The sequence below is a fragment of the Vipera ursinii genome, assembly GCF_947247035.1.
Source record: "Vipera ursinii genome assembly, chromosome: 6".
Taxonomy (NCBI): Eukaryota; Metazoa; Chordata; class Lepidosauria; order Squamata; family Viperidae; genus Vipera; species Vipera ursinii.
This window is the reverse complement of record NC_139515.1, coordinates 59,236,338-59,380,516: the sequence shown is the minus strand read 5'-3', so window position 1 is coordinate 59,380,516 and position 144,179 is coordinate 59,236,338. Positions and strand designations below refer to the sequence as shown.

Genomic DNA, 144,179 nt, shown 5'->3' with positions numbered 1-144,179 from the left:
AGGAGAAGTCAGGAGGAGGGGACAAGGGGATAGCGAAAGGGCAGCAGGGCTGCTCATGACCAAGTGCTAAGGCAGGACTTCCCTCAGACCCTTCCTCCTTCTCATTATAATCTACCTTCCTTCCTTCCCTTCCTCCCACCCTCCATTGCTCCATTCCTTCCTCCCTCCCTCCCTCCATTTCTTCCCTTGCCTTCTCATCTCTATCCTTCCCCTGCACTCAGGAAGGGATGATGGGAGGGGGAGAGATTGCCGCTGGCCATTGCTATACCATGTGGGCAGGTGGGGGTGGTCCCTGTCAACACCGTCCATGATGAAATAACCAGGAAGGAAGCGTGGTACGGTCGACAACGAGGGTTCCTTTAATCTTGAAACTCCAAGTATGAGCAAAGTCAGCGTTGGGAACTATCCACCTAATGCTCTCCTTATCTAGCAATGCTTTCAGCCCTGCCCTTCCCCAGGCAAGCCAACATCCGGCCAGCCCCTAGTAAATCCCGCCCTCTTCCCATCTCCTAATGCAAACCGACACCCGTGCTCCCCAGCATCCTCTTCCCCATGCAGCCGGTAAGTATCTTCCCCCAACCCTCTCATCGTGCTACCCATCACCACCCGGCATATGACTGTTTCTCGATACCCCACTAGGACCAAGTCAGTCCTACGTGTCCCGATAGTTCCCTCCCACAAGCCCCACCATGGTCTACTGTCCAGTTCCGGCCTCAGCCCCTCCAGCGTCTCCAATGTTAACCATTGGGCACAGGTATCCGCAGAGACGGCCATGTCCCCCCAAGGCCACCTCTGGCTTGTCCTGTTCATGCCTCTAGCAGCTGAAATCGACACCAACCAGTGTGGATTCTCCGGGCTGTCTGTCTGGCTGCCTGCGGGGTCCTTCACCGGCCCCTCAAACGCAGGCGCACCGGAGTGCCGCAGATCAGCTGTTTGTCGGAGTACCTGGGAGCGGAAAACAACCAGCGCTGGTGGAGGCTGCTGCGCTGGCAGCCTGCGCTTTGCTGGCCGTTGGAACCGCTGCTCTCGAGTCAAAGGACTGTGTGGGCTCTGTTTTTGCTCTGTGGCTCCAAAGCTTTGCATGTACAACTTCCTGCAAATTCCAAGGGAGAGAGAACCAAGCCCCCTCAGGTGATTTGCAATTCATATGCCCTGACTGAGGAAGTAGCAGGAAAGAGATCTCCAAACCTAAGCCCTGAATATCTTGCACTGGTGGACTCAGACTGGGAGTCCTAGGGCTCACAATGTGCAATTTAAGAAAATTTAATAGCCTGGCTTGCATACTGGCTAATCTAAGTTGGACATTACAAACCTGGATGCACTGAACTAAGAGATAAGGCAGGAAATAACCCTTGAAAATTTGCAGCCAATGGTTATGTACTGAGACAAACCATGGCTGTGAAGAATATTGGGAGGAATGTGCAAACCTGACTGGAAGCTCAAAGTGGCATCCAAATTTTGAAAATGATTGGCACAGAATATTGGAAACTATAAATTTCTTTTCCACCTAACAAAATTTTTGCCCTGACTTTTAGAACTTTATGGGTTGGAAGCTCCCCTTTTGGGAGCCACTGCAGGGATCTTTTTCTGCTGCCTCCATTAGTGTCTTTCCCCCTTTTTTGGCTTAACAGTTTAAAGCTTGTTTACCAAGTCTCCCTGATCAGACCAATTTCAATCTTGTGCCAGTAAAAGTGTGTCATCCACACTATTATGGCATAAAGGGGGGATTGTGGGAAGTCAGCCCCCCAGAGAAGGAAATATTAAAAGGGCAGAAAAATATATTTCCTCAAAGGATCTTAAAGAGGCAGAAAAGCATGCCCAGTTTTTCTTAATAGCCCCGCATTTCCCTCTCCCAAGCAGAAACCAGCTCTATAGAAATGCAGATGTAAACCATTCAGGAAAGTTGAAGCTAGAAGATTAAGAAGACAAAGACACCTAAAATCTACATACCCCACCCAAAGTCTAAGACAGGACATAACAGAATTAACTCACAGATGCCAAAAGGACACAGGTCAAAATACATGACACAGGAAATACAAATCCTCAAAACAGGAACAGGAAACAACTCCAAACAAAAAACCTACTCCCTACATGTGCTCACTCTCTTTCTTCCAGAGCCATCTTTCTGCTTGGCTCTCCTCTTCAATAAACTGCAACCTTCTTTCTAAAGCAGTCGCCATGTTGTTTATCCCCAGCTTGGACTGAACCATGATGAAGACTTTTCCTTCAACAGAATTACATCGTCTTTGCAAGTTCCATCAACCTCACCATTTCTCCATTATGGATAGTGTTGAATCTTTCCAACAGTTGTCATATATAAAAACAAAGTGCCATTACTTTTTCTAATTGCCTGTCCATTAGTCCCAAAAGAAAATTAGATTCAATTGTATTTGAAAATCTTCTGGATTAAATTAACTACTGTTATTTTTAAACACATTTATTATGGCTTTGTGTGAAACCAACTTAATTATGTTTTTTTCCCCAAGAAATCATGCAAACAATGGCTTAGCACAATGGGTAAACCTAGCCTATGTTTCTGAATGCAAGTTGCTGGGGTTCAACAAAAGAGAACATTTTTGCTTTTCTGCCTTACTTATCCCATAGCCATGGTTACTCTCTGTAGGAAATAAAGTGCTGGATTAGACTGAAGTTTGGCCTGATCCAGAAAAGCTCTTCTTGTAGCAATCAGCTATTCTGTTATTCCCAACAAACAGTTGTGACTCAGTAGCTGAAAACTGCATAGTTCTGTTACATAAACCCTAATTTGGTATCTTCTGGATGTGTTAAAGAACACCTTCCATTATTTCCTGCTAGCATAAGAACTATAGCCAGAGAACAACAATTTGGGAAAAGCAGGCATGCACCATTGTTGATAGCGTCAAACCAAGAAGGGACTCACAAGGTGATTTAAACACCTTGCTTTACAATCCCCAATCCTTTCATGGGATCCTCAATCAGCCTTATCATCTTGGTGTCCTCCACTTGTGCTTCAATAAGAAAGACTGCCAAGATTAAAAACCATTCAACTATTTAACCAAATTACTTTGCATTTCACAAAAAAAAACTATTTGCAGATCTTTTTCCATAGCTAAACAGCAAGTTGAGGGTTATTCAGGGGCATTTTTGAATTATTCTGAATAATGAATGAATCTGAAAATGTGACAAAGTCCATAAAGATCATATTCCCCAAGAGAGAACAATGTCAGGGAGATATCTCTCTTTCTGTTTCTCTCTTCTTGCATATTTATCCTTTTGAATGTTTATGAAATAGTGTCAAGCTCATGACTGATTTTTTTTTTGCAGAAATAAAAAAAATGTTCTTAACATTGGCTTGTTTTTTCCCCTACTGTCTTACAAAAAGAATGGGGGATAGTAAACTGCTTGAAGCTATCCATTAATAAATCCAGGGGAAGCTATAGAATCAATTGTAATCTTATAGTGGCCTATAAGATTAATATAAAATATAATATATTATTTTAATACACTTAATATAATATATACTTAATATGCTGTAAATATATTTTTGCATCTGTCAGAAAGATGTGAATTGGCAGGAAAAAACCCTGTCCTGTACTTACTGGCCTTGTCTTTAATCTCAGTTGCTTGGGAAATGCTATACATTAACAAAAACATCTGCTATTCTCATAATGTCAGATAAAAGAACAAAATACACTAATATTAGTATATTTATATTTGTGACCCATTTTTAAATTTAAGATATGAGCCAGTCTGGTGTAGCAATTAAGGCATCAGGCTAGATTCTGGTGGATGGTATTCTAATTTTGCCTACAAAGCTAGTTGTGTGATCTTGGGCCAGCTACTTTCTCTCAGGAAGAAGGCAATGGCAAACTGTTTTTTTAAAAAAAAACTTGCCAAGAAACTTGCAGGAACTTATCCAGGAAGTTCCCAGGAGTCAACACTTCTTGATACATGTACACACATACTAATTATTAGGAAAAAAATTGTATCCTGCTTCACTATCTTGAACCCACTTCTGCCTCTAATATCAAACTGATTTATGAATATGCTTATTTACAAACGGTAGGCAAACAGTATTCTTTGTGTACCAATAATATACCTTATCAGTGCACAAGGGGAAAACTAATATGAGTTAGTTACGTTTGTTATAAGATTTCTACACCTTGGAAGGACGTCCCTATCTAACTACTAGTTATGTTGTTCCTGCTTCAAGCTGAAATTTAACATGTAAATTCTAAAAGAACAAACATTTGGAATTGGCTGTCATCCTCTACCACATTCCACACAAAGAACATTGCCAGCATCAAGGTTTATCTCCCCTCTTCAAAACACAGCATGGACATTAACTAATTAACCTTCCCTGTGTTCTTGAAAAGGCAGTTACTAACTACTCTGCATTGTTATGTTGAGCAGCATAAAAATCAAAATAATTAAGTCACAGGATGAGAAAAGACACTTCTGGCAGAGTAGCCAATGAATGTTTCTTATGCACAATTGCCTCTGACTAATGGGCAATATTATTCAGTACATGTTATTCTCTAAAACTGCATGTCAAATGTTTAACGGATTTAGTAATACAATTTCTACCTGTTCTCCTAAAATAATCTTTCGTAGCCAGCTTTATATCTGTGTGGGGAAAATGCCATCTGCTGTTATGCTTCATGTTGGTTATTAGTCTTCTATAATCAAGTGCACAGAGTTTCTTAACCAAACCACATAGAGAATACCATTGGGGCCCCCAAACTACTTTGCTTTGAAAAGTAGCCAAAGAAAGAGCAGTTGTATAGCCCACCTGTGGGGATATTCCATTCGCGGATCCGGCCCGCGAAGTGGTTTCATGTGGCCCCTGAAGCCATCCTGGAAACAGTGAGGGAACAGCCCCCACTGCCTTGGCCCTGGCCCAGAGACCCTCCTTCTGCCAGAGACCCCCAGATCTGTCCCACTCCTGCCCAGGCCCCCATAGGCACCCTTGATGCCAATGATGTAGAGCTGGCCATGCCCACCCAGTAGGCCATACGCACTCCAGCCACGCCCACCCAGTAGGCCACGCCCACCCTGGCCATACTCACCCGGCCCCCGAGGGCAACCACAATGCTAATGTGGCCCTCAATGAAATTGAGTTTGACACCACTGCATTAGTGAATGAATCTGATTGTGAGTAAATTCAGTTCACTGTTATAGCTTCTTGTTATTATCACATGGATAAAACTATTATCTTCTGAGCATTTGAACAGATTTTGCATAAATACAAGTAAGAACCCAAACTAGTGATATGACAGCTGATAAATCTTAACTATCATAGCTTTATTCTTTCAGGGTAGATAGGACAGTAAAACAAAGAAAAAGTTACAACTTTGAAGAAGTTATTTTTAGACAAATGGTACAGATACTCTATTAAGCTATTAATATATTTTATAATATAATTCTTTAAAGAATTGACATTCTTACTGCTGGATTAGACACCCAACTCATGCAATGGTATTACTGTAGCATGTATATAAGAAGTAGCCTGAAATCTTTAAATTTAATTACATGCATTTAATAGGTCTTCTATCGCCATCCTGAGGTTATAGTAAAAATTACAATTTGTACTTTTGTTTTTGTGTATAACGGTATGTGCGTGCGTGCATGCTTGAGGGAGGGAGGGAGGGAGAGCGAGTGAGCAATCTGCATTAATTTTTTTAAATTATTACTTTCTATATTTATTCTGGGAGTTCAAAACCGGATGTCCTCATTACCATGCTCACCAAAATATATCAATAAAGTTGAACCTGGATCGTCTTCTTAGCCTAATACAATATATGGAGCCTGGGCTATCATGGTGCCTGTGGGCATCTTCTGGGCTTCCAGACCCCCATACCAATTTAGGGAATAAAACAAAAATCCTCATTACAGTTATAGACCAGAATAGGCCTGAGGAAGGAATACAGTCAATAAAAGAAGACATAGGAGTGTAAAACATATTAAAAGGCACAGGAAGGCATAGGGAGGCATAAAAAGTTACATAAAAGTTACAAAATATAGTGTTGACTGGAAATAGGATAACCTAAAGAGACTGCACTATCTGTTAGATTGTACAACTTTCTGTGGTAGCAGATTACAGGCATGTACATCTAGATGAGGCTAAGAAGTCATTATCCAACAGATTTTGTGTACTGTTGTGTACTGACAACACTGTATGTTGTGGCACAGTTGTTGCCCGAGACTAGCAGAGAAATGTAAAAATGTACCCTGGATTCTTGTTGAGGATGAAGTTGATGTATCTCTTTAACGTGAGCACGGGAGGACAACATGCTACAGTGTTCCTCTATGCCCAGAATTGCAAGGGCATTACCCTTCTGAGAATAGTGTTTCTGCATTGTGCCTCATGCCTGGTTGAGGGAGAACAATGACATCGTGAAATGACATCATGAAAAAATGAAGGCCCTTTGGTTTGCCATGGGGGAGGGAATACCTGAGATCTTCACTGATGAAGTTAGACTGGCACTGTTATCCACTGTTTAATGATAATTTTGGCCTGCTCATAACCCATATTAAGGACGATAGACACAAATAGGCCATAGAGTGGGATTTAGTCATACTTATTTCTTTCCAGTTGGATTGGAAATCCTCACTCATCATTGGGGATGGAAAGATCAGGGGGAAGAAGGTTAATCTAAGGTGACAGCTAAGTATGGCCAGCCACAATTTAGCCTCCACTTTCATGAGATTCTTCTCCAATTGCAAGGTAGCAACAGACACATTTAGAAAAAAAAAATAACTTGTAGAGATAAGAAAGCTTTGAAGAATTGTTATTGTGAAAGCTCTAGAGGGGCAAAGTTGTAAAAAGGGCCTAGCTCCATGGTGGCAAAACTATGGCTCACGTGCCACAGGCAGCACACAGAGCCCTCTCTGTGGGCATGTGCGCCATCACCCCAGTCCTAGGCCTTCAGTCCTGTCCATGAGCAACCTGCATCAAAATCTCCCCAGGCAAGCAGCTTTTTAAGCTGGGATTTATAAAACCTTTTCGCTTTAGGCCTCTGCTGCCGTGTGCAAAAAAAAAAAGTTCAATCAATCAATCAATCAATTTCAACTTCTCGTGGGGGAAAAAAAGATCTTGCAAAGTTGGAATTGATTGATTGATTGAACTTTATTTTTAGTCCCACACAACAGTGGAGGAAGTGACCCATCGGAGCTGGAAAGAAGGTGCTGCGTGGGGGTGGGGGGGAGTGGTGGTAGCAGGGCGTTCCGTGCGAGGGGTGGGGCGGTGGCTGTGTGTGGGGTGGAGAAACAACACAGCAGTGCTAGCATGGTGGTAGACCAGTTGCTTCCCTCCCCCTGTCAGACACCTGCCGAAGCCATGCAGGGTAAGGTTGCTGTGCCTGCCCCTGCCCAGATGCCCTCGCCTCCCCCAAGTGTTTTTTTACTTATCTGCCTTTCAGCTGCATTCCATTTCTCTATTCACTTCTCAGCCTTCGCCGCATGTTTGTGGGACTATCGGTAAAAAAAAAAAAGTTTCATCAGACTTTCTAACTTCTCACAAGATCTCAAGAAGTTAGAAAGCCTGATGAAACATTTTTTTTTACCAATAGCCCCACAAACACGCGGCGAAGGCTGAGAAGTAAGCACTACAATGTTATACAGTGTTAATCTGAAAGATGAAGAGTAGAACATTGCTGCATAAACAAACATCTCGACATTATTTGCTCCTTCCAAACCCATTTCTGTGAAACTAATGAAATACTGAATTCAAAGTGTCAACAGTATATTAAATCTCCCTATAATTAGCTCTCATATGGTTAGCTACAAATGGATGAGAGAAGAAGAAGAATGAAATCATTCAGAGTAACCAGAATCAATATTGACTACAGGTAGTCCTTGACTTACAACAGTTCGTTTAGTGACCATTCAAAGTTACAATGGCACTGAAAAAATGACTTATGACCATTTTTCACACTTATGATCATAGCAGCATCCCCATGGTCACGTGATCAAAATTCAGATGGTTGGTAACTAGCGCATAGTTACGACAGTTGCCATGTCCTGGAATCATGTGATCAACTTTTGCAAACTTCTGATGAGCCAAGTCAATGGGGAAGCCAGATTCACTTAACAACTGTGCTACTAACTCAACAACTGCAATGATTCACTTAACAACTGTGACAAGTAAAATCATAAAATGGGACAAAACTCACTTAATAATAATAAGATAATCGCCCGGCCGCCCTGTTTAGGGTGACTCGCTCCCTCCTTAATCAGGAGGTGAGGGAGGATCCCTTGCAGGGTCGTGCCGAGGAGTTTGGTCAACATCTGTCGGATAAAATCGCTCGGATTCGGACCGGTTTGGACTCCAGCTGGGCAGAGTCTGACGATCAGGACACGGGCGGTCTTGTCAATGTTATCTGGGAGGAGTTTGATTCTGTGACCCCTGATGAAGTGGACAGGATTATGGGGAGGTTGAGCTCCACCACATGTTTATTGGACCCGTGACCTTCTTGGCTGGTTTATGCAGCTAGGGAGAGGACACGAGGCTGGTTCCAGGCAGTTATATCTGCTTCTTTGAGTGAGGGTAATTTCCCTGCCATCTTGAAGGAGGCGGTGGTGAGACCTCTCCTCAAGAAGCCTGCCTTGGACCCAGCTGTGTTGAACAACTATCGTCCAGTCTCCAACCTTCGCTTTCTTGCGAAGGTTGTTGAGAGTGTGGTGGCGCATCAGCTCCCTCTGGTCCTGGATGAAGCGGATTATTTGGACCCGTACCAATTGGGTTTCAGGCCCGGGTACAGCACGGAGACGGCATTGGTCGCTCTGGTGAATGATCTCTGGAGGGCCCGGGATAGGGGATATTCCTCTGTCCTAGTCCTATTAGACCTCTCGGCGGCTTTCGATACCATCGACCATGGTATCCTGCTGCGGCGTCTCAGGGGATTGGGAGTGGGAGGCACGGTTCTTCGGTGGTTCTCCTCCTATCTCCTGGGACGTTCGCAGTCGGTGTTGGCAGGGGGGCAGAGGTCGACCCCTAGGTCTCTCGTTTGTGGAGTTCCTCAGGGGTCGGTCCTCTCGCCTCTCCTGTTCAACATCTACATGAAACCGCTGGGTGAGATCATTCGTGGTTTTGGAGTTGGGTATCATCAATACGCCGATGATACCCAACTTTTCATTTCGACCCCAAACCACCCCAGTGATGCCCTCGCTGTGATGTCCCGTTGCCTGGAGGCGGTTCGGGTCTGGATGGGGAGGAACAGACCTCAGCTCAACCCTGACAAGACTGAGTGGCTGTACATTCCGGCATCCCGGGACATTCAAAATGTTCCATTGCTTTCTATGGGGGGTGAGTTTTTACCCCCCGTAGATAGGGCCCGCAACTTGGGAGTCCTCCTAGATTCACGGCTTACCTTAGAAGACCATATAGTAGCCGTGACTAGGGGGGCTTTCGCTCAGGTTCGCCTGGTGCGTCAGTTGCGGCCCTATCTGGACCGGGATGCCCTGTGTACGGTCACTCATGCGCTTGTGACCTCTCGTCTTGACTATTGCAATGCTCTCTACATGGGGCTTCCCTTGAAGACCACTCGGAGGCTCCAACTGGTGCAGAATGCGGCCGCGAGAGTTGTCTTGGGAGTTTCCCGGTACTCCCATGTTACACCTTTGCTCCGCGAGCTGCATTGGTTACCAGTTGTCTTCCGGGTGAGGTTCAAGGTCTTGGTGATGGTTTTTAAGTCCCTACATGGCATGGGTCCGGAATACCTCGGGGACCACCTGCTGCCGGCATCGACTCCCCTCCGCCCTGTGCGTTCCCACATAGAGGGCCTCCTCAGGGTGCCTCCGGTCAGAGAATGCCGGCTGGTGGCCCCCAGGGGGAGGGCCTTCTCTGTGGGCGCCCTGGCTTTGTGGAATCAACTGCCGGTTGAGCTCCGGATGGCACCAGATCTTCGCTCCTTCCGGCGCGGGTTAAAGACCCATTTATTCGAACAAGCTGGCCTGGCCTGATGGGGAGTTAGGGTTTTAATGTTTGTATATTTTGACTGTTTTAACTTGGGCAATAATTTAATCCTTTTTTAACTTTTGTACTTTTGTATTTTTATTCAAATGCCCTGTTCACCGCCCTGAGTCCTTCGGGAGAAGGGCGGTATAAAAATTCAATAAACTTAAACTTAAACTTAACAATTGTCTCACATAGCAACATAAATTTTGGGCTCAGTTGTGGTCGTACGTTGAGGACTACTTGTATTTGGCTACATTCTGTTTCTACTTAAGACTGTAGCTGTATAATTGCTCATTGAGTACCACTACCTTGTCCAAAGAAACCTTGTGGAAGAAACCAAATGAATAACAGAGAAGGAGGTGAATTTCTTCTGCCAAAGTTATTGCAGTCCAATAATTTTTGAATATGTGCTTTGGCATGTACACATTCAAGTATAGAGGAAAACAAGTTCATGCTAAATAGGCATGAACTAGTACAATGAGTACAGCAAGCCAATCAAATCTTTCTGGATTAGTGGGCAGTTTTGAAAGTATGTTATGAATCCACTTTAGCTTTGATCTTTATCTACGTCTGTGTCAAATTCCATGTGGAGCTAGTGAGGATCGTCCCTATGTCTAAAAAGGTAGAAATGTCAACACTGAAAATTACAGACTATCAGGCAGCTCAACACAACAAGCTCAACATAAGACACCTAGCATGGAAATTCCAGGATTGGCTGGAGCAGGTAAATTACCTGCAGATGAGCAGGCTAATTCCAGGGAAGGCTAGTCATGACCTATTAGTGCATAATATTCTAGCAATTTACTGAAAAAAATCCTCTCACAAGGTGGCATCTTCCTATGCTGCCTGTTGTGATTCCATGCCAGCCTGTGATCCCGGCAGCTGAGTCCGGGGAATATGAGAAGGAAGGGCCTGGGGAGCCATCGGAGTTGGAGGAAGGCTTTGATGAGCTCCAAGACTTACATTCCACTGAGGAGCCTGGCCCTTCAACTCATGCTCAGGATGAGATGCAGCTGTGTGGGGAGGCTGGGTCGGACTTGGAGGACGCACAGCTGGAGGATATGAGAGACGCCCGCAAACAAAGACAGGCCAGGAGAGTAGGCCAGAGGGAGGCATTGGGGCGACTCCGGGGGAGGGGGAGAAGGCATTGAGAAGCCACATGTTGAGGACTGAGTTACAAAAAGGGAATGTGTGGGCAGTGCTGGTTACTGAAGGCAACCATTGCAAAGTACTTCATGGGATCATGTTCTGTTGGTATTGCCAGTGAATAATTCTGTTTTGCATTGTGTTTTGTGTGGACAATTTTCTCCGTTTGGATTGTTTTGTTGCCTTTGTGTTTGGAGCATTTGGCAGGTTTGTTACCAATATTAAAAGGGGTTTTGTTTTCTTCTGAGTCTCCAGCCTACTTGACAAAAGGAGTTGTGTCCTTGTGCATTTAACAAGGATGTACATAGGCTGGGACAGAACAGTTTGCCTTCAGCCTAACCCCCTACTATTATGGAGCAGGTACATGCGGAGAATGCCCAGCTCTCCCAGCAGCTGGCTTTGTTATCAGCTCAAGTGGTTCAGCTGCAACCACATGTCCCTGCTGCTCCACCACCCAGGAGAAAATGCCAAGTTGTGATACTGGACAAATTTGATGGCAATCCAGATGTTTCCTGCTTTTCTGGGATGCCAGCTATTTATCAGCCTGAATGCGGCTGATTTCCCCACTGACCGGGATAAAGTGGGGTTTATGATAAGCCTTCTCACTGGTGCTGTAGCTCTTTGGGACACACACCCTGCTAGCCGAACCTAGTCCATTGTTGGACAACTTTGTGGGGTTTTGTGATTACGTGTCTGATGTACAGGACCCCATTAAGACGCAGACTGCTACCCAACGCCTGAAAGCTCTGAGGCAGGGCCGATGCTCCCTACAGGGCTATATCAGCAATTTTTGGCTGCTTAGCAGGATTCAGCCTGGAATGAACCGTTATGTATGGTCATCAGTTCACATGTGGAGGCCATCCAATTCTATACCACCTCAGACCTCCATTTCCCCGTGGTCTTTGGACTGGTGTGGCTCCGGACGCATGACCCAGATTTATTGGTCACAGAACTTGGTCTCCTTCCCAAGCTTACAGTGCATGGACCACACCCAACAAATCTGTGCTGGCAAGGTGGAGGGTCCCCCAGGGGTCTCCTTGCCCTCCGAACTGGCAAATTACGCTGATGTGTTCAACAAGACTGAGGCGGATCAATTTCCCCCGCACAGGCCCTATGACTACCCCATCGATTTAGTCCCTGACGCACCTCTCCATATTGGACCCCGAGTTGGCCACGTTGTGGGACTTTCTGGACAAGAATTTAGCTCAGGGTTTCATTAGGCCCTCGTCCTTGCCAGTGTCTGGACCCATACTTTTTTGTCAAAAAGAAGTCTGGCGAATTGAGGCTGTGCTGTGATTACAGGAAATTAAATGCCATCACGTGTACAGTCAATACCCACTGCCCCTCATCCCTGAACTCCTGGGACTGGCTCCAGGAGGCAAAGATCTTTACGAAGTTAGACTTGATAGGACCCTACAACCTCATCAGGGTGCAGTTGGGTGATGAGTAGAAGATGGCATTTGGTACTTGGTACAGGCACTTCAAGTACACAGTGATGCCGTTTGGCCTGACCCACACCACCACAGTGTTTCAGCATTTTATGAATGGTTTAGGGTTTAGGGGTGGGTTGAGGATGGGATAATATTGTAACTTTTATAAAACTTTTCAATAAACAAAAAATAGGGACCACTACAGTGGGAAGGTAACAGCGTTCCGTGCGCCTTTGGCGTCTAGTCATGCCAGACACATGACCACAGAGACGTCCTCGGACAAGCGCTGGCTCTTCGGCTTTGAAACGGAGATGAGCACCGGCCCCTAGAGTCGGAAACGACTAGCACGCATGTGCGGGGGAATCTTTACCTTTTTATACATTCGCCAGCTGTTCTATAACTGAGAACTAGGCTTTGAGAAGAAGGTATCACAATTCCTGACAAGTCCACGTTAATTTGGCTCCTTTAAGACTATTTTACCAGCTCCTATCCCATATGAAAAAATAGTAGGTAAGATTTATTTCTGACAGAATGATGCTTAGATTCAGTTCACTCAGAAATCAGATAGTAAAACTGGAAAATACAATAATGTTTTATGTCAAATAACTCGAGTCCTCAATGGAGCATTTCATTAAAGAACTGAAAGAAAGGGAAGACATCCCTGATACATGACCAGCACATATTTGTAACATCCGGAGAAGTCTCTGAGCTGTGACAGTTCTGACTTTTTCACACTGAAAAGAGGAAAACAAAACATGAAACAACCTTTTAAAAATGTATATAAAATTGTTACTTAATACAAAGACAAGGGGAACAATCAAATATATCCTTGTTCTGCAAAAATGCGTAAATCCAAAAGGCCACTTGTACTTAATTACTGTACCCAGTTTCATCTGCCGGATAAAGGGTACTGCCAGTTATGATCAATTGCTGCCAGGTAGTTCTCAATTTACAATCACTTGTTTAGCATCTGTTTCAAGTTGCTAAGTTTCCAGATAACTGCAAAGAAACACCGTCTTCCATTCCTGCCCCATCATCCTGTCAGAGCCTGTCCTTCCATCTCTCCTCCACCCTCACAACAGATGTAGCTTCTTGGATGAGAAACGAAACATCTTCTTTCTCAAAGAAAAAACAGTCCAGTTGCCTTTGAAAAAGCACCTCTGAGACAACTACGAATGGGATGACTGAGAATCTCCATAGACACAGCACTGAAAAAGGTTATTTATGACTGGTCCTCACATCTATGACTCCCATCGTCCCATGATCAAAATTTGAAACTATGTCAACTTCTCCAAGGAACCCTTTGGGCAAGGTAGAAAAAACTAAATGATTAGCATGCAGCTTCTCATAGATTGACAATGGGGAAAAAACATGAAATAACTTTGCTCTACTTTTGCCAGGTTGTTAAATGAACATTGAGAAGGCTAACAGAGACAGTGATCCAATAACTGGAAACAGAAACAAGAAGGATGTTTGCCAAGGGAAGATATAGTTGATTATTTAAAAACTGGCATATATTGGTACTAGACTGCAAAATGAATTTGTTACCTAAACAATACAACTATATATAATTTTTAAAAACAAGAGGTCTTACTTCAAGCTCACAGAACAAGACAGGGCTACAGTAGCGATCTGCTAGCTTCCAGATGGCATCCATATCCACACTTATTTTACTCATTCTACCTACTATTTTTTAAAAAAGACAAGAAAAGAAGATATTTTCAGTCTTATTTTTTTCCAGGTATGATATTATTTTCTTTTATTTAATAGCATCAATAATAAATTATTGCTAAAAACAGTAAGCATTTACATTTCAGGCCTGAATAAAAATCCTGGTATAACAAATTGCTAAATGGTCGTGGATTATTAAGTAAAAATATACAAGTATGCAAGATGAAGCACTAGTTAGCGAGCTGCCAGAATTTAAATAGCAACCTGCTACATTTGAGGTAAAGGTTGTCAATAGAATAGACTGCCTGCCAAGTAGAGTTAGATTTGATGGATTGTTTTAAGCAGCAAATGTATCTCATACATACCACCAGTAACTAGAAAGCACACTTTTCCAAGGAAAAAGTTTGCATCTACATGTATAAGGGAAGCTTCTATATCTTCAAAACTGGCAAAAAAGCAAATAAAAGGAAACAAAATGCAGGGTTACTTTTTTTACAAATGCAAAAAAACATATCCCTTGCTAAATTCATGATCTAGTGATAACAGCTTTTAATAAATCATAAGAAAAAGAAAGAGGTCCCATTAGTGAACAGATGCTTATGTTTCAAAGGATTTTTTATTTACATTTCAATTAGAAAATCATTGTTCTTTTAGTTTCTGCATAACCTCTTTTATGTTACTGAATTCCAGAAGGAGCAAATTTCTCTAGATAATATTCAAATTTAGAATAAAAACTATTATTTAAATATTAGCAATTACATGGGATTTCATTCTAACTTATTAGATTTTTATCCCTATTTTGTTTTATAAATAGCTCAAGCCAGAGAACATACTTAATGTACCTAATTTTACATACTTTAGAATGATATTTAAAAATGAGTTTATAGCTTTCAAATCTATTCAATGCAAATAAGTAAACGTATGTTCCATTGAGTTTATTACACTTTTCAATTAAATTAGCAATTAAACAAATCCCTTTTCCCTTTCTGTCAAATATGTTATTTCTGTTCATACCTGTATTTGCTTTGAATGTTAATCATAAAGACAATCAAATCAATCCTTGGTCGAACGTGGTTTCTCTCCACAGGTAAAGGAAGAGAGGCTGTCAAATGTCTAAAAAAAACCAAAAAACCTTGCACTTTCAGTCAACAGTCCCAAACCAAGACGTTTCTTCTAAAGAAGCTTTATGGGAAAAGAGAATATTAACACTGAAGTATTAAACTAAACTACAGCACTTCAGAAAGAAAAAAATAGTGGCAAATGTGACATAGTATGGTTATACTCAAGCACTAGCTTTAAATGATTTTATCTGAAGATTAGCTTTTTCTGCTAGCTGCCAGGCTGCCATGTCCTTGGCTGCGCTGTTTTGCGTGGGCCGCACCCAGGGGCAAGTGTCCTCTGGGGGGCTGCTGGGGGCGGGGGCCGTGGGGGGAGGCGGGGCTGGGGCAACAGTAAATGTGCCCACAGAAGACTCTGAGTGTCCCCTCTGACACCTATGCCATAGGTTCGCCACCACTGATATATAGCATTTCTTCATGGTACTTTACCATAGAGCACAATAGTCATCATTTTAGATTACAAATGTTCCACAGAATTCCACAAAATGCCGGTGAGAACAAAAGTTCTGGCAATATTTTTTTTAACTGGAGTTTTTTTCCCACCACTTACATATTTATTTTGAAATCTTGTTTTTCCTTAAGAAGAGTTTCTGCTAGTTGCTGCTGGAAAACATCATTTGTTCCCACCAACTATTAATGAGAGAAAAAAAGTTGAAACAGCTGCAAGAAAAATAGTGATCAGTTCTAATCTGCTATACTTTTGGTGTCCTCATTCTATTATCAAATTCAATTTGTTGAATTTTATCAGACTCAATAGAAAAAGTAGCCATTAACTTGGAGGAATTGACTAGTCTTTATTTTCAGTATAACAGGTCACACAATGCGCCATTGTCAATACTTCCTTTAGTTTATTTGGCAGCATTAAGGAAACGATTTGCTTCCGGTATGCCTTTTCAACTGCCCAATCTAGCCTATACATCTGGAAACTCTAGATGCCGTCTTACCAAAGCCAAAGCCAAGCTTCGGGAGCTCTTCTTTCTTGAGAAAGTTTAAGGAGCTGCCGTCAACTGCTGGGACCTGGGATACTTAATAAATACAGAGGCTCATGCTCGCAAAGACGTTCATCTGCTTTGCAGATTTCCCCTTCGGATCGAGAGGTATGACTACTTTGAACGGTCACTAAATAAACCGTTGTAAGTCGAGGGCTAACTCTTTCAGGGACTGTTATAATCTTTTAAATTGTTTTTAATTTTTGTATTTCTTGTTTTAATTCCCTGTAAACCGCCCTGAGTCCTTCGGGAAAGGGCGGTATACAAATCCAATTAAATAAAATCATTCCGTAGTTTCAGCCATACTCCTGTGTCAAGCTGAAATCACCCATATCACTGGTCAGTGGGCTAAAAAGAGACAAACCTCGCAACCACTGGCCGAATGACGGATTCGCTTTTTTTACCCGTTTTCAGCTCAAGACTTCAGGACCGATAACTGGAGGAAGGACGGCAGCGCAGACGTTATCCGCGTGAACTATTGTTTTATAGATGCCATGATACGTACCAAAATGGTCGCAGAATTAAGTGTTGGGAGTTTGCCAAAAGCACTCAACGTCGACATTATCACAAGTAAGAAAAGCGCATTCTCCTTTTCAAACTGCCGCCAAGTAGCGTCACCCTGACGCCTTTAATCGTCGCCTGCGGGCGGTCAGAAGACGAGGCTGGAAGACAGATTTCGGAACTAGAACGCCTTTTTTTTTTCACTGCGCATGTCGCGCGAAGTACGACGTAACATGCGCGTGCGCATTGCTTCAGAAGCGCTGCTTTTGTCGCTGTTATGTTCCGCAGAATCTGATCCGAGTCCAGCGTTTTGGAGCATGCGTGCGTTAGTGCCGCTGTTTTCTCTCGGGGCAGTATGGGGTAATTACCGGGAATGCTGCGCTTCCTGTAGGACAGGGGTCTTCAAACTTAGCCCTTTTACGACTTGTGGACTTCAAGTCCCAGAATTCCTCAGCCAGCATGTCTGAGGACTTCTGCTGTAGGATCTCTTGAATGTAACAGCAAGTGAAACTCCAAGCACGCACTTTGTACAAAAGAGGAAATTTTGTCACAGGTTTAATATCTGGTTTTTCCCCTGCCTGAACAGTGGGTTGGACTAGATGACCTCCAAGATCCCTTCCAACTTTACTATTATGATTATGATTAAATTACCAAGTCAGCCTGGATAATTGATCCCCCAAAGGTTGCATGCAGTGCTTTTGTTTTTATTGGGTAAAGGTAAAGGTTTCCCCGCATATGCATGCTAGTCGTTTCCAACTCTAGGGGCCGGTGCTTATCTCCGTTTCAAAGCTGAAGAGGCAGCGTTTGTCCGAGGACGTCTCCGTGGTCATGTGGCAAGCATGACTAGATGCCAGAGGCGCATGGAACACTGTTACCTTCCCACCATAGTGGTCCCTATTTTTCTACTTGCGTTTTTACGTGCTTTCAAACTGCTAGGTTGGCAGAAGCTGGGACGAGTAACGCGCTCACTCTGTTACACAGCACTCGGGATTCGACCCGCCAAACTGCCGACGACAAGCTCAGCGTCCTAACCCACTGAGCCACGGATGGCTTGGAAAGCCGCATGAATGATAACTACATCATCTCTCCCCGTGCAAGCATATTTCTTTAAAAAAGGAAAGAGCGAAATATCGGTATCATATTAACAGACACCCCTCCATGTGCAACTATAATAGCTCTTGGTTACTAAAGGGTGCCTAGCGCTGGTCTAGACAGTTTAGTGGCTCAGCAGCGCCACCTAGTTTTCGCTCAGTTATTATCAGGGCTGCTCCTGAAACCCTGGTGCCAAAGAACATAATGCTGCTGCTGGTTTCATGACCTATTTAATTTTTATTTGGTATCTCAAGGAGAAAATTCAGAACGTGCTCATGTGCCTTTCCTTATTCAGAAGCTTGTAAAATTCCTCTGCTCTTATCTGTCCCCAGTGTTGCACTTTGAGAAATATCCCTTGTTTGAAATTCCAAGCTCAATTCTTGGTAAGAATCTTTTGAACACTGAATGGGCTAAGAGGCAATTGAAAGAATAATGGGAAAAAAGTGATTATAATTCTCATACTGAGGTTTCTCTTATATTTTTCTCTAAGGGAGTAGAGTTAGCCTAAAATACTGTTTATGTAGCAGTAAGGCGTGTTTTACTGTAAATTGCTTCAAGTTTTGTTAATGGATCCAAATACACAAATATTTTAATAAAATGTTATTGTATTTTTTACAAAAATTATTTTGTATATTAATTTGTAACAGTAAATGTAAATATTTATTGATTTTAAAGTAATTTTTATTTTAAAACAATGACCGTTACGTCCTGATTATTTATAACATTTATATACCTCTTTCTAAACTTATGGTGATTTACAGAAATACTATATTTAATCACTTTAAGCCAATTGTTAAAACACAATATTCAAAATAGAAGTATAAAGTAACAACTCTGTACACATAATAGTGTCCTACTCCAAAAAATTGTTGGAAAAGCCACACCTTTACTCAATTCTAGAAGGTCATCTGTGATTTCCATGGAGACTTTTTTGGGTTATATCCTTTAAATCAGACATGTCAAACTCATGACGTCACGGGACGCCACGCGACATATCGGAGCTTTTGCTCCACTGCCAGCAATAGGGTGGGCACGGTCTCCTGGTGATGCTTCCGGCCCATGGGCCGGCAGTTTGACACCCCTGCTTTCGCGGCCTTAAAACATTTCTTTTCCATCAGGCTGACCTGGACTGACAATAGGGATTTTTAAAAATGTTTTTAATATTTTATCATTGGGGCTTTAATTTAATTTTTTTTAACATTTGTATGATTGTCTTTTATTGTTGTTAGCCACCCGGAGTCCTTCGGGAGATAGGGTGGCATATAAGTCCCATAAATAAATAAATAAATAAATAAATAAATAAATAAATAAATAAATAAATAAATAAATAAATAAATAATGCTTGTTAGTGTTTGGAACGTGGCTCAAGATCCAAAACAAAGAAACTCACTTGGAATTCCAGCAACAACGTTTTTATTTCAAAAGAAGCATTTGCAAAGGCTTGGTGGACTGAAACACACACAGGAGTTCAGCCACACCTTACAGAGCTGTTTAACACATTTTTATATCCTATCCCTGACGCAGATTCCCACTCCCCTATCGCACTCAACGCCCCTTCCCTAATCATCCGATAACCTTTCCAGACCGCCTAAAACCACTGTCCTTCCCATGTTCCAGGAAGCCCCTTTGTCCATATCCTATCTTTCACCATCTAATTTTCTGTTACCACAGTCCGTCTCCTATAGTTGTTTCAATATTTCCTTTTACAATTTGTAACTTCTGATTTTCACATTTGTACTTGTCAATACTTAGATAAAATATTTTCTGATCTTCAGTTGGCTTCTGCTTCAACCTTTAGACTCATTAGAAATTTCTGAATAATACTTTTATTCCTTTCATTAGTATAGTTTTATATAGCAGCAATTTGACTTTTGAGTATATAGCACAATAGATTTGAAATCATAGAAGGAAGCTCAAAACCCAGAGGCTTAGGGGCCTTCATGTCTACCCTAGCCTTTGGAAGAACATCAAAAGAGAAAGGAAACTGCATTGACCTCTCAAATGGCTTTTTTGTACTGAAAAACAACTTAATTTTCCTATTATACCTTTTTACAAAAATAGTTTATGATCAAAGACTAAATTTTAAAAATGTTGACAAAGCAAAAAATCAAAAGCATGAAATCAAATCAGGTATGTAAATGCATAAATCCAAATTAATAAATAGTGATGCACAATAAGGCAATTACATATCGGAAAACTAAGTTTTTATGTACTTAATGACAGCCAGCCAATGTAAGTTTGGGTGAATTTCAGGCTTTTCACTTGATGGCAATTGCAATGAACCATAACATAGCATCTTAGAAGTTTCTACAGAAATATCTGCTAGTAAGAACAGTAAAATTATGGATTTGGTAAGGGCTTGAAGACAGCATTTGGTATCATCCTGTGAGAAAAGTTACGAAGGAAACAAGCTGCAACCTTGACTGGTTTCCACTTCCTCCAATTATCATACTTTGCAGCCCTGGATTTTCTGATTACTGATTTTCCCCCCAAGAATATAATATACTTATCTGTTCTCCCAAGTTTAGTAAGTTCTTAAAAACAATTCTGTGTTTGTCTGTGAAAGTTCATTATAATCAAAACCATCAGTTCAATCCAGAAATAAACTTCTTTGCAATCACTGTACAAAGTTAAAATGGTATTCCAAATGTACAATTAAAGGCAATAAGAATGTGTCACTGTTTTTTTAAAAAAATAGGGATGAAATTGAAAAGGATGAACTTAAGCAGATCAATATCTGGAGTCAAGCTTATACATGTTCCCTCAATTAGGCGTTTGAGATTTACAAGTGCTATGCTGGATGTTGTTGATAGTTGCAAAGTCATGTCCGACCCTTTGCAACTCCATGGACAACATTCCTCCAGGCCTTCCTGTCCTCTACCGTCTTCTGGAGTCCATTTAAGCTCACCCCTACTGCTTCAGTGACTCCATCCAGCCACCTCATTCTCTGTCGTCCCTTTCTTCTCTTGCCCTCAATCTTTCCCAGCATTAGGCTCTTCTCCAGTGAGTCCTTCCTTCTCATTAGGTGGCCAAAGTATTTGATCTGGCCTTCTAAAGAGCAGCCAGGGTTGATCTCCTCTAGGATTGACCGGTTTGATCGCCTTGCATTCCAAAGGATTCACAGGATTCACAGGATTCTTCTCCAGCACCATAGTTCAAAGGCCTCAATTCTTTGGCGCTCGGCTTTTCTTATGGTCCAACTTTCACATCCATACATAGCAACTGGGAAGACCATAGCCTTGACTATATGCACTTTTGTTGACAGGGTGATGTCTCTGCTTTTTAGTGTGCTGTCTAGATTTGCCATGGCTTTCCTCCCCAGGAGCAAGCATCTTTTAATTTCTTGGCTGCAATCCCCATCTGCAGTGATCTTGGAGCCCAGGAAAATAAAATCTGTCACTACCTCTATTTGTTCCCCATCTATTTGCCAGGAATTGAGAGGGCCGGATGCCATGATATTGGTTTTCTTAATATTAAGTTTCAACCCAACTTTTGCACTCTCCTTCTTCACCCACAACAAGAGGCTCTTTAGTTCCACTTCACTTTCTGCCATTAGAGTGGTATCATCTGCATATCTTAGGTTGTTGATATTTCTTCCGGCAATCTTAATTCCAACTTTTGATTCATCTAGCCCTGCCTTTCTCGTGATGTGCTCTGCATATAAGTTAAATAGGCAGGGCGACAGTTTACAGCCTTGTCGGACTCCTTTCCCAATTTTGAACCAATCAGTGGTTTTGTGTCCAGTTCTCACTGTTGCTTCTTGACCCATATATAAGTTTCTCAAGAGACAAATAAGATGGTCTGGTACTCCTATCTCTTTAAGAACTTGCCCGTTTGTTGTGATCCACACAATCAAATGCTTTAGCATAGTCAATGAAACAAAAGTAGATGTTTTTCTGGAACTCCCTACCTTTCTCCATGATCCAGCGTATGTTAGCAATTTGATCTCTAGTTCCTCTGCCTCTTCAAAATCCAGCCTGTACTTGTGGTAGTTTTCGATTCACATACTGCTGGAGTCTAGCTTGTAGGATTTTAAGCATAAATTTACTAGCATGTGAAATAAGTGCAATTGGTGCAATAGTTGAAGCATTCTTTGACACTGCCTTTCTTTGGAATTGGAATGTAAACTGATCTTTTCCAATCCTGTGGCCACTGTTGAGTTTTCCAAATTTGCTGGCAAATTGAGTGTAGCACTTTTACTGTATTGTCTTTTAAGATTTTGAATAGCTCAGCTGGAATACTGTCACCTCCACTAGCTTTGTTGTTGCTCAATTTTCCTAAGGCCCACTTCACATTCTAGGATGTCTGGCTCGAGGTTGGTGACCATCTCATCGTGGTTATCAAGGACGTTAAGCTCGTTCTTGTATAGTTCTGTGTAATTTTGCCACCTCTTCTTAATCTTTTCTGCCTCTGTTAGGTCCCTGCCATTTTGGTCCTTTATCATGCCCATTTTTGCATGAAACGTTCCCTTCATTTCTCCAATTTTCTTGAAAAGATCTCTGGTCTTCCCTATTCTATTGTTTTCTTCTATTTCTTTGCACTGTTCATTTAAGAAGGCATTCTTATCTCTTCTAGCTATTCTCTGGAATTCTGCATTCAATTGGGTGTATCTTTCTTTTTCTCCCTTGCCTTTCGCTTCCCTCCTTTCCTCAGCTATTTGCAAAGCTTCCTCAGACAGCCATTTTGCTTTCTTGCATTTCTTTTTCTTTGGGATGGTTTTGGTTGCTACCTGTTGTACAATGTCGCGAACCTCTGTCCATAGTTCTTCAGGCACTCTGTCTATCAGATCTAATTCCTTAAATCTATTTGTCACCTCTACTGTATATTCAACAGGGATATGATTTAATTCATACCTGAGTGGCCTAGTGCTTTTCCCTACTTTCTTTAGTTTAAGCCTAAACTTTGCAAGGAGAAGCTCATGGTCTGAGCCACAGTCAGCTCCTGGTCTTGTTTTTACTGACTGTATAGAGCATCTCCATCTTTGGCTGCAGAGCACATAGTTAATCTGATTTCTGTGTTGACCGTCTGGTGATGTCCATGTGTAGAGCCATCTCTTGGGTTGTTGGAAAAGAGTGTTTGCTATGACCATCGTATTCTCTTGACAAAATTCTATCAGCCTGTGCCCTGCTTCATTTTGTACTCCAAGGCCAAACTTGCCTGTTATTCTGGTTATCTTTTGGCTTCCTATTTTAGCATTCCAATCCCCCATGATGATAAGGACATCATTTTTTTGGTGTTAGTTCTATAAGGTGCTGTAGGGCTTCATAGAACCGGTCAATTTCATCCTCTTCAGCACTGGTGGTTGGGGCATAGACTTGGACTACTGTGATATTGAATGGTTTGCCTTGGATTCGAACTGAGATCATTCTGTCATTTTGGGGATTGTATTCCAGTATTGCTTTTCCTACTCTTTTATGAAGGCTACTCCATTTCTTCTGAGGGATTCTTGCCTGCAGTAATACACCTGATGGTCATCTGAATTAAATTCGCCCATTCCTGTGCATTTTAGTTCACTGATTCCTAAGATGTCGATGTTCAGTCTTGTCATCTCTTGTTTGACCACGTCCAGCTTGCCTTGATTCATGGATCTTACATTCCAGGTTCCTATGGAGAAAAAATCTTTTCAGCATCAGAGTTTCCTTTCACCACCAGATACATCCACAGCTGAGCGTCCTTTTGGCTTTGGCCCAGTCGCTTCATTCTTTCTGGCACTACTAGTAGTAGCCCTCTGTTCTTCCCCAGTAGCATATTGGACGCCTTCCGACCTGAGGGGCTCATCTTCCAGCGTCATATCTTTTTGCCTTTTGGTACTGTCCATAGGGTTTTCATGGCAAAGATACTGGAGTGGGTTGCCATTTCCTTCTCCAGTGGATCACGTTTTGTCAGAACGCTCTGCTATGGCCTGTCTGTCTTGGGTGGCCCTGCAGGGCATAGCTCATAGCTTCATTGAGTTACGCAAGCCCCTTTGCCACGACAAGGCAGTAATCCATGAAGGGTGCTATGCTGGATATGGAGCAGCAATTTTGGTCCCAAACCCAGAATTCTCTTCTGGATAACAGACACCAGAAAGGCCGATGTATTTCTTTGAGAAGTTGTTCAAAATGCAGGAACAACCTCCTCCTCTTTGCTACTGTTTTTTGGCTAGCCCCTAGAAATATTCATGCTAAAGCTGCTCCGCTCCGCTTGGAAGCCTGAGGAGGGATGGAGAGCACCAGAGAAGGATATAAAGATGAGTATGACTGGTTTTCTTTTCCCCCTTTTCCCTTAAGGTTTTTGGGTTAGCAATCATCTGTTCCACTGGGACTCTGTGTCTGTGATCAAAAAGATGTAATATGCTATCACAAGGATTGAATGGATTGAGTATTTGAATGAAAGCAGAAAATAGTGGATAGGAAGAAGAGCAGGAGGACTGGGAGTAAGTCAAAGCTTTCCTCAGCTTTCCCTTCTATCTTCCTAGACTTGGTTTCCCATTAAAAATAGTAAATTTGTTCCAGTGCATTAGTATAGCTACTACCGTAGCAGCAATGGCCAGTCAGATTGGGAAGACTGCAAGCAAGACCAAGGGACAAGAGTGTTTATGAGGGGTTCTTGGTGCTCTCAGAGCTTGGTTGTTTTCTTGCAGACATTACCCAAACTAGGTAACATCATCAGTGATGTTGCAAGGAAACCACCACTCAGAGAGCACCAAGGACCCCTCATTTCAACTCTGAGCTACAAATATTCTCTTTCGATACAAGTGTTTCTTTAAGGTTTATCTATGGATGCTGAGTTCAGGGATGCGGTGGCTCAGTGGGTTAGGACGCTGAGCTTGTCAATCAGATGGTCGGCAGTTTGGTGGGTCGAATCTCAAGTGCCGCATAACAGAGTGAGCACCTGTTACTCATCCCAGCTTCTGCCAACATAGCAGTTCGAAAGCACATAAAAAAGCAAGTAAAAAAATAGGGACCACTACGGTGGGGAGGTAACAGCGTTCCGTGCGCCTTTGGCATCTAGTCATGCCAGCTACATGACCATGGAGACGTCCTCGGTCAAGCGCTGGCTCCTCGGCTTTGAAACGGAGATAAGCACCGGCCCCTAGAGTTGGAAACGACTAGCACGCATGTGCGGGGGAAACTTTACCTTTACCTTTATGGATGCTGATGACAAAGTCATTTGACTTAATTCCGTTTAGTTTGTATTATAGACACACTCAGTATCTAGTTCTCTTCCATCTCCTTTTAAAATATATAACAGCATATAATGAGCTTCCTGAGCAAGAACAACCATCCTACAAATTATCTGTTCTACGTTGTTTGGAGATGTTGGAAGAAGCTGCTAGTGATGCATTGAGTTAGGGAAGAAACACTTTTGTGTGTCTCTGTCTGTTTCCTTTGACCCACCTGGTAGTCTTAAAAATTTGGTATACTTTAGAGTACTAAAAGTATAATCATAATTCTTTGACAGATATAAGATGGGGGATTCAAGACTTGGAAGTCCTAGATTGGAGAAGGGCTTAAGTGTGGTCACTGATAGTAATCTGAATAAGAGTGAGAAGTTTGGACCAGCTCATATAAGAACTCATATAGGGTTGGGTGCGTTAGCAGTTTGCATTTGTGTGACTGCACCTGGCTTACTGTGTTCAGTTCTGTGCATCACATTTCCAGAAGGATATTGAGAGAACAGGTTGAATGGAAGATGTAATATGCTAGGGACTTGAAGATATACCTTATGAGGACAGGTTGAAGGACCCTGGGAAGTTCAATCAGAGAAAAGAAGACAGCGGGAAGAAATAATAGTGCTGTTTGTTTGCTATTGAGTAAGTTTATATAGCAGCCTATTTCACATTGGGATTCTTCAGGTACATGAAAAAGGTACCAAAGGGAAGATGATCATGAAATATTTTCCATTTGCACAGAAACTAGGACCAGAAATGATGGATATAAGTTGCAGCTATCTGGATTTCATTTGTAATAAAAACAAACTGCAAGACAGTAAGATCTATACAACCATGGAACAGTTTACCTGTGGATTTTCTATCGGTGGAAGTTTTAAGAAGTCTGGAGAGCCATCGCTTGAGATGATTTAATTGATTTCTCTGAACATTGTGGATTACATGATCCTTGTGGTCCCTTCCAACTCCACAGTTCTTTTATTTATATAAATTTGAATAAATAATTCTTTAATTATTACAATTCTTAGGGTATAGTAATATGCATTCATTGGTTATTTATCAATTATACAATAAAAGCATCAAATTCTAATCAATAGGCAGAATTCAGATTATAAGGGTTTAAAAATGGTCATTAACAATAGTTTTAAAAGATGCCATTAAAATCAGGGGAAGTTAGATTTACAAACTGAGGAAGATGCTTACTTTGCTGAGATGCTTCACAGGCAAAAGCTGTCAAACACTAGACGATCACTGTCATCTGAATTTTCAATAAAAATTCAGTCTTAAGGTGATCTGACCAGTGTGCTTTCATTTGAAAACTTTATATTTCCTTCATTCTATTATCAGCAGAATGAAAGGAGTTGCCCAATAACTATAAAGATTTCATGCCTGAAGGTAACTGTCAACTAGGCCAGGGCTTTTCAACCAGCGGTATGGGTACCACCTGTGGTACATTGGCACCTGGAAGGTGGTACGTGACCATGCTAGAAAAGTAGCGGGGGAGGGGAATGAGTTGAACTGGTGGTAGCACCGCACAAGCCTGAGCAAGAGATGGCTGGAGCTGCAGGGCTGTCAGGGCTCAGCAAAAGCGCCAGGATCAGCGCCAGGCTCCAGCTGGAGGTTGGTGCTGATCCTGGTGCTTATGAGCCCAGAAGAAGCGCCAATCAGCTGGAATGTTGCAACATCCCCAGGTCTTGTGATTTACATTCAGATGCTTGGCAACTGATTCATATTTATGACAGTCACAGTATCCCAGAGTCATGTGAAGTGACCAAAACCTTCTGCAACCACCCAGCAGAGGGGGTGGAATAAAAACCAAACACCCCCCGCCCCACCCCCACTGCCAATCCTCAACTGAAATGCTCACAATTAAAACCTCAGACAGGAGGAAGAGCACCGCCAGGCGGGCAGGCAGGTGTCTTGCTCGGTTGTGGCTTGGGGGACAGTTTTTTCACTACCGTTGTAACTTCGAACAGTCACTAAGTGAACTGTTGTAAGTCAAGGACTACCTGTAGTTCATCACTTTTTTCCTTTTTTTGTCATCAAGTTTTTGACAACTTGCTAGGCGACTGGTGGTTGCCATATCCTAAAAGTGGTACAATGGGTAAAAAAGTTGAAAAGCCCTGCACTAGGCATTTAGCCTTGAAGATTATTCCAATCTTTTTGCCATTTTGGGAACATGATTCAAAATATTAAGACTTTTTCCCCCCTTCAGTTCAATTGTATCCAATTCTCAGACTGGTACCTGCATTTTTATTGGCAAGTGGCTTGCCATTGCCTCTCTATGGTTAACAGAAAGTTACAGACCCAAGGTCACTCACTGGCTTCATGCCAAGGTGGGGCTAGAATTCAGTCTCCTATTTCTAGCCTGATGCCTCAACCACTACACCATACTGACTCTCAAGACCTATTTTAAGCAAAGATAAATCTCAAATATACTTTTGTAATATTTCTGTTTCAATATTATTAAGTTGCTTTTTATTGTATACTGTGGAAGTTTTGGGGCCAACCAATGGGATATGAAGAAGACAGATTTTAGCTCCTCTAAAAAACTACTCCCAAAGGAGCAACAATGAATCCATAATTGCAAAGTACCACCATTCCACAATTTGAAGCTGTGAAGCCGATCACTGTGATGCTGAATCTTACAAACCATTGTAATTAGCGCACTTGCCTTTAAAAACAAGCAAAAGTGCAGTACATGGCAGTCACTCCAGAAAATTAATGAGAGTTCAGGAGGATACAAGCAATATTTTAAAATGTTTAACTGATTCTGGAACAAACTTTTACAATTCACATGGAACAGTTTCTAGTTATATAGTCCATATACTCAAAAACATTTGGAAAAATTAACAAAATTAAAATTCATGTTGGCAATATTAGTATTGCTGCAAGGTTATTTTTCACTGTATGACAATGTATGTTTAGGAGGTCTGTGTAGGGCAGAGGTCCCCAACCTTTTGGACACCAGGGGCCAGTTCTGTGGAGAAAGGTTTTTCCATGGACCAGAGGGTGTGTGGTTTTGTGTGCTGCCTGCATTCCATGGATGGAGCTTTGCTTGTTTGTGAGGACCGGTTGCTGGCATGCTGTGGATCGATACCGGTCCACGGACCAGGGGTTGGGAACCCCTGGTGTAGGGTGTTAAAGTCAATCTCCAAAAAGTATTTTCAAGGGTGGATATAATCACCCCCTGAAATACTTTAAGTAGTCACATCTACAGTATTCCTTGCTTTAAAAAACTGCCTTTCAAAGCTGCAATGCCATTGCAGCTAAGGACATGGTTAGAATAGAATAGAATAGAATAGAATAGAATAGAATAGAATAGAATAGAATAGAATAGAATAGAATAGAATAGAATAGAATAGAATAGAATAGAATAGAATAGAATAGAATAGAATAGCTTTATTGTCATTGTGTAACTCAATGAAATTAAGTGCTGTCCACAGTGCACACTACTTACAAGTAAAAACCACAAATAAGAACGTACCTTATATACACACATCCTTCACATTCTATTCATCATTGTGCTGCCCCTATTATTGCACTTCAATGTTGCTCTATACAGTAGTATTTAATATGGTTATAGCTATGAGATAAAAACTGTCAGAATCCATTTATATCATATTCATAAATGGAATGTTTCAAACATATCCCATGGATTCTGCCATCTCCCAAAAACTATATTTCAGCCTGTCTTTGTTTTTATTATCCTGTACTGTCTGCCATATGGTAATAGTTCAAAAAAAGAATGTACAGGATGAGATGAGTCTTTAAGAATATTTTGAGCTTTTCTAAAACAGCGGAAACTGTACAGTTCATCCAGGGGAGGGAGGAGAGGGCAGCCAATAATCCTCTGGGTGATGGTAATGACCCTCTGGAGTACTTGCCTATCTGCTACTGTGCAGTTGGCAAACCACACACAAATGCAATAGATTAGAATGCACTCTATGGAGCAAGGGTAGAAGGTCACCAGCAGTTTTTCATTCAGTTGTTGTTTCCTGAGAAGTCTCAAGAAATATAATCTCCGCTGGGCCTCAGGTCCTCCTTTATGGTAACACCCAGAAACCTAAAGCAGGCCACCCACTCCACATAGTCTCCACTGATGATCGGGCTGAATGTCTGATTTATTCTTCCTATAATCTACTATAAGCTCCTTGGTCTTAGCAGTGTTAAGAACCAAATTATTGTCTCTGCACCACAAGAGCAACTGTTCCATCTCATCCCAGTAGGCAGACTCATCCTCCCTGGAGATAAGCTCCACCACTGTTGTATCATCTGCAAATTTAACAATAATATTGCTGGGATGAGTGGGGGGTGCAGTCATAAGTGTAGAGGGTGTAAAGTAGGGGGCTCAACACACAGCCCTGTGGGGAGCTAGTATTAAGAATAAGGGCTGAAGAAATACAGTTGCCTAATCTAAGCCTCTGAGAGCAGCCAGACAGGAAGTTCAAAACCCAAAGGCAGATTGAATGTGAAAGACCGGGGTTGACAAGTTTAGACACCAATGTGTATGGAAGAACTGTGTTAAATACAGAACTAAAATCCACAAAGAGCATCCTTACATAGGTCCCCTGTTGCTCCAGATGAGTCAGAGCAGTATGGAGAGTAATGGATATGGCATCCTCCATGGATCTTTGTTGCTTAAGGGATTGCACTCAGAGACTATGTTTATAGTGCCAAGTGCTTCAAAGTGGGAGATTGAATGTAAGAGTCTGAGCCACCTTAATATTTAGATACTCAGTGTGATGTTTGCTTTGAATCCCCTTTCTGTGGTCCTGAGTTTGAGCTTACCCTACCAATACGTTCTAACGTGCATGTGAAAGGCTATTATTGCTCTGGTGGGAAAGCCTTGGCTATTGCCTGAATGTGGTCCTTGAGGTGGGAGTCAGTGGGAAGTGTCATGTTTGAGCAATGCTCAGGGCTTTTTTTCTCATAGAACGCTCAGAACTGAGTTCCGGCACCTTTTTTGGATGGAACCTTGTAGGGTAGGCAAGGCGGGTTGTATGACATGTGTGAGTTCTGGTACCTTTTTCTTTTACAAAAAAAACACTGGCAATGCTGCTCCATTGAAAATTGTCTTCCAAACCTTAGAGCATCTCTCAACCTCTTTTCCCCCCTTATCCTTTGTATCACATGTAGAGGCGAGCTCTCTGGGCTTGTTGCTATGACAACAGTTGGTAGTCCTCATTTGCTTCAGCATTTTGATTGGTTGGGGACAATGTTGCCTCTTTTGTGAGGTTGAAAGGGAGGAGGCCCACTCGAAAGAGAGCAGAATGGAAAGATGTCAAAATGGTCCAGAGTGTAATGTACATCTATTGGGGCGGGGTGGGGGGGAATGGGGGAGTGTCCTTTGGCAACAGCAGATGATCAGGCAGTGAGCTTGAGTGTTTGATTCACGACTGCATGCACCAGCATGCTGCATGCAGAGCAAGTGCAGCTTCATCTGTCTTCAATCTGGACCAATCTGCTCTGGCACTTTGAGGATTCTGGCTGCCTTGGGTGAAGAAAGAAACTCTTTGCCTTGTCATCTGACTGCACAGCGGAGAGCGACTGGCCTTCAAAAGCTGCATGGTACCAGAATAGCTTGCTTAGCAGCTGTGAACTCCTAAAGTAAGCATGAATTGAGGTAGGTGATGCATCTTTTGTGGTATTTCTGTGGAGATATGTGAACATGGGGTTTATTTGGCAGCCCTTAACAAATCTTTGGTCGTGTTTAAAAAAAATTGTGAGTTCTGTGCTGTGCTAATTTTGAATCTACTTCTGAATGCATAAATATGACATAATTCATAAAATGAAATATCCCGTAATTTTGTGGTACACACGACTTCAAGTGTTTTAGAACTTCCTTTGAGCTTGAACTCTGCAGATGTGACATTCTTTAGATACACCATTAGTTTGAGACATCAAAAATGAACGTAGACCCAGTTATTCATAGTAGAGTAGGGATTAGAATGATTTTATGATTTTATCCAATGTATTATTTTGTATCCATATGTCTGTGGAGCACAAATATACAGGTGAGGTCTCATTTTAGATCCATAAGAGCCATTTAAACATCACCAGCCATTTCATAAACCAGCACACAAAAAAATATCACAGTATAGATATATTGAAATCCAGACCTCATTTTGGGGGAGGGATAGAAATGAGGTTATGCAAGAGGCTGAAGAGTAATTACTGTAAATTGCTAAATGAATTGGTCTCTTTCTTTATTTTGTTTTCTTCTATAGATAGCGTGTGTTGAAGAAAACCTCTGTTTCCAAGTAAGTGTGTATAGAACTGAGGTCTTAATAACTTAGTTGCAATCTAACCACATATTTTAGGGAATTAATATTGTTTACTCAATAATATTTATGTATACTGTATAGAGTTGGCATGATAATATTAAGTTAGAAGTGGATATGATTTTTGTATTGCAAAATGTAGGTCTTTAAGATCATTAGACACAATGGAAAATACAATATTCTGTTTTGGTCTCAGATACTATTGCAACCAGCTTCCTGCTATTGCTTTGATTATTTCCATTCCAAGAATGATTATAAAATATTTAGAGTCAAATGTGCTTGTTATGTGGAGGACTTTTTGCTATGAGGTTATCTGAGCCTTAGCTTTCTAGTGTTACCAGATGTATTCAAGAACATGATTTGAACTTTAGATCACCTCCTTTAGGATCCATTCACTGAACGATCTTCTAATTATAATCTATTACTGAATGATAACCTATTGTCATGCATGCAACAATCTCATTCAATGTAATGTTTTAGTGACATACTGTACATAAAGCACATGGAATTAAAGTATTCAAATTATTTCTTAGGAGAATACTAAAATTAAACTAAATTGTAATTAATGTACCTGGGGAAAAACAGTAATTCAGATCAAAATACAAAACAAACTGAAATGCAAAGTCAAAAATAAAAAAAGAGCAAAAGGGTATATAATTCAAGGACATAGGCATGAAAATTTGAAGACATCTTCCCTGAAAGAAAAGGATCTTTTTTTTATAAAGGACCCACACGATTGGTGTAGAGAAGGTAATCTGGATCTAGACCACAAAGTAATTTTTAAAAAGGATCAGAATGAGCTACCACAGCACTGAAAAGCTCTGGAATTTGGTTCCTTTTTCTGGTATTTCTTTACATTATTTTTTCAATTGTAGCCCTTTAAAAATTCCCCATATTTCTGTCCTATTGGGTTATACAAGAAAGTCTTTTGGTATAGGATTTGATTCTGTTGAGGAAAACAGGAAAATTGCTTTCTAATTTATCTACATTATGTCTCTGGCACAACCAAGGGTTTCATAAAACCAGCAGTTTGTAGGGATACAGCTTCCCTATTTTATTTCCCTGAAATCACTGCAAGGGGAACACAGATTTCTATGAATGGGGCAAGGGAGGAATAAATGATGAAACTTGCATCACCACAAGGCACAGACTACATGATTTGCAGCCATTGCCATGATACAAATATTTGCATCCAATGCCACAATACAATACAAAAGGCCAGAGTTTGCACTGTAATATCACAGTAAATCAGGGGTGTCAAACTCAACTTCATTGAGGGCCGCATCAGCATTGCGGTTGCCCTCAGGGGGCCGGGTGGGTATGGCCAGGGTGGGTGTGGCCTACTGGGTGGGCGTGGCTAGAGTGCTTATGGCTTACTGGGTGGGCATGGCCAACTCTACATCGTTCGCATCCAGGGTGCCTATGGGTGCCTGGGCAGGAGTGGGACAGATCTGAAGGTCTCTGGCAGAAGGAGGGTCTCTGGGCCAGGGCCAAGGCAGTGGGAGCCGTTCCCTCACTGTTTCCAGGATGGCTTCACGGGCCACATGAAACCACTTTGTGGGCCGGATTCGGCCCCCAGGCCTTGTGTTTGACATGTCTGCAGTAAATACTTTGTCATTGTCACATCATCGTGGTTTGTATTTGTTATTTCTGGAAGGGAAACAGAACAGAACTTTGGGGTTCTGGGGTGGCTAAAAGTATGGATTGTCCCAGAATAGTTGTGTACTTGACCATAACTGGACCATTAGGTTGAAAAACTATCTTTGACTGGATTTAGCACATGAAAAAAATCATCAAATGGGTATCTCTGAAAATATTTTTAATATAGCAAGACATTTAATAGTATACAGAGATTTAAATGAGGTCCAAGTTCATTTTTTTCTTGTTCAAACTGGACATTTCTACATTTCTTTAAAACAGAATTAAGATGGCAAGTCTCTTTACACAAAACACAGCTCTTGATTGCTAGGAATTTACAAATTTGTAGGCTTGTGGATAATATTCCTCTATTATCAAACTTACATATTTTATTGTATTTTTAGCCCAAGATTCAAACTATTATTTTTCTCCCCAAGCCACTTACATTGATTAAAATATTGGTTTAACCATAGCATGAGTCTTGTGCCTAATTCTGGGCACTAAAAAAAATTCAGACAAATTGGAACAGGTTCAAAAAAAGAGTGCTCGGAGGCCTAGAAATTGTGAAGAGAAATTAAGTGAACTGGAAACATTCAGCCTTGAGATAAAGCAAACTTGAAGAGATGCTACACAGGAAATCTGTTCTCATTCCAGAATACAGAATACACAGTAAAAGATTTAAGAAAGGCAGAGTCCAGCTGAACATGAAAAACATAAATAACAAAAACTCTTCCTAATGGTACAAGCAGTTTAACAGCAAAAATTACTCTGAAGTTTTATTTTTCTGTTCATTGAATGTGCTTGGCCAGAGGTTAAATATCTGTTGGATATGCTTTAATTTAGATCGCTACACTGAGAGCTTTGGATCCAATGGCTTTGAGGATCCCTACCAGTTCTTTATTTCTATGATTCTAAAAAAATATATGCATAGATCCTGCCCTTAGGTTTACAAATTAAAAAAAAAACAATGCATAAAGTGGATGGAGAGCTTCAATCAACAAAGTATTAGGGTTTACGTATTGTCTAGGACTGAGAGGCCAAGGTCCAAGTAACCTTTAATAAGGAAAAATTATTAGCTGATTTGGGACCGGTAGTACTTAGTCCAGCCTTTCTCTCAAGTTTATTGTGGTGGGGAAAGCTGGTGGAAGAAGTATCACATTTCTGAAATAAAGTGGCACATAAGTAAAATGAATCATCATCCAGTGTCTGTAATTATTAGAGCATTAAGAGCTATAACAATGAAATTGTCAAAATAGCTGACAAAATTAGAATTATTTTATTTCAAAACGTTTAGTTAAAAAAAAGTAAGCACAGTAAAAAAGTCATATAATATATAAATTAGCCAAAAGTCACAGTTGTAATCTAATACGAAATAAATTAGGAATAAAATTCAGTTCCAGAAGGTGTGCAATCACTCTAAAAGGTTTCTCCAGTAAAATATGGTTTTCATTATCTTCCAGGAGCAGCCAGCTTTGCTTTAAGCTAATTTATATGACTGAAAAGCAGCACCTTCTGCCTTCAGCTTCCTCACCTCATGGAATTGGGGGCTCACAAGCAGTTGCTCCAGAGATGATTTCATCAAAAGGGTTAACACTTATTAGAAAGGGGTCCTGAGGTGCCAAGCCATACTGGGTTTTGTAAATCAAAATGTTCATATTCTGAGGCGAAATGACAGAAAATCTCAGTTGGACTAGGACAGGGGTCAGCAACCTGAAACAGCGAAAGAGCCACTCGGAACCGGTTCCCTCACAAAAGGAAAAACTGGGAGCCGCAAAAAATGTGTGCACATGCGCGTACATGCGCGTACATACGCACATGCGCAGAACAGGATTTGACTGAAGAGTGGAGCCAAGGCGAGATATGCACCTACCCTGCATATTTGAATTGATTGGTTGAACTTTTTTAGTCCCACTTTTTTTTGGACTGCACATGGCAGAGGACTGGGAGTCACAGGATGCGGCTCCGGAGCCGCGGGTTGCAGACCTGTGGACTAGGAAGTGATTTTTGGCCAAGACGGTGAGTTAGAAGTAACCCCCTCCCTATTCAGATCATCACGCAACTGCTCCAAGTTCAACAAAACATCTCATGTATGACTACCCGCAGGGGTTGGGGCCAAAGGTTGCTTGGGACAAATTTGTTGTCAGAATGTAGGCCTTGAAATTCATGGCCTTGCCAACCCCAGGTAGGAAGCACTGAGACTGAAATCACCTAACACTCAACACCAAAATACATGGAGATTCCAATATTAAACCAGATCAAGGAAGAGAACAAGTTGTAGTTCCATATACTGGTGGCAGCAGGCTATGGAACAATGCTATTATGGCTGCATTTTTATTCTGGATATTGTAACAAGATTGAAAGGAGGAATTAAAAATGCTTTAAATAATCAGTAAATCTAGTTTGAAATATAGAAAAATTGTAAGGGAGAAATATACATATTTGTATAATTTATTCTATTATTTTTCTTCTTAGAAATAGAAAAAATTCTAAAATAAGTCACCTTAGAGGGGGAAAAAAGACCAGCTTTTCAAGGTAAGTTATTGCTTGGGTTTAATGGAGAAAAGATGATGTTATGCCAAATTTAATTTCACTGCATGACAGAAGACAACAAAAAAATTGTACCCTTTCCTGGACCAAGAAGCCTTGTCACAGTCACTCATGCCTTGGTCACCTCCCGTCTACATAGGGCTGCCTTTGAAGACACACAGAAACTAGTCCAGAATGTGATGGTGCATATAGTAATGGGGGCCACTAGGTTTGCCTATGTATCACTCTATTGTGCAAGCTGAATTAGCTTCCAGTTTCTTTCCAGCTGCAATTCAAGGTCATCATTTTTAAAGCCCTGTGTGCATGCTATCTGTGGGATGGCTTTTCCCTAAGGATATCTACTCTTCCTATCAGATCAGATAAGGTGGCTACTCTCCTTGCTTCTTCCCCCAAATATTGTCATCTAATGGGAGCTACTGGTAGGAAGTGTACCTTTTCCATTATAGCCCATGCCCTGTGAAACATTTTGTCCCCTGAAGTTCATCAGGCCTGGCTTTCCCCCCAAACATTGGGAGAAGATTGGATGAAGGCACATTAGCTTGGATTGGTGCAGGTTTTCGTTTTTTATAATATTCTGTGTTTTAACTGGATGCATTTTATAGTTTTTAAAATGATTTAATATGTCTTTTAAGTTTTGATTGGGAGTTGCCCAGAGTTGGCTGAAAGGTAGGTAATCATATTAACATTTTAGATTTATTTATTTAGCATATGGCAATGTTTTAAGTAAATAAGATTGTATTTTTTCTATTCATCAAACAACACTTTACTTTCTTTTTGTCTAGTGGTTATGCCTCATTTCTTGGATTGGTTTGTGCCAATGTATTTGATGATCTCAATTCTCATATTGGTGGGCTTTGGAGCTTGTATATACTATTTTGAGCCAGGACTTCAGGAAGCACACAAGTGGAGAACACAAAGACCAATCATGGAACGAGACCTCCGGAAAACATTGATGATACGAGACAATCTAGCATTTGGAGTGCCTGAAGTTTAGTATTCTGCTCCCCAAGACATATGAAAATTTGTCTTGTTCAGGACAATTCATTATGTGGCCGTTCATAACTTCATTCTTTGCGATGTGGATCTCTTTTAATGGTGCATTCTTTGCTAATCTCTCTAAAACACACCTTTCAAATAATGTCACCTTGGAGCTTCTGTTTTTAACTTTTAATAATTAAGCTCTGTGCATTATACCATCATTTGAAATAAGTTAATCTGCTGGAAATTGTTACACTTAAAGAGGAACGATGCTTATGCTTTACTCCAAGGGAAACGTATAGATTCTGGATGCTCCTGAAAACACTTCTGACATTATGCCATTTTTTAATCACTTGGGTACCGTAAAAAACAAGAAACATCCTGATTGATTATATTTATTTATTTATTTATTTATTATGGGACTTATATGCCGCCCTATCTCCCGAAGGACTCAGGGCGGCTAACAACAATAAAATACAGAATACAAATATTTTTTTAAAAATTAAACTATCACAAAGCCCCACTAAAACCAATAAAAACATTAAAAACATAATTAAAAACCCTTATCATCAGTCCAGGTCGGCCTGTTGGAAAAGGTATGTCTTGAGGTCACGAAGAAAGGACTGGAGATCTGGGGCCATCCAGAGGTCCCGGGGGAGCAGGTGCCCCCACAGAGAAGGCCCTCCCCCTGGGGGTCGCCAGCCGACATTGTCTGGCGGACGGCACCCTGAGGAGGCCCTCTCTGTGTGAGCGCACAGGGCGATGGGAAGTCGTTCCTGGCAGCAGACGGTCCTGCAAGTAACCCGGGCCTAAGCCATGTACAGCTTTATAGGTAAGAACCAGCACCTTGAATCTCACTCGGAGGGCAACCGGTAACCAATGCAGCTCATGTAGGAGGGGTGTAATATGGGAGTATCGGGATACTCCCATCACAACCCACACTGCCGCATTCTGCACCAGCTGAAGCCTCCGAGTGGTCTTCAAGGGCAGCCCCATGTAGAGAGCATTGCAGTAATCTACGCGGGAGATAACGAGTGCATGAGTGACCGTACGTAAAGCATCTCGGTCCAGATAGGCGCGCAACTGGCGCACCAGGCGAACCTGGGCAAATGCCCCCCTGGCCACGACTCCTATATACTTTTTCACTTCCAGCACTGAGCTCAGATATGCTGAAAGACAAATTCTGTTCAGGTAAAGGATGGAGAAAAAAATAACCTATGTTCATTATTTAGAATGGGATCTTCAACATTTCCTTATAGTTATTAAATCTAGAATTAAAAATGCTTCACTTTTCCAGTTCTCTGCTGCTGGGTCTGTTGAAGGAGACAAGACTTTTAAAACTCAAATGTCCCATCTAGCACTATTCTTTCTATATGGACAATTGATCTTAAAACTATAAAATATAGAAGTACACAGTCACCTATGTACATCTAATGTAAGAGCTACTGGACTACAGACCATGATTGCATAATTCCAATGCAGTTTTCTAGAGCTACACTGTATAGTTAGTATCCATGTAAAATGTTTGCACATTGTCCACATTTTCTTTAAAGCTGGTATATAATTAAATTACTGCATGTAAACATAGCTATATGCACAAAAAGATTATTAATAATCTGTTTCTATGAAAATTATATAGTAACAACCTCTAGAGCCCTATGTCATTATAAATATCTTGTTTTTGCTGAATTCCCTTAGGGCAGGGGTATCAAACTGCTGGCCCATGGGCTGGATGCATCATGCCAAACCCGCCCCATCCCAGCTTTGGCAATGGAGAAAAAGTCGCAATACATTGCGACACGTCATTTGATGTGGCAAGTTTGACACCCCTGCCTTAGGACATCACTGATTGCAGTTTTATTCACTTGATGACATAATATCTCAAGCTGTACTAACTTAATACACTGGTTCCATTTATTATATCTTAAGGGCAGGAATGGGATATTATGCTGTAATTACCAGCTCTTCTTGTACACATTCCATACTAGCAACACGTGCCTTTCTTTCTTTAATGTGCTCGCAGGTACACATTCCAAGTTAAGAATTTGCAAACATTGTTACCATAGTATCTGTGGTATCTTGGTACTCAATGCTTTGAAACTCACCAAATTTGGTACTCAATGCATTTTGATGTGAAAATTTTGTCCTGGTACTCATCATTTGTTTGGTACTCAACACACAAGCTAGAATTTGTCAGTGTCAGCTGCCTTGTGACTCAGTACATTATTCCTTGTGGGGGGGAAATGTTTTGTATTCATCATTTTTGGTATTCATTGCACCCCCGAACAATTAAGAATGAGTACCACTGTGCTCAACTTCATAATTCGTTAAATATTGGACATCTTTCTATACATTACATGCTTCATTGGAATTTATAGTGTAGCATATAGATCTTTTTCTACATCTGTAATTTCCTCTCACATCTACCTCACCTACACTTCATTACATTTGACAGCTTCCTTTGTCTAATGCAGTGCCATAGTTCCTGACAACAACATAACACCGAAGGGCTTTGTTCAATTTCTTCTCTTGTTCTTTTGACCAGTTCACCATGAGTTGTCATGCATACATAGCCAGTCATTGCTATCACTTGAAAACAGTTGACCAATTTTTCAGCAGTGACTGAATTTAAGTGTAGTACATTGCAGTTTGTTTTATTATATGTGAGTTATGGTAGGTGTCTGAGGATACTATCAATATTATTAAAGAGCAGTGTTGTTTTTGTATAAAAGAGAACTTGTCTCAAAGCCCTTTTGCTGTGTCAGTGTGAATATCATTCCAGGCATCATTCCTGAAAGTAACATTTGCATGGGACTTCTTTAGTTTCAAATATACACAACAGGTAAGAAAACTTCCACTTGTAAAAATAGCTAACACAGCTATTGTGTTAGCTGGCTTGGAATCATGTGCTGTGTGTCATCTTAAGTATTTGAAGGGTCTGATAAATTTTCCAAAATGTTATGTCGTCCCAGTTCAGAGATTCTTCCACATGCAATGGAAGGGCCAAATGTTATGTTACAATTGCAACTTTTTGATGATATCAAAGGGTGGCATTATTTTTACAATAGGGTGGGGAAGGGGCAAGACCAGTAAGTGCAGCATCCTTTGTCTGAGCCAGAAACGGTATAAGTAAACAAGCTTGCTTCTGCATTTATATCACCTTTGTTATATTGGGATACTGATCTATTTTTATAAGGACACAATGAAACAACAACACCATATAGTTCCTAAAATAATGTCCACCTCTTCCCATCCTGTATATAGCCATTCTTTTCTGTCTGTGACTTATCCATTAGCACTGATGCTAGCTACAGCCATAGTCTCTGAGTAATACTTAGAGACCTCTTTTATGAGCCTTGATTCTCTTTTGTGGCAACTAGACTACCAATGCAAATGAAAAAAACCCAGGCAGAGCAATGGGGTAGCAATAAGTCTTTTATTAACAAATGTAAGACTTTGAAACAACTAGCAGTATTCCTTCATAGCTAATGTACAGTTGCAATATATGGGCATATAGGGGCATTATGGCACTAATTTGCACTAAACCTTTCTCCTGTTCCAGATTTTTTCCTCAGGACTGTATCACTTGTTATAAAAAATAGGATGCATTTGTAGCATGTCCAATATCCACCCTGAGTCAATGTTGTGAGCATGCTTTCACATTGCATTTGAGTGTAACATTACCCAGAGGGTCAAAACAACCATTATGGAGTGATTAAGCAATTATGTCTGCTTACTGTAGGTGCTTTGATTTCAATCCAAATAATTAGTATGGATATGTGCTGTGAGTAAGTTATACTATTTATCCTACTTTTCAACTAAAATGGGGATGAACCCAGACATTCAGATTAGTATGTCTAGTAATCTTAATTTTGACCCTGACAGCTATAGAGGTTCATCAATTCTCTTGTAAATTTCCACCCCTTAATGGCCCTTTATTATCCAATAATGAATGAGAGATTTGTTAACACCTGAGAGCTCGCTGTTCTGTTTCTATACTTTCTATGGTAAGAGGAAAACTCCATTTTCAAAGAGGCAATGTATGAAATCCACAATATGTTTTAAATTTCTCTTCTTTAGCAGAAAAGAAATAGACAAAAATCCAATGTAACTAAGCTATATCTTATAATGGAATTTTTAAACTGCCTATAAAGAAGAACTCATTAATCCTGTTTTTCAAGGTTACTGAGAATTATTGCAGAAGAAGGAGATTAGAACATAGCTGGCCTTTCACATACTACTGAATTCTCACAACACCTGCTCATACCCATTTGACTGGGCCTAATGGACATTCAATTCCAACAACACCTTGAAGGCAGTGGCTGCACTGTCTCAATCTTGGCTGCTTCAACTGTCTTGTGCACCAATTCTTAACTGTTTAATTGTTGCCAAGTTTTATATTGTCTATAAGTGCCAGCTTCCTTGTGAACATTTTATGTGTACATATGAAATACTCCTATCTTACATGATACCTTTATCTGTAAATATAACACAAGTGTTAGCTCTGATTAGCTCATATTGTAGCACATATAAATGGACAGCCATATGGTGCAGTTTTTGTGAGAAAAAACATTTTATGATTAAAGTAATACTTAGGTGGATCTTTGGATCTGACTGATTTTTTAAAAATGTCATACTTAAAACATTCATTAGTAAAAAAAAATATTGCTATTTCAGATTAAAAAGTGCATTTAACTAGGAATCAAACTGAATAAGCATTAATTCTGAATAAGCATTAAATCTGAAAAAATAGGAACAGGAATACAAGTATCATTGTACAAAATTAGGTCAATTTGACATATGTGGTGTTTATGTTTGGATGCTGGATCTGTTCTGCTTCTATCTATTTTAAGTTGATTAATACTGAACAATGCTGATTTACTGTTGGGAGTGTGGAATTGGAGGGATCCTGGATAGAATCCAGCTTTCTTAACTTCTCAGAATTGTAACAAAGGTTTTCCATCTCTGGACTGGATAATTTATTTGTGAACTGCATTGTGGTGATGATTCTCTGCCTTAGAGTTGTTAAAATTATGTTCATGTTGTAAAAGACTGATGTTAAATGAATACATCCAGAGAAATTTCTACAGCTGTGCTTAGCATGTGATGTTCACAGAATGGTTGGAGTTTTTCATTAAGTAAGCCTTGTACAGTGTAAACTTGTACAGGAGTCCAGAAGAGAAAAGCATAAGATGAGTGCACATGATGCTCTCAGTCATCATTATTTGCCTATTTGGAAGAGTACAGATAAATAGAAAGTGCAGAGAGCTATAGATTGTGGTGGTGAAAATGGGGCTGCCTATAGAACTGTTGGCCTTAGAATTTTGTCTGTATGTCTGTCTGTTCATCAAATTTCTAATCCACCACAATCATACAAAATGGTCAGTGATGCTAACTCCTAACACTGTCAGACTATTAAACTATTAAAATAGTGGTCCAGATATAGAAACAGTATAGGTAGCTATCAAGTTTCAAACTTTGATCCAGTTTTTCCCCATATCCTTGTCACTCTAATAATAGATAAATATTACCAGATGTATGAAATGTTCTTACAGAATATCATATAGTAAGGGAACTCTGAAACTTAACAATTAAGAGATTGTTAGATTGAATGACGCTTTTGAGAATATTTTCTGGGGAGACAGATAAACAGAAAGACTAATAAACTGAGACTGTGACTTCTACCATGGTAGTCTGTGTACCATTTTATCCTTCTGTCCGGTGATCTAGTACAGAACTGTGAATTTAACTCATTTGCTTCAGAAATTGAAATAAAATCTAAAATAACACTTTCTACGTGGTATTTTGCAAAGTAAATAATCAGTTTGACTTGTTTGCTAGTATAAACTGTTCTGATGAAATGTATTGCAATGTTAAAGGTTGTGCTTTATAATGGTAATGCTTATTTTGAATAGAATTCTAATAAACAAGTCAGAGCCAATCAAATACAGTATCTTAGTATTTTGTTCCTTTCACAATATACAGGTTTACTTAAGAATAATATAGCCTACTGTTCTGTTTGGAACAAAGAATTTCCTCTTTTTATGCTTATTTATTTATTTATTTATTTATTTATTTATTTATGGGACTTATATGCCGCCCTATCTCCCGAAGGACTCAGGGTGGCTCACAACAATAAAACAGCTATAAAAAACAGTAATACAAATATTAAAAAAGAATTAAATTACAAAGCCCCATAATTAATTACTAAAACCAATACAATTAAAACAATATTAAAAACCCCCATCCTCAGTCCAGGTCGGCCACTTGGAAAAGATACGTCTTTAGGTCACGATGAAAGGACCAGCGATCTGGGGACATCCGAAGTTCTCGGGGGAGCTGATTCCAAAGGGCAGGTGCCCCAACAGAGAAGGCCCTCCCCCTGGGGGTCACCAGCCGACACTGTCTAGCCGACGGCACCCTGAGGAGACCCTCTCTGTGTGAGTGCACAGGGCGGAGGGAAGTCGTTCCCGGCAGCAGACGGTCCTGTAAGTATCCCAGACCTAAGCCATGTAGGGCTTTATAGGTAAGAACCAGCACCTTGAACCTCACCCGGAGGACAACCGGCAACCAATGCAGCTCACGCAGGAGGGGTGTAATATGGGAGTATTGGGATGCTCCCATCACAACCCGAGCGGCCGCATTCTGCACCAGCTGAAGCCTCCTGGTGGTCTTCAAGGGCAGCCCCATGTAGAGAGCGTTACAGTAATCTATACGGGAGGTAATGAGTGCATGAGTGACTGTACGTAAGGCATCTCGGTCCAGATAGGGGCGCAACTGGAGCACCAGGCGAACCTGGGCAAATGCCCCCCTGGCCACGGCTCCTATATGATGATCTAAGTCAAGTCGTGCATCCAGGAGGACGCCTAAGTTGCGCGCCCTATCAACGGGAGGCAACCCCTCTCCCCCCATAACCAAAGATGGTAAATCTTGGACAACACGAGATGCCGACACGTAGAGCCAGTCGGTCTTGGCCGGCTTGAGCTGGAGTCTGTTCTTCCCCATCCAGATTCGTACCGCTTCCAGGCAATGGGACATCACGTCGAGGGCATCACTGGGTTGGTTCGGAGTGGAGATGAAAAGCTGGGTATGAACAGTTATATGAATTGCAGGGCCCAAATATCCTTTAAACACAAGAGGCACGGTGCCTTGGGCCCATGATGATGATAATGATGATGATGATGATGATGATGATGATGATGATGATGATGATAATGTTGGAAGGGACTTTGGAGGTCATCTAGTCCAACCCCCTGCTCAGGCAGGAAACCCTATACCATAGTTGACTCAGGAATTCTGGGTGTTGAATTCCATGAGTCATAAAAGAGCTGAGGTTGCCTACCCCTGCCCTATACCATTTCAGACAAATCTATATCATTTCAGACAAAATGTGTTAATTTCTTTTTAAATTAGAAAGAATAAAAATGAATGGGTTATTTAATTTCATGCCTTGCTTTTGGGTTCTGAAAATATATACCATAAGTACAGTAAAATTCTAATATAAAAGACAAAATATGCATTCAATTAAAATTAAAATCTCAATCAGATATTAAATGATACCAAAATAATTTGATAATCCCCACAGGAACTTGTTATATTAAATTATAAGAACTTTGAAAATTAAATATTACATCCAGACAGCAACATTTCCATGTATGTGTGCAAATTTATTATCTACATTTTAATTTTACATCATTATTTGCAAATTCTTGGATTATTTGATCAATGGGTATTTCTTTTAATAACTTACTTTCAACAAAGAATAGAAGTAGGTGAATTAATTCTGTTTATGACATCATGGAATATAGGTACGGTAAATAAATAAATTCTGATATAATTTAATTGGGAAAATGACTGTTCCTTTTCTATAGTAGTACCAAAAATTGTAAGTAAATCTAAATGCAATATTCAATATGGGAAACTTGTGACTAGATTTAGTTAATTACATAAACTTTATTCTCAGGTAGAGAATAAACTGATGAAATTATTTGTGATACATAACTTTTTAAAGAAACTTTTTAAAGAAAACTGATATTATGTACTATTATTTACTAAAAGTGATCAGGTATGTGCATAAAAATATCAAATAATCAGAGGTGTGCAGCAGTGTGGCTAAAAAAGACTCAGCCACAGAGTCCAAATACATAAATTAAGGTGAACAGGAGATCAAATCACATATATAGTACTTTTTAGGGATAAAAGCAACCTTATTCTGGAAGCTTTTTGTTATTATACTGGTGCAGCCTTTAACCTGGATCAGAAACACATAAAAAAACAAGATATCTGCCTGTTTTTTCTTCTATTTAAATTGTATGATTGAAATATGTATAGTTTGGCCCTATGTATTTTTATAAATACAGCGAGCATTTGCATGAATTCATAGCCATCTTCTGGAAAATCTTAACATCCAAATTCACAAATACCTGCAGGAGAATATACATAGCTCAGAATGTATCTGACTTACTTCAGTCAAGGTTGGTAGGACAAACCAGGAGGGACTACAGTTCATGATCTCCTGGTTCTTAACGATGTCTTAACTACTACATCAAACTTTCTCTCTTTTAGGTGAGAGAATCATGCACTATTTGTTTATCTTTTTTATGCCACATATAAACAACCAGCAAACTTCATTCTCCCTCCACTGATGATGTTACATGGCCTGATGATGAAATGTCTGCAAGAAGAAAAGCAACACCCTAACATCACAAATATCTTAATAAACTGAAATACTAGCAATCAATAATCAATCATGTATTCTAAGATCCCATGCAAATTACACAGACCTAACATGAATACACATATGGGAAAACTCTAATATTACTGAAAGAAATTGAAATGTCCACCATCTTGTCTTATTTTTCAAATGGGGAACTTATTGCCTCTTTTTAAAAATGGATTTATAACTTCCATTGTTAAATAAAAGAGAAAATACAAGATACAGAACAAAATCTTTGCCTCCACCTTACTATCAGTTGAGAGTAAAGTTATATTAAATGATGCTATGGATATAAACTAGAACTAGCCAACATGGGTACCAAAACATGAACATAATTATATGGTAACAAAAAACAAAATCTTTTTTTTTTGTATCTTTCTGCCATCATCCAGTATCATCCAGATTTTGCATCTGAGATGTGGTATGGTATGCCTAATAAACACATTCCAGTGTTACCATTTAAATACATTTATATTTTGGCATTAATATTATAAATGTTGCCCAGATAAACATGATAAACAAACATAGCATCATTCTCTCACCTAAAAGTGAGCCGGTTTGGTGTAGTAGTTAAGACAACAAACTAGGAACCAGGAGACTATGAGTTCTAGTCCCTCCCTGGACACAAAGCCAGATGGGTGACCTTGGGCCAATCACTCCCTCTCAGCCCTAGGAATCAGGCAATGGCAAACCACTTCTGAAAAAATCTTACCAAGTAAACTGCAGGGACACGTCTAGGCAGACTCCGAGAATTAGATACAATTGAATGGGGGGGAAAATCACCTAAAACTAAGGAAACCATCCTCATTGGCTTATGTAATTATTTAGACTTTTCCAGGGATTGAAGAGTTAGGTTAGCAAGAGTGTGGGAGATTCAAAGCCTGGAATGGAAATAATGCTTGGATTCTAGGCCCTTCAAAAGTCACACAAAAAGCATATTGTTCCACTCGTTCCTGTTGTTGTCGCCTGTAAATAAATGCTTTATACATTATTTCCATATGAAATTGGAGAGGGCTACTATGAAAGTCAAAGGGTCTTGGCACTTTCCCCTAAAATTTCTGCCCGGGTACTTTGCATTTCAGTTCTCATAACCCTTAGCCAGCTTATATGATATAGATAAATCAGCACACTCAAATAAGGCCTTAACATTAAACCTAAAACTGGAAGAAGCCAGAGTCTGAGTCAAATATGTGAAGCCATTTGGTACTGAACTAAAGACAGTTTTAATAGCATTGTATGCACTTACTAACCCTTTTCAAGTGCAACTTAAAAACTCCACATATGTTACTTCTCTTTTTTGTCCACTTGGGCTAGGAATAACTGACCAGAAAAGCATTTACTGAACATTTACAGATGTTTTCTTTAAAACATGCTAATATACTTCTAAAATCTAAAAGGCTGCTTTTGATGTGAAGACACCAGTTCCTGTCAGGCCTCTGCTGGAAAATCAGGGGTGTTATAAAAAATGTTAGAGCTATGATACTGCATCTAAACGTGTTTTCTAAGTTGTAGAGAAATATGCGTATTTTCCAAATTCCATCAGTTTCAACTCTTCTTTATATGTACATGTTACCCTTATATAGAGATTACATTATGTCCATTATCAAATGGTAACCTGCACACAAGTATGATAGTAAGTTGCATTATGAAAGCTCCATCCATTTACTTAAATTGTCCAACTTATATCTGCTCTGCTGCATGGGAATTGATAATCACTGAGATTATTATTCCTTCATGCTTCAGCCAATATCCCCTTGTTGCATGAGCAACCAGTATACATGAGTTTAGCACTCTTCTAGAAGACAACTAGATGCAAGCTAAACAGGTCCAGCACCTTTTCAGAAGAGCAGTAGATATGTGTTCATAAACAGACCAACTTAACAGGTTAGTAGCATGGCTTACTTCTTTGTTAGCTATGTAACATTCAGGTAACCTGAAACAAAGCTCCATTCCAGGCATCTGCTTACAACTGCTCAAATCTGGCCTTCCATGTTAAGGGCAGCAATTGCTGGTTGATTTTCCTACCTGTCATGTAACAATGATTAGAGAGGAAATGCAGTCAGAGGACTTCAGCAATTGCTGTCTTTTAAAGTTTAAAGTGTCTCATATTGAAATGATAAGGACAGCAACCGTCACCAGCATTGTCACTGAAGCTACTGGTGCACACTATTTAGCTGGCAGACTTCCCCCCCAACTTGGTGACTTGAAGAATGCTTGTTAATGCAGCAATGGGAAAATTTACTATAATACAGTGCCTTTTCCTATATTTATTGTCTGTACAGTGCTTCAGAGGAATAATTTATATGCTGCTCCTAGATGTTTACATGCGCCAAGATCTTCAGAATGCACTTCTTTCCTTTTTACAATTTCCAATTCAAAGCTGTTTATGAGTGCTCTAATTCAAAGGCTGTGCCCACTCCTTGCCTCTGCATCCAACAAATTGCTGTTCCAAGCATCCCAGATGCTCTTTCTCCCACTTCAAGAGAACGAGAAAACACTCCACAGCTAAAAGAGAATACAGTAGGCAGAGAAAGAGAAAAGCAAAACATTTGAAAGAGGGACAAATATATTCTTCATGGCATCCTGAAGGTTGGGGTGCCTTAGGGTTGATATGCCTTGTTAAAGCTCATGTAAACATTTTATGGGATCCTTTGCAATCTATGAAAGACTATTTTGGGATGTTCCTGATGACCATTCAGCTGCTTCCTGCCTTTACATTACCAGGTAAGCACTTGTCATTCTGTTTCAGTATAAGAATCCTTAGAAAAAATAAGAAATGTTTGGTCAGAATAGCCAAGCTATATCTTACACCCAATAGTTTTTAAGAAGACTTAGAAATTATCTCTTTCAATGGCTTACAGCAGCCATTCCCAACCAGATGTTCTTCAAAATTAACAGAATTTTGGAAGACATGGTAAAACGTCTTCACACTGCACCACTAATCAAATAAAAGTTATGAAAAGCCTATCAAAAGATCACTAAGCCTGTTGATCAGCAATACAATTAGGATGAGTGACAACCAGGAATTGTATTTCTTGTTTTCTTAAATAGTAATTTTATTAAAGAATACAATTGCCACATTAAAAATTAAAACAAATTTAAAAAAGAAAAAGAAAAAAATAGTTGCAGAAAAGGAGAAATGGAAAGAAAAACTGAAAAAGAATAAATGTGAATATAGTAAAGTGAAAGAAAATAAACATATAAAGAAGTGACTTCACCCTTCTTCACAAGTATAAACTATTTTAGTAACTTAGCACTTTCTCTTAAAATTCAACAAAATGATCTCTTTTCCCCGTTAAAAAAAAGTACAGGACTCAGTGCAGATTTTACTCCATTCGTCATTGCCATCTATAGTTGCTGACTTTTCCCCATATCTCATCTTTTATCTACAAATACATCCATAATATTTAATATTTTATTGTTATTTATTTATTTATTTTTATTTATTAATTTGATTTATATACCGCCCTTCTCCCGAAGGACTGTATGTAGGGGAGTGGGTCTATACATATGTTATATATAGTGTGTTTTAGGTGTGTGTCATGTATGTGTTTTACTTTTGAGAGCGGGTAACTACGGTAAATTTCATTTTTGATGCGTGCTGTTGTGCCCACAGTAAAAAATGACACTAAAGATTATCTTATCTTATCTTATCTTATCTTATCTTATCTTATCTTATCTTATCTTATCTTATCTTATCTTTAGTCCTGATATTAGCAAAAGTCCATTAAGAATTATCAGAGATAGCAATATATATATACTGCTCAAAAAAATAAAGGGAACAGAAAATAAGACATCCTACTATTAAATTGTGTTGTTTAAGTGTTTCCTTTATTTTTTGAGCAGTATATTTTAACCTTGGTCAACAAATCAATTTTATAGTCCTTTTTACTTCTAACAATGTTGATCTATATTCCTTTCAAATAATGTTCTAATCTAGAATTTGATTTCTTTTCACTTTTTTTCTTTGTCTTTTTTCACAAAATTGCTCAACATTTTAACAGGTCTCTTTTGTAAATGCAACATGGAGATGTTATCCGTATCACTTTTTATTTCTTTATCCCTTTTAATTATTAAGACATCCACCAATTTCATTTGTATATTCAATGTAGCATTTTCCCCCCAATATTCTTGTAGCCTGTCTTTCTTAAACCCACTTTCAGAACAGTCTGTTTTTTCTGGTAAACTTGTTCTTCCATAACATTTTTTTAAGCACAGTCTATCTATAATGGCAAACCCTCTTAAAATTAACATTATTTATTTATTAAATTTTTATGCTGCCCATCTCCCCTGTAAAATGACTCTGGGCAGCCTCTGGGTGAACTCTTTTTTAAAAAAAAACAACTTCTGGGTCCATTGTTTAAATATATTCTTCAACATATACAATGATAAAATATTTTGCTTCAGTCTGAAGGACTAAGCCGAGTGAGTATTCTTTTCCTTTAATTGTAATGTTCTGGTTCCTTCTAATATCCAATTTTTAAAACCTTATCTTTTTTTAAAGATTTCAAAGAATTGCTCATAGCAAGATTCTTTATAATAAAATCCAAAATTTTATTTCAAATTTATCTGGACCCTTAGTCCATTTTTAACTTTATAAAATCAAAGGTTTAATTTGCTGTTTATTCCAGAAAGAAAACTTACTTTCAAAAATTAAACTTGTACTCAAAACTTTTTTCACTAGGGATTGAAGAAAACTCTTCCAGTGCTGTAAAACGTGTTGATCTAAAGTTCCTAATAGCTGAAAAGCACTTTAAAAGCAATTTTAACTTCTTTAAGTTTTTTAATCTTTCACTTGCTTTTATTTCATTAGGAAAAACAAAGGCAACCACTAGTTATGATGGATAAAAGTTGTGCTCCCTCCCCACACAGGATCCGAAGGTGTATCCCAATCTTAGGTGCCTCCTCTCATTGCAATAGCATTCCAGGATGTTCAGCTCACTCACCTGCGACTGGAGGTTTAGGGTCTGTTAACCCTAGTTTGAAAAAGAACTCCTTATTCATGAAAGGTTCCCCCAAACAGACTTTTCTGGCTAAAGGCAAAGGAATTCCAAGACCTGCTTCTAGGCTTCTTTCTCCCAAATCTCCAGAGAGCCATGATATTCAGGTTTCATGTCCTCCTCCCACTAGATACCAGTCACTTCAGCAGACAGCAGCTAATGGTTTGGAACAACAGAAACTCAGCTCCATATCTTTTACTTTTCATCAAAGCAACAGCATTCCTCCAACCAGCCGGCAACTCATTTGGCATCCCATGGCAAGAAGAGAACTCCAGAAGGTATCTTCAACAGAGGAAACACCACGGAGGTTCAAAAGCCAACCTTTGCCATGTCCTAAACTGCTATCTGGACCACAAACCTTGCCAGAGAGTACAGTGTTCATTCCTGATTCACAAACCAACTCCTCTTTTGAACATGCAATCCAGATTTCAGAGACAGAAACATCAGATTCAGAGAAAAAAATAGGCTTTGATAGCTTTCCATCATGTCAGGCACTTACCCAAACCATGGGAAAGGAGCTCATGAATTCTATCCTGGTAGAAGCTGTACATGAAGCCCAGATTTCCATGGCCAGAAATGGCATTCCAAGAGTTACACTCCGGGGTTTATCAGGCCCTGTGAAGATACTCCCTCGCTTTCCTCAGGAGTGTCCTGAAGAGCAAGCTGGTATGGACCACTGTTTTATGGCAAATCCTACACCCATTTCTGTAGTAAATGCAACTGAGTCAGAATGTAAATCCCAAAATGGTAAGTGCTGCTATATATTGTACATACAGTATATGGGATCAATGATAGTAGTCTCTCAGTTAATAATGACATACTATGGATTGCATGTTCCATGAAAGTGTATTCTTGCTGAATATTGTTTTATTACCTCAGAGCAGTGGCTCTGCAGAAATATAAAATCAGATCCAATTCACACACAAGAGTTATCTGTGTCATTGTTTTGTTTTTCATATTACAGGTAGTCCTCGACTTATGATCACAACTGAGCCCAAAATTTCTGTTGCTAAGTGACACAGTTGTTAGGTGAATTTTGTGCCATGTTATGACCTTTCTTGCCATAGTTGTTAAGTGAATCACTGCAGTTGTTACGTTAATAACATGCTTACGTGAATACGGTTTCTCCATTGACTTTGTAACTCTGAATGGTCACCAAGTGCACATTTGTAAGTCAAGGACAACCTGTATTCTGTCTACATGTAGAAGCACCCAGAAGCTGGGCCTAGGGGTTTGCGTGTAAGAAAAAAATCAAAAGGATGGCATGAGGGTGATAGAATGGCATCAAAAAACTGGTTTTTCTTTTCTTTTTCTTCATCAGACAGAGGATAGACAAGGCATAACACAACTATTTTAGCCCTTTGTTTAATAAAAAAAAATGGCAAGGGTTGCCTTTAAAATTCAGTGGTGCAGTTTGGGAGAGCTCCATGGAGCATCCAAGTTGTTTATTCCTGATCCTCTTCTTTATATTCTTAGACTACAGCTCCTAGAATTTTTAACTGGCATGACCTTCGGTACTAGTCTGGGAAAAACATCTGGGAAGCACCTAGTTGGGGATAATTAACATTAACAAAACCTCAATAGACATATTAAATGGCTTTAAACCAATTATTGGTCCATATAACTCTGTACTCTGTGCCTTGACTATACTTTACTCTCTAGGGAGCTCTTCAGTCTTGCTAAAGGCAACAACTTATCCAGAAAGGACAGACCATCTACAATCAGGCTGAAATTCAAGGGCCGTGCCATCAACTTCATAAAATAGATATGACATGAATGATTTTTTCAAATATCATTCAAAAGTCCATGGAAATATAATCTCTATACAGATAGTCCTCCACTTACAACAGTTCATTTAGTGATCGTTCAAAGTTATAACAACACTGAAAAAGTGACTTATGGCCATTTTTCACACGACCATTACAGCATCCCCATGGTCACTTAAATAAAATTTGGATGCTTGGCAACTGACTCATATTTATGACGGTTGCAGTGACCAAGAGTCATGTGATCGTCTTTTGCATCCTTCTGACAAGCAAAGTCAAAGGGAAAGCCAGATTCACTTAACAGCCATGTTACTAACTGCAGTGATTCACTTAACAACTGTGGCAAGAAAGGTCATAAAATGGGGCAAAACTCACTTAACAAATGTTAGGCTCAATTGTGGTCATAAGTCAAAGACTACCTATATAGAAAAGGACAGACAATATAAGAGCATAGCATTCTAAAGTGGTTTAAAAATATAAGGATTAAATATGTAGCATGTATAAACTAGCATTCTCCAGCTTTCTGCTCTCCAGATAAGTTGAACTCTGACTCTAGAATTTCAGTATATTTAATTTAATTTGTATGTAGGAAGTTTATTGAAATACATATGCAGATCAAACAAAACAGTTAATCACATTGCAGCAAATAAATGATTTAATCACTACACTCACAACAGATCTGTTCTTTATCTCATCTGATACTTTTATGCTACTCAATAGCATTTCAATTGAAGTGACGATGGCTTTAGTGACTCTACTGTCATATTGTGCTGCACTGTTAAGTGATAATAGCCATTTCTAAGAGACCTTTGATCAGGAGCAGAACATACATTTCTCCAATTGTCTGTGAACACAGTAAGTGTCTGGTTCACCTATGAGAGCCTGAACTAAGTGAAGGAAGGGACATAATACATTTTGTGAACATTTGTTCATGTTCTAGGTTAGACAACGTAGAACTTGCCTGATATAAAAAAAATGGTCCATCTAACTCAGTCTTCTCTATAGTAGCTTTCTTCTACTTGTTCTTTTCCTCATATATTCCAGGTTTTTCAAATAATATGGAGAACATTAGCTAGGAATGCCAGAAGTGGTGGAACCTAGTTGAAGAAAATTGTGCTGACTGGTAGTTGTTTTTCAATACCACAGTCTCCAGGAGGTCTCTTTTCCATTCTAGATAGGAATTCCAACAGCTGGATCTGAGAGTTGTTGCACCATGATATGCGCTCTACTTAACAGTCAGGTACACAGTTTCTCTGTAGCCTAGCCGTCGTGTTCAATGCACATAATATCCAAAATCCTGACTCCCATCTCCATTCTCAACTCTTGTTTTCCAAATATTAAATGAGAAAATAATGAATTCAGTGAATATGGTTCATTCCAGCTGTTTGGGGAAATTCTGTGCAGACTTCTTGTCCAGTTATATAGATTCCTAGTCTTTCCTTTAGCACCCAGAATATTTTGTGTATTAAGAAATTTTGCCTATGGGCATCAGATACCATATGTGAGATTTACAAATATGCATGTTAACATATTTACCATAAAGTCATGCCTGCTCAGCCTGTTACCTGCAATGAAATTCACGCATATATAAACTTCACATGAAGCAATATATATTGTACATGTTTTGTAGAGTTTATCTTGGATCAGAGTGTTTCCCATTGCAAATAGGTCTCTCCATATTGTCAAAGTAAATACAGATGCCAGATATCTTGCATAATTAAAGTGATGGAAAAAAATTCTCTAAGGCATTTATGCTTACTATGACAACTATGCAAATTCACATACGTGATGTAGATGCCTATGAACACATGAAGACCCACCAGTGTGCATTATTCAGATTGACACAAAAGCAGATTTCTCCCTGCCAGCATCATTGTTGACATGTAAATCATTACTGACATATACCATGTCTTGTCATACAGTACCTTATTATCTCTTCTTGTTGCCAGCATCTTGTGACAATGAGTGGATGCAAAATGTCACAAGATTTATCATAACCTGCTTGAAAGCAAGTGTCAAGATGACAATCCCTGAATACTTAGATGTGAAATCTATCTCCTCTTTTCCTTACATGTGAATACTATGATTGATCAAGGGGTTAATGATCCTCTTACATTAACTAGTGTCTGCCTCTAGAGATGCTCAGCAGACAAAGCCATATAAATGCTGCCTGGGAACAGAGAGAAGGAAGGAGGATGTTGAGACCAGGCAGAGAAGGAAACATTTATATATGTGATGGGGAGGGAACAAGTTCCAGGCTACCTCTAAGCCTCATATCCCAGCAGCACCTCCCTTCAGAAGCCAGTGCACAATTTAATGCACATCAATCCAATCAAAGTCTCCCAGATGCTTGAATGATAATGCTCTGGATCCTAGGAAGAGAGGGAGGCAGAGTGTGGGGGAGATTTTGCAGCGATGTTTAATATTCAGATCACGTGATCATGGTAGCAGCAGTAGCAGCAGCATCTCTGCTTATCTGAAATATCCATTGGAGAAGAAAAGAAAGGGGGTTTCGGGCACTTACGGAAAAAACAAAGACAACCAGAATCTCATAGGCGCCTGTGGGGCAGGAAAAAGTCAGGAGAGACCCCACCCGAAGGTTCACAGCCAGAGACAAAGAAAGATTCATGTTCAAAGGTAGGTGTTTCCTGCAGGGGTTTGCACGCTCTTTCTGGAACTGGCTGAGCTCAGAGATGCAGGAAGGGATGCTGTGCTCTTGCATGCACTCTCAGCTCAGCCATGCACTTGGGTTTGGAACAGAGACTGACCACTGCTTTAATTCAAGGCTCCCCGGAGAAGCCTGCCAAAAGGCAACGCTACGCTTCTTATTCATCTTTTCCATCTGGTATCAAGAGGGAAGCAACAGCAGCTGCCTGCTGCTGCTAAGCATCAGAACTGGGGCTTTTGTGAAAGAGGGCATTCATCCCAGTTGGCCCAGGGGTGGGAGTACCAGTTTGCAGCTGCAGCTAACATTTGAATCCACATAAGACTCCTCAGGGACTGAGTCTGGAACAAGGATGGAGGGATGTTAATGGGAAGCCTTCAGTATGGCAAAATGTTTTGGTCTATGGCTGTTCGGTGGGTAATTGTGGATGACAAGACTGGTGTGATTTAAAATGCTGGGCAGTGGAAACAACTCTAGATCAGAGGAAAGGAAAAAGGGGGTGTGATGGGATTGGGGTTGGATAACAGGAACAGAATGTCCATACATTAGCAGAGGAGAAAAAAAAGGGGGGGATAATAGATGAACGAAATACAAAGAACTCAGTTGAACTAACACTTCCCACCCTCCCCACTCATTGTGGTTCTTCTGGCTAGGAATGATGGAAGTTGTAGTGCTGTATATCTGGAGAAAATCCAGGTTAGGAAATCTGGATAAAAAATATGACTGGTATTAATAAGCAGTTCCAGATATTTTATGGTAATGCGAAATATGCTGGGGGAAAAACATGTTTTTAATTTACTCCATCATAGGCAGTCCAAAGAAATGTATCCTGCTGTCTTTCATGGAAACACAGTACTGTAAACTGTCTTACACTAATCAGCAAGTTGATCCTAGTCAGAGTACTGACCTCATTCAGTATCTAGCAAGGATGGATTTTTCCCATTTATGTGGAAATAAAAAGACTGAACCATGCAAATTTCAGCATATAAAATTTTATTCACAGCATATAAAAAATGACAAATCTTTTCCTGCATTTCAACATAGCTTCAATAAGGTATGAAAAAAGATAGGAGAGTAACTGTTGGCAGAATCAGCTCCAGCTTCAAAAGCTTGAACAGGATAAGGCAGAGAAGCCATCTGTTATCTATATCTCTGGGACTGAAGCCCACTGTATTTCAGAGGACTACTTTTGCAATGGCATGAATAAAACTCTATAGTGATTTCTTTACTAATTTAAAAACAGAAATCAATATTCAGATTTCCTGAGAAACCATGTGAAGGGATTACTCGCAACATAAAAGATTCTGCAGAGCTCAGGATCCCTTGTTTTGAAACCCTATAGCTCTGAAACCCTAGTCCTGAGCTTTTGGGATGTAATGGAGTCTTGAATTCATCACTTTCTCTTATGAAAATGAGTTTGTGACCTACTTGAGAAGAGTGTCTTCTAAAACCTAAATGTTTTTTGCATTGCATAGAAATTAAAAAAAATAGTTTCCCAGTTCTGGACTGTTTTAGATTAAACTTTCTGTTAATAAAACTGGCTTACCCTGGTGTGAGTACTTCCTTCCCTCAGACATGAAGTATCCGTTTAGAAGACAAAAGAGAGATGGAAAAATGGAAGTGGGAAAGAGGAGAAAGAGAAAGCAACTCCATAATATGCTTTGATTGGTAACAGTGGGAGCCATCGGAAGCACTTTTGGAAACCTCTGTTATCTTGTGACTCTTTAATTGCCTATGATAGAGTAAAGACTGACAATTAGAAAATCATAAGGAAATAATCTGATTATCAAAATCTTGGTTCCTAGGATATATTCAATTTCCTTTTGAATTCCTACGTGTGAAGATTTCCACACACTTCAAGAAAAATGGCATATTGTCTATGCTCTATCTTCTGGAGCTACTCAACAATAGCCAAGGGGAGAGAAGAATGTTTTTCATGTATGTGTGAGACAGTAGATGATATAGATAGATGATAGGTAGGTAGGTAGGTAGGTAGAGAGAGAGAGAGAGAGAGAGAAGGAAGATAGACAGACAGACAGACAGATAGATAGGTATGATAGGCAGACAGACAGACTAATTTAAGTTTGCACCTTACCAAGGGTGGCTTCCAAGGATTTGGAGGAGCTGAATTTAATAAGTACCGTATTTTGTTCTAAAGACAAATATTTAAATGTATTATGCCAATGCAAGACAAGCATATGGCCTGGTGTACTTCCAAGAACTAATCTGGTGTGGCAGGGAGAGGCAGCAAGACAATGTCATGACTATCAGCATGTTTAACCGGAGGTACCATCCATTTTTTTATTTTACCCCATCACTCACAACCCTATGGATGCTCCAGGTGTTCTTGTTAAAAAAATGATGTTTTTCCAGACTCTGAAAAAGAAAGAAAAAGTCAACAAAAAAGTTCTCTGGTAACACACAAATCATATCACTAACTGAGATTGTGAAATAGCAAAAAAAAATTGCCAGTTCTGTTTGACTAGCTCAGTTTGGCTCCCACATCTGCAGATTCTTTTCTATAGAAAAGTAAAGTCTTGGAGACCAGGTTGACCCCCTCTTCTTTGTGGCAGCCTCTTAGATATTTGAACACTGCTATCATGTCACACATAGTCCTTCTTTTCATTAGACCAGATATACCCAATTCTTGCAGCTGTTCTTCATATATTTTAGCCTCCAGTCCCATAATCATCTTTGTTGCTGTTCTCTATACTCTTTCTAGAGTCTCAACATCTTTTTTATATTGTGGCAACCAAAACTGGATGCAATATTCCAAGTGTGGTCTTACAAGGCACTATAAAGTGATACTAACACTTCATGTGATCTTGATTCTATCCCGTTAATGCAGCCTTGGATTGTGATAGCTGTTTTGGTGGGTGCAACACACTGCTGGCTTATATTTAAATGATTGTTCACTAGGACTCCAGGATCCCTCTCATAGTTACAACCATTGATCCAGGTACCACCTATTCTATACCTGTACATTTGGCTTTCTTTGCCTATGTGTAGAACCTTACTTTTCTCACCACTGAATTTTATTTTGTTAGATAAGGCCGAATGTTCAAGTCTGTAGAGATCCTTCTGTATCTTAAGCCTAATGTTGGCTATTCCTGCCAGTTTGGTGTTGTATGAAAATCTGATGACTTTCTTTCCTATGTCATCACCTAAATCTTTTATGGAGCTATTGAAGAATACTGGGCCTAAGACAGACCCTTGAATTATTCCATTGCAGATGGAGATCCATTAACATTGAGTGCCATTGGTCAGTCAGTTACTAATCCATTTGATGATGCTGTCTAATCCACATTTTCCTAACTTATCGAGTAGTAGGTTATAGTCTACTTTATCAAATGTCTTACTGAAGTAAAAGTAAATTATATCCATAGTATTTTGCTGGTCTACTAATTTAGTCACATTTTATTGGCACCCCCACAGGCCTATCCATTGATGTGGTTACCTGATGAAAGAAGATTTGATACCATGACTGATATTCATGGAATGTTTTATTTATAACAAATGCTTTTAAGTATTCCAATCAAACAAACCTTATTAATTTTTAGAGAACTTGAGCAAGCTATATGCTGATCTCCAACTTCCATCTCTGCTTTGCTGTTTTTGTTTAAGTAATTGCTTCATCATTCCAGCCATTGTCTAGTCACTTTAGGGGGAGCCAATACGATCTTTAGCTTTCTTTTGGTAATTTAGCACCCAATGATATTTGCTGATATCATTGCTCTATCTTGTTTTAGGTCCCTCCTTTTGTGGACACTTTTTACCAAGTGGAATCCATTCTATGACTGCCTAAGTTCATCTGCCATCAGTTCTTATTATGTGGCCAGAAGTAACCACTTCATTCTACAGAAAAGAATGGAAATGCTATGTTAACATATTATTTCAACATTTTGTGAAAATGCCTAAAACTGACAATAAATATCTTGTACAAGTTTCATTACAGAGTGCCATTGCCACCGTGGTATTTGAAATCGATGTTTTACTTTTTATATAGCATGTTTCATACTTTTTTTTATTTTCACTAGATGGTACTTGGACACGACATATTGCTATTTGTAGTGAAGTTCAGATATCACCCTTTTGGGGACTAGATTGGCTGAACCACTTACTAGTTCTTACCTTCATCAGTCCCACTGGATGGAGTCTGATGGTTGGTGTTTTTCATTCTGCTACATGCTAGGACCATCCAGAGGTGCCTCCAAATATGAAAAAAAAAATTAGGGTATGTGTATTGTCTGAATTAGTCCTTAATCTGTACTACTTTCCCACTTAGAAGAGCCCAAATACAGACATTCTGATAAAGAGAAATGGGTCTTTGGTGAGAGGAGTTATTCCATTTTACTATAAAGCAGAAACAGATTTAGTACTTTAATGGCAATTGACAGGTGCCTGAACCAAATACAAATTTTCCCCCAAGCATGAATCTCATGGACATCTCACTAGCAAACTTTAAGTTGAAAATAGATATATTACAAAAAATCCAGCAAGTGAACTCTTTTTCCTTTCACACAATCAAACAAACAAACAAACAAACAAGCCCTATGCATATTGGGCTAGGGACTGATTATTTTCTTTATACAGTACCCATGTGGTTTAATGTGGAGAATGTTGGTTTCTCTGGAGATACAAGGGGAATGAATCTTTGGGCTATTTAGTCTGTTGACTCTTTATCCATTTGAAAGCTTTTCCAGCTTTAAGCTTCTGAACTCCTGGATGGAAAGGAAACTGGTTTATAAAATCTCTATTCTGATTTAACTGGTTCTTCTGGTTTGGCCATGGTGGCAGCCTAATCTAATTGCATTTTCCATGGCTCTTGGGTGACAGATTCCCCTTCTTCTTTACCTGTCTTGGACCAGAAAAAGAGGAAAGGAGAGGGAGGGGGAAAGGGATTTCCATCAGCGACTGAAGGGGGAAGGCAGTATTTGCTACAGTACATAAGAACTAATCAGAAATAGGGTATTTTCCACAGTGAAATCAAATTCAATAGGTGAACTGAATAGCACCATTTGAACTGGCACTTAATGTACAGCAAGAATAAAGACTGCCTTCCTGATGTCCTAGGGCAGCCAAAGGGCAATATCATGTATTCCTGCAAAATGAGAATTTTAACTGGGGCTTTATTTTCAGGGATAATTTAATCTTTTATTTCTCTTTTAACTTGTATTTTGTATTGGTATGATTTTAAAATGCCCTGTAAACCGCCCTGAGTCCTCCGGGAAAGGGCGGTATATAAATCTAATAAAATAAAATAAATAAATAAAAATATGTCAAAGGCCCATACTCAAGACAGGGCAAACTGGTCAGGAATATCAACCCCAAGAACTAGTGCTTATATTCAACTTGCTTTGGGGAAATAATTTATTCTTCATTTTCCTTCCATTTGCAGGCTCAGCAGATACCAAGTCTGAAGCAGTCATGTCTGAATTGGTACCAGAGCCACGGCAAAAGCCAGTAGTACCAATGAAACCTGTCAGTATTAATTCCAACCTACTGGGTTACATTGGGATTGATACTATCATAGAGCAAATGCGGAAGAAGACCATGAAAACTGGATTTGACTTCAACATCATGGTTGTAGGTAGGAAAGAAAGGCTTGGGGTAGGAGAGACTTCATCTAGGTACTTTCTTTGAAGTTGCCTTGCAGCATTTCCTACAAGCATGAGTATTTCCTTGAGGCTCTACTTCTGCTCCTGATTGCTGCCCTACCAAGCAAGTATCTCATCCTAAATAGTTCTTTCTTTTGACCTAGCATTTTCTCTCATGGCAATCAGTAATCAAACTTCAACCAGTCTCTGCCTGGATGAATATCCTCCAAACAAATTGATGCCATGGCTGCTTCCATGTGACAGTTTTAAACTTTTTGTTTCTCTGCTTAAATCAGTTGGAAATGACATTGACAAAAGTGTTGGCCAGACAATAATCACAGACCCTGATTGATAGATTCCCTTGCTCCCCCCCCCCCGTTATCCATGCCAAGAAAGCAAACAGCTTTACTTTTGGAGGGGTGGTGGTGGTGAAGAACAATGTGGCTTTTATATGAGCTGCCTCCATTGATTCCTTCTTGTGCTTGACATTTTCTCATCCAGCACAAGAAAAATTCAGTTTTACTGTTCTTCCTGATACTTATGCCAGAGGAGGAACTTGGCAGAACATTTGTCAACTTCACCTGATTAAGGAAAAGAAAATAGTAAAAAAAACTAAAAACATAGTATCAGACCACTCCAGCCTTTCTGTCCATTCATTAAGCAGTCCAGCATTTTACCAGTCCATCAGTGAAAATCCTTTCAGAACAGGGGGCAGGCAGCCTTGTGGCCAGGCTTACACAGACATGGATATCAGTGAGCAGAAAAGAGGTGTTTCTACCACAACGCATGGTAACCAACTGGAGCAGAAGTATTTGCCTATAGTGAAATGTTGTGCTGCAGACAGACAGCTAAAATCCACTTGTAGAGGCATAAACAAAAAAACCCATAACTTTTGAGGTATAGTTGCTTTCACAGTGGATTTGGGTTGCTTGGACAAAGTTACCTGCTTCTTTTAACAAAAAGCAGGGGGGAGACATTCTCACATTAGGCAAGGAGGATGTGTAAATGAGCTTTACAGCTCCCAAACTCCATGGGCAACAGCAGTTCTGATTCCAACATGTCTGGAAGGTACCAAGTTGAGAAAGGCTGCCAGCATTTCTTTATTATATTTTAAATCTACCCAATGGTCCTTTTTCACTAGTTTACCATCCAGCTTTTGCTGTGACACGTAAAAAGAGATGCTGCCATACAATAGGTTGTCTGGATTATTCATTCTTTTGCATGCTTAGTTCCTTGATAACTAAGTTATTGTTTTCACATATTCCAGACAGGTAGTTGGTCAAAATCTGATTAATGGTTAAAATATCCAGTTGGCCAGTAACCTAAACGAGGAGTGTAGCTAAATCTTCCCACATGCTCAGGATACACCCCAAATCACACATTGCAATAATGGTCCATTCCAGGCAGCTGTATAAATTGTGTGTGTGTATGTGTGTGTGTGTGTGTGTGTGTGTGTATTCTTAGGCCCATGCTGACTGGCCTAAGCAAGATAAACCTTTTCTTTTATGAAGGATTGGTGTAAGATTATTACTATTTTAACTCAGAGCTGAGACAAGATATGGCCTATGTTGTGTGATCAATGAGGAACACTGGGATTGATGGAGGTATACCTTGCAAGTGAAAAAAGAGCCATTAAAAGGAGCTCCCTGGGAGGATTTGAAGTCAAAGCAGTAGTAATAAAAAAATACAGTAGCAATTAACACTAGCCAAAGATTTATTTTATACTGTTTGTATGTTGTTTCTCCTAGGCCAAAGTGGACTTGGAAAATCAACACTGGTGAACACACTGTTCAAATCCCAAGTAAGCAGGAAGTCTTCAGGCTGGAACCGTGACGAGAAGATCCCTAAGACTGTAGAAATCAAGGCTATTGGGCATGGTAAAAGTCAGTTCTTCTTAGTATGCAGATAAACTGTGGCTTATTATGACAGGCTTTTAAGCCATTTCTTTATTAATTACAAAAAGAATTAGGGTCAGGGCAGCACAGCTTTCAAAAGAAGGACTGAAATAGAACTCCTTGCTTTTTCTTCATCCAGTAATTTGGGCTCTCTCTCCCAGGAGAATGACAAGAATCTGAAAGAATCTGCTATGCTGTTCCAGTTCTAGGGAGTGGGGTGCTCAGTTATTTTTTTTAAAGAATTATCTCTTTGAAAAAATATATAAAATAATTGTGACAATAGATGTAGGGCCAGTTGCAGGGGAAATACTAGGCTAAATAGATGCAAAGTTTGCTGGTAGTCTGACAGACAAAACAGTAGTTTTGCTGGGGTAGATATGCAGTGGCAGAATTTGAAAATGTGAAAAGCAACTTACCTACTTACTAAAAGGAGATCTCACTGCACTCACTTCCCTTGCTCAACTATCTATAACACAAAACTATAAGTAAAACAACCATGCTTCCCATGTTACTGACATAAAGGGTATATATTAATGGAAGGGATAGTGATGCTGTGATACTGGCTTCACCTTTTTGCACCCATTTCTGGAATAACACAGAATAGACTGGGATATTACATTTGACTTCTGGAAAGTGTGTGTGTCTGTGTGTAATATATCCTAAGATGGTAAAGTATGTATTATATATTATTATATATATATATATATATATATATATATATATATATATATATATATATATATATATATATATATATATATATTTGTTTTCTGAGGTTTTCGCGGGTGCCTGTATGTGGATCCTTGGTTTTTCGGGTTTTTCCCCGCGTAGAATTAAAGGTGTAGGCGCAACGTTTCGATGGAATCCCATCCATCATCATCAGGCTTCTGTTTCCTTCTTCTGGGAGAAGCATGTGGCTGTTTGTTCCAGGCAGTAGTCACACCGAACAATTCATATATTTGTGTAAATTACTAACAAAGAATTAAAGGGAAACTGAGATGCATTTCTGACTACTGCCTGTTTGATAGCCTTCAAGATAGGCTGAAAACAGGAAATAAAGATTTGCCCCATGTTTGGGGCCTAGCAAGGTAATCTAAATAGTTAACATTTGAAACATATCTTCCCTTGCAGAAAAAAAGCTAACAGAGCGAGAGGGACCTTGTGGCTTAGAGGCAAATAACACTGCCTTGTATGCAATCAGCCCAGGTTCGAATCTCAGAAGGGTATAGCTGACTGAGGACGACGAAGGAGTCAGAAATGCATCTCAGTTTCCCTTTAATTCTTTGTTAGTAATTTACACAAATATATGAATTGTCCGGTGTGACTACTGCCTGTTTGATAGCCTTCAAGATAGGCTGAAAACAGGAAATAAAGATTTGCCCCATGTTTGGGGCCTAGCAAGGTAATCTAAATAGTTAACATTTGAAACATATATAACACCAGGATAAGATAAAACCAAAACAGTTTAATAAAATCGAGCTTTCATTGGCCAACTGCCAACGTCGTCAGGATAGAATTGCTGGAGAGGCAGAACCACATTTATATCACTGGCGCTTTTGTGCTCTACTCATGGAACACATCACTGGTCTATTTGCCTCCATCGGCTGTTTTGTCTCGAACTGCTTTGGACTTGTTCCCATGGAGTGCGATTGCCTCTGGGTGCTAGCTGTCGAGGGGGAATCGCTGCCTGTTCTTCTGATCGCGATCGACGCCCTCGTCATTGTGCGTGTCCTCATGCCAAACATCCTTAGGGATTGCTCCTCCCCCTTTTTGCTTATTGCGATGCAATGTTGTTGTGTAACCATGTGATCCAGATCTCGGCTCGACGATATACTCCGTGAGTGTTCGCGTTGTCTGCGCCGTTCTTCTTCCCAACTCCTATGGAGTTGATATGCAGGGAGCAGGTCTATATGGCGGTTAATTGAGGAACGGTCCGAAAACCAGGCTTCTTTAAATAATTGGCCGCCCTTGGTGTTATCTCGGGCAATCGCCTCAGCCCCCACCAAATCGAAGGTATGATTGTGTGTAGCCATGTGCGCCCACACCTACAAATGTTGTTCCTGTCTTTTAACTGCAAGCTCGTGTTCATGCATCCTAGTCCCCAACCGTTTTGCCGTCTCCCCAATATAGTTGGCCAACGAAAGCTCGATTTTATTAAACTGTTTTGGTTTTATCTTATCCCGGTGTTCGAACGTTTGTTTTAAAACCTTGCCATCTTCGAACCTGGGCTGATTGCACTTTAGGCAGTTGTTTTTACCTCTTGAGCCACAGGATCTCTCTCGCTTTGTTAGCTTCTGCAAGGGGAGATATGTGTCAAATACTTTGTTAACTATTTAGATTACCTTGCTAGGCCCCAAACATGGGGCAAATCTTCATTTCCTGTTTTCAGCCTATCTTGAAGGCCATCGAACAGGCAGTAGTCACACCGGACAGCTCATATATATATAGGGGGGGGTAGTACTCCAGTGTTATTGACACGCCATATTTTCATTTGTGAAAGTGTCAATACTATACATTAATCACAATGATGTAATTATTATATACTAGGGAACCTTTAAGGTAAAATAGCTTTGAAAGCACTGATATATCTGAAAGACCTCATTTATACAACTCTGAAAGGTTGATCCAGTCCAGTATACCATCCCTATTACTTATTCCACCCATCCTTGCAGGACATATTCAGAAATATACAGTATTATTCAGGTATAATCCTAGCTGCATACAATTTTATACATACTGTGGTTGTACAGAGATGGACTGTCCCTATATGGATAAATGGAAGTGGCATGGCTGAATCCATCCAATCAGATGACCTTTGAACCATTGTTATTATTGGTCAAGATTATTTCCTGGTGCCAAGAACTAAACGGAGTCTTACTTGGGCTATATTTGGATTATAAGTAATCTTCTAGTTGAAGGACATATCAACTAGATATTGCCTTCTAGTCCATACCAGTCAAGGATTACAGATATTGTAAATAAATACAATATAATCAGAGTATTTAATTTATTAATATATGTCAAACATAAATAGGCTTCCCTGTGAATATGGATTTATTTACTCCTGTCTTATTCACCTAGGGATGGTTGCAAATGTTTCACTCATGATCCACTACATGCTTTCTCCACTCACTAAAAATATATATTTGGAGAAGTAATTATTTCTAAAGGGCTATAAAACTCTTAGTTCTTTTTGTCCTCTAGAAAGATCTTCATGCCCTAATTATATTGATAGAGAAACAGAGAGAGATTACTTTTGAAGGCAAGTAACAGGAACATTCTTCCCCCAGTTATTGAAGAATGTGGTGTCAAAATGAAGCTGACCGTTATTGACACCCCTGGATTTGGTGACCAGATCAATAATGAAAATTGGTAAGTATTTTCTGATATAAGTAGAGAAGTGGGTAGGATTTAAATATAGTGGAATTCTTATTTGCAAACTCTGATTAATATACACACACACATAAAAATTTTCAGAAATAGCATACAGCAATATAGTATGTGCCTTGTATTCCAAGTTACTTCAAACTACAGTTTTGATGATATGATGACATTTACTAAGCAAATGCCAACAGGAATGTTTTAATACAGGTAGTCCTCAACCTATGAGTGTTCATTTAGTAACGATTCAAAGTTATGACGCCTTCAGAAAAAAGTGACTTATAACCTGTCCCCAAATTTACAACTGTTGCACCTCCACTGCAGTCACATGATTACAATTCAGGCACTTGGCAACCAGCTCGCATTTATAATGGTTGCGGTATCCTGTGCTCAGAATCATGATTTGCAACCTTCCCAGCTGACTTCTGATAAGGAAAATAAATGGGGAAGCCAGATTTGCTTAATGACCATGTGTTTCATTTAACAACCAAAGTAAAATGGTCATAAAATCAAGTCCAGTCCCAATTGTGGTTGAAAGTCAAGGACTATCTGTTATCTCGTATTGGTTAAATTATTTTTAACAACTGATTTACTGATCACATGAGGTTACGGAGGTTAATTTCCCCCTAAATGGTCGTACTAGTAGAATTACAAAAACCCTTTAGTGTGGCTTACTATGCTGTCAGTATGAAGAGCAGTTGGGAAACTGTTTGTATTTCAAAGTTGTAGTGGATTAGAGACTTGATATCTCTGAGGAAAGCTCCTACCACTATAAGCATCATTGCAAATTCTAGAATGGTTCCCTATTCCCTGGGAACACTGTACTGCTAAATGACAAAATGGACATCCTGCATAAAGGACATGTTTTTCAATATGAAAAATATGTGTCATCCCAGAGACCCAAGCTGCAAAGGAATTTTAAATTTCCTCCTTAATATACATGAAAATATCACAAATAATTTCAGAGAACGTACAACATTTACCATTAGTACATTTTAGCCATTTTACTAATTTGATATTCTATTTATTCCATGACCTATAAAATTATCCAGCTATTTTTTATGCTACATGATTTGTTTTGTGACTCATAAAGCATGTTCCATACACGATATATACAGTACCTCAGTAATTTGTTATAATTGTGGAAATCTGGTGACAGTTGCAAAATACAAAGATTCTAAAATCTAAATTTAAAATCATATTAGCAGCATCCCAATTTCATTTTGTAATATCAGTTAGATCAGAATGTCAGATTATTTGGCTATAAAATGGACCCTGCCAAAAATCATTTCGGTCCTGTATAATTGCCTGTGGTTTGTTTCCTCCCCAAAACCTATTAGCACATGTCAGAATAAGAAATAAAAAGATTGTCTGTCTGCTTCTTCTCTTCTGCTTGCTTAGCTGGGAGCCCATTGAAAAATACATCAATGAGCAATATGAGAAATTCCTGAAGGAAGAGGTGAATATTGCCAGAAAGAAACGAATCCCAGATACAAGAGTCCACTGTTGCCTCTACTTTATCTCTCCCACAGGCCACTCGTATGTATCTCTCCTAGTTCTGGGGCTGGTCCATAAGATGAAGAGAGGGGAATTAGGATTGTTACTGATAGGTTTTATTAATGGGAGGAAAAAATACCCTCTTCGGACTAGCAGGATGCGAGAATAAATTCCCCTTGTAACTTCTGCAGCACAGATTTCATGGTAATATTTCTTCCAAAGGCCCAAAGAAGAGAGTGGTAAGCTTTACCCAAAGCAAAATCCATGCTTGAGACATGTTACATCTCTATACCTAATCATGCATATGAAGACCTAGAAGAGCTATTCCTATTCATTATAATTATTATATACAAGTTTCCAGGACAGTAGATAGATAGATAGATAGATAGATAGATAGATAGATAGATAGATAGATAGATAGATAGAGATATATAGATATAGATATAGATAGATATAGATACACATATATATATAGATATATATAGATATAGATACACATATATATATAGATATATATAGATATAGATACACATATATACACATATACATATACATATACATATATACACACACACACACATATACACACACATACAAATTTTATTGATTTTTTAATATTTACATATACATGTATTTATGAAGCAATATGGTGGTTGGGTAGTTCAAAATAACAAATAACAAGTTGTAAATAGTTCAGGTTGCATCAACAGGGATTCCCTCTCTGATTCCCTTAGTTATCACATAGTCAAAATAGTCAAGTTAATACACTTCTAGTTGTAACCTAGTCAATTAACAAAATTTTCAATATATTTTCACTAATACATATCAATATCCTGTTTTTAAATTTTATCTAATTGCAATAGAATATTCTAGAATAGCCTATATATACAAAAGAAAGCTTAATTTTTGGGTAACCCACAATCCCCTATTTCAATAAAGAATAATTCTCTTGTCTACAAAACTTACATTGTTCATTACAAAATAAGAATATTTTGTAATATTAAAGTCTAGTTTTCATCTTAACAAATCGCCAATTATTAGATATTTTTTGTCTTAACCGTTCAACAGTTATTAAAATACTATCTTTTATATATAAAATTCTAGATTCTATAATATAGTTCAAAAGTAGTAACTAATATATTCTATAAGTCGTCTTAACTGTACATCAATTGTTAAAATACTCTTTTGATATATCATTCTAAATTCTATAATATAGTTCAGAATTATATTCTAAAAGCTTACTTTTGTTTTCCCTTACAGATCTAAAACCTAAATGTAAAATCAGTTATATTTTTTAGAGATTCCCCTTAATCCATTGAAAAATATTTTTGTACTCTATCTTTAGGAATCCCAAAAAAGAAACAAATTCATTTTTTTAAATCTAACTCTTGCCTTCCTTTTGTGCCAATCAGGCTTCCCTTTTGGCGTCTTTAAATTCTCAAATGTATCTCCCTTTCTTCCTATACCCCTTATTTGAATCCAGGGAGCGTATCCAAATATCAATTTTGCAAGGAAAATGTCCCCTTTGTAACCATTGTAGTTTTGGTTTGATAATTCAGTTTTTTATTATTTATTTATTTATTTATTTATTTTAATTCCATTTATATCCCGCCCTTCTCCGAAGACTCAGGGCAGCTTACAAGCTTAGCAGTAGCCTTCATTCTATGTATATGCCTGTTGTCGTTATATCAGTCAAGTCTTTTTCTTCTTCCAATTCTATCTGGGTTAGGTAGAAAGTAGTAGCTGGTGTTATAGTTGTCGTTTGATTAGTTGAACTCTCAATATAGTGTATTTGAAGGCTGGTTCATATATAAATTTTTCAAAATTCAAGTATACAGTACTGTAGGTGAACACAGTGTTTCTAGATATTTAATATGAATATATTAATATGTGTGATCACACAGATGTAATTATTTTACCAGCTCTATCTATACTCTTTAGTAACTGCTATCAGTTATGCTTGCCAACAAGAGTGGTACTTGGTAAAACAGGCATTTATGTAATCTTTATATTTAGCACTTTACCTCAAGGTCGCTGAGATTTTTTGTTTATTTTATGTTCCATGAAGTTTTAGTGTCTAGAATTTATTTCTTTTTCTTTCTCTGCCAGTCAAAGTGTCTTCCTGATGGCCATAAATTAATAGGAAAGGACCTGGAGTCACAGATCAACTCGGCTCCTGTATCTTATCCCCCACCTTCCAAACTGGAGCTGAATACATTAGAGGAATTAATTATATTAATTATTATTAAATTATTAAGATGCTTTTTTATAGTAAAGATGGTTATAATTGTCTAATCATCTTCTTCCTGCAGTTTGCGACCTTTGGATATGGAATTTATGAAACATTTGAGCAAAGTAGTAAATATTATTCCAGTTATTGCCAAGGCAGACACCATGACTATGGAAGAAAAGATTGAGTTCAAACAGAGGGTGAGTCTCCCTTGGGAAAGCATCTAGCAAAGCACACAATCCAGATATCTTTCTAGTTTGTGTCAGAAATGCTATCTGCTTGCATAGTCTTTTCAACCTCAAATATTTTTTCTAACCAGGTCCGTAAGGAACTAGAAGTCAATGGAATTGAATTTTATCCCCAGAAAGAGTTTGATGAAGACCTTGAAGACAAAACAGAGAATGACAAAATCAGGGTGCGATGTTTATAATACCAATTGACTTTTTGCAGTAGGTTGTGAGGTAGTTTAACCACTGTTTTTTCATCTTTGGTTTGTTTGATATGAGCTATATGTAGGATGTGCATGTAGTTATTGAGAATATATAAACTATAGATTTTTATAAACTATTATTTTTACTAGAGACTAAATTAGATCATATGTAGCTTTTAGAGACTGAATCCAAAGTTGGAATGTAAGGAATTTTTATCTTTACATACATTTGAAATTTATGCATTTAGTGAGGGAATCTATTTTTTAAATACATTTTTTACAAACTTATTTAATTATTGTTGGTTTAGACGTATTTATGTGCTGCCTTTTTATTTATTAGATGCTTAAAGGATCATTAGTATTCAAATGTATTTTCCATTATACATTGCGTGTACTGTGTATAGACCTACTGCACAGAGAGAGAAACTAGCAATGACAGCTCGTATACACATATTATTTTATAACAGTACAGGAGGTTTGGTGAAATGGAAAGAACCAATTCCTGAGTTAGTCATGAAAGCCAGCTGGGTGATTGTGTTACTCTTGGTGCAATCTACCTCACAGGGCTGTTCTTGTGAGGAAACTAGGAGGAGGTTGGATATGTTATTTGTGAAAATAATAAAAGGTGGGAAACAAACAAACAAATAATAAAATCATCCTTACTTGTACAGTACTAGAAAGAAGCAAATTAATTTCTATGTATAATTTCAGCAGGAAAGTATGCCATTTGCTGTGGTGGGCAGTGACAAAGAATATCAAGTGAATGGGAAAAGAGTCTTAGGTAGAAAAACACCTTGGGGAGTCATTGAAGGTAAATACATCATTATCCTGTAATTTCTGACTGCTCTATTTTTAGATATCACTATATTGCAAATGCTAATACTGGCAGACAGTCTGCAAATGGTACCAGTTGCATTTTTTGTGAAGATTCTTGCCTATGACCTACAAAAATGTACACTATCTTTCCCACCTTATTCTATGGGATTCATTAGTTATTCATGATATGGATGAATAAATTGAGGAGAGCTTATCTGAAATACTGAATCATAAAATAGGAAAATATAGCAGTCATTTTCAAGGGTGAATTTTCTGTAAATAACTGGGGAGGGGGTGAGCAGGAAAAAGAGAAACCCCATTAGATCAGTTTTTAGTTTGAAATATATAAGAAAAAAATCTCAGTTAATGAATAATAGCTTGATATTAACTCTTAAATGTTTTAAGCACCAGGAAGGATAATATATGATAAATTATAACACTCAGGAAGCTTTTAAAAATGTGAGTCTTTCAGCTTGCATTAGGACACAAAATGAGGACTGGTACCTGAATACATTACTTTTTTATTTTGATAATATATGACACCATAGTTTTACTAGTGTATTCATGCTGGTTGTAATTTCCGATATGTTGTAACTTTTTATATTTAGTGGATTTTTGCTTTGAGTTCATATGGTATTTGTTCATAACCCTCTTAAAGTTATGTAACTGAATTGACAGAAGAATTTATAATAAACAGAGTTGTGGAAAAAATATGAGTGAGAAAACAATGTGGAAAGAGGCAAGTGAAGGTAAATTTCTCCTTCTCACAAATCTCTGCTACGCTTACTTTCACTTGCTTTTTGTTGATATTTTTGGAACTTTTTGACAGCAGCCCTATATTATTCAGGTGGTTTCCACAATCATCAGAAAAACGTTTTTGATAAACATGAGGGCATAGGCCTATTCTAGGCAGAAGTTGGTGGAAAGGCCCCTTCTTTCTAATCTCCTAGGCCGAGTATTGTTGTTTTAGATCCTGACAGGCATGGAAGACCAGGATCATGTGAGAAGGATCAATTAAGCCGATTTATTGCTAAAAGCCTACTGTATATATAAGAATCTTCTCAACTAACATTCAGCACCTGGTTAGTGTTAAATAAAGGACAGTAGCACTCAAGGGGGGGAGTGGATTTAGTTTGCTTGGGGTGTAGTAATTCTAGGTTGAAAAGATTCCCTCCCCAGGTTCTGCCATTCCTTCTCTTACAAATCGGAAGGAATTCTTCTGCAATGTTTTATCTAATCCACTACCATTCAGATAATGTGAGAGACCTAAGAATGGCAAGATATCCTCTTACCTTAGTGCTGCTTCAAACAAGGATTGGCCCTCAAGATTTCCATTCAGTTTTGTTATTCTATTACTATATTCTTATACGTGATTAATGTAATTTCCTTTATTTACAGTTGAAAATCTCAACCATTGTGAATTTGCTCTGCTACGAGATTTTGTCATTAGGTGAGAATGACTTTTAAAGATGTTGCCTATTCAAATGGAATAAATTACTAAAATAAACTGGAATAAATTACTAAAATAAACTGGAATAAATTACTAAAATAAACTGAAAAAATTAAATAAGCTATTGCCATACTACAGCATTAAAAATGACCAGGGTAAAAAAATTATTTCAATTTGGCACCACAGGGGAGTAAGTTTGACTGAGGACTGAGTGGTAAAAAAAATCTAGTCCTCACCAGCATTCAGCCATAACTTTGTCTCTAGGGAGATGATACAGTACAGATAGTCCTCAGGTTATGAGAGTAATGGAGCCTGCCCAATTCAGGATGAATGTTAAGTGAATTGCCTCATTAACAGTCCCCATCCCAATACATTCATTAAACAAACATATATGTTATTAAGTGGAGCATGGGATGCTTCAGGAGTAGGAGAGTCCCTGGGAGGCCTACTGCAAGCACAAACCCACCTGCATCAGGCCTCCCAAGGCCTCTCCCCATCCCGATTTACCCAATGGTCCACTTCCTGCCCCTTGGGGTCCCCACAGCCCTATGGGCCTTCTCTCTTCCCCATTCCGTCACAACTGCACACTTACCCTCCAAAGATCCTCAGAGATCAGGAGGTCAGGATAGGAAAGAAGGACAGGGCACTCTGTTGCTGGGGCACATGGCAAAATCGAGAAGAAACCCTGCTGGCTTTCTTTTCATTGCTAGCCTTAGCTCCCCCAGCATTAATGATGTGGCTAATGATGGGGTAGCCTTAGCCTTGGCTACCCCATCATTAGCAGTGTTGGGAGAGCTAAGGCTAGCAATGAAAACTGGCAGGATTTTTCTCCTTGGTTGTACCACATGGTCCAGCAATGGCCCAGCAACACAGCGGCCTGTCCTGCTTCTCTACCCCAATTTCTTGAGCTCTGGATATCCTCCAAAGGTAACTGAGTAAACCGAGTGGGGGTGAAAAGTGTGTAGAACTTGGTGGGGGGACAAAGCAGGCCCAGTGCCTGTGGGGACCTGGCAGGGCAGGATGGCGGGGGAGTAGATGAATGGGCATGCTGCAACATCTCTGTGCTCAGAGGTGAATGGCTGCATGCAATGTAACAGGATCATATCTAACTTTGGGAGGTCTATGGTAACGTTGAATAGTCGTTAAATGACCTATCATACCTCAAGGATTATCTATATTTACAACAAAGAACTTGCTAACCCCCTCCCACCTTGCATAGAATGGGAACAAATAAAGTAATAAAAAGGAGAGATGCAAATACTTCTTTTTTCTCAGTTGCTCCCTATGGTCTATAGTTCATTAAGCTGGATAGATTTTTCATGACTATAGGATAAATTTGGAACAAACAAAATACTTCTTCAAATAATAGACACTTAAGAAATGTTCTGCCACAAGATGTGATAATGGCTACAAGGTTAAAAAAGGGTTAGAGAAATTTATCAATCATATATGACAATCCTGAAAGATGAAAATGCAGGAGAATAAGGGAACTACTCAGTCTTCAAACAATTTAAATATAAAAGCTAATATATTTGGATAATTTTGACCATTTGCCATATTAAATAACTGAATAGGAACACATATAAGGAACGGTTGCTGGAATTGGGTATGTCTACTTTAATGAAGAGAAGGACAAGGGGTGACACGATAGCAGTGTTCCAATATCTGAGGGGCTGCCACAAAGAAGAGGGAGTCAAGCTATTCTCCAAAGCACCTGAAGGCAGCACAAGAAGCAATTAATGGAAACTAACCAAAGAGAGAAGCAACCTAGGACTAAGGAGAAATCTTTTGACAGAACAATTAATCAGTGGAACAACCTGCCTCCAGAAGCTGTGAATGATCCAACTCTGGAAGTTTTAAAGGAGAGACTGGACAGCCATTTGTATGAAATGGTATAGGGTTTCCTGCGAGAGCAGGGGGTTGGACTAGATGACCTCCAAGGTCCCTTCCAACATTATTATTATTATTATTATTATTATTATTATTATTATTATTATTATTATTATTATTATTATTATTATTATTATTATTTATATGTGCTCCTGTATTTCTGTGTTGTAACAGGATATGCTTTTTGTCTTCTGTTCACCTTTTTTTCCCTTGTTCTCCAGGACCCACCTTCAAGACCTAAAAGAAGTCACTCACAACATCCACTATGAAACTTACAGGGCGAAACGACTGAATGACAATGGGGGACTCCCCCCAGTGACCGCAGAGACAGAAGAAAACCATGAAAGCAATTTGTGAATGATCAATATTGTTATCTGTTGTTTCAGAAACATTAACTATTTCTTTCATTCTATCTTTTTATTGAATTCAGGCCTCTCTTAGAAGCGTATGGAATATCCTTCATAAGTGCATGGGGGAAAGAACATGGATATAGATTTCCAACTTTCCTACATGTCCTCAATTTGTTATGGTTCATTGCACAATCAGCCAGATGTTTAGACTGGATTTGGCATTTTTGTCCACGATTATTATTATTATTAGTAGTAGTAGTAATAATAATAATAATAATAATAATAATAATAATAATAATAATAATAATAATAATAATAATTTTGTACAAGAAGTTCTAGTCTTCCATTGTTTTCCAGTACTCAGTTGTGCATCCTGATTGTGAGAAATGTAAAAAAAAATCCTGGATGTGACACAAACTGTGAAAGCATGTGAAGCGCCTCCAAGGTAGGAAATGAGATCAATTTACTGTAAGCACTGTGGTGAAAACAGAGACACACTTTTAGAGTCAAGCTTTCCAGGTCTGGATACTTTGCATTGTGGTTGATGGTTTGTGTTATAAATTCACTTCTCAATGTAGAAATGTTAAAAGTTAGACTGAGGTTGGGATCCTACAGGCACTTCTGTAATAGTAAGTGTAATGAAATCAGTGGGAGGAATTAGTTGCCAAGTAAGTGTGTTTAGTTAGAATTAATAGGCAGGTGTGGATAACAATGTCAGGTTTTTGACCAATTTCTTTCTAATTATCATAGGAGGTAAACTATTGATAAAAGCTAATCTGGAAATAATCTTTTTTTAGAACAGGGGAAATAACATTTTTAACAGTACCACAATATTCCTTAAATCACCATTATGTACCTCAGATTCATATACACATACTGCCCACTACCTGAAATCTGGCCCATGGTATGGTCAGACCTACCCTAATGAAGTTTTGATATTACAGTAATGGAACAATCCCTCTGGATGTCTGAGGCAGCTGGAAAGCAAAGAATGTAACATTTCCAACTGTGCCTTTTGTCTTCTAACCCAGAGGTCTCCAATCTTTTGGGCACTAGGGACCGGTTACGTAGAGAGAGGTTTTTCTACAGACCGTAGGGGGTGTGGTTTTGTGTGCTGCCTACATCCCGCAGATGGGACTTTGCTTGTGCGGCCCAGTTGATGGCATGCCATGGCCCGGTACCGGTCCACAGACCAGGGGTTGGGGACCCCTGCTCTAACCCACAGACAATGGGAAAGATGCCTATAGCTGTAGCATACTAAGACACTATTCAGGAGGATATTTAAGGCACGTCCTTCTTTTATCCTAAAATGTGTCATTTTAATTCTGACTCAGATCCTTGTAAGTTTGCCTAGATAGTCAGCTTTCATTCAATTGCAAATTGTACTGCTGATTTCCAAACATGGAATTTGGCCAGAGTACTCTAATCTTTAGATTTTCTGCTTTGTTCTCTTTTTGAAACAAAAATAGGTACCCAGTTTATATAGTCAAATGCTGAAAATCTAAATTTGTGGACTACCTACAAAACAGAAGTGACTTGTGAGGATCAGAATTTCACTGCCACATACTGAGCCATCATGTTTGCTGTTTCATGCTGTCTCCCACAATATCATGATTATTAACTAATGTAACCCACTTTTGTGGGGGGGGGGAATAGTCCTCTTTCATTTTTAAATGTGCACATCTAAACATCAAAGTCAAATGTTCCTTCTAAGGAGTTTTCCATAATGGAAATTAGCTAACAAAAACATTAAAAAATACAGAGAACAAAAGCAGTTGTTTACAGCTGAATCAGATCCAGTTCTATACTGTTTGTCTTATCTAGCAGTGGATTCCAATCCAATCCTGAAGAAGATAATGATTGAACCCAGAATTCTTTACACGAAGAGTATCTGCTCTGTTGTGCAATTATGGCCTTTCCCTATCATAAAAGATATCACAGAAATATTAAAAATGGAATAAAATTTGTAGCTGGTGTTATATAATTTATTGCTTAATTCAAAGAATTCTAAGTCAACAAACACTAAATTGAAAATCAAAGTTTAATCAGTAAAATTAAAGTTCCATGCATTAAGAATCTCATTAGGGAGGATATTTAATTGGAGCCACAATAGCAGAAATCCACTGGTGTTATATAATTTATTGCTTAATTCAAAGAATTCTAAGTCAACAAACACTAAATTGAAAATCAAAGTTTAATCAGTAAAATTAAAGTTCCATGCATTAAGAATCTCATTAGGGAGGATATTTAATTGGAGCCACAATACCAGAAATCCACTGAAACCCCTTTTTGAGTTTACAAATTATTAAAATATGATCTGGAATGTGGCAGAAAAGGTCATCACATTATAGAAAAGTTGTCCGTAGATTCATCCATAAAATGTTTTCAGTCCTTCCAAATAGATTTTGGCTATAGCAACCTGGAAAAATTAACTGCAATATTTTAAGTTCTACAAATACATATACAAACTTTTGCAGTATGTGTAACTATTTTGCATATAACAACTACTTAAAGTAACATACTTAAACAAAGAATAGGTGTTTTGATCTTTTGTTCCTAACTTAGATGTCAAGTCTGCTCTGAGTTAAGAGTAATATGGTTTTCTAAAAAAAAGTATAGAAATAGTTTGTTGATGCCTTCTTTTGAGATTATTTCTTAGTCTGGTTTAGTCCAATGGAATTTAACCTTTTCCCATTAACTCAAAAAAAGAAAACAGAAGTACATTTGGAATCCTTCAAGACATCTTTAGAAGAAGTAGTTGTTTGGACTCTCCATAAAACCTCATGAGACCATAGGAGAATTTAATAGGAAACTGTTTGCTATAATTTTGGATTTATTTCAATAGACCTTGATATACAGTCTAGGTTCACGCATATATTACTGTAAGTTATAATGTGATTTGATTTTGATTTACTATATGATGTGAACTTAGCCATTCTGGACTGTAACATAGTTTGTGATGTTACAGTATGTGGGATCCTAGCCTATTATTGCTTATTCATTACAGTTAATCAAACTGTAACTTAATATGAAATATTAACCCAAATAATATTTGACTGAAGCAACCACTCAAATGTAAGAATGAGAGGGACAAATCTCTCTCTCTGTGTGTGTGTGTGTGTGTGTGTGTGTGTGTGTGTGTGTGCGCGCGCGCATGTGTGTGTGTGTGTGAAGAGAGAGGTGGGGGGAGATCACTGGATCCCCTCTACATTTTTGGTAAGTCCATTGAGTGCTGCTTTATAACACAATGTATTACATATAGGAAACTTGCCTAGTCCCCAAAAGCTAAGCAGACTATGACCCCATTGATATTTAATATATAATTAATTACATAAATTAGTATTTAGATGGGAAACTTGCAAAAATTCCCAAAGAGGTCCTTTTTTCTGAATACCGAGGAAGAAGCAAAGGCAAATGATTTCTGAATTATTGCCTAGAAAACAACTTGGATATGTCCATGTAATCATCAGGAGTCAAGACTGAAGGATTTAATTAATACTTTTATTACTAGGAAGACTCATAACTCCCACTTCTAGTTTTGACAAATAGCTAGAGTAGACAATTTTTCTATTTCACATTGCCATAACACTATGAATTTATATGAATTTGCATAAATGGTACTACTCTTCAAAAGATTTGTTTTATAACAAAGGCCTAGTCAGAGAAATACATTTGCATGATAAGGAGGCAGGCCTTTCATTTATTTCTGTGAAGAATTTCTTGCTTCTTTAGCTTAGTTTAACCACTGAGAGGCTAGTTTGCTAGTAGGTTATGAATATTCTGAATCAAATGTAGCTTAAGTTTTAGCTGAAATGAATATGATTGTCTGGTCCTGAGCAGGTTTTTGTGAAAGGGTGATTTTCAGCCTTTCCATAACATTGCAAGATACAATTGCATGATGTTTCTGAAAACTTATGTCAAAGCCATGACAAATTAATGACTGCAAGAGAAGAAATGTTTCACTGTAGTTATTCAGAAAATAATTTTATGAGAAGGATTGTCTTAGTATAGCAGCAGTATCCTTTGTCAAATATAAAAAAGATAATACAGCAACTGCATAGTTATTTATTCAGAAGTCCCACTTTAGTTCAATATATTTAAGTGTGAAAACTAATATATTCTAATATAATTGTGGAAATATAAAGCTATGTTATTGGAATGATACTGACTCAGAAACTTGATGTTCAATGGAAGAGGTTATCAGAGAATTCTATAGTATTGTGCTGATTCTCCTAGGCATAAAATCAGAATGACCACACAAAGCATAACATCCCTAGGCATATTACTTCTTTTATCTGCTCGTTTTTAGAACTCTTGGGCACAAGAAACCTAATTAAAGAAATTCTACTGCCCTTTAACATGCATTAGCATTATTGTGCCTACTATGGGAGAATAAACCTCAACAATGGTGTTTTAATTCATGCATCGGCTATTTTTCTATTCACACAAATTCACCTGTGTGCCCTTTTCTCATATTAATATTCAAATTGCTTCTGTCAAATACACATCTATTTAAATATATTAAAATATTTTGGTGGCCAGTGTTCCTAAGCAACCTTTATCCATCTTTTCTAAAGAGCTCATGTTATACAGTACAAGCAGTCACCACTCATTATATACCCACAGCAAATTTTGTAGGCTATTGGGGCTGAGGAAAAGTGACAAGTATAAAGTTGCACTGTTACTGTCTTATTCAAGAGATAACTTGAATTCTGGATTTTTCAAATCCCAGTTCCACTCTCTAACCACTGCACTGCCTTGCACTGCAGATTATAATCATAAATACATTCTTTGCATACCCTGGCAATAAATGCAGTAAAATATACAACGCTCTGATGTTACTGTCCTATGTAGGTATGGTATATTCCAGATGAGTTGAACAAAGAGAAAGCCTTCGATTTTCACTCCATTTCAAGTTTTATCTTCTTAGACTGTATATAGGAGCAATGATTTTGAGGTATGATGTTATTGATAACTTGTCTTGGGGAACTCAAACTGAGTTTAACAAGCTCTATTTTTGCAAGCTAATTCTGGTTTCCTTTACTACCAAGAATAGTAGAATATTCTTATCAGTTTTACTTCTTAACAATAAAAATAGCTCTAAAATTCCAGCTTGATACTGAATTGTGTAGGGCCATTTATTTTTAAAGTATTTCTCATCTACATCATAACTAGTCTAACTTTGCTGAGAAAAACCAAAGATCTGCCTGCTCCCAGTGCAGATCTTTGCATTTTAGAGCCAGTTGTGGGAGCATCAGGTATTCATGGCCATCTGCTGTAGCCAATGTATGCACTATTACAAAATTGCCTTTTTTCAGTTTCATTTCCCCAATTCAAATACCTACAGACATCAAAACTACAGAAATAGCTCTTACTTGAGTATTACCATATCACTGTCACAAATATATTAGGAAAGAAAATGCCTCACAGCAATATAGTGCCCCCCCCTCTTTTTATGTTACATATGGGTCTGTATTGTATAAATCAAGCCATAAAGAGAATACAGGTATAGAGAAAGAAAATATCCTATTATAATCTCTGAAAACCTTCCATTGTCATTGTGGATACCAAAATTTAATTAAACATTTTGATAATGTAGATTGTCTTAGAAGCTAATTTGTGGAGAATTAGTATATTATACTACAACTGGGAGGGGTTTTGTTTGTATTAAAAAACAATTACAGGATTGGACAATGCCTAGAATCTTTTGATATATTTAACTCATTAAAGTATCACAATGAAGTTTTCTTGTTAATGATCCAACCTTGTTGAAAAAATTACAATGATGTAAATATTGCTAGACTTAACTTTTGTGTTCCATTGTCTGATTAAAATATGTAATTTGAGTGATTTGTTAGTAGCTTGCTCTACTGTTTGAGGTCTACCCCTTAGAATCAGTAACAGTTCCATCTTGTTTCTGTTTCAGCTTTTTATCTCACATCCCGTCCTTTATAAGCTGGAGATGCATAAGCCCTGGAGGCATCCAATGCTGACTTTGCAGAAGAGGGAATTATCACTAGGTATTCTCGACATATCGGTATCTAGTTCTAAATCTGTCAAAAATCATTCCAAGTGGCTTCATATAAATATTGAACAGCGCTTGAACGCTTTGATATTTAGTTATGTATGTCACTAATATACCAATATCAACATTTACATTATATAGGTTTTCAAGAACAATTTGAAGTGCTATTTTATGGAAAAAGTCTTATGTAGTTTAACTTTTAGATATCTTCACATGTCCACATCCTTCCAATTGAATCTGATACCCTGCACATTTGATGCAGGAAATAATGCGTTGAGTTAACCCACCAGAAGTGTGTGATCTGGAAATGCATGGATGACTACTCCATCTCTATGGAAAGATTTCTCCAGACATTTCCAGTCTTGCTACGATTGAGAAAACAACTGTTTTATTTTGTAGGGATAGGAATCTTAAGGGTTGTTGTTGTATGGTCCAATGAAAATATGTAGAAAAGAGAAGGTTTGCATCCATCAAAGAAAGGGACAGTGTTGCTAGGCTATAAATTCACAGACTTTCTGGAGGAATATTTAAACTAAACACCGGGGACAGTGAGTTAATTGATACAGAATATCCCCCTGTTCCCGGCAATCTAAAAATTATAGGGCTATCAGTGCATGTAACATAGATGTGTGTGTGGACAAGAATATCAACCTTGCTATTAAGCAAAATCAAGCTTCTAATAGTGAGTGCCACACAAAGTGCATTAACCAAATAGGTGGTAAGAAAATAGGGGAACTCAGGCACCACACAGGTCATGTAGAAAGTAAACACAGGGTCAGTCATAAAGGACTCAAATGTCTATACACCAATGCACAGAGTATGAGCAATAAACAGGGTGAACTAGAAATTCAGGTTAATGAGGGTAGATAAGATATTGTCGCCATTACGGAAACATGGTGGGATGAAACCCACAAATGGAACACACAGCTAGAGGGATTTAAATTATTCAAAAGAAACAGACCAAATAAAAGAGGAGGTGTTGCTCTCTATATAAGAAATAACTACATCTCTACAGAAATAGAGCACAACAATGATGAAAACTGTAAACTTGAATGCATTTGGGACAATATAAAAGGGAGAAAAAATGACATTGCCATAGTTGTATACTATATAGGCCACCCAACCAACCAGAGGAAATAGATGAACTTTTTGCTAGTTAGCTAACTAAGGTATGTAGGACGCACATCACAATAGTAATGGGGGACTTTAACTACCCTGACATCAACTGGGAGACAAACCCTGCACCAAGTGGAAGATCAAACAGATCCCTGACAAATCTAGTAGGCAACTTTGTCACCCAAAAAGTAGAGAAGGGAACTAGGGGATTAGCCATTTTGGATCCAATTCTCACTAACAGAGATGAAATGATAGAAGGTGTTGAAGCCACAGGAACCTTGGGAGGAAGTGTTCATGCAATATTGGAATTCAACATTATGGAAGCACAAGCAATAAAATACAGTCAAACTAGAGCTAATTTCAATAAACTTAGAGAGAGCTTGGGAAGGATTCCATGGATGAGAATCCTCAAGGGCAGGGGTCAGCAACCTGAAACAGCAAAAGAGCCACTCGGAACCGGTTCTGTCACACACACACACAAAAGTGGGAGCGCATGCACAGAACAATGCAAAATGTGCACCAGCCCTGCCCCCATCCAACTCTAGTATGGACGGCTCTGCCGTCCTGACTTTTCCTCCCTCAGAAAAAACTGCTCTCCCCCCCGCCCTGCGCTCTCTCTCTCTCTGGGACTTTTTTCTTTCCGCCTTTTGTGAAGCTTCGGGATCAGCTCCTGCCCTAGATCGCTTGCACTGTGCCAATCCTCGGCAGCCCCGACGCCCACGCCGCATCCTGAGCCGCGTGCACCTGTTGCTGCCTGGTGCTACCAGCTTACTGGGAGAGGGGGGGATTCACCGGCCGAGACAACCGCGGAGGGCCACGCAAAGACGAAGGAAACGTTCTTTCAGAAGATCCCGCCCGGCCCCACCTCGGAGGCATCGAGCCCGTCCCCGGCCAAAGGAAGCCTTGCGTCTCCCACAGCGCAGCTCCCCCGAGCCGGGAGGCACCTGCACGGCAGTGGCGGTGGGTCTCCCTGGCGACGGGCGCTGGGTCGCGGCGCTGCCTTCAGCCCGGGCACCGCCAAAGCCACCCGAGCGCCCTGCCCCTCCCCCCGGGGCCTCCAAACCTCCGCCACCCCATTTGGAGAGGCCTCCAAACCTCCGCCGCCCTGAAAGAAACGCGGATGAAGGCAGCAGGTCTCGAAACCTCCTCCGCCCCGTTTGCAGGGCTGCCGGCTTCGTCCATGTTTGAGGAAGCCGGCAGATTTCCAAACGCGTGGCAGCAAACAGGGCGGAGGAGGTTTGGAGAGCAGCTCTCCAAACCACCACCGCCCATTTGGAGATCTGCCAGCTTCCTCAAACATGGACGAAGCCGGCAGCCCTGCAAACGGCGCAGGAGGTTTGGAGAGCTGCGCATGCAGCTCTCCAAACCGCCGCTGCCCGTTTGGAGATCTGCTGGCTTCCTCAAACATGGACTAAGTCAGCAGCCCTGCAAACAGGGCGGAGGAGGTTTGGAGAGCTACGCGTGCAGCTCTCCAAACCGCCGCTGCCTGTTTGGAGATCTGCCGGCTTCCTCAAACATGGACAAAGCCAGCAGCCCTGCAAACGGGGCAGAGGAGGTCTGGAGAGCTGCGTGCATCTCTCCAAACCGCCGCCACCCATTTGGAGATCTGCCGGCTTCCTCAAACATGGACGAAGCCGGCAGCCCTGCAAACGGGGCGGAGGAGGTTTGGAGAGCTGCGCGCGCAGCTCTCCAAACTGCCACCACCTCGTTTGGAGAGCTGCTGCCTTCGTTCGCGTTTCTTTCGGCCCCGAAAGGCCCCAGCTCTCCAAACCTCCGCCGCCCCATTCTCTCAATGGGACTTTTTTCCAGAATGGCGGAGGAGGACTGGGAGCTGCATGAGACGGCTTGAAGAGCCGCATGTGGCTCCGGAGCCGTGGGTTGCAGACCCGTGACCTAAGATATGCAGATAATACCACTCTAATGACAGAAAGTGAAGAGGAACTAAAGAGCCTCTTGTTGCGAGTGAAGGAGAGTGCAAAAGTTGGCTTGAAACTTAACATTAAGAAAACCAAGATCATGGCATCCGGCCCTCTCAATTCCTGGCAAATAGATGGGGAAGAAATGGAGGTAGTGACAGATTTTATTTTCCTGGGCTCCAAGATCACTGCAGACGGCGACTGCAGCTAAGAAATTAAAAAGATGCTTGCTCCTAGGGAGGAAAGCCATGGCAAATCTAGACAGCACACTAAAAAGCAGAGACATCACCCTGCCAACAAAAGTGTGTATGGTCAAGGCTATGGTCTTCCCAGTTGCAATGTATGGATGTGAAAGTTGGACCATAAGAAAGGCTGAGCGCCAAATAATTGAGCCCTTTGAACTATGGTGCTGGAGAAGACTGCTGCGAGTCCCTTGGACTGCAAGACGATCATATTGGTCAGTCCTAGAGGAGATCAACCCTGGCTGCTCTTTAGAAGGCCAGATCCTGAAGTTGAAACTCAAATACTTTGGCCACCTAATGAGAAGGAAGGACTCACTGGAGAAGAGCTTAATGCTGGGAAAGGTTGAGGGCAAGAGAAGAAAGGGACGACAAAGAATGAGGTGGCTGGATGGAGTCACTGAAGCAGTAGGCGTGAGCTTAAATGGACTCCAGAAGATGGTAGAAGACAGGAAGGCCTGGAGGAACATTGTCCATGGGGTTGCGATGGGTCGGACACGACTTCGCAGCTAACAACAATGAATCAAAGCCATCCATATTGTTTGTGGTTGCCTTTTTCACTTTCTTTCCACCTTTCCCAGTATCATGAACTTCTCAAGGGGGCTGGTTTTTGCATAATGTATCTAGATGATAATTTGATCTTGATTATTTGGATTCTGATCCACTTGTTTGTTTTCTGGCTATCTATGCTACGCTTAGCAGTCTTCTTCAACAGTAAAGTTAAAAAGCATTAATAGTCTTTTTATCCTGCTTCTTCAAAGACCACTTTTGCTTCCTCCAAGTTTAAAAGTTCACATTATCTCTTTCGAATTCAGCCTCCCTCAGGTATGTATTAAGCACATAAAGAAGACGAGAGTACACAATTTTGTCTAACTCCTTTGCCTGCCTGGGATCTGTTTTACTATATTCTGTTTGGATTGTGATTTTCCACAATGGCAGCCACTTACGAGGTTCAAGTTCATAGAAAAATGCAACCAAAACAATATCTGCTTATGCTGTTATAAAGAGGCAGGACAGGAAGCAAGATGTTTTGTGACTGGAGGGAAGCCCTCACTCCAAATACATTTTTCAGCCATCTACAGCTGTAGAAATGAACAGCTGATTTCAAGCAGCCTTCGATTATATAATATTACTTTCCAGGGCGGTTGGTGGGAATGCGGAGAACAAACGTTGTATTTACATCGCAAATAAAACTTGTTATTAAGTTAATCCCAAGAAAGGTACTACCTAGTTATGGGCGTTTTTCATCGATCAAGACTAATTGCATCGCTCATTGATCTTCTTCTTCCTCCTCCTCCTCCTCCTCCTCCTCCTCCTTCCAGAACCCATTTTGTTGTTGTTGTTAGTTGCGAAGTCGTGTCCGACCCAGCGCGACCCTATGGACAATGTTCCTCCAGGCTTTCCTGTCCTCTACCATCTTCTGGAGTCCATTTAACCCATTTAGCCGATTATAAACTAGAACCGTAGCAGCACCGCCGCGCTTTTTGCAGTCTTCTCAAGTAATCACGCGGCTTCCGCGGGACAGGCTTCCCCTTCAGCTGACCGGCCGCCACGCCTCCTCTCCACCGAGAGGCAGGCCTGCGCGCCGGGAGATCACGGCCGCTACGGGGCGTCTCTGCCGTATTTGGCAAGGGACGAAAGAGAAGAACCGCCTCGGTCGGTGCCATTGGCCGGGAACATGGCGGTGAACAGGAACCACTCGCCCGGTGGCGGGGTTGTCCCGCCCCACGGGGAAAGGTAACCGGAGGCGAAGATGTACTTGGCTAGTAAGGGGCGGCAAGGGAAAGAGTCGGGGGCTTTGTGTAGCCTCAGGGATCGCGAAATACAGGCGGGGCATTTCTACCTGAGCAGTGGGACGGACGCCTCTAACGCGCAGCAAAACGACCTTGTCTCCCTCCACCCCGCCCCCGGGAAGCCGCCTGGTTTCTTCGGCCCCGAGCGCGGCGCGAGAGCTGGAGAGCCCTCGCATCTTTTCATCACCCGGAGAGGGATTGCGACTTCTGCCCAAGTGTTAAGAGGCCGTAGGAGTGTTACCTGCGTCGCTCCCTCCCTTTCTATAGTCTTGCTCTCCCTGGGATTTTGACTCCTGGTGGGGAGGCGCAAGGATGGTAGTGGCTTGTTTTGTTTTGTTTTGTTTTGTTTTGTTTTGTTTTCCTGTAACCCCAAACTGTCTACGCGGCCTTTAGTTCCACTTCCCATCCGGCAGTAATCTGTGTACAGTAGTGTTGTTGTTTTATGACGTGGTGGGCCGTAGTTGTGACACACATTTTCATCTCCTGGTGTAGGCTTCATTAAGTATGAATTTAAATCCCGCCTTCCTCAGTCTAGTTTAGGAATAATGGGCGTATCCGGAGAGCAATTTACGTGGAGGTAGAGAGTTAAAACAAGTTCTCTTTCCATCACACCATATAAAAGTACAAATTGAAAGGGAAAAGGAAATAAAGTCTGGGCCCGAGATAAATTTCTGTATTACTTTTCTGGCAGGCTTGTTACCTAAGAGGAAACATGACTGAAGTAATTGGTTCACAGGAAAACAATATTTATGTTAAGATAGTACTCAGCTAATACACTGAAGAGATGAATAATTATGACTTTGTTTTTGTCATAATTATTAAACAAATGAGAGCAAATAACTTACATGTTTGATTCATCATTCATTTGGTTTACTTTGAAATAAAAAGAGAAGCAATTACTGAAGAAAACATACCAAAAAAAATAGTACAGCAGAGCTGTGATACTGACAGTAGGACTGGAAGTAGAGCCAATATGAGTTAAATCAGAATCACATGATTTCTAAATGATCATTGGAGCGCTAAGTTAAAAAGTTTAACCTTGTCAACATTCTTGAGCAGTGATAGGTCACCATCTGGGTTTTTTTTAAATAAAACCTAAGTAAGAAATGATTGTTTTTTCAGTGAAGAAATTCAGAATTTTGTGCATTTTTTCAGTGTATATATTGCAATTTCTGAGAATTGTAAAAGTTAGCTTTTTGGACATATATAATGGTAGTCTAATGGAATTAAGTATGAATTGCTATCACTAGGGCTTCCAATTCAGTGTAGGGCAGAGTAGGCACATCACCCAAAACAGGGCAAAGGCTCCATGGCCTCCACCTGCCCCTCCAGCTGTAAGCCATGAAACCTGGAAGAACTCCAAATTGTAGAACTTTTGTTTCAGAGGAATGCTATTCTGTCTAGTGTTAAAACCAGAACAGAATAGCATCCCTTTCCTGTTGGAATTTAACTTCAGTTTATTCCATGTTATCCAGACTAACAGCCTTCAGAATCAGGAACTTCAGGTTGGCCCTGCCCAAAATGAAAGCGTATAACTAGAGATCACCTCAGCAGCATACTGATGATATTCTGTCTCCAGATGGATAGCCTAGGGAGAGAAAACCAAACCCTGAGATATCACACAAGGGACCACCCACTGGGCCAGCCTGACTCATTATCACCACTGGAATTACTCACTTCGTAAGGAGCAGGACTATTGTAAACCAGTGCCCTCAACTCCAAACTGGGCAGATGGTCCAGAAGAATACTAGGATTAATTGTATTGAATGTTGCTGAGTGGTCCAGGAGGCATCTATTCTCTCCATCCAGGTCATTCATAGATCATTCACCGAACAGATGAAAACTCTTTCCATCTTGTGCTTTTTCTAGATTTCTGATGATAATCCATTTTTACTAGATGCTTTGACATCCACTTTCTTCCCCAAAATAAAGTTGCTCAGAATCACTTGGTTGAGTTGGGTGGTTATAGAAATTGAATAAATAAATGAAAACTTCTTTAGGAAGAGGAGCTTGGTGACAATAGTTATTCAATATGATTGGGACCGGGGAATAAGGAGGGAGCATCACTTATTCCCCAAATGAGGTGCTTACTCCTATCTGGATTCATCAATCCACCCAGCCATCTAAAGAAGCCAAAGGGAAATTGGATCTAAGCCAGAGGTGGCCGAATTGCCCCAAACAGGCTTTCAACTTCATTAGAGTCCATGGACTATTCCAAAGCAGTCACAAATAATAGTAAAAGACATTGACCCAAAGACATTGGCGCCTACCGTAAAGAATCAAATGTTACATGACTGTGAATGGCTTTATTGGCAAAATGTAGTGCAGAACGGTCACAGTGGCCTGATGGCAAGGCTTCCTGCCCATCTTTCTTCAAAACTGAACATGCTACGTATACAATGCTACTGGGCTGTAATCTATAAATTGCAAGGGCAAAGAAATCTTAAAGACTTACCGTAATACAAAGAGCAAATAATAATAGATATTGCTATACTGGGGATAGAATACTACATTCACTAGTGTTGCTAACTGTAGTGTTGAAGTTGTACAGAGGTTTATACCAAGAGGATCTGAGCATTTTCTGGACTGAGCTTAGTAAATACTTTTTATTTACTTTGTAAAAAAAACAATACTTATTGTCATTTTTAATAAATCTTATTAAACATATTAATACATCTATATTGTATCTCCTTGAAGTATTCTCAAGCACTGTAAAGATGTGGAGCTGACTTTCTCTGAGATAACTGGCAATCCCGAGATTTTCAAAGGCACTAAGAAAGGAATGGTTTTTCTCACTCCATTCCGGGTAAGTTCTGAGTGAAATCCAACCTTCCCAAGTAAAAGAACAAAGTGGAAAATTTCCTCAGTTAAGCTTCCAAAACAATATTTAGCTACTGAAAATACATTTTTAACAATACATAAAGTAATATGGTTTTTCTGCAAAATCTTTCTCAATTTGATGCTTTTACTAGAGTCAAAGTTAGCTGTGGCATCAGAAGTGAAGTCAATGGTTAGATTTTTTTTCCCTTCCCGATTTAAGTGTCTCATAGTTAGGGTTCTATCTAAAATAAGTTATGCTTTAGTCATTTACATGCTCTGATTGAAAGTCAAATTGAACTGCTTAATGCCTTTGATGTGGAAGACTTTAAAAGACTCTCAGTTGAAGTCACTAGAATAGCTATAGCGATTTAGCTTTTGAAGCCAGTAACACTAGTATAGTGCCATATGTAATAATCATTTTCAGACAATTTAATGTTTTAAATACTTAAGAGAGTAGAGTATTCAAAAAATTGACTGCGCTCATGGATTTTAAGAGTGGCCTATGAAGTTTCGATTGCAGGCCTGCTGTCAAGATCCATTAGGTTGACAGACACTACAGATGAGTTCTATGTAGCCTAGAACCCTTCTGTTTCTGGAACTATCTTCAGCCCAAAAATAAAAATAAACACAACTCCCTCACTATTTTTAAAATAATATTTAAAATGTTTGCTTTTGTGTGTAGATTAAAAGGATTGTGAGTTTGGCTTTAAACATTTTGTATATTAACTCAGAACCTGGCATACCATTTTCTTTTGGTTGGTCCATACACTGTTATTGAGATCTTTAATGAAGGCCTACACAAGCCAAGAATCAAAAGTTATAAGAAGTAAAGCTAAACCATGCTGAACAGCCTTCTAAAAGATTATCTTGATTGATTATTTTGCCTATTTAGGAAAAATGTTTTTAGGATAAATTAGCTTTGGGATAAAAGTATTATGATTCCAATTTTAAATCTTAAATTGATGATTTGATATGGATGTAGATTGCAATTATATGTTACGTGTTTTCATTTCTGTGTTGGCTTTGTTTTTAACAAGTGAAAGCATAAATTTGTTTTGCAGGTTATTTTTGTGTCAAAAGGCAAAGACCCAATGATGTCTTTCATGATGCCATTCCACTTGGTGAAGGGATGCTCCATTGAACAACCAGTCTTTTCTGCCAATTATATCAAAGGAGTAATACAAGCAGAACCAGGAGGTGTGTGTCACCCATAAGAGAGAATAAATAATAATAATAATAATAATAATAATAATAATAATAATAATAACAACAACAACAACAACAACAACAACAATAATAATAATAATAATATATGCTCTTGGAGTAATCATATGTAAAATCAAGCTTAAAGGTTTTGGTTTAAATTTCTGTTGTAGTGAGAACTATACATCCATCAAAAGTATGTATCAATGTCTCTTTGTACATATATACCAATAATGAAGGTTTTTGATAGCTATTATTTTCACTATCCTTCATTCAGTATTTATGCGAAACTTCATAATTCACTTTACCTTGATTTGGAAGAAAAAGAAAAACTGGATTTTATTTTGAAAACCTATTTTTAAAGACAACTATTTCAAATCAGATGTATATTTATTTGTAAATTTTTGCTTGCATATGGAAATAGAAAATTCTGTTTTCCTGGTATACATTCTGGTTAAATTTCACATTTACTGATTAAATTCAGTGAAAACATTTGATTAGCGTTTGGAGGAAGCTATTCACTTCTGATTTTGTAAGAAGAGTTGCACTTTTTACATATTAATGTGTTTAGGGGAAAGTGATCTTTAGCTGGTTGTGAAAAAGAAAAAAGCAATTTAAGTATTGTTCTTACCTTGAAATTTGTTCTTTTTGAAATCTGTGAGAGAAAGGTGGGTTATACTGTGAAGTTGGGGTTATTCGGCCATCTTCTGCTCTCTCCAGAACTTTGGTAAGGATAGGATGAAGTTTTGGTCCTTTTTATTTGATTTTAAAGGGTTCTTAATAACGTAAGTAGGCTAATCTTACTAAAGGTTTAATACACCTATTGAAAGTTGATAGTTTATCTCTGGATTTCAGTAATACAATGTTGAGGAACCTGGAATTGGCAAAAAAGAGGTAGTTTCCCTCTGGCATAGGGATACTCCATTATGGTAATATTTGTTAAAACTATTTCTGAATTGCTTTGTAAACTGATCATTGGTATCAAATCGTGTTCAATTTATCCCTGGTTTGTCTTGACAACCTTTTGGGAAGCTGCCATAATTAAGACTTTTAACACGATCTTTTTTTCTTAGGTGGCTGGGAAGGTCAGGCGTCATTTAAAATGAGCTTCTTCAGTGGAGGTGCTATAGAGTTTGGACAAATGATGTTCAAGCTTGCAAGTGATGGTAAGACTTTCTTCTTATTTCTTCCTATCCCAGACAGATAAAAAAGCTGATTTCTGCTTTTGATGATAATATTTGACTGATGTACTTGCTGATAGTTCTTCAGTCATGCTTAAAACCTAATGTATGGTCAGTGCTAAATGCTGCTATTCCCACCTCTATTATATGTTTTCCATTCTTTCCAACCCAACAGAATGTTGGAAAAAAAATTATGTAGAGAGACTTGGACTCTATATAACAGCAGGATAACTCCTCTAAACCGAATGAGTCCAGATTTGATATGGTGGAAGAAGCAGGAAAAATAAAAACTGGGTACAAAAATGGGTTTGGATTAGATTGGCAGCTGATAAGAAAAATATTATAGGAAAATATTCCTCAATGGCAAAGGTGCATTGGGCGGTGACTTGGAATGCTGCCTATTACGTTCTAAGCCCCTTTTCTCCTTCCAGGCACATGATCCAGAGGGGAGCATGTGCAGTCTTCCCTGTGCTTCCATGCATGCTTCCAGACACATTTTGTTACCTAGAATTAAATACAGACACTTCCAATGACCACTGCAAGTAAACACCACAAAGCTATATTCTGTATGCTTTCTGTAGTTTCCTTAATTTCACAATCAATTTTCACATAGAATGCATTTCCTGCAAAAACATAATGAGCATGATGAGTAAACTAATTAGATAATTTGTGTAAATTCCTTCTAATTTTGGTTGATTTAAAACATAATTATTTAAGATTTCATGTGCTAAATTTGGCTTATTAAATACACTGTGTTTAGCTTCTAGAGGAGTACCAGCTCAGAGTTTTGGCTATGGGTATGCACCACCACCTTTTCCTGGTGCTTATGTACCTCCACCAGGAAGCTACGTTATGCCACAACCAGCTTCTGGAGCATATATGTATATGCCTCCACAAATGAATGGATATGGAGTTGCTCCGCAGCCTATGGGATATCCATATGCACCTCCTCCAGGTGAATTTTCAACCAACTTTATAAAATACTGTTATTCAATATTAAGCTGTCTCTTTTTGTTTAAGATAAGTTTTGGGAGTTTTTATAATTCTTGTTCCTTTTTTCATCTTCATTTAACATATAAAATATTTTTAAAAAATCACAAAAAATTCATAACTATTCCATATAGGTGAAATGACTTAAAAATTATCCAGATCTGAAAAATATGAATAGCAACATTATAGAATTGCCACTAGGGAAAGGGTAATATTTAGAATGATTGAACATATTCATTGTGAATGGCATTAGTTGCAATATAGAATTAAGTGTTCGAGTATCATGTATGCTGTTCTGCAGATCCATTTCCCACAAATGATTCTGCTACTGTCCTATATATTATATTATACAACCAAGAGAATAGATGTAGGATCTGCACAAGAATATTTTTATTTTTATTTTTTATTTTAATTCCATTTATATCCCACCCTTCTCCGAAGACTCAGGGCGGCTTACAAGCTTAGCAGTATACAGGTTGCATAGTAGTCATCTTTCTTTGAATGTGTAAATTATTTGGAAAATACTTCCTGGTTGATTTTTAAAGAAGGTGCAATGTAAAAAAAAATACAATTCATGTGAACTTTCACCAACATAAATACATCTGTGATATGCTTGTATAAATATGGATTTTCTTTCTTTAGGCGCGTATCCACCACCTCCTGGGATGAACTCCATGTACATGGCCCCTCCTCCCCCATATCCTGGCCCTTCTGGTGCTGGCCCTTCAGCTCCTACTGACCCAGGATTTACAGGTCCTAGGACCTGGACAGAACCTGGGATGCCAGGTAAGAATCTAGGGTTGCTTCTGCTTAGAACTGGGTTAGTTGCATTGTTTTCCCAGGTTTTATTTTCTGGGTTTTAACTAAGTCATTTAAAGAGCAATTATTGACATGCTGATTTGTCCAAGCCATTTTCTTTCAATCAAGTAAATATTCTTTGAAACATCTATCTCTTAACCATAAACTCTAAAGATGAGTGCAAAAGTCCCCAGCCTCTTGTGCCCCCTCACCTCCAGTCTTATCTTGCTACATAGAAATTGTGCAGTATTGTGCTATTGAAAGTTTGTATTGACTCTGGAAGGCTTAGTATTCCTTTTTTGGTGACTCCCCCCACCTCCCTCCTGGCCAAAAGCTGAAGCCAGAAAATCTGTCTCCATCCCTTCCTGTATCATCAGTGCTATTCCACTTATGGACATTCTCTGCCTAAAAATTAATAAAAGGGGAGAGAGAGCCTGTGGCCTTGCTTGCAAAAATGTGACTAGATTCTGTTTTAGAGATTGTATATTCTGTTTGATCTGCTAATTGTTGAAATATGTTAGTTGATAGATCTTGATCTCAGACTCTGATCATTGTGGAATATTCTCTCTCTTGCCTACCTTAAACCTATATGGTTAATATATCTAAAAATGATTACCTTGTTTTGTCCAGATTCTTCCTTATAGAGGCTACAAATCTAGAAAATATCTAGAAAATAATAAGACACTAAGTGTTTGTGAATGTGAACAGTGTTTGCATTTGTTTTAAAAGTTCTCCCTATCTTTTTTCTTTTATTAATGATGTAGGTGGCAATAAAGCAGCAGAGGCAACTTCCAGTGCATATTATAACCCAGCTAATCCTCATAATGTTTACATGCCTATGGTAAGGAATTTCTCTAGAATTGTATGTGGCAGAAGATGGGGCTAAGAGAGTAGTGATTTTCCACATTTTTTAGGTACCATTTTAACTGAGAAAATTGGGAGAGGAATTTATGAGAAATGTAATGATTTCTGTCATACACTAACTCTGTTGTGCTAACTTGGTTGTGTTTCAGCTACCTGATTCTCAGTTCTGAGTTCTGTCATAGACTAACTTTCTGTCGTGTTAACTCAGTTGGGTCTGAACTATCTTATTCTCAGTTTTAATATTTGGTACAATCACTGAGTGAGAATAGACATCCTGTAGCACAGGGTCCCCAACTTATGGGCCGCGGCCTACTACTGGGCCGTGGCCTTTTGGCTAGCGGGCTGCAGAAATGACTGGCCGGTATGCACTTGAGTGTGCACGCACTCCCCCCACTCACGCTAGCACCTGCGGTCCTGTTTGCACATGCATGTGTGTGCAAGCGGGGCCGCTAACGCGGGGCAGGTTGCACAGCCCATTTGTGCATGCAAAAATGGGGCCACTAGTGCCTCTCCGGTGCGTGTGGCCTTGTTTGTGTGTGAATGCGCACACACCAATTTGGAAGCTGCTCTCCTTCCCTCCGGGCCACGAGCCCGGAAAGGCTGGAGACGTCTGCTGTAACACAATTGTAGTTTAGCTTTGTAGTTCTAAAATTTTTGCTGTTCTGACATTTACCGTATATACTTGAGTATAAGCCGAATTTTTCAGCCCACTTTTTGGGCTGAAAAATTCCACTTCGGCTTATACTCCAGTCAACAAAAAAAACTTACCGAGGACTTGTGCGCGGCCGAGGCTTTGGTGCTTCCGGGATCGCCCGCACCTCTCCCAAGCCACCGCCGTCCGAGACCTGCCGAAGTTTGGGGAGGTTTGGGGAGGTGCGCGCGCACCTCCCCAAACTCCGCGCCTTGCCTGCCTGCTTCTTTCCGCAGCGGAAAGAAGCAGGCAGGCAGGGCGCGGAGGAACGGAGACTTGCCGACGTTTGGGGAGGTTTGGGCGTCTCCCCAAACCTCGGCAGGTCTCCGTTCCTCCGCGCAGACCTGCCGACGTTTGGGGAGGTTTGGGCGCCTCCCCAAACCTCCCCAAACCTCGGCAGGTCTCCGTTCCTCCTGCCGACCTTTGGGGAGGTTTGGGCGCCTCCCCAAACCTCCCCAAACCTCGGCAGGTCTCCGTTCCTCCTGCCGACCTTTGGGGAGGTTTGGGCGCCTCCCCAAACCTCCCCAAACCTCGGCAGGTCTCCGTTCCTCCTGCCGACCTTTGGGGAGGTTTGGGCGCCTCCCCAAACGTCCCCAAACCTCGGCAGGTCTCCGTTCCTGTTTGGGGAGGTTTGGGCGCCTCCCCAAACGTCCCCAAACCTCGGCAGGTCTCCGTTCCTCCGCGCAGACCTGCCGACCTTTGGGGAGGTTTGGGCGCCTCCCCAAACGTCCCCAAACCTCGGCAGGTCTCCGTTCCTGTTTGGGGAGGTTTGGGCGCCTCCCCAAACGTCCCCAAACCTCGGCAGGTCTCCGTTCCTCCGCGCAGACCTGCCGACCTTTGGGGAGGTTTGGGCGCCTCCCCAAACGTCCCCAAACCTCGGCAGGTCTCCGTTCCTGTTTGGGGAGCTTTGGGCGCCTCCCCAAACCTCCCCAAACCTCGGCAGGTCTCCGTTCCTGTTTGGGGAGGTTTGGGCGCCTCCCCAAACCTCCCCAAGCCTCGGCAGGTCTCCGTTCCTCCGCGCAGACCTGCCGACCTTTGGGGAGGTTTGGGCGCCTCCCCAAACGTCCCCAAACCTCGGCAGGTCTCCGTTCCTGTTTGGGGAGGTTTGGGCGCCTCCCCAAACGTCCCCAAACCTCGGCAGGTCTCCGTTCCTCCGCGCAGACCTGCCGACCTTTGGGGAGGTTTGGGCGCCTCCCCAAACGTCCCCAAACCTCGGCAGGTCTCCGTTCCTGTTTGGGGAGGTTTGGGCGCCTCCCCAAACGTCCCCAAACCTCGGCAGGTCTCCGTTCCTCCGTGCAGACCTGCCGACCTTTGGGGAGGTTTGGGCGCCTCCCCAAACGTCCCCAAACCTCGGCAGGTCTCCGTTCCTGTTTGGGGAGGTTTGGGCGCCTCCCCAAACGTCCCCAAACCTCGGCAGGTCTCCGTTCCTGTTTGGGGAGGTTTGGGCGCCTCCCCAAACGTCCCCAAACCTCGGCAGGTCTCCGTTCCTCCGCGCAGACCTGCCGACCTTTGGGGAGGTTTGGGCGCCTCCCCAAACGTCCCCAAACCTCGGCAGGTCTCCGTTCCTGTTTGGGGAGGTTTGGGCGCCTCCCCAAACGTCCCCAAACCTCGGCAGGTCTCCGTTCCTCCGCGCAGACCTGCCGACCTTTGGGGAGGTTTGGGCGCCTCCCCAAACGTCCCCAAACCTCGGCAGGTCTCCGTTCCTGTTTGGGGAGGTTTGGGCGCCTCCCCAAACCTCCCCAAACCTCGGCAGGTCTCCGTTCCTGTTTGGGGAGGTTTGGGCGCCTCCCCAAACCTCGGCAGGTCTCCGTTCCTCCGCGCAGACCTGCCGACCTTTGGGGAGGTTTGGGCGCCTCCCCAAACGTCCCCAAACCTCGGCAGGTCTCCGTTCCTGTTTGGGGAGGTTTGGGCGCCTCCCCAAACGTCCCCAAACCTCGGCAGGTCTCCGTTCCTCCGCGCAGACCTGCCGACCTTTGGGGAGGTTTGGGCGCCTCCCCAAACGTCCCCAAACCTCGGCAGGTCTCCGTTCCTGTTTGGGGAGGTTTGGGCGCCTCCCCAAACCTCCCCAAACCTCGGCAGGTCTCCGTTCCTGTTTGGGGAGGTTTGGGCGCCTCCCCAAACCTCGGCAGGTCTCCGTTCCTCCGCGCAGACCTGCCGACCTTTGGGGAGGTTTGGGCGCCTCCCCAAACGTCCCCAAACCTCGGCAGGTCTCCGTTCCTCCGCGCAGACCTGCCGACCTTTGGGGAGGTTTGGGCGCCTCCCCAAACGTCCCCAAACCTCGGCAGGTCTCCGTTCCTGTTTGGGGAGGTTTGGGCGCCTCCCCAAACGTCCCCAAACCTCGGCAGGTCTCCGTTCCTCCGCGCAGACCTGCCGACCTTTGGGGAGGTTTGGGCGCCTCCCCAAACGTCCCCAAACCTCGGCAGGTCTCCGTTCCTGTTTGGGGAGGTTTGGGCGCCTCCCCAAACGTCCCCAAACCTCGGCAGGTCTCCGTTCCTGTTTGGGGAGGTTTGGGCGCCTCCCCAAACCTCGGCAGGTCTCCGTTCCTCCGCGCAGACCTGCCGACCTTTGGGGAGGTTTGGGCGCCTCCCCAAACGTCCCCAAACCTCGGCAGGTCTCCGTTCCTGTTTGGGGAGGTTTGGGCGCCTCCCCAAACGTCCCCAAACCTCGGCAGGTCTCCGTTCCTCCGCGCAGACCTGCCGACCTTTGGGGAGGTTTGGGCGCCTCCCCAAACGTCCCCAAACCTCGGAAGGTCTCCGTTCCTGTTTGGGGAGGTTTGGGCGCCTCCCCAAACGTCCCCAAACCTCGGCAGGTCTCCGTTCCTCCGCGCAGACCTGCCGACCTTTGGGGAGGTTTGGGCGCCTCCCCAAACGTCCCCAAACCTCGGCAGGTCTCCGTTCCTGTTTGGGGAGGTTTGGGCGCCTCCCCAAACCTCCCCAAACCTCGGCAGGTCTCCGTTCCTCCGTGCAGACCTGCCGACCTTTGGGGAGGTTTGGGCGCCTCCCCAAACGTCCCCAAACCTCGGCAGGTCTCCGTTCCTGTTTGGGGAGGTTTGGGCGCCTCCCCAAACCTCCCCAAACCTCGGCAGGTCTCCGTTCCTCCGCGCAGACCTGCCGACCTTTGGGGAGGTTTGGGCGCCTCCCCAAACCTCCCCAAACCTCGGCAGGTCTCCGTTCTTCCTGCCGACCTTTGGGGAGGTTTGGGCGCCTCCCCAAACCTCGGCAGGTCTGCGCGGAGGAACGGAGACCTGCCGAGGTTTGGGGAGGTTTGGGGAGGTTTGGGGAGGCGCCCAAACCTCCCCAAACAGGAACGGAGACCTGCCGAGGTTTGGGGACGTTTGGGGAGGCGCCCAAACCTCCCCAAAGGTCGGCAGGTCTGCGCGGAGGAACGGAGACCTGCCGAGGTTTGGGGACGTTTGGGGAGGCGCCCAAACCTCCCCAAACAGGAACGGAGACCTGCCGAGGTTTGGGGATGTTTGGGGAGGCGCCCAAACCTCCCCAAAGGTCGGCAGGTCTGCGCGGAGGAACGGAGACCTGCCGAGGTTTGGGGACGTTTGGGGAGGCGCCCAAACCTCCCCAAACAGGAACGGAGACCTGCCGAGGTTTGGGGACGTTTGGGGAGGCGCCCAAACCTCCCCAAAGGTCGGCAGGTCTGCGCGGAGGAACGGAGACCTGCCGAGGTTTGGGGAGGTTTGGGGAGGCGCCCAAACCTCCCCAAACAGGAACGGAGACCTGCCGAGGTTTGGGGAGGTTTGGGGAGGCGCCCAAACCTCCCCAAACAGGAACGGAGACCTGCCGAGGTTTGGGGACATTTGGGGAGGCGCCCAAACCTCCCCAAAGGTCGGCAGGTCTGCACGGAGGAACGGAGACCTGCCGAGGTTTGGGGAGGTTTGGGGAGGCGCCCAAACCTCCCCAAACAGGAACGGAGACCTGCCGAGGTTTGGGGACGTTTGGGGAGGCGCCCAAACCTCCCCAAAGGTCGGCAGGTCTGCGCGGAGGAACGGAGACCTGCCGAGGTTTGGGGACGTTTGGGGAGGCGCCCAAACCTCCCCAAAGGTCGGCAGGTCTGCGCGGAGGAACGGAGACCTGCCGAGGCTTGGGGAGGTTTGGGGAGGCGCCCAAACCTCCCCAAACAGGAACGGAGACCTGCCGAGGTTTGGGGAGGTTTGGGGAGGCGCCCAAACCTCCCCAAACAGGAACGGAGACCTGCCGAGGTTTGGGGACGTTTGGGGAGGCGCCCAAACCTCCCCAAAGGTCGGCAGGTCTGCGCGGAGGAACGGAGACCTGCCGAGGTTTGGGGACGTTTGGGGAGGCGCCCAAACCTCCCCAAACAGGAACGGAGACCTGCCGAGGTTTGGGGACGTTTGGGGAGGCGCCCAAACCTCCCCAAAGGTCGGCAGGTCTGCGCGGAGGAACGGAGACCTGCCGAGGTTTGGGGACGTTTGGGGAGGCGCCCAAACCTCCCCAAAGGTCGGCAGGTCTGCGCGGAGGAACGGAGACCTGCCGAGGTTTGGGGAGGTTTGGGGAGGCGCCCAAACCTCCCCAAAGGTCGGCAGGAGGAACGGAGACCTGCCGACGAGCCGCGGCTACACAGGGTATTCCTGTGTATTCAGGCTTGCAAAATGGCGGATCGAGCCTCTGCTGGAGGCAGAGGCTTGCAGAACGGCGGATCGGCTTATACTCGAGTCAATAACTTTTTCCAGTTTTTGGGGGTGAAATTGGGGGTCTCGGCTTATACTCGAGTCGGCTTATACTCAAGTATATACGGTAGTTAAATAAAATCTGCAGCTAGTTACGCTGAATATAATGTTTACATTATACCAAGAGCATCTGACATTTTTGCTTTCTACTATATGAGCATACTAACACTGGGAAATTTTGAATTCCAGAGGAAATTACACACAAACACAAAGTCTATTTATTTACTTTAGGCTGTTCCTCTCTTTTAAAAAAAAAGAAGAAACACCTATATACCGGTACATATTTAACTGAATGTTTCTATACCATCTCATTCCATCCCTGTGATAGTAACATTGATAGGTTAGGTTGATTATGTGCCAATAAGACACGTAAGCACATAGATTTTTGCCATGATGAACTGTTCCTAAACCGGCCTTTCGAGTGTTCCATTGGCACACCCCTTTGTAACTGCGCCCATTTACCGTACTTTGCTGCTGACCACCTCTTTTTCTTTCCACCTCTCCGAGCATTAGAGCCTTTTGCAGAGAGCTGGGTCTCTACGTAACATTGGCTTACCACATATTACCGAGTAACTTTCCTTATAAAGATAGGAAGAACATGACATCTTCTGACTTCAGGTCTTTCATTATAGTTGACATCTTCTTAGAAGACAGGTCGCATGTGAGACCGCGTTGAAATGTCTTACACGCTGTGATTTGATATGAAATAATTTTAGGGATGGTGAGATATTTTAATAGTGGGCAGAAGAAAAACTCAAATGTTAAGTAGTAAAAGGCCAATTTGATTAAATGTGCCTAATTTTCATTTTAGGATCAACCACCTCCCTATGCACCCCCTGAGGAAAAGAAGAACAACTAACAGGAGTCTCAGCACCACCTTCTTTCTTGCGTTTCTTGACTTTGGAGATTTTATCATTGCTGCTGCCTCTTGTTTTTTTTTTTAAATCTCTAGACCATCCTGTGTCAGTAGCATGGATAGTGTTGGATGGTGTTACACTTGCTGTTAAACTTTCAGAATGGCAATGCAAGAGAGGTGACAGTAGTACTTTATTTGCTTTCTGTCCTGAGGGTAGACTAGGATTGCCACGACTGTTTTATCCCTTTAATTGGTGGGAAAGATAAGCTATAAAATACATATAAAACAACATTCAGTTATGCAGGGATGAAATATTCAGTGTATAAACAAAACACTTTAATGTAACACAAATATTCATGAAGGAGCATTTTGTTTTTCTGCATCTCTGTATGTTTAATTCCATCATTATCTGCATGGTATTTTCACCCCTTGCAGATTAATGAATACCAGGGAATTTTACAGAGACTTCTATCTTTACTGCAAAGTAGAAGGGAAGAAAGCTTTCTACTGATTCCTAGAAATTGGTATCTAAAGAGGAAGTGATGACAGGGAGGAGATCCAAAAGATTAATTCATTTATTCTCAGTAATTGTTGCTGCCGTCTGGTTTCCCACATTCAGTGTGCTGTAAAGATTTCACTTTCTGCAGTATTGGTTCTTTATCCTTGCAGAAGGATGCCAGGTAGATATAGTTTTACTGTATCTACATCTGAAGGAATGCACAGCAGGTTTTCTGCTTTCTGTTTTCTACTTTCAATTTGGCTGCAGGGTCTATGTCTCTAAAACATCTTTATGTGTCTCTGTGTCCCTAAAATGTCTTCTGCCTGGTGTAAGAGTAGGGCAATGAGTCTTACTCAAATTAGTGCAAATTATCTGTGCCATAACTATACAGCAGAAAGGAAACTAGAATTGAAACCATTTATGTAAACTGGAACCAAAGATTGGTTTATAACTGGCTAGATTTGAGAGAACTAAAATAAAATGTAATTAAGCAAACAGCATAATATCTGATCCAGAAAAAACAGATATTGGTTATCCTAAGAACAGGACTCAAAATCTGTGATCTGGAAATCGGTTCTTTTCTAACTAGTAGCAGCTAACACAACATAAAATATTATATCTAAGGAAAAAAACTTTTTTCTGCTACAGATGATGGGAATTAACACTGCTGTATATTGGTAAAACCTGACATAGATATCAAAGCAGTTGCTGTTTGTTAGCCCTCTATCTAGATTTAGCTGAGGTACACCATCAAGCCAGACATAAATGAGGTGGAAAAAATATTAAAACTGCAAACATCAGTAAGAAACTATAGTTGATGAGAGTTCTGCAATTGTATTGCAAGAAAAAAACTAAAAATAGTTTTTTTGTCTATGAGCGAGAAAGAAGCAACCAATATTCTGGGTTGTGTTAAGCTGTTATTTAATAATGACTTCTCACATGTATATTCCTCTTGTATTTGTTTTCTTGAACTATTGTTCCACTAAAGTAGTGGAGAATATAATTTGCATATAGGAAATCTTTTCTTCCTTGATGTTAGGGCTGTACTTCACAGTGAAAAACTCGAAGACATACTGCTGTGTTCTGGATATTTGTTTTTTTCCCTTTAGTACATGAGTTTTATTATCCAGTAAAAAGTATAAAATAAACTTTTTTCTAACAAATACTTTCATTCTGAACACAAAAGCATAACTGTTTTCCATAACTAGTTAACTGTTTATAATATTTTTGAATTGCACTTTAATACAGAAATATTGAAACCTTTATATTTGTGTCTATATTGGTATGTTGATAACTTATCATTTTGTGCAAGGATCAGTTGGTGTGGGCTGGGAGATATAATTCTTTTCTTTAAAGAATGTATGGAAAACTCTCCTTAACAAAATCTATTTGAATATTGTGCCTGGTAAGGTTTTCCTCAAGCTTGACCTCTGGATGGTTTTATGACTAATTTATTTGGAAACAATTCAAAAGTAGTTTGCTCTTGCCTGCTTCAAACTTTGTTTACATACATACATTCAAATCGCATTCTGTATTACATGACCCAGACTAAATAAAACTTCTTAAATGAAACTTACAAAGTAGAATTACAATATAGAACTCAAAAAAATAAAGTACACAAGATAAAAAAACGTACAATTATGTTTGCACTATTTTGCTGTCAGCAAAATGTGAGTTTTATAAGCTTTTCAAGTTCTGTTGAATGTTTAAAGATCAAACTAAATAGATGGGGTGACTTAGACATTAACAAGGCTTAGTTTCTTGCTAAGACTAATATACAATATTAAACTGCCACTTCAGTTATCTATTGATGGTATTTTCCATGCAAGGTCTTCTCTTGCCATGGCACTCCTGCTTGATCTTTCCATGTCTACTGCTGCCTCAGGCATTCTCTCAGTAGTACATCTTTTGAGTACCATCTTACTGGTGTATTTGTGGATGCTCTGAGTTTCATCCAGGACAGTGGCTTTGACACTCACCAGACCCTGCCCACTCTCTTTCTGACTAGTGTACAATTTCTGCATGTTGGGCTTGGGGTGGAAACCTGTAGATTGTGAGGAGCTTTCAGGTGTTTAACAGCAGCTTCCATGTCCTTTGGCCAGCTCACTACACTGGAAGGGTATCTAATGACTAGTAGGGCATACATTTTGATGGCATGGATCTTGTTCTTTCTTTGGCTGTTCAGAACCTGTCTTATCCTTGGTGGTACTTCCTTGCTTCATCATAGTTCTTGTGAATGGGATAACAAGGTACCTGAACTGGCCTGTGTGTCTGTTACGTGGCCTGCTGGGAGTTCAACCGCCATCAGTTAAAACTACTTTCCCTCTCCTGACTACCATGCAGTCACACTTCTCATCTGGATAACATCCAAAGGCCTCATTGTAGATCTGTGTCAGGGGAATTAGTGAGTCAATGTCTCATTCACCCTTAGCATACAGTACAACTTGATGTCCTCCCTGTAGAAGAGATGACTGATGATTCACCCTTAGCATACAGTACAACTTGATGTCCTCCCTGTAGAAGAGATGACTGATGATAGTTCAATTCTTGAACTTGTATCCATATGCCTCCTTGTAATTAGCTGGCTGAGGAAGTTCAAGTTTATGCAGAATAACAGGAGAGATTATGCATCACCTTGATATATGCCACAATTTTGTTGGGAGTTGGGGGTGGGGGTGGTAGGAGTATGTATCTTCCTCAATCTCACTTCCCTCCCAAACCTGGGAGTTTGAGAGTTCTTAGCTGTTCCTAACAATGCACTCATTTGGATAGAAAGCTCTGTTGTTCCCAGGTTCTGTTGGAGCCACTTTCCCAATTTATGAGTTAAGCCTTGAGTGCTGCTACCATGACTGGACCATTTGGCCTTTACTTTCCACATCCTTTCTAATTCCTCTTTCAAGCACTGGTACATATCCAGCTTTTCTTACTTCTTCCTATTGCTATCACTTGGCACTGCTACATCTATCACCACTGCTATCTTCTGATTATGTCTACTACCATAATGGCTGCTTGATTGGTTAATACCTGTCCATCTTGATCTGGAGGTCCTACAGCAGGAATCCCCAATCCCTGGGTTGTAATTCAGTACCAGTCCATGGCTGGTAGGAACTGGGCCACATAAGTGGCAGGTAAGCGAGCAGCTTGATCTGCCCATGCACAGGATCTAGGTAACACGCAAAGCTCCTCCCTAGTCCATAGAATTGTCTCACAAAACCAGTCCCTGGTGCCAGGAAGGATGGGCACCGCTATCCTATAGGATGTTAGCTCTCTTATTCTCCATGACCTTCTGTAGGATCTCCCATTGAGACTTGGGTCTAATCTATATACCATGCACATGTTCCTGTACAGAATGATATTTGGTTGTGACATTCAGTATCTGATGTTGTTGCCAGCTTCTTACACCCTGTTATTGTGTGTTAGACTCTGTCTCAGACCTCTCTGCATAGTCTGCACCTTAGATCACGTCTAGACCCCTGCTTCTATAGATATAGTCCTTTGTGCTTGTACTTATGCTGCTATGATCAGTGCCTCAGTGCTGCCTTTTAATCCAGATAGATATATACAGATGATTGATAGATGATAGATAGATGATAGATAGACAGGCAGACTGTAAGACTGTCACAGTACTAAAAGTAGCTTATTGAATAGTGAAGATGATAAAACAGGAAACTTATTTTGGTAATCTCCAGATGTGATAGACCCATAGTGGCGAACCTATGGCACATGTGCCACAGGTGGCACGCAGAGCCCTCTCTGTGGGCACACGCGCCATCGCCCCAGTCCTAGGCCTTCAGCTGGGTTTTATAAAACCTTTTTGCTTTAGCCCTCTGCCTCTATGTGCAAAAAAAAGTTTCAATCAATCTCAACTTCTCACAGGAAAAAAAAAGATCTCGCAAAGTTGGAATTGATTGAACTTTTTAGTCCCACCCAGTCTGCCGTTATCATTGCAGCCACGCCCACCCAATGGGCCACACCCACCCAATGGGCCACTCCCACCCGGCACCCAATGATACGTAAGTGGGTTTCGGGTTGCAGTTTGGGCACTCAGTCTCTAAAAGGTTCGCCATCACTGTGATAGACTATATTTTGGCGGGCAATTCTGGGAATTCTGGGATTCAGTTACATCAAAGGTATGTGACCAGGAAAAATGTACTAGGAAAAATAAATTACAGAATTAGTAAACACTTTGAAAATTTATTCACTTTACAGGCTTTTTAATCAAATCATTTCTGAAACAATAATCTTTATTTAAAAATGTACCGTATTTTAAAATATAAACATCTGAACATATGGTGAAAAAAATAGTCCCTAAAGAGTTGTTTACAACAAAAGAATAAAAATGTTAAAAATCCTGGAAAATTAAGCTAGTCAGACAAGTGACAATAAAAGAAATGCTAGAACACTTAGAATTTTTGAAATTATTTCAACTACTGAAATAGCTGATACCATTACAAGCGAACACCTATAGCACAACAGAAATTCTGTGCATTAAAGGACAATTCCAGTTCTGTTTTGGAATCCAGGAAATTTACAATTCAGTGATCTATAGGAAATTCCTTATACAAAATATGATTTTTTCCTATGCTTATGCTTACATATATAGGCAACCAGCTTCTAGTTGATTATCTCAAAGCATGTGACCATCATTAGCAGTCTAATCTATATAAATAAGAATACATGTCTACTTATTTATGTCTACTGTACTTAGAAATATTGGACTGCATACTAGTGAACTACTGTAATAGCATCTCCATTGTGTGTTCAGGTAGATCTCAATTTGTATGTTACTTGTGTAAAACTGCCAACCTACACAATCTTTTTTTTTCTTTGTTGAAGTACAAGTGTACCAATCGGGAGTGGTAAATCCTTAGTAGCTTTCCAAATTGTTATTCAACTGCTGGCTATCACAGATTAAAGGGATTGAATTTATTTGCTTTCACCTGCTGCTTTATGAAGTTGGAAGGCTGCCCCAGGTACATTGCTGGGTACAGATACCACATAACTACTCCAGAGGGATTAATCACCACTGTGAAGTTGGTAGCAATCTTCAGGTCACTGATTATTTCATTGGTGTACACATCCTGTGCCTAACAACAACAACAAAAAGATAAATGGATAAATGATCATATGTGCATCTACTATGGAACTACTCATATATTCTAGTAGCTATTCCATAGCAATGTTTATCCCAATGAAAAATACTAAAGCTTAATTGCCGTACAACTTGAATTCTAAAATAGTAAATAATCCTGTTACTCCTTCGTCACAAATGAATGGTAGTGTTGGCAGAGGGGATAAGAGTGTTGGTTTTATGACTAATTTTGCTTACTTTGCTATGTACTGTTTTATCACCCCAGGAAATAACCTGATTATTAAATAACTTTCTAAAAGCCAGGATGCCATATTAAATTCAATAACATGGGGCAAATATAAGTAAGCATTACTGTGTAGTACATGAGATTTTCAGCTTGTCATCCCATTCCCCTACAATGTTTTCAGCAATGGAGAGGAAGACCACATATGGGTGTTTCTTTACTTACTTCATAGACAGCATTCTCTGTAAAATTGAGCTGTGCAAGGGAAGTTGTGTAGTGATATGGCATGTCTGTCCTTCGACTAAAGAAAACCAGAGCACTGGCTGAGTGGGAAAGAGGCCGCAGAAATACTTCAATGTGAGATTTCTCCTACAAAATCAGATTAAACAACATGTTCTAAAGGAAATCTTTCCCAGGACATAAATTGAAAATGGTGATGTCATCACATAGGAAAAGAACAATTCTTCAACTGAAATTGTTATGAGGTATGAAGCTCATACTCAGTCTAACCCAATTAATTGTGCTGTAATTTGAGCCAAAAACAGCATGGGGAACACCATATACACAGGCTTCCTTACCCTTCTTCCTTCCAGATAAATTATGAAAACAGTGTCAATGGATCTGGAGTATGCCAGATAGTTGAAAGCTAATATATTGTCTCCTAAGCTCCTTAGAAGGGAGGATCATTATGAATGTAATAAATATCCTTGACTTAATTAATGATCTTCCCACATAACAGGGTCAAAAGGCAGGAATATACCCTCTGGAGTTCCAGGGATTCAAATAAGATTCTCCAGATGCTTGGCCTTCATTACCTGAAGGATTCTACGACCTTGAATTCCCAGGGGATCTTGGTTAATTGTGATCATCAATTTGTTTTGTAGAATCTCCCTGGCACTTTCAGAAATAACACGGAGGTCTGTAGACATGAAAAGAGGAGCAGCCATAATTGTCCATAAGGCCATCTGGGACTTGGACTCTTCAAGACTCAGACCAAAGTTTCCAATGATTAGCTGTAGGATAAAGGAGAGGTTAACCCAGAGGTGGGTAATGAAGTCAAGAATGAAAGCAAAAGAAAACAAGAGCTGCATATGGACTGATTCCAAGAGAACTCTTGTTGAATAAAGGTAACTTGTATTTATTATTATTAATTTTTATTAATTTACCCATATGCTAAATAAATAATTAGGTAGGTTTACTCAATGCCTATGATTGGAATAACCTTTCCAAATTTTCTTCTAGAAGAAAGTTTAGGAAATAATATCAAGGCTGAATTCCAATTATTAAATTAATGAAGAATTTAGAAGGGATAGAAGAGGATAATGAGTTAAACTTTAAAAACTAAAAAAAACATACATAAGCAAAACAAGCTATATTTTCACAGAACTGCAGGATAATTGAATCAGTACAATATATAACTGCTTATCCTTTCAATGTAGCATGTTTTTGCAAAAAACAGCAATATGCCTATTTGTACAAATTATTTTAACAGAATTCAGGTTTTCTGTGATATTTCTAGTGTAGGTTATACTCACTAAGATTAAAATAATGGGTATGTGCAACAAATGTAAGAATGTAACACAAATGGCTTGTCTACTTAAATTGCATACAAGAATTGAAAACAAGATGATAGGCAATATAAATTCCTGCCAACAATCACCTTCATTAGTTTTTTTCTAGCTTTAGAATTCCAAAGAGAGCCTCTCTCATCCATTTAGCTTTCATATGATCCTCTTCAGCTCAACATTACCATGTCAGGGTCATTCCAATGGCCAGGACCAGCCGCTGGCTGAAGTACATCCTGATTCGTTGAGAACCATTCCACAATAGAGAGGACACTTTCCCAAGAGTCTTGTATGTCATCAAAGTTTCTCCAGAGGTTACATATATTTGCTAAAAGAGTATAATTCACCTAAAACAAAACAAATGCATGAAACAGAATAATTACAGTCAGCTTGGCATGATTTATCTTTTGAAAATGATCAATTTACATCATTTTGGCTAGTCTGGGTGTACTTAATATATGGCAAAAATATATATTGGAAAGAAGAAATACTAAGTTAAACAATTAGCTATAATTATTTTGCTATTCAACTAAAGCCACACAGCTGTGTCACCATAGCAAAGAGAAATGGATAGAACTGCTCAAAGGATGTGTTAACAGAATAACTGTATCACTCATAATTATAACACTATCATTTACAAAATATGTAACATCCAACAACACTATACTATTATGTAGTACTACATGTACTAAGCTTGTTAATAAAAAAAATACTGTCTCAGCCAAGTAAAACATCGTGCCAAGAGTTCTAGGTGGATTGATTCTAAAACTCAATACAAGATTAAAGAACTGTGTCTCTTGCAAATTAAATGAGTACATTTATGGATCCCATGTCACACTAAATTGTTAAAATGTGATGCAAAACCTTCATTTAAAATTCTGAAGTTCAATGGACAGAAGCTTTAAGATCAGCCCCATCCTTCCTCAAATACAACTCACTGAAGGTGGGAGTCCCCCTTGATAGGCTGGCCAACTGCAGGAATAAGCAATGGGATGACCTGTTGCATTCAGAGCCTTGGACATTCTAGGATAACCTTTGGAAAACAAAAATAATTATCCATTTAAGTTAAATTCAGAATTCATTTAAACCAAATTATTTTAGCTGGTTGATGCTTATTATAATTAATATCCCAAATCTATATTTGACATCTTAAACAAAGCCAATTAAAATATATTATTTTAGCAACTTTTGGTACACTGACAAAAGAAGCAACACAGAGGCATGATAAAGCCTTGAACTTTACCTTGGGCCTGTTCATCTGCTGATGAGTAGCAACCATCTAGTTTCAGCATATCCACTCCCCATTGTGCAAACGTTAAAGCATCTTGTTCAATACAATTTAATGTAGTACCCGGGTAACCTGCACAAGTATGGGTGCCTAGATCACCATAAATGCCAAGTTTCAGACCCCGTGAATGAACCTGCCAAAATATGTCATGACTTGTGAGATCAAGACAGAAGACCCATGAAGAATGTACGTGATGGAGGAAACAGTACAAACATTGTTATTGTTGGTGTTAGTGAGCAACTATTTTTAATCACTTCCTCAAAAGCTAATCCACCATCTCTTCCTCTTCCTCTTTATTTGCAGACTATCTCAACAATGTTAGTTTAAATTGAAATTGTTTATTGTAAGAGTAGATATCTAATGAGTAGAGTGTTAAAAAACTAAGAATAACTAGTTACCCAAACAAACTCTCCAAGAACGAACACTTACTTTGTAGTATGTAAACTTATGTTTCCACCGATGGAAAGATACAAAAGCGAACTAGTAATATTTAGTATATGATAGCATTTCCCCCCATTTTATGTGAATACAAACATTTCTGCTGACTGAATGGCCAGTTCAAATTATGCTTCTACCCATCATTGCATAAGATGATGTCAGATGGGAAAAAAAAGTTAAAAGGTATGTTTCATTGTTGTTTTTTTACCAAATGGCCAACCCTTTCTTTTCCAATCTAATGTTTTTCAGATATGTTGGCTTTAAATCCTATCACCCTTATTCGGCACAGCCATTCACTATGCTGGAAATGTGTTAGGAGTACTGAAGGTCAGAATATCTGGAGGGTACCAACCTGGATGACACAATAGAAAACTGATAAGCTTTTTAAAAATATCCAATGCCAAGGACTACATCTGAAACTATAGAGTTTGAATTCGCAGAAAAATCTGGTGATTTAGATGCAGAATTTCTTGCCCAGAAACATGGCCCTCTGGATGTTCCTCACTGGATAACTCTGAGCAAAGTTGCTTCACACTCAGCTCAACTTGTTGTACAAGTCCAGGTCCATGGCTGCAAATTGGCCAGTCCTACCTGAAGAAGGAACCTACATTTTTTACAGTAATTAAGAAGCAAGCCTTTGATCTTTTGGGGCAGTCACAAAGTTCCTCTGGAATTTCTCTACTATTGGCTAAGGAATTAATCTTTTTTTTAAAAAAATCACAGCTAGATCATTAGATTTCACTCTCACATCAGAAATATTCACTTACATAGTCTGCCAAAGCTTTGATCCCTCTGGGAAACCTCTCAGGATCCGGAATCAGATGTCCCGTCATATTCCGCTTCTTTGTCATCCAGCAATCATCAATGTTCACATACTCATAGCCCAGCTCCTTCCAACCATCCCTTGCCAGACAGTCTGCCATTTCCATGAAGAGAGTCTCACTGCCCCACAAATGGAAAAGCAGTTATAGGAAACAAGAACAACAAGCAAAGTGACCAATGTGGAACAGCCATTGGGAACCATCAGGCATAAAAAATACTGCGCTGACAATGTCAGACTTCATACTGCACTGACAAAATCTGCCAAAGTCACGCAAGTTTACTTTCCACAATAGATAAAAAGGTTCATTTCTCTGTCAGGTCTCCACTATCACTTTTTAAAAAAAAAATCCCATTTATATCCCGCCCTTCTCCAAAGACTCAGGGCGGCTTACAATCTAAAGCACAAATCAATGTGCTTAGCAATAGCCTTCATTCTATGTATATGCCTGCTTATTAGGGCTTTCGCCCCCCCCCCCAAGCGGCGTTATTACAAAGTCAGCTTAATTGCCCCCAACAATCTGGGTCCTCATTTTACCTACCTCGGAAGGATGGAAGGCTGAGTCAACCTTGAGCCTGGTGGGACTTAAACCTGCACTAATTGCAAGCAGCTGGTGTTACTTAAGGAGGCATTAGCCCACTGCTCCACCAAGGCACTTTCATACTTATTGTTTTTCTGCAATAATCTGGAAATAAAATTAAAATAAAGCTTCCTACAATATTATATTTTCATCAATGTCCTTCCTTATGGACAGAATCCTTCTGTTTCTTGAAAATAAGCCTCATTCAAACAATGTCACTAGGAGAATAAACAAAAGCTTATAGGTTGGGCTCTTTTACTGGTTCCTGTTCAAACAACATGTTTGTATATTGCGGTACAAGGTCTATTAATTAATGATTTCCTCATATGTTTTCATTTTCATTAATATTTTTATATAGCAAAATGATTCAGCACTCTTTTCTCAACTATGCTCAATCAGAAAATTAAACTGCAATTTGGCAACAATATTCAGAGAAACATGGGGGCTTTTAGGGAAGGCAGATGCCACCTTGGAGCTTCAGATTTTCTAGCTTTGATGCCATCCCTCATCTTGAATCCAAGGATCCTGAAACTCAGGAACATACCTGGAAAAAGATTGGATTTTGTACCATTTCCAAGGTTCTTCCACTTACCTGATACAATTATTGGGATCTTCCTTGCAATCAACATTACAACGAAAGCGCTCCCAAGCAAGCCACCCCATTGGGGGCGTTCTCATAAGTCCATTCTCCAAAGCCAGGGAGAAGGCATGGAGTAGAAGAAGGAAGATAACACATTTCATGACAAGGGATTGGGGGATGACCACTGCAAAAGAGGTGGGCAGAGGGGGGAAGAAACATAATGAAACATCACTTTCAATTGTTTCCATTCTGTTTCCATGGCTTTTCCACCCATATCTAACGAGGTTAAATATTTACAAGGTTTCACCTCTGCCTGCACCCATTTTTCTTGCTTTAACAATGTGCAGTGAAACGTGGAAGTCTTCAATTAGACAGTTACCTTTTTTTGCCTGAACCTGGAAACTATGGTTATCATCTTCAGAACAGCCAAGCATCTTAAACAACCAAAACATGCCTATCACCAAGATAAAATTTTATTTATTTATTTTATTTATTTATTTTAATCCCATTTATATCCCGCCCTTCTCCGAAGACTCAGGGCGGCTTACACTCTAAGCACAAATCAATGTGCTTAGCAATATTTTTATGAGTTGTCATTAAGCTCTTGCTCTTCTCTCTTTTGAATGAGTTTTGATTTTGGTAACTGCCTGGATTAGTGCCTGCAATTTTTGTAGCAAGATTTTTGGAAATGTTTTGCCATTGCCTTTTTTCTAAGGCTAAGAGACAATGACTGACCCAAGGTCATCCAGCTGGCTTCGTGAAACCAGCCTCCCGGTTTCTAGCCTGGTGCCTTAACCACAATACCAAACTGACTCTTTTCTTGCATATTATTTGTAGATAATGACTGATTTTAAGAGCACTGTTGATATATATGAAATTTATTTGTTAAACAAATTTATATAGTTACTTACCCAAAATGACTCTGGGCAGCAAACAAAATACTTAAGGCACCGGGCTAGAAACTACCTTAGGCACGAAGCCAACTGGATGACCTTGGGTCAGTCATTGTCTTCTTAGCCCTAGAAAAAAGGCAATGGCAAAACGTTTCTAAAAATCTTGCCACAAAAATTGTAGGCACTAGTCCAGGCAGTTACCAAAATCCAAACTCACTCAAAGGAAAGGAAAAAGCGCAAGAACTTAATGACAATTCATAAAATTTTATCATGGTGTTTTGTGTATCTAAGATGCTTGGTTGTTCTAAAGATGATAATACAATAAAACAACCATTTAAAACAATAAATTAAAGCCCTGGTAGAAGCTCACAACCATCTACCAACCACCCCATGCCAGCTCTGTCTAAAATTTACTTTCTGAAATGGTGCTTCAAACTGTACCATTCCATTTCATACTATAATGCCACTAGCTGCCGTCAGCACAATGCTCTCTATTGGAGAGCTTACATATAATCCATATGTTCTTTATCACTCTTATTTGTGATTGTCCCACCCAGTTTGCAGGAGGAATTAGGCAAACGTGTATGAAGAAACTGACTCTGGATTCCACTTACCCTTCCCTGCTTTACACCACACACACACAAGTTCCCAGTGTTGCATTCTGGGACTCATGCTGCTGTTAGAGCAGGATCCTGAAGCATACACAGTGACAGAAGCAAAATTACAGACATAGCATTCCTAACCAGTATCTATTATACTACACTTTCATAAAAAAATATGTTGATTCCACAGGTCCACTAAATGAAGTGTGGTAGAGTTCATGAAATGACACAGCCCAGCACTTTGAAGGGCATCAAGTATGCTGGTGATGACCTATAAAGCCCTAAATGGCTTGGGTCCGGGTTATCTGAGGGAACACCTGCTGCCGGCATCAAGCTCCCTTCGTCCAGTGCGCTCCCACAGGGAGGGTCTTCTCAGGGTACCGCCGGTAAGAGACTGCCGGCGGACAACACCCAGGGATAGGGCCTTCTCAGTGGGTGCGCCTGCCCTTTGGAACCAGCTGCCCGTGGAGCTTAGGACTGCCCCCGACCTCCGTTTGTTCCGCCGGGACCTGAAGACCTGGCTCTTCGAGCTCTCTGGCCCAGGCTGAGAATTTTAATTTTAATTTTAACTGGGGTTTTATTTGTTCAGGGATGGATATAATTTTTTTTAATCTGTTTTTAACTTTTGTATTTTTTGTTTTAATCACCCTGTAAACCGCCCTGAGTCCTTCGGGAAAGGGCGGTATATAAATATAATAAAATAAAATAAAATAAAATAAATAAAAGATGGCTTGTGGCAGGGTAACAGCACATAGCAATTCCCAGGTTCACTTTCTGACATGTGCTATGAGCGAATCTCAGACTGCACACCAGAGGAAGTCTTTCGCAAGGTCTCTGGAGAGCTACTTTCAATCATGCGATATACTTTGACTAAGATAAATCTTATCTACTGAACATAAGTAGCTTCCTATGAATAATGTAATTTTCTGAGATGTGCAGATACAGAATCAGCCATAAGGTCAATGCCTGGTTCCGTTTCCAACACAGCAAAAAGTTTCATTACACACAATGTACTTGTTTGGGATGGAACAGTATTGCAGCAGCACCTGGACCAGCTGGACCTATCTGTATCTGAATGGGAAACCATTAAGGTCAGCTGATCTAAGTTTAAAAATCGTGAAGTAAGGCAACAGAAAACTTCTTGCAAACTGTTGCCAAATCTGTGTCCATTAAGATCCCAGGAATCCACCCGCCTCCCCCCTCCCCGTGGCTGCTGCAAGCCAGTTTCCGCATTTATAAAGATACCTTCTTCAGACTGCATCAAGACAATGGTGAAATAATCGTGCAAATTCGGTATTTTTCATTTAATGAAAACATATTTCATTGATGGCACAAACGGCCTAAATTAATTCAAATCTACAACTGTAATCGTAATCAGTAGGTACTCTGGAACAATTATTCGTTTTTCTGTTCATTTTCATATAGTGCAATCTTTGATCAGACAAAAGGGGGAAAAAGACTATTCCCCATCCCGACCCTTCACGTATATCACCCATCCAAACTTCAAGACACATCAGGACACTTACGCTATCAGACATTAAGCTGCAACCAGCACTTACACCAGCGACAATCGAAAGCCCGCAAGTCGATCGCTTTCCTGCACGGGGCTGCTAATCACGTGCTCGCTTCCTTCCACCGATCAGCTGATCCCTTGGATTGCTCAATCGTAGAGCCGATAAGCTGCTGAGCTCAGCGTCCTGTCAACTCCACCACCGCCCTCGCTTTTGTCCCGAGGAAAAGAGGAAGCAGACGCTCCCTGTGACACGTGTACGCGAGCGTCTTTTGAGCTCAGCCCTTTTCACTCGGTGCTGGACGTAATTTCTCCAAGAGACTTTTTGATTCGTCCAAGGATCAGAATAATGCCGCCTCTTTTATGTCCCTTAGCAGAGATGCCTCTCTTGTTTATTATTCTAATTGGAATATTTATGGCAGATTTATGAACTGAGGTGGTCCAAGGCTTAGAAAGCAAACCAGTAAAAGTGGTTTCAGGCTGCTTTTATGCCTGTGCGTGAGGAATAACATAGCATGGAACGGGAGACGCAAGTGTCAATATCCAGTGGAGACAGGTTAGCTACAGAACCCATGGAAGCCACTCTTCAGATCTCTTTTGTCCCTTTACTGCACTGTTTTAAACTCACCCATTGTCTCTTCCTTTCTCTTTCTAGTAATATCAGCAATGACAGGTGAAAATATAGAATGAAAAGATGAACTATGTCTGTATAATTAGGTTGGCCTTACTACTTACTACTAGGCACCATGAGATGTCTGTTTCAGGCAAGCACAAGTCTTCCTACCGCCACCAATTGTCTCTTCAATCTCCAATTGTTCTTTCTACCAATCCCAATTGATATTCCAGCTCCAGAAATGCTGGCTTTTCCCGGCCCCCAGCATGGCAAAGTCAACAGTGGCAAAGGCTCCAGCTTAAAAGAAGCGGTTGACAGTTTAAATGGGCCTTGCTTGTGTCCATGCATGATTGGTGCTCTGTGATAGTAATATATGGTAGTTCAGCTGCAGAATGTGTTTGAGTGAGCAGCAAGCAAGTGGTAGGCAGGCCTTGGGAGAATTAAAAAATGTCTTAAGGCAGGACAGAACACATCACACAGTTTATGTTGTACCCACAAACTAATCTGCCATCAGATGTTGCAATGGAATGTTCTTGCAAATCCTATTTTGAGGCATTGGAACTTCTCTGTGGAATATGGGGGGGGGGCAGGGGGCTAGAAGTATCTCATCTTGTGCAGCAGACTTTCTTGGGCCACAAGTTGTCTTCTCTTTTTCTAATGAATTCATTTCAGATATTGGAAGGGAAGGCTGAGAAGAAACAAGAAGGATAGTCCGCTTTTTAAATCTCCCTTTTCAAATCCCACTGCAGCCAGTGGCGTAGCGTGGGTTGTCAGCACCCGGGGCAAGGCAACCGGAAGCGGAAATAGAGGAGCGGGCGGGCGGTGACGTCACGGCACCGCCGAAAAGACGCGCCCCGCAGCGGCGTAGACTTTCCAAGAAGAGTCGCGCGCATGCAGGATGCTTCCGGGTCCCTCTCGAGGGCGGCTGGGCGGGGCTCCGACCTGCAAGAGCCGCTGCATTCAAGCTCGCATGTGAGCCCCACTAAATAAAGCCACGCATGCGCATGAAGCTAGGCCGGCCGGCAGGTCCGTCTTCGCTCGGCCAAGCCTGCTGGGGCGCCTGCGGGGCGCTTGCGGTTGGCCTGAGCCTGGGCGGAGAGTTGGGTGCTTCTATTTATTTTATTCAGTTTATGTGGCCGCCCATCTCACCTGCCGGACTCGTTTCGCTTTGCAAGAAAGAGCAGCTCGAGAGCGCAGCCAAGCTGACTCTGTGCAGCCCTTGGGGCTCCCTGAGCAGCTCAGTGTGAGTGCCCCCCCAGATGTTGCGCCCGGTGTGGCCGGCCCCCCCTGCACCCCCCACGCTACGCCACTGACTGCAGCAACTGTACTTCTCCCTTCTGAACAGGTACGCAATACCTTTTGTTCATTAACTATCATTCTCGGGCCCAGAAAGTCAACTTCAATCATATTTCTATTGTGCTCTCCAGGGCCTGCCCACACTCAAGAGTTCTTCAAATATACTGTACGACCGACTCACGACGCCCAGCTAAAGCAATCCGCCTCCTGGCAATTGCCTATGGATCCTGTTTTCTGACTTCAGTCTGGTTCAGATGTACTCGTGGCCTCGCGATGCCCTCTAGTGGCCGAAAATAAAACTAACATATTTAAAAGAAAGCTGGGGTTCTGCATGCGTAATATGGTAGGACATGAGTAGTCACTAAATGGGGAGTTACCCCTCGCCTCTTTCAGGTGATACGTTGTGGTAGACAAGGAGTTACATGAGATTAGGGGGAGGTTGGACGAGGAGTGGGGAACACTAAATTCAAATGCCAGTCAGTGACCAATCTCGCAGGTGACTTGAAATCGCCTCCCAACCGACCTCCTCAGTATAGTCGGAAAACAAAATGGGAGAGAGAGGAACTATACCCATGACCATGTGTTTCTAGAGGAAAAGTGGTAGGGCATAGTAAAATAAATATCAGAATATCACTTATGTCTCAAATGCAGGTTCCCCAAATAAAAGCAACATTCTTCGGGTTGGGAAGAGAAAACTTCGGCTGACTTGGAGATGACCCACCCAATTTTTATGTTAAAGGAAAAGCGATGCCATCGCGCAGAACAGAAAAACGATGGAGAAGCCTCTGCTTGTTGACGTACGGCTTGCTTCTTTCCTACTTGGCTTTCAGGACCCCAAGAGAAAAGGGGGGGGGGCTGAAAAGAGGAAAACCTCCCCTCGGGAAGCTATTGGAAAATCTGGATTGAGAAAAAAAACTCCCCCCCCCCCCCGGATAGAGGCAGGATTTGCTTCTGCTCTAATGATCCTGCGCTCCGGGTTTTGCCCGAGGACCAGGACGCCGTAACAGGGAAGTCCAGCAGAGGAAGGAGGACACGCGACTACTTAAGAAAAGCGGAGTAGATAAAAGACGAAGCTAACGTCGTTCTGGGTAATGGTGTGAGTAAGGTACGATTATGGATAAGGGTCGCTTCAGCTTCTTAGGATAGGTCTGTCCCTGAACTAGCCTGCCTTTTCTCTGTGACATTGAAAGATTGCGAGAAGGGTTTTCTTTCTGAGAGAAAAGGAAAAAAAGGAAATTCCAGACCTAGGGTAACTTTTAGTCTCTGCATGTTCCGGGTCCGCCTGAGATGAGGAAGTGACTTTGCTGAAGAAACCATCTATTTGGTCTTCTCCAGGCACTTGGGGAAAAGCAGGCTCCACGGATCTGGACAGTCAGCCCAAGTTGGAGAAGGCTGCTGTAGAACCAGGGGTTGGGTTCGTCCTCCTGTCTTTACCTGCAGATGCCAGGAATTAAACTTGCAGCCTTTTGCTTACAATACAGTGGCACTTCGACTTGGACCTTGTGCCATATATAAGTGTATAACTGCAACAACTTCCTCTGTATGTTCAGGATGATGCCTTCATTTGTTTCCCTGCTCATATCTCAGGCTGCCTTAGGGGAACCTTACCATTAGTGTTTCCACTTTTTCCTGACACAGCTAGGTAGAATCTCACGTTTCACTATTGTTCCTTTGTGGTGTAGTCAGGAGCGAGAGCAGCCTGGCACTTACTGGCCACTTTAGACTGGTATGGGCATCCCCCTCCTGGCTACTCCTTGGGCATTGTATTCCATGGCCATTCTGGTTTGGGCAATAGGTGAGTCCAGTTGTTTTCAAATTGGGTTGTATTAAATATTAGATATAAAATGGTGATCAAGCCCAGTATTGTTATAAAAAGAAATCAAAAGGGGGTGCTGCTGAATCCAAATATTTAGGGGAAAAGGCAGGTCTTAGACTTAGCCTAGGAAGAGCAGAGTTGAGGCCTGCCATATATTGAGAGAGAGAGAGAGAGAGAGAGAGAGCATAGGAGGAACCACCAAAAAGGCATGCTCCCCTGTTTTCTACAAGAAGGTGAAGTTTAAAAGAGAAGTATGAGGAGTAAGTTGTACTTGGAACATGTCTTCCCAATGGGAGCATAGAGTCAGGCAGATGTTTGGTCTTATGCTATGTAGGATTTTAAAAGTGATAACCCAGTGGTTCCCAATCTTTTTGGCACCAGGGTCTGATTTCATGGAAGACATTTTTTCCACAGACCTGGAAAAGAGGTCACTTGCCTGCTGCTCACCTCCAGCTGTGCAGCCCGGTTCCCAACAGGCCACTGACTAGTACCAGGGGTTGGGGGACCCCTGTGATAACCAGCAACTTGAATCCCACTGAGAAGCCTATTGGGAGCCTGTGCAGTTCATGAAATAGCAGTTTTATGTAGGTGCAACAAGCTATGCCCCAATGTCTGCTGCTGCATTCTCAACTAACTAAGCTTCCAGAAGGTCTTCAAAGCACCCCATGTAAAGTGTGTTACAGAGCCCAATCATGAGGTTGTTAAGGTATGAATGACCATAAGAAAGTCTTCACAGTCCAGGAATAGACACAACTAACATTTTCAGAATCCGTGAGTCCAGGGAAACCTTGAGATTACATACCTCATCTGAATGTGGCAGTGCCAACCCATCCAGGACCAAGGATGGAAATACTCCAACTCTTGGATCTGGGGGACCCAAACTCTTAAGGAAAATCCATGGTCATTTACACTGCAGGTGGCAATTTGTTGCAAATAAATGTAGCTATGACAAAGATCAAGATTTTTTCATTTTATTAAACAAGCAATGAGAGAATCCCTTTTTATTATTTTAGTGTCAGAAGTTATATGGTCTAGCTCCATAGTGTATAAATATCCACAATAAGATCCTTAGGAAGGAAGGTTAAACAGCAGACAGGAGCATCCACTGGAAATGGGGTGTCAAAAGTCAAAAGTGGTGTGCATGATGACATGAAGTCCTGCACATAAAAAGAGTCACGCCTTTGCCTGCATGGTTGTGACTGCCATCTCCATACAATCAGTATTTTATAGCAGTAGTGTATATGTGTGTATATAGTGTTATATTAAGTTTTATCTGGATTAATAATATGCATCATGTGATAATTCAGTACATTTCCTCTCATTCTGTTCTGGAAGGCAGATTACTACAATGAAACTCAATGAACGTAGTGTGGTACATTATGCCACATGTGACTCTCCAGCCGATCATACTGGTTTTTTGTGCAAGCGTATGGAACGCCATCATCACAACCATCATATCACCTCTTACCAGCGCCGCTGGTTCATTCTCAAGGGCAACTTGCTGTTCTACTTTGAAGAGCGGGAGAACTGTGACCCCCTGGGTCTCATTGTGTTAGAGGGCTGCACCGTGGAACTATGTGAAGCTGCCGAGGAATTTGCTTTTGCCATCCGCTTTGATAGCAGTGGTTGCAAATCTTATGTGTTGGTTGCTGACTGCCAAGTTGCCATGGAGGCTTGGGTGAAGGCACTTTCACGAGCCAGCTTTGATTATATGAGGCTAGTAGTTAAGGAACTAGAGAAACAGCTGGAAGAGGCTCAGAGGAGCTTAGCTGCTAGCCATAAATCACCAAAGAAATTGTCTTCTGGCCGCAAAAGGCATTTATCAAATCCCATGATGGTATCCATCCAAGAGCATCCTGTCATCTTGGAGAATGGTTACTCCACAGGGAACAATAGTTGCACGCTTTCAGAAATGGCATATTCTGATTTCAGTGGAGGATTTCTGAAGCCCCCACCTTTACCTCCTCGTCGAAAACCGACAGGCAGTGCAGTAGGTGGAGCATTGTTGGCTGGGTTTGCCTCTGCCACACAGGAAAGTCCTGTATCTCCAGAGACTACCTGCTTCTCAAAGTTGCATAATTGGTACGGTCAGGAAATTGCAGAGGTGAGAAGAGAGTGGATGGAAAGAAAGAAGACAGTAGAAATAGGAACACATTGAAGAAAATACATTTTGTAGGACAGAGAGAAATGGACATAAGGTAGGTTTCTGCTTACAGAATCATATGGTTGGAAAGGACCTTGGTAGTCTTTTAGTCCAAACCTCTGCCCAAGGCAGGAGTCCTTATTTTACTTGCAGGTTTTATTCCTAGTTGATAAAATCTAAGAAACAGCCATTATTGCATCTTCCAGACTGGATGATTAATAAAGTCTGCTTTCTATTATATATTACCACTACACATTATTGCCAGGAATTCTAAAAACACCATATTCCTAATTATGCACCATTCAGAATTTAAGAAGATATTTCTAAGAAACTGCTATATCAGCTCAAAAGAGTGTTCCAGACCTTTATTTCAGAAAGTCTACTTCTTCATGCAAGAGAAGAATCCATGTATCATTTCCTCCTTTTTTCTCCATACACAACTATTAATTGTATTTCATCTGTATATTGTAGCTATTTTGATAGATGCTGGAACAATATAGTAGTGAGTTGCCTTTCTGTTCATTACAAAAACAGATCATACAATGTATACATTATATTTTAACTATAGGCATTTCATATATTTTAGATTTTCATGCAAATGAGGACAAAGCTGTGAAAAGTTGCTTCCATACGACCACCTCAAGAATTTATAGTCAAAATATATTTTTTGTTCAGGAACGTCCCACCTCATGCACTCAGATGCAACACTGGGCAGCCTCATAAAATATAAGAACAGTGTATGATTCGTAGTCATACCTTAGATATGCCTTTAGCTGAGTTTACCTGTTTTTTCTATCTTTTGGAACTTCGTATATGGACAGTCCTTGAAAACAGCACTGAAAAAAATTGACATATCACTGTTTTTCACACAACCCCACTGCAACATTCCCATGGCCATGTGATCAAAATTGGCATCTGACTCATATTTATGACGGCTGCAGTGTCCTGGGGTCACATGATCACTTTTTGTGACTTTCTGACAAGCAATGGGAAAGTAAGATTCACTTAACCATGTTACTAACTTAACTGCAATGATTCACTACACAACTGTGGCAAGAAAGATTGTAAAATGAGACAAAACTCACTTAACTATCTCACTTAGCAACAGGAATTTTGGGCTCAATAGTGGTCGTACGTTGAGGACTGTTTCCACTAACACAAAAGGTAGAAAAAGCACAAGTAAGGTTACCAAAGCAACACAGTCTAGATAAAAAAAACCAAATAAATATCAGCAACTGCTTTCAAATTATTAATGTAATGTGTGCTCATTTAATCATCCTCAGTATCACTTCCATATAATAGTTTCCTAAGACTGGACTAAGCTATGTTTGTTTCTTTTGATACTTTGTTCTAAATTCCATCCATAATATTGCTACAGATTAATGGCAAGAAGTCATCCAAAACAATCTTACATAATTTCATGTGAATATGAGTTTAATTTTTTAGTGTTAAGCATTCATTATTTACCATTCTGCTGCTTTCTGATTATGGGGGGCCCATTCACAATTTAATGGCTTACATTTATGACCTTGAATGTAGCTAATTATTGAATTAATGAAACAAGAACCTTACAGATTAATACAGCATTAGTAATAGCCATCAGTTACATACTTTGTTTATTGGGCATTTGCAATAATCTAAGATTACTTCAGAAAGAAAAAGAATTATCTTGACTGCTCAGTGAAATAAAACTAAATTGCCATACATTAGTAAAATTAAGTTTGGGGAATTGTTTGAATTACATTGGGATTGATGTATACCTGGTTCCAGAAATTATTTTTCTTCCAGTATTTTTCATCACAACCAATAATACTGTTATTAGTAATAAAAAGCATGCTAAATTTTATAATAAAGCTAATAACCTATAACATTCTGGTAATGTTATATTGCATATTATGTTATATGAAATGTGTTTTATAGATTGCATTTTACCCAAAATAGGAAAGTACAATATTATTTCATAATTATGTGTGGCTCAAACTTGATTATTTTTAAAATAGCGTACACTTACTTTATAGTTTCCAGAAGGGAGTCTATCTTAATCCAAGTCTACCTTGGAAACAAATTTATGAATTGCAGATTTTCATGAATGTTTTTTATTTACACAAAAATATGAATAAATATTTTGTTTTTAAAATTATCAGGAGAACTGTTTTTACTTTAGAGTTGAAAGGTTCTAAAAACTTCTAAAAAACCAAAAAGAAACCAATAGTCTGTGCCCATAAGATAAAGAGAGGTAGAAATAGCATATATGCTGTCATGTGGCAATCCCTGATAATTTTATCTTTGCAAAGTCTTATCTTGGGAGGCCATCACATTTTCTAGTGATTCCCAAAATTTCAGTTTTATTGATACATTTTTGGTGAAATTATCTGCTTTTATCAGTTCAGCTTCCATGCCATTATCTAAGCTTGATGGTTAAATTGACTTTTTTTCAGCTCAGCCATAGCATCAGAGGAATTGTAACAGATTTTTTTACATTAAGAATGTTGGCGCTCTTGAAAAGGCAGTCCGTCCACTGGAAAGAAACTTCTGCCTTCTGTTGTATTCCAGCCTACGCCCGGCCCTGTTTGTGTGTCAGGGACAACCCACTTTTTCCTTTGTACAGTCAATAGGCTGGAAAAACCCAACCCAAATTTATTTACAGTTCAAACAAAAAAGCAACAAAATATTTCCTTCAATAAATGAATCAAAATATCAAACAAGAGTCAACAAACAAGAGTTAAAGAGAAGTTGCAAGAACAGACCAGGTTTCTCTTAGAATGTCTCCAAACGCTTGCCTTCAGCAACCAGCCCCGCCTACACCTTCCCCTTTTATTATCAGTCCCAAGGTGTGGCTTCTCACTGCCTTCTCCTCCTCTCACTGAGTTGCCTCATTGATTTTCTCTGCTCTGCTCTGCTGGATTGCCTTCTGCTTTTAGTGTCTCTGAACAGATTCAGCTGTGACTCTTCTGAGTCCAACACCTCGTACTCACACAGCTGAGTCTCATGAGTTACATGACTGGAGGGGCCAGGCTGAGAGTCTTGCAGTGCATCAGAGCCTCCCTCTGACACCAAAGGTTCTCCAAACCACTCATCCTCCTCAGATTCATCGGACTCAGCTGCTGGGAGCACAGGCTGACACTGAATCACAACACCTTCGTTTGTTTCTAGATACACCCATCACCATCATCACAGAGGTTCAGTGGCTAGGATTTCACCGATCCTTTATGCAGAGGAAAAGGGACTTGCTGGCCTCAACCTCCCATCACAATGACTACTTAGATTTAGTATGGAACATGAGGCATGTGAAGTGAGGAGCATTGGTTAAATGTCCAGTTTTGGAACCATCTATTTATTGGTCAGATACAGATATCTTGCTGCAAAGTGGGCTTTGAAATTTTCTAAGGGGATTTGGGGAGTGAAACGGTGAAAGTGGATCTTGGAGCATTAGAAGGAGCGTGTGGGTTAGCTGACTTCAAAGTAGAAAACAGGTCTTTGCTTTGAGGTATGGGGTTAATTTGGACTGGATCTGGCCAGAAGCTGCAAAGAAAACAATTCCAGAAAAATAATTGCACCATAAATGCCAGAACTTAGCTGAGGCCTCCATTCTTAGCCCACATCTGTCTTCCTTCCCATCACTATTATAAGAAGAGTCCAGAGCCACTTGTGCTTTTCCTACCCTGTTTAAATTTTATAGAGGACCTTGGAATGCAGAGGTAAGATCATTTACCAAGGCAATCAGATAATCTTGAATCCATAACCGAGACATTGGTCATTCAGCCCAATTCACAGGATCAAAGGGAAGCACATTTAGACTTGCAAGATTCTGTTACTGCAATTGCTCTAATAAAAATAGTTTTAGGCCCTCACTGTCTATTAAGTCTGGGGGTTGACATGGACTGAGAAATAAGTCAGGACAGCCCAAATTACAAGACTCCAACGAATCACAGGAGGACAGCAGAGATACAAAGATAGGACAAAATTCTGTTACTAAAGTATTCTATTTTTTATTGGCAGCTTTCGATGCCGCTCCAGAAGAATTTAAACATGTCATCTAAACGGAAACTAAAAAAAAGACTAATTCAAACAGACAACTGCGATTTAAATCTCTCCTTCCGCCTATTGATATCTCGCGAGGTTTGAAAAAACACCGCCCATTCTTTCGCTAGTTCCGGTTATCAAGAAAGTGTCCGATTCCTAGGGGAGGAGCTGCCTAGAGGAGATGGCTTCGCGGTTATGGTCAGTGGCTGGCTCTTGGGCAAGGTTGCGACCCGTCGACAACCAGAAGGCGCCCTTAGCAACCGTTTTATCCTCACGAAATATAACCGTCACTCGGACCGGCGCCATCTTGCCTAAGCCCGTCAAAGTAAGTGAGTGTGAAAGGCAGCCGTGGCTTTTAAAGGGGAAACGGGTAGGAACCAAACCGAGCAATCGCTTAGCAAGGATGGCGTAAATTGGCATGTTGTGTCAGCCAATCGCGTGTAGCTTATTGGGAAGGGCGGGTTATATTAGTGTTCGTTGCCTAGCGATAAAACAGTTGCTGGGGCAGACGCGGAAATAACGCGTTGTTAAAGGGCGAGGATTTTATTTCGTCTCAGAGAAGCGCTGTGGGACAGTGACATCCCCGACAATAATAATAATAATAATAATAATAATAATAATTATTATTATTATTATTATTATTATTATTATTATTATTATTATTATTATTATTATTATTATTATTATTATTATTATTATTATTATTATTATTATTATTATTATTATTATTATTATTATTATTGAAAAGCTGAAGTCGTGGTCCCCCTCCGTTAGTCAATATGAGAAAATGTTACTGGAACTTGGAACTTCCCAATGAATCTTGTTTTGTCGTAATTGACGGGAACGCTTTTAAGTTGGTTGGCCAAATACTCAGCAGGCCGGCTTATTTCAGGGACGCCGTTATCCTGTTGCAAGCGGTTTCCTATTCTGTCATCCCCGAAAATGCCGTATGCCACGCCGCAGTTATTTTAAAACTCGGCGGCAGCTTCATCTGCAATGTCTATGGAGATTCTCAGTCATCCAGGTCATGGTTGTCCCAAAGGTGCTTTTTCAAGAAAAAAAGCCTCTTGAAAAAGCACCTTTGGGCGTCACCTGACAAGTGGTTAGATTCGAGGAAGACCGATGTAGAGGGGACACGAAAGCCCCGCGTAGGTTGAAAATCAAAGAGCTAGGTCAGGGGTAGGCGACCTCGGCTCTTTTATGACTCATGGACTTCAACATTAACAGAGGGATAGAATCAAGATCAAGTGAAGTACTAATACCACTTCTTTACAATGCCTTGGTAAGGCCACACCTGGAATACTGCATCCAGTTTTGGTCACCACGATGTAAAAAGATGTCGAGACTCTAGAAAGAGTACAGATGATTGGGGGACAGGAGGCTAAAACATAGTGAACGGTTGCTGGCATTGGGTATGTGTAGTTTAATGAAGAGAAGGGTGAGGGGTGACATGATAGCAGTGTTCCAATATCTCAGGGGCTGCCACAAAAAAGAGGGAGTCAAGCTATTCTCCAAAGCACCTGAAAGCAGGACAAGAAGCAACGGATGGAAACTAGTCAAGGAGAGAAGCAACCTAGAACTAAGGAGAAACTTCCTGACAGTTAGAACAATTAACCAGTGGAACAACCTGCCTCCAGAAGTGGTGAATGCTCCAACACTGGAGGTTTTTAAGAAGAGACTGGACAGCCATTTGCCTGAAATGGTATAAGGTTTCCTGCCTGAGCAGGGGGTTGGACTAGATGACCTCCAAGGTCTCTTCCAACTTTATTATTATTATTATTATTATTATTATTATTATTATTATTATTATTATTATTGTTGTTGTTGTTATTGTTATTATTATTATTATTATCTGAGCTGACTCAGGAATTCTGGGAGTTGAAGTCCATGAGTCATAAAAGAGCCGAGGTTGCCTACCCCTGAGCTAGGTGGTTATGATGACTGGGATAGAAACTGAGATCATCTAAACACGGATACAGTTGTGTTCTGTGATATCTGTGTTTGTAATTTGAAACATCCTGAAGATGTATTTTATTAACTATATTATTCCAATGATGCTGGGTACTTAATTCAGTCTATGGATTCTTCATAAATTCTTCCTCTGAAGGTAATTTTCAAAAATGCTTGCACCTGAAAGTAACTACAATAAGACAAAGAGTTAAATTTACTGAGGCAGCTGCATGATTCTTTTTGTTCTTTCCATCAGTTCTACTTATACTCTGGCAACTATAAATTTGTTTGTGTGCATTTGAACATGTGCCAAGAGATATTAACCAGCTTCTCATGAATTGTTTTAGATGCCATTTGGTCTTGTCCGTGTGTTTGCCGTTGTAATTCCCTTTCTCTATGTTGGGACACAAATCAGCAAAAGTTTTGCAGCTTTGCTTGAAGAACATGATATCTTTGTACCAGAGGATGATGATGACGATGACTAATAGGTACAATTATAGCTGCCCAACCCTTCTCAGTGTTAACAGCTGCATGTATCCTCTAACTGGCATGCTAGGAGGTTTGGGGAAGTGATTAAATGAATAGTTGGTCTAGGACAGGGGTGTTAAACTGCCAGCCCACAGGCCAGTTGCATCATACGGAGGCCGCACCCACTTCAGCTCCAGCAATGTAAAATCACAATATGTCACAACACGTCATGTGATGAGAGTTTGACAACCATGGTCTAGGACAAAAAAAACCCCTTATAGCTCCCAATAAAAAATAAATTTGAAAGAATTGAAAGAACTGAACAAAATCTATTTTTGTCCTTCCCTCATGTATTTTTGACCACATAAATTTGCAGATTTAGGATGAAGAAGCTGGATTATTGTTTATGGTTACACAATTGAGAATTAAAAACTCCTTGCTGCCAACTTCAAACAACTTTATAATCTAATTGTGCATATAAATGGATGGGGACAGAAACCCATCCATTTATATCTTTTCCATATCTTAACATCTTTTCATTATCATAGCATGAATGGTCCCCTGTCCGATATCTTCCTTTCTTTTTCCTGTTATCTTCTGCATCCAGTTCGGCAGTAAAGCTAAAGTAAGCAAATGCAACTTATGCTTTACCTACTTTTAATTATGTCAGTAGTATTCTTTGTATAACAACTATAGCATGATGGGAATTGATATTCCAAGACTTTGTACATACTTGATATTCTATTCTGTAGTAAGCTAGTAAAAATATGTTATGTTAAATACTTGCCAAAGACACATTAAATTTGATTTAATAGTATATGCAATCATGGGACAGTATTGTGTTTCTAATGTGCATATTTATATGTATATGAATCTTTTCCATTTCAGCCAATGCATTCTTTGTTTCCTAATCAGAAAACAGGTCTACGCTATTATTTTTTGAGCTGAAATAACACTCCAGAAATTAGTATCAAGGAAATAATTATTCCCTCATGCCCTTTTAGAGCAAGTTGCACATTTTAAAAGTGTTATCCAATTGTGCACAAGTCTCTTGTCCTAAGCTTTACTAGTTCCAAATAGCACAGAACTCGTACACTGTAATCACAAAATAGTTTCACAGTGTGGAAAATTTCTTGTTTTTTACAGGTCTACAACGTGGCAGTAAGAGGAACAAAGCCATAATAAAGTGTTCTGATATGAATGTTTAATCACCGCTCCTCTCAGATGTCTAAAGAACATATTTTGGGGACAGCTGGACTACCTATTGTACCAGGGATTGCTCTGTGCATGTGTAAACAAGGGTGTTTAAATGCTATATCTATTTAAAAATACATATATATGTCTTGATCCAATAATTGTTGCATGTTTACAGTATACCTTATTTCTGAATACACTGGATCCCTAATTAATAGTGAGGGGGAAAATTATTTGATCCCCTGCTGATTTTGTATGTTTGCCCACTGACAAAGAAATGGATCAGTCTATAATTGTAATAATAGCTTTATTTTAAGTGAGAGAAAGAATAACAACAAAAAATCCAGAAAAACACATTTCAATAGTTATAAATTGATTTGCATTTTAATGAGTGAAATAAGTATTTGACCCCTTCGCAAAACATGACTTAGTACTTGGTGGCAAAACCCTTGTTGGCAATCACAGAGGTCAAACATTTCTTGTAGTTGGCCACCAGGTTTGCACATATCTCAGGAGGCATTTTGTCCCATTCCTCTTTGCAGATCATCTCCAAGTCATTAAGGTTTTAAGGCTGACGTTTGGTAGCTTGAACTTTCAGTTCCCTCCACAGATTTTCTATGGAATTAAGGTCTGGAAACTGCTAGGCCACTCCAGGACCATAATGTGCTGCCTCTTGAGCCACTCCTTTGTTGCCTTGTCTGTATGTTGGTGGGTCATTGTCATGCTGGAATACCCATCCATGACCCATTTTCAATGCCCTGGCTGAGGGAAGGAGGTTCTTACCCAAGATATGACAGTACTGTCCTTCATCCCTTTGATGCAGTGAAGTTGTCCTGGCTACTTAGCAGAAAAAAACCCCAAAGCATAATGTTTCCACCTCCATGTTTGATGGTGGGAATAGTGTTCTTGGGGTCATAGGCAGCATTCCTCCTCCTCCAAACATGGTGAGTTGAGTTGATGACAAAGAGCTCAATTTTGGTCTCATCTAACCACAACACTTTTACCCAGTTCTCCTCTGAATCATTCAGATGTTAATTGGCAAACTTCAGACGGGCCTGTACATGTGCGCTGCAGGATTTCAGTCCTTCACGGCATAGTGTGTTACCAATTGTTTTCTTGGTGACTATGGTCCCAGCTGCCTTGAGATTATTGACAAGATCCATGTAGTTCTGGACTGATTCCTCACCGTTCTCATGATCATTGAAACTCCACGAGGTGAGATCTTGTATTGAGCCCCAGACGGAGGGAGATTGACAGTTATTGTTTCTTCCATTTGCAAATAATCGCACCAATTGTTGTCACCTTCTCACTAAGCTGCTTGGCGATAAGTCTTGTAGCCCATTCCAGCCTTGTGTAGGTCTAGAATCTTGTCCCTGACATCCTTGGACAGCTGTTTGGTCTTGGCCATGGCAAAGAGTTTGGAATCTGATTGAATGATTGTTTCTGTGGACAGGTGTCTTTTATACAGGTAACAAGCAGAGATTAGGAGCACTCCCTTTCAGAGAGTGCTCCTAATCTCAGCTCGTTACCTGTATAAAAGACACCCGGAAGCCAGAAATCTTGCTGATTGATAGGGGATCAAATACTTATTTCACTCATTAAAATGCAAATCAATTTATAACTTTTGAAATGCGTTTTTCTGGATTTTTTGTTGTTATTTTGTGTCTCACTGTTAAAATAAACTTACCATTAAAATTATAGACTGATCATTTCTTTGTCAATGGGCAAACATACAAAATCAGCAGGGGATCAAATAATTTTTCCCCTCACTGTATGAAGAATTCCTCTGAATAGTAAATTAACAATTAAAGATCAAGGCTCATGTGTTTCTTTTATATATTCAGCTGCTGTACTCATCCTTTTGGGAATATATACTTTACTGAATTGAGATGTCCTGCTAAATTAATATCCTTGGGATTGTGCTATCCATCTTTGATACTACATAAAACAGAATGTCAGCTTTCTTTCTGAAAGGAACAAAATTACAAGCCTATAGAAAAGTACATAAAGCAACTTCTCAATCTTGCTATTTGATTCAATTGAATCAGTATAAATACTGCTGGTATAAATACACATTTTTATAGAACTTTGAGAAAGTTTTAATTATAATTTTGGTGAAAGCTAACTGCTTAGACAGCTATTGTATAACTATTAGATTTTTCCAGTTACCTGGGTTTTTGTTATTATATACAGCTGAAATACCTTAGAAAGATTATAGGATTAGGATGTATAATGGAAGTATTACGTAGGTTGCTAAATTTTGAAAAACTGTAATAAGCAACTTCCATCTCTGCTGTCAACATTTAAGCAGTGTGAGATTTTTATTCCAGAATTTGGAATATTGCTACAATTTTGCGGCAGTAAACACATGAATGTGGTGTACCCTCTAAAATAAATATTTAAAAATTCAATGGACTTCTAAGAATGTAATGTTTTGAATTGCATTTGGTTCCTTTTCTCCCAAATATTTTCTGCATATATATCCAATAGAATCTCACCATACACTAAACAGAAATTTAATGTTACTTTTTAGATTGCAGTGTTATATATTATTTAAGACATTAATTGCAGTGGAAGTGATACAACATACTTAACTATAGTGAAGTAGATTTTGCAAAATGAATCCAGGATGAAATAGCATGTTACTCAGAATCAATATAAATAATGCATGCCTACTTGAATACTTTCTTGCTGAAGAATATTAAGAAAAGGCGTTTATTTGGAACAGAAAATAAAGTCATTATTCTCTATTGATGATTTAGTTCAAGGATCATGGCCTGTGTAGAACTTGGATAGGAAATCCGTGGGTTGTGGTGTTTCTGTCTCATGAAAAAATCTCATTATATGGGTCTTTTGTTTCCACACATTGATTGTTTCTTGGAATTCCATTTTTCCCTATACCAAGAATAAGAGAACAATTATTACTTAAATTACCAATATGCCATGTGATAGTTCCTGTCAAATCAGTTTTAGGAAGAAAATTATCAAAAATTGGTAATAACTGATTTTTTTTAAAAAATAATAATAATAACAGGTTTTATACTCAGAAGATCAAAATGGGTAAGTAACCCATGGCCCATCTAATTTCCAAGCCGTCTTTAGGAAATCAGACATTTGCTATAAAATCTGTTAGTTCTCTGATAGGAAACAGAGGAATACCTTTCTTTGTTCAATGCTACCCACCCTGTAGTGCCTCTTGTAAATCTTGGGGGGGGAAGCTGTCCTTTTTTTCATAGAAAAATACAACAGTCCACTCATGCCTAGCAAGAGATCCTTAGCTTAGCATAACAAACTGTGGCAAGTTCTTAAAGAGATGGGAGTACCAGACCATCTTATTTGTCTCTTGAGAAACCTATATGCGGGTCAAGAAGCAACAGTGAGAACTGGACACGGAACCACTGATTGGTTCAAAATTGGGAAAGGAGTCCGGCAAGGCTGTATACTGTCGCCCTGCCTATTTAACTTATATGCAGAGCACATCATGAGAAAGGCAGGGCTAGATGAATCAAAAGTTGGAATTAAGATTGCTGGAAGAAATATCAACAACCTAAGATACGCAGATGATACCACTCTAATGGCAGAAAGTCAAGAAGAACTAAAGAGCCTCTTGTTGCGAGTGAAGAAGGAGAGTGCAAAACTTGGGTTGAAACTTAACATTAAGAAAACCAAGATCATGGCATCTGGCCCTCTCAATTCCTGGCAAATAGATGGGGAAGAAATGGAGGTAGTGACAGATTTTGTTTTCCTGGGCTCCAAGATCACTGCAGATGGGGACTGTAGCCAAGAAATTAAAAGACGCTTGCTCCTGGGAAGGAAAGCCATGGCAAATCTAGATAGCACACTAAAAAGCAGAGACATCACCCTGTCAACAAAAGTGCGTATAGTCAAGGCTATGGTCTTCCCAGTTGCAATGTATGGCAGTGAAAGTTGGACCATAAGAAAGGCTGAGCGCCAAAGAATTGAGGCCTTTGAACTATGGTGCTGGAGAAGACTCCTGCGAGTCCCTTGGACTGCAAGGCGATCAAACTGGTCAGTCCTAGAGGAGATCAATCCTGACTGCTCTTTAGAAGGCCAGATCCTGAAGCTAAAACTCAAATACTTTGGCCACCTAATGAGAAGGAAGGACTCACTGGAGAAGAGCCTAATGCTGGGAAAGATCGAGGGCAATAGAAGAAGGGGACGACAGAGAATGAGGTGGCTGGATGGAGTCACTGAAGCAGTAGGCGTGAGCTTAAATGGACTCCAGAAGATGGTAGAAGACAGGAAGGCCTGGAGGAATGTTGTCCATAGGGTCGCGATGAGTCGGACACGACTTCGCAGCTAACAACAACAACAGGTAGGCCTTGCACATCGTATCACCAGATTCTATCCATGATCCCTTTATGAAGGATGCTTGGGAAGAGAAGGGATATATCTTACAAAACCCGAGGGCACTAACGTGGAGGGAAAGAAGCAAAAGGCCAGAACCAAATATGCAACCAAGGACAAGGGCCAAGAAAACAGAACACTAAGTAGGAAGCAGGACAAGAAGAGGAGATTGAAAGTTTTCATAACTATAAAGGAGATAGCAATAGATATGCTAATAAAAATGTTTCTATACTAAATATAGAATATGGGAAATAAACTGAGAGAACAAGGGATCTGACCTTAGGAAGACAAATATGCAGTCATAGACAACACTGAAACAGCAGTGTTGCTTATAAGGGGCCCACATCAAGTTATTCAAAGGAACAGATCCAGTAGAAATAATAAGAGATGTTGTGTTATCCCTAATATATACAGGAAACCCACTAATCAGTGTGGAAATATTGCTAATAGCATTTGGTTAAGAGTAAAAGGAAAGAATAAGTGATATTGTTGTACAACCACCTGGTTAAAAGATCAAGCTCTTTCTATTTTAGATGACTACTCTTTCAAAGAGTCATGCAATGCAGGTATTCCTTACTTAACAACCATTCATTCATGGCCATTTAGTTATAACAGCACTGAATGAATACACCCAGTCCCCAAAGTTACATCTGTTACACCTCCCTTGCAGTCCCATGATCCAAATTTGGACACCTGACAGCCAACACACATTTACAGCTGTAGGGGATGCTTCAACTTCTCCCATCCTTGCCCTTTCAGCTGCTCTGCCCTCTGCCCTGTAATCCTGCTGTCCTATGCTCCACCACTCCTGCCCTTAGCTGATCTTTGCCATCTTCCTCCCACTGCTAATGGGATGAATAACTGCTAATAACTGTCTCACTTAGCAACAGAAATTTTGGGCTCAGTTGTGGTTGCAAATTGAAGACTACCTGTAATATATACATATATTAAAAACTACAGACTTTAAAACTCTTGATACCAAATTTAAGCTTTCACATTATAGACTACAGAAAATGTTTCTATAGCTACAGTATATTAGAAATAAAAGGAATCTCAAGAGAATGGGCGCCCATTGTGAAAAGCAAATGTTGAATTGTTAATGAGTGATAAGACATCTTGTCTTCTTTCGGGAAAGAAATGGAGCCCTACCTGATCATATTTGTACTAGTGGGGAAGGAGGAAACTGAAGCTTAGGATACACGGAAAGAGTTAATGAGAGAAAGTTTAGCTAATTTAATTGAATGTATGACTCCAAAATGGAGTACATATAGGATACTGAAGAAATAGTGGAGGTAATCTTTTGAGAACTTCTGGTGAGGTTCCAAAAGACTGAAGGAGAGCAAATGTCATTGCTATCTCTAAAAGGGGAAGGACCTGGGAAACTTCAAAGCTGGCAACTTGACATCTGTATTGGTTAGCTAGTGTTTGACCAGATTATCAAGCAACATGTTTCTAAGCACTTATATAGCCAAGCTGCAATTACTGGTAATAGGAGCCAGTATGGGATTGTCACAAATCAATTATGCTAGAATAATTTTAACTATCTTTTTAAAAAAGTTGCTTCCTTAGTAGAACATAGGAATGCTATAAACACTGCATACCTAGACTGTATTACCAAATAGCATTCAAGAAAGAAAACTCAGACAAAAATAGCTGATAAAAATAAGAGGTATTTTCTATATGTTACAACTTCCCATTCTTTCTATTTTCACACAGATTTGATAAAAAGAGAAAATAATTATCTTCATAACACCCGTAATCTTACATCTGCTATGGATATAGAACTAGTATTATTTGTCTTACCTTAATAACAAGCAAATCAATAATTCTGGGATCTGTAACATGGGCATTTTTCATGAACAACTCTCGCACCTTATCACGCCCCTGTTTCACTGTAATCTCCAGCTGGTATGTATGCACTAGACCAGAAGCAAAATAATGTTCATGAATGAAAAATAATCCTATGGACATTATCAGTTGTCAATGTTATCACCACTTCTGATGAAACTAATTTACACAGGTTGTTATGTGAAAAAATTAATTAATAGAAAAAAATCATTTAAGCTGCAGGAAAATAAGAAAACACTATCAAATATGATTATTCTTATTTTATCATGTATAACTAGATCTTCAAGCTATCGGTCACTTAAACAAGTGATTCTCCATAAGGAAAACTCTTTCCCAACACCATGTAACCATCCCGTGCCCCAATATTAAATACTATACTAGATAATGTATTGTGGAAATACAGCCTACAGGTGTTTAAAAACCCCATTTTTGTTACAGGGTAAAGCAGAGTTATTTTCATTTTCTAAGCAGAAGCAAAAATTATGTATCATTTGAGGTAATGTAAAACAATACAAAATCTTAAACTATAAGGCAGAGTTTTTTATAGAGATTCTCAAGTAAACTGTCTTGAGGATCAGTTTGATCAAAACATGGAACTACAATTTACAATGAAATAAAAATTGGATTTTTTAAAAAAACTAAAAGGTACATACATTTGAAACTCTTGCTGCCTTCTAAATCCACATGGTAATTTTTAGTTTTTCTTTCCACTCTGGCTATTTATGAAACTATCTGTAACAGCAACTATTTCATATGTGTTTTTTCTACAAACAAATGTACTGTACTATATCCCCACAGCAATTAATATTTACACATTTATTTCTGAATCATGATATTCCAATTAGTTTCAGGCTACATTCAGAATACACTTAATGTTCAACAATGAGAATGAATATAAAGATTATGAATGAATCCCAGCAACCAAAGATGATGAGGCCATTAATCAATAGAAGAGTTTGAATTATGCACTGAATCCTTATCACAAATGCACAAAATCGTATCTTTATATACATCGATAATCTTGACTGAGTAATTATCTATCAGGGATGGTGTAGTAGTGAATCCTGCAGAATGGAGGGGTTGGACTAAATGACCTCTTAGGTCCTTCCATCTTTATGAACTTAATCCAAGCAACTATCTCCTATTTATTTATGCGTCTAGTCATCAAGGCGATTTAGAGCAGCCATTCCATTTAAGGAATTTCCGTGAAAACGTAAAAGTACCCCTTTGTGATCTTCAGACCGGAGAAGCCGTGGAGGAAAGACATAGGACAACTCCGGTCTGCGATGCTCCTTTTCAAACTAAGTTAAACGTTTCCTGTCCCTGTGACCTTGACGGCGGAGATCGCGAACGTAATCACGGCCCCTCACCAGTATTTGGGATTTCGCGGTACCAAGTTCTATATAATTCTCTCACGTGCCGTTTGGCTTCAGCCAAATCCCGACTGAAGATTGGTTTTACTACGGCTCCTACAGCTGTGCCTGCCACCTTCCCAGCCCCGGCGACCGCCATGTTTCCCGTTCAGATAAACAAACCCCGCCCTCATCGTTTCCTTCAAAGGGTAAGAGAGTATTAATTAACTATGTGTCTATTGGCTAAAAATTATGACATTCACCTAAAGATGACTGACGATTGGCTAATCTCTTGTTGTATGACTGGAAGAGAGGACTACCCACTTACGGATAGTGACCAATAGCGTTGAGAGAATTTAAGATGAACGTTGCAAAGTAAACTCAGATTTGGCTCTGCTACCGCTCAAACCGGAAGTTGAATAACCCGATGTGGGACTATCAAAGCGGTCGACGTGCGCCAGACTGACCTTACGGTTCTGGGTGGGGGAAAAAAAACCGTAGAGATCTATGTGTGGTAGAAGCGTTGTGGTATGTACAAAGAGATATGAGGGATTTATCGACTTCTTCAATTTACGCTTAGCGACTTCGGTGAGGCAACTGGTGAAATTTAGAAACCTTGAAACATTTAAACATTTGCTTTGTGGTCCAAGCAAACAAAAAGCACCAAACTGCTAGCTAACATGATTCCTTCTACTCTGGTCCATATGGTTCACTTTTCAGACACCTTGTGTCAACCTGGTAAGGTAAACTAGATTGCCAGATTTTATATTAGCAGAATCTTGCAAATCTTTCTTCCCCATTCCCTTTACAGCCCAAGAAACTAGGGAGGATCTCTTACAAGTCTCTTAGACTGCCCATATTCCTTTTGAGGACTGAGTTGCCTTTTAACAAATCATTTCCTTGGCTGCCTCTCTTTACCCTGTCTCACAAGGTCATTCCCACATACTGTCACATCTTTGTCTACCCTTGTGTCTTTGCTGGAGACAAGACAGACAATTTTCTGGCGATTTTCCACTTTTGTGTGTGATGGCAAAAGCTCATTGAATAACCCAAAGCAATTGGAAAGATACTTGTTTATTCATTAGGTGAGTAAGGTACCGTGATTAATGGGTTCCTGTCAAGCTTCCCAAATAGAACAGACAAGAAAACATGACCAGATGAGCTAAGCTGCAGAATGCAGCCGCGCGGGTTGTGATGGGGGTTTCCTGATACTCCCATGTAACACCTCTACTCCGCAAGCTGCATTGGCTTCCGGTTGCCCTCCGGGTGAGATTCAAGGTGCTGGTGATGACCTATAAAGCCCTAAATGGCTTGGGTCCGGGATATCTGAGGGAACACCTGCTGCCGGCATCAAGCTTCCTTCGTCCTGTGCGTTCCCACAGGGAGGGTCTTCTCAGGGTACCGCCGGTAAAAGATTGCCGGCGGACAATACCCAGGGGGAGGGCCTTCTCTGTGGGTGCGCCGGCCCTTTGGAACCAGCTGCCTGTGGAGCTTAAGACTGCCCCTGACCTTCGCTCATTCCGCCGGGACCTGAAGACCTGGCTCTTCGAGCTTTCTTGCCTGGACTGAGAGTATTAACTGGGGTTTTAATTGTATTTTAATTGTAATTGGGGTTTTTAGTTCAAGGTTAGTGTAATTATTTTAATTGTTTTTAATTTTTGTAACTTGTGTATTGTTTTTAAAAAACCTTGTGAACCGGCCTGAGTCCTACGGGAAAAGGGCGGTATATAAGTCTAATAAATAAATAAATAAATAAATAATCTTACTTAATTGTAGGGCTAGGTTAATATAATATTTCAAGTGTACAAATCTGGCATTTCCTTTACAGGCTGAGAAGCTAGATGGTGAGGGTTCTTCTGAGCCTCTTTCTCAGCACATTATGCAGTTGCAGGCTTTGCCTTGTTTGCCAGTCTGACTTTTCCCTAAGCAACATAGCTTTACCCCATCTCTCAAGGTCTTTCTCACATATCTCCCAACCAGCAAGAGCTAAGAGCAAAAAGACTCGTCAGTGCAGTACTTATGGAGATGCAGAAAAAATTGAAGAGGAATATGAGCAAGGAAAACTCTAAAGTTATTATCTACATCCTTGAAGAGGTTACAGTGGAATATGCTTCTCTCCTTAGTTTTAAAATACAGGTAGAAAAGGCTAAGCACTCTTCTGCAAGAACTAAGGAGGCAAACTCCAAAACACATGGAAAAGGTTTATTGGCAGCCAGCCCATTTCAGATGAATTTTGAAACACATTGACAGTCCTGTTTATGCTGAATAAATCAACTCATTAATCATAGATCATGCCCATGACAAAGGATTCCATCCAAAATAAATTGGGCCACCAATTTGTGTCCTTTTAGATCATTTTAGTGTTTGGGCTATCTGTCTACTTTTATATTTCATCTCTTTTGGGGGGGGGGGTTTCCTTTGAACACCACCCAGAGTTCATTGGAGTTGGGTAGCTATAATAAATATATACTAATAAAATAAAAATACCTCCTCTGTTTGTTTTGTTTGACAATTGTTTGAAGCTGTTATAATAATGATATTTTGTTTCATATTCGTAACTTTCCTGAAGACTGTCCAAAAATGTAGAACTGCAGAATTCTGAGAAGCAGCACAGAGATACTTAATTAGACAATCCTATGTTACTATTAAAACAAAAGAAGTTCCTTTTATCTTCTCAGATGTGAAATACTGAAAATTGCTCCTTAATTAGGATCAACCTGAGAACTGCAGAAAAAGATGAACATGTGAATAAAACCATGCAAATATAACCCAGAGATTTTCCTAGATTCCAATGGGATAGTATGTCAAGCAAGCAGCTTTCCTGCCTTTCTCAACAAGTATATACAAAAAGGAGAAGCATGGAGAACAACTTCACATGATTTTCCTAGTTTCTTAAACATAAAAATCTACTTTGGGAGTATTGCTGTAATCATTACCATCTTTTGAAGTGAAGATTCTTATTATAATAAGCCATATTCTAATTAAATGGATGGGATGAATCAAAAGAAGCTTGGTTAGAAAGGTATAATGGCTGGTCAAGGATTGAAAGACTATGAAAATTCTATTAGATCAATGGTCCATCTAATCTATCTAAACAGAAGTGGTTGATCAGATGTCTGCAGACAATGTAAAATAAGATATACAAGCTTCATGCTTCATACAATATATATTAGGGCTGTAGGCATTTGCAAGGGGAGGGAGGGAAAGGGAGGGAATTGATGACACGTAGGTCTAATAACATCCCACAGCATATGAGGTTGCAATGCAAATGTAAAAGGGTGGCACTTTCATTGGTGACATCATCATATATTATTATTTTGGTAACATAGTAAGGAAAGACACCTATGTTAGTGCTCTGCAGTGCTTTGGAACTGTAATTTAGAATGTTTGTGTGTCAAGTTCCAGTTGAAAAGCCCAATGAAGTAAATTATCGGAGACATGTTGATCTCTCATGTAAACTTTATTAGACATGGCATGCCATTATGATAGAAGGAAAGCTAGCTCTGGCAATATGGCGGGAAACATAATTAAAAGAGTAAAACTTTTTCTCCCCTCTCTTACAGTTCAGGTCACATTGTCCAATTAATCTTCAAGCATTTGTTATGAGAAGAAAACTTTGGTTCACCAAAACATCTCTTCAGCGGCCTCAGCTCTCAACTGATAGGGAACACCTATGTATCCAAAGCTCTTCCCTCCCCCCTTGCAACTGTAGGCAAGCTAGAAGCAGTATGGTAGTCCTAACAAAAAAAATCTTTGTAGCTTGACATTGTGTTAGTCAATAAATATTTAGTAAATATTTAATAAAAGTTTAATTTTAATAAAGTTAGTTTTTTAAAAAAGATTTACAAATATTGTGAGATGAGATAAAATATTTTCAGATGACAAGGATTCAACTACATATTAGAAAATCTTACAACTTAAAACTTTAAATCAATATTGAAATAAAATTATGTAATGATAGTAGTGAGTATAATATGAATTTCAAACTAAAAACTAAGAAAAAAATACTGCTTTAGTTTCTGTATAAACTGAAAAATCTAGCTTTAATTGTTATAATTAACTTGTTTTAAAACCTTACATGAAGAGAACCCCAAATGTCAGATGCAGAACATTATCAAATTGTAGTACAAAAATGCTTTAATTGTTGAATTAAATTCTATATCTGATGTATTTTTCAAGTTTGAAGTTAAATCTGACTTTGAATCTGCCATTATTTTATAGACAAGATTATATGTGATATCCAATGACAGAGCTTCCTAGCATCTGTTAACATTGTAATGGTATGTGGGGAAAAACCTTGGGAGACTAGACAAAGAGATGCTGCAAAGGGAACAGTCAGATTAAAAAAACAGCACAGCTCACAATTGCATTGTGGGCTGGGAAGAGGATGAGAATAGACTCTCCTTAGTTTCTCGGTCTGTAAAGGAGATGGGGAGAACAATTTTACTTTCAGACTTGCAAGATTCTGTCAATGTAGCTTTACAATAAAGTAGATTTAATTCATCTGATTGCGATTTCTTTCTGGTTTCCCCAGCAATACCGACACCAATCTTGCAAGTCTAAAATTCGGGGGCCCCACCAGCCCCCTTTACAGCCAATACAGTAAATTTCATTATAGGTTTTCCACTGCTTCCTTTAATAAGGGGTTCCCTGTGGCTGTATTTTTTAATTTTTATTATCTCTGAGAACTCATGCAAAAGTGCTACATTTATCACCTGAACAAGCTGCAGTTTCCATGTGTGATTATGAAGCATACACAATTAGTACTTACTATATATTAGTCAGGCAACTTAATAGGCAGCTAAATCCATAATTCTATGTCCACTTCACCCCACTAACCTTATGTTAGGAAGAAAGAAACTGATGGGGGTTTTCCAGTGTTGGTGAGACGGAAAACAAACTCATCCACTTGCCTCTTTAAATAAGGACAATACCATCTACTAATATTTTTATTGTGGCAGAATATAGATCAATAATGGGGACAACACATTTTTCTGCCTGTTCAATGTCTATCAGTCTTTAATCTAAATGGAACCTATATATGACTCATATGACATTTGGTATGTCTGTCATTGTACCATTATGGGATAGTGTCTTTTAACAACATTTATCATATCCATGGATTTGCTAATACAAGCTAATTTTAAAAAGCTAGTTTACATTAAGACATTTATTGGAAGAAGCTAGTTGTGATCTGTAATCTGTTCTATTCTCTTTCACAACTCTGGAGAATACAGTGGATGCAAAATGTTCCCATTGCCTTAGAAAAATAGTTGAAGGGCCTTTTGTTTCAAGTTACCGGTAATCTTTTAATTCATGATTGAAAGATAATTATATAATACCCTAAAATTGATGGGAATGGAATTTCTGCTATAGTTACCTCTCCTTTATAAAACTGGTTAATGTGAAATTCCCTTTTTCAACTTGCTGCTGTCCAAATATGTGGGACCTGGATTCCCACTTTTATTGGACAAAATGTTCTTTGGATGAGGTGGAAGAAAGGGAAGAATCAAAGGAACAGAGAAAAAGCAGTATCAACATATTGGTAATGAAACAATTATCCATAAAGGATAAATATTTGATGTCTCATATATATTATTTTATTTGTCTATTTTCATTGTTATTACATAAAACATATATCCAAACAAATAAAAATTGTCTGGAGAGTAGTAATATAATAAAATTATTGGATATGAATTCTTAAAATTCTGCATTAGCAACAATAGTACAGACTGCAAAGAACAAATGGCGCTTGCTTGCTGACATGCTTATATTTATGGGCTGAAGCAAATACCGGTATCTCCTTTTCAAAGAAACCATTTCATCTAGTGAAACTTAATTACAGGAAATCATGCTTGTGTCAGCTTCACTGCTTTCCTTACTCCTTCTTTGCTAGTTTCATTGTAGATTTTCTGAAAATATAGAATAACAAAAAAGTTAGAAAGGAAAAATAGTCAATTGGAAAAAAATGTAACATAGCAGGAGGAAAAGATTTAAGAAAGAAAATATAGTATCTGTACACCGCCCTGAGTCCTCCAGGAGAAGGGCGGTATATAAATCAAATAAATAATAATAATAATAATAATAATAATAATAATAATAATAATAATAATAATAATAATAATAATAATTTTAATGTTTATTTTGTACAAATGTAAGGTTACAAATGTTACTTTCAGAATCATTAAGTTTCTCCCCCACAGGATTGATGACAGGTTATTTCTGAACAATACACATTCACATAAAATCATTGCCTTGTAAAAAGAATGGTCCAAAAGATATCCCATAATTTAAAAAAATATGTCAAGGGTGGCTATCTGAGGGATCTCTTTTACATTTCTTAGATTCACCTTTAGGTATAAGTATTGAAAATCAATGGCAATATTTTTTAACTAGTCTGAAGCAGAGAAGGATATAGTAAGTATATTATAAGTTATAAACATTGATGTTTCTTTTAAAAGAATAGGTTTGATGAAGAGGCGGAGAGGAAATAGTCTCAAACAAGTCTTGAAAATCAGGGAAAAGAAACTGGGAATTCTGTCCCATTCATACTTATGGCTTCACTTAACTTGCATAAGTTCCCTACTCTCTGGGGGCTTAGACTTCCAAAAACAGCATTAAATATCTCAATCTACCCCAATTTTTCTTATTACACAGTAAGGTCACATTTGTGCAGAAGTAAACATAATTTATTACTCAGAGTTTACTTTCAAATTTGTAATCTTATACTGCCAACCCTTGCCATATTTACTCAGTCCTAGGGAATTGTAGGAGCCTTACTCCAGTCATAAATGCATATACTACTGCTGTGATTTTTCAACATTCTAGACAACTTCACCCAGTTAAGTAATTCTGCAATCAGGTTATCTTAAGGAGAAGCAAAATGCAACTTTTTTATGATCAACTTGCTCCTAAGCACTTCGCTACATTCTTCAGTTATTCAGCAAAACATCTCAAAATGAAATTGACTGATGAATATAAAATTAACCTGCCTCTTTCCGAAGATGCCATCTGTTGCTTGAAGACCCATTTAATCTTATTTATTCTTCAAAACATCCTTTGTGGCCCAGAGATAGGAAAAGATTGGTCTATACAGCTATACCAAAAAAAGGACAAGCAAGGCCACAAGTTAAACCTGAGTGTGATGTAGTTGCTAAAAGGCAATGCTGTTTTGAAATGTATTAACAAAAGCATAGATTCTAAATCACAGGAAGCAGTTATGCCAGTCTTTCAAATCCCACTTGGACTGTCAGGGAATCACAGTTTGAAAAGGGCAAATTTCAGCAACTTCAAAGGGGTGGCGGGTGGGTGACAGCTCTGGAATCCAAGCCCTATGAAGAACAGTTAGAGGATCTTAACAGATTTAGTCCATGGATGAACCAACTAATAGGGTGATATGATAGCAGTCTTCAAATATATGAAGTGTTACCACATAAAAAGGGGATGAATTTCTCTGATTCCAGTTGGGGAGGAACCAATGAATTAAAACTATTTAGGAATACTCTAGAACAGACATGTCAAACTTGCGAGTTCACATGACATCGTGCAATGTATAGGGACGGTTTTGCCATTGCCGGCAATGGGGTGGGCGCGGCTTCCGCATGACGCATCGGGCGCATAGGCCGGCAATTTGACACCCCTGCTCTAGAAGGAACCTCTTGACTTTATAAACTGCCAATCAATAAAACAGCCTGCAATACAATGCAGTGAGCTTTTCATCATGGTCTGCAACAGCAGTAATTTAGAGAGTCTTCAATGGATCCTGCACTGAGCAGTACTTAGAAATGATCCATAAATGAAAAGAAAAATGTCAGTTAACAGTCAGTTTTTAGAATAGAAGAGGAACACAGATCAGATTGGTAACAGGGAAAGAGCAAGAGAATACTAGAAGGCTTATTCTTGCTTTATTGATAACAATGTAGATTATGAGGGTGAGGTTTGTCCTCCGAGCTTGTGGGTTCGTTTCTGAACATTTCATTACTAGGCTAGGTAACATCTTCAGCAGAGTTTAGGGGATATCAGTGTCAGTGTTCTTCTGTTTATAAGGGCTTCGTGTGGTCAGCATTTTTTCGGGGGGGGGGGAAGCTTTCTTCATGTAGTCAGAAAAATCTAGATGCATTTTCATTCTAAATTAGCTTTATAAATACGGGATTGTATCTATTCTTGAACCTTACTGTTGTTTTTAACCCCTCTTGCTGTTTTTAATTCCAATTTAAAAGTGACTTCAATGCACTTTTTGGATGGAAAGTTTTCATAACATTTTATAAACATTAAGTAACACTGGCACGTTTCAACAGGTGGCAGCAGTTAGCTGATCTTATCTCAAAAGCTGATCCAAGTCAGACCTGGTATTAGAATATAAATGAAGGACTGTTTGGGAATCCCAGTACTTCAGCCAGTTTTTTCAATTGTGGAGTCAAAAACAAGTATGGAAGAAAGCCAGAAGACATAAATAACACTGCCCAGAAAACTGCATAAATGCAGTCATCACTCTACATTTCACACTGATATAATCATGGTCTCTTTAATATTTTTTTATCCTCTTACATGTGTTAATCAATAAACACAAGATTATCTATTTCAAGCCCACTAGACCCTTTCTTTATCAGCAGTGACTACCAATAAAAGTGTCATTAGGACACCAATTCAAAACATCATATTTAGTTTCTAATGGCAGCATTTACTAATATTTAATATTTAAATACGCTTTCCTTTACCCTTCCGTTTTTATTCTGTACTTGCACAAGCTTTTCTATAGCAGCTTGATTGTGGCAACAGTGTCTGTATAAAGAGGACATATAAAATGAAATATAATTCAATATAAAATAAGAACAGCTGGGGAACAATGATTGTTTAGTTCATTCAACTTGATTTCCATTTGGCCCTGTTATTTTGGCACTAACCTCAGCACCCCCTAAATGCATGCCAGGACTAACGCTGAAGGTAGACCTGATGACCATGTCACAGGTGGCTTTAAGCAGAAAGCAATAAATAAAAATGGCTAATAAATAATAGGAATGTCTTAGAATAAAAAGGCAAATGGGAAAAAAGATATAACTTGCAACAACATACCGGGTAACATCTTCCTTGTTGATAATATTCCATGAGCACAGGTAGTTCTCAACTTACATTTTTTTATAATTTACATTTATTGACTATTCAAAATTACAAAGTGACTAATGACCATTTTTCACACTTATGACTTTTGTAGCATCCCCATGGTCACATGATCAAAATTGAGACATTTGGCAATTGGCATGTATTTATGATGGTTGCAGTATCCCAGCCATGTGATCACCTTTTGCAACCTTCTGACAAGCAAAGTCAATGGGGAAGTAAGATTCACTTAACAACTGTGTTACTGACTTAACAACCGCAGCAATTCACTTAACTGTGACAATAAAGATCACAAAATGGGGCAAAACTCACTTAACAACTGCCTCACTTAGCAACAGAAATGTTGGGCTCAGTTGTGGTTATAAGTCAAGGACTACCTATATCTGTTAATAGTTTTGTGTCAACTTGGAAGGAGGTCTTCAGTTTGAGTCCTGCAGGTTTTTTTCTAGACCCTGTATTGAACACCTTTTAATAATTTTATTACATTTAGAAATCATATCAACAGATCAAAAACAGCAAAATAAAGTGGGGCACCAGCATCAAAAAACA

General features: G+C 39.9%; 8 protein-coding genes across 13 annotated transcripts; 5 read left to right on the top strand and 3 right to left on the bottom strand.

The window, feature by feature from the left end:
- Positions 1-13,027: 13,027 nt before the first annotated feature.
- Positions 13,028-16,965, bottom strand: CENPM (centromere protein M). The gene is made up of 6 exons (XM_083365540.1): positions 16,797-16,965; positions 15,853-15,932; positions 15,199-15,297; positions 14,550-14,629; positions 14,108-14,199; positions 13,028-13,247 (listed from the first exon to the last, which is right to left on the bottom strand). The coding sequence occupies exons 1-6, from the start codon at positions 16,851-16,853 to the stop codon at positions 13,107-13,109; spliced, it is 549 nt and encodes a 182-aa protein (XP_083221666.1). The 5' UTR covers positions 16,854-16,965; the 3' UTR covers positions 13,028-13,106.
- An 18,451-nt stretch (positions 16,966-35,416) lies between these two features.
- Positions 35,417-36,497, top strand: SMIM45 (small integral membrane protein 45; the record flags this gene model as incomplete). The annotated part of the gene is made up of 2 exons (XM_083365194.1): positions 35,417-35,488; positions 36,286-36,497. The coding sequence occupies exon 2, from the start codon at positions 36,291-36,293 to the stop codon at positions 36,495-36,497; it is 207 nt and encodes a 68-aa protein (XP_083221320.1). The 5' UTR covers positions 35,417-35,488; positions 36,286-36,290.
- A 23,540-nt stretch (positions 36,498-60,037) lies between these two features.
- On the top strand, positions 60,038-74,171 carry SEPTIN3 (septin 3; the record flags this gene model as incomplete). The annotated part of the gene is made up of 9 exons (XM_083366833.1): positions 60,038-60,218; positions 61,974-62,102; positions 65,411-65,492; positions 66,903-67,040; positions 69,311-69,428; positions 69,548-69,643; positions 70,370-70,469; positions 71,873-71,924; positions 74,036-74,171. Exons 1-9 carry the CDS (start codon positions 60,056-60,058, stop codon positions 74,169-74,171), a joined length of 1,014 nt encoding a protein of 337 aa, XP_083222959.1. The 5' UTR covers positions 60,038-60,055.
- Positions 74,172-85,054: 10,883 nt separating this feature from the next.
- WBP2NL (WBP2 N-terminal like) lies at positions 85,055-101,114 on the top strand. Its single transcript, XM_083366483.1, has 8 exons — positions 85,055-85,197; positions 87,951-88,059; positions 89,135-89,270; positions 90,350-90,442; positions 91,218-91,412; positions 92,090-92,233; positions 93,010-93,086; positions 99,308-101,114. The coding sequence occupies exons 1-8, from the start codon at positions 85,139-85,141 to the stop codon at positions 99,353-99,355; spliced, it is 861 nt and encodes a 286-aa protein (XP_083222609.1). The 5' UTR covers positions 85,055-85,138; the 3' UTR covers positions 99,356-101,114.
- A 2,868-nt stretch (positions 101,115-103,982) lies between these two features.
- On the bottom strand, positions 103,983-113,543 carry NAGA (alpha-N-acetylgalactosaminidase). 4 transcript variants are annotated; one of them, XM_083366778.1, is made up of 11 exons: positions 113,459-113,513; positions 111,349-111,456; positions 110,817-110,871; positions 110,450-110,621; positions 109,225-109,399; positions 107,975-108,152; positions 107,670-107,764; positions 106,917-107,078; positions 105,982-106,179; positions 105,392-105,535; positions 103,983-104,938 (listed from the first exon to the last, which is right to left on the bottom strand). In XM_083366778.1, the coding sequence occupies exons 3-11, from the start codon at positions 110,869-110,871 to the stop codon at positions 104,756-104,758; spliced, it is 1,362 nt and encodes a 453-aa protein (XP_083222904.1). In that variant the 5' UTR covers positions 111,349-111,456; positions 113,459-113,513; the 3' UTR covers positions 103,983-104,755. The 4 variants fall into 4 exon arrangements, with proteins under 4 accessions (XP_083222904.1, XP_083222905.1, XP_083222906.1 ...); XM_083366779.1 differs by lacking the exons at positions 110,817-110,871; positions 111,349-111,456 and having other exon boundaries at positions 113,459-113,543; XM_083366780.1 differs by lacking the exons at positions 110,817-110,871; positions 111,349-111,456; positions 113,459-113,513 and adding an exon at positions 111,945-111,975.
- A 2,672-nt stretch (positions 113,544-116,215) lies between these two features.
- Positions 116,216-120,050, top strand: PHETA2 (PH domain containing endocytic trafficking adaptor 2). Of its 2 annotated transcripts, none has more exons than XM_083366203.1 (2): positions 116,216-116,456; positions 118,503-120,050. In XM_083366203.1, exon 2 carries the CDS (start codon positions 118,516-118,518, stop codon positions 119,323-119,325), a length of 810 nt encoding a protein of 269 aa, XP_083222329.1. In that variant the 5' UTR covers positions 116,216-116,456; positions 118,503-118,515; the 3' UTR covers positions 119,326-120,050. The 2 variants fall into 2 exon arrangements, with proteins under 2 accessions (XP_083222329.1, XP_083222330.1); XM_083366204.1 differs by having other exon boundaries at positions 116,239-116,456; positions 118,507-120,050.
- A 3,297-nt stretch (positions 120,051-123,347) lies between these two features.
- On the top strand, positions 123,348-127,122 carry SMDT1 (single-pass membrane protein with aspartate rich tail 1). Of its 2 annotated transcripts, XR_014492969.1 has the most exons (4): positions 123,348-123,658; positions 125,631-125,771; positions 126,300-126,376; positions 126,898-127,122. XR_014492969.1 is itself a non-coding variant. In XM_083366774.1 (3 exons), the coding sequence occupies exons 1-2, from the start codon at positions 123,515-123,517 to the stop codon at positions 125,766-125,768; spliced, it is 282 nt and encodes a 93-aa protein (XP_083222900.1). In that variant the 5' UTR covers positions 123,348-123,514; the 3' UTR covers positions 125,769-125,771; positions 126,898-127,051. The 2 variants fall into 2 exon arrangements, 1 of the variants encoding a protein (XP_083222900.1); XM_083366774.1 differs by lacking the exon at positions 126,300-126,376 and having other exon boundaries at positions 126,898-127,051.
- Positions 127,123-129,602: 2,480 nt separating this feature from the next.
- On the bottom strand, positions 129,603-134,693 carry NDUFA6 (NADH:ubiquinone oxidoreductase subunit A6). The gene is made up of 3 exons (XM_083366773.1): positions 134,532-134,693; positions 133,117-133,232; positions 129,603-129,840 (listed from the first exon to the last, which is right to left on the bottom strand). Exons 1-3 carry the CDS (start codon positions 134,671-134,673, stop codon positions 129,709-129,711), a joined length of 390 nt encoding a protein of 129 aa, XP_083222899.1. The 5' UTR covers positions 134,674-134,693; the 3' UTR covers positions 129,603-129,708.
- Between the last annotated feature and the right edge of the window lie 9,486 nt (positions 134,694-144,179).

Excerpts from the sequence above, each read along its gene's own strand:
- CENPM (XM_083365540.1), bottom strand. The coding sequence starts at position 16,853 with ATGTCGACGTTGAGTGCTTTTGGCAAACTCCCAACACTTAATTCTGCG. Across the intron at positions 15,933-16,796 it reads TTAATTCTGCGACCATTTTG|TTGGTGGGAACAAATGATGT; the intron begins GTACGTATCATG and ends TCTCATTAATAG. Across the intron at positions 14,630-15,198 it reads AACATTCAAAGCAAATACAG|TTTTGAAGATATAGAAGCTT; the intron begins GTATGAACAGAA and ends CTTTTTTGCCAG.
- WBP2NL (XM_083366483.1), top strand. The coding sequence starts at position 85,139 with ATGGCGGTGAACAGGAACCACTCGCCCGGTGGCGGGGTTGTCCCGCCC. Across the intron at positions 89,271-90,349 it reads AATACAAGCAGAACCAGGAG|GTGGCTGGGAAGGTCAGGCG; the intron begins GTGTGTGTCACC and ends TTTTTTTCTTAG. Across the intron at positions 92,234-93,009 it reads GACAGAACCTGGGATGCCAG|GTGGCAATAAAGCAGCAGAG; the intron begins GTAAGAATCTAG and ends TTAATGATGTAG.
- NAGA (XM_083366777.1), bottom strand. The coding sequence starts at position 110,889 with ATGTTTTGGTTGTTTAAGATGCTTGGCTGTTCTGAAGATGATAACCAT. Across the intron at positions 109,400-110,449 it reads GATCCCAATAATTGTATCAG|TGAGACTCTCTTCATGGAAA; the intron begins GTAAGTGGAAGA and ends TTTGTGGGGCAG. Across the intron at positions 107,765-107,974 it reads AGCAGATGAACAGGCCCAAG|GTTATCCTAGAATGTCCAAG; the intron begins GTAAAGTTCAAG and ends TGTTTTCCAAAG.
- PHETA2 (XM_083366203.1), top strand. The coding sequence starts at position 118,516 with ATGAAACTCAATGAACGTAGTGTGGTACATTATGCCACATGTGACTCT.
- SMDT1 (XM_083366774.1), top strand. The coding sequence starts at position 123,515 with ATGGCTTCGCGGTTATGGTCAGTGGCTGGCTCTTGGGCAAGGTTGCGA. Across the intron at positions 123,659-125,630 it reads TCTTGCCTAAGCCCGTCAAA|ATGCCATTTGGTCTTGTCCG; the intron begins GTAAGTGAGTGT and ends GAATTGTTTTAG.
- NDUFA6 (XM_083366773.1), bottom strand. The coding sequence starts at position 134,673 with ATGGCGGTCGCCGGGGCTGGGAAGGTGGCAGGCACAGCTGTAGGAGCC. Across the intron at positions 133,233-134,531 it reads CCGCGAAATCCCAAATACTG|TGCATACATACCAGCTGGAG; the intron begins GTGAGGGGCCGT and ends CTTCTGGTCTAG. Across the intron at positions 129,841-133,116 it reads TTGATTTGCTTGTTATTAAG|GGAAAAATGGAATTCCAAGA; the intron begins GTAAGACAAATA and ends TTCTTGGTATAG.